The sequence below is a fragment of the Sciurus vulgaris genome (assembly GCF_902686455.1).
Source record: "Sciurus vulgaris genome assembly, chromosome: 4".
NCBI classification, from domain to species: domain Eukaryota; kingdom Metazoa; phylum Chordata; class Mammalia; order Rodentia; family Sciuridae; genus Sciurus; species Sciurus vulgaris.
In genome coordinates, this window is record NC_136464.1 from 32,669,732 (window position 1) to 32,784,738 (window position 115,007).

A 115,007-nucleotide genomic window follows, 5' to 3' on the forward strand; every position below is an offset into this window, starting at 1 on the left:
GCTTCTTGAATGGAGCAGCTACTGCTTCCTCCAGCTCTCCAGCCTGCAGACGGCCATTGTGGGACTATCTGGTTGTGTAAACCAATCTAGTAAATCCCCTTTTTATAATCATATACGCATGTATGTATACATATGTGTATATGATTATAAAAGGTATTCATATGTATATATGTCATATAATACATATGTATAATATACACAGACATATATGTATGTAGGAATATATAGATTTCCTGTTGGTTCTGCTCCTCTAGAGAATTCTTACTAATACACTGGGATTCCAGGCCTATACCACCATGCCCAGCTTTTCCTCTCATTTTAGTGCTTCTTTTTCCCCTTGGGTATTTTATTATTCCCTTCTGTCGCCTTTCACAGTTTGGGTATTCATCTATCTACATTTGTCTTCAAGTGCTTTATCTATAGCTCGTATTATTCATCCTTGAATTATTGTCTAATGTATATTAGTACTTTATCTTTTTTTGAGCAATGAAAAGAGATCACTTTTTCAGTAATCCATTTTCCTGCTAATATGCTTTTGTTAATGCATTTTAATCCTTTCTATATTTTAAGACCCCAAAGACAGATTTACTTTTACATGCTCTCATACTGTTTTATAACTCTGAGCTTCCATCTGGGCTATTTTTCCTTCTGACTGAAAAAAAATACATCCTTTATTAATATCTTTCAGTATATGTTGGCTGGTGGTGAATTTTTCAGCTTTCAATTGCCTGAAGATGCCTTTTCCTTTATGACTTCATCATTGGTTAATATGGAATTCTAGGTTGGTGGTTATCTTCTTGTACCACATTAAAGATATCTTTACACTACCTCTGGCTTCCATTGTTTCTGTTGAGAAGTCACAACTATCTATTCAATTTTTGTTCTATTGAAGATAATGTATCTTTTTAAATTTTTTATAATAAGAGTATTTCTTTTTTAAAAATTTCTCCTTGTGTTTGATTTTAGCAGTTTGGCTCTTATATGTTCAGTATGATTTTTTAAATATTTACCTTGGTTGTAGTTTTTATGAAAAATACCATCAGATACGGGGAAATTTCATGGGTTAGCTATTCATAATTACATTAAAAATTACCCCAAAGCTTAGCAGATAAAATCAATACACATTTATAATCTCATGTGGTGTTTGTACTGGTGAGGAATCCAGGAGCAGCTCAGCCAGTTGTTTCTGGCACAGTCTCTTAGATCTTAAGATACTGCCAAGACTGCAATCACTCATGACTTGACTACAGATCCACTTCCAAGGTCTCTTACTCACATTTCTGGTGAAGTAGTGCTATTAGCAGGTGGTTCCAATATAATGCCACATGGATCTTTCCATGGGGCTGGTTGAGTGTACTTCTGGCATGGCAGCTAACTTTCACAAAAGCAAACAATCCAAGAGAATACAAAATAGAAGCCACTTAGTCTCAGAAATCACATTCTCTCATTTACCCAATGTTGTGCTGGTTACAGAGACCAGCTGTACTCAATGCAGGAGGGGATGACACAAGTGTGTTTCAAGAGACAAAAATCACTGGAAGCTGTCTTGGTGGCAGGTTATCACATTCTACCATCTCTCCTCCAGTTATTAATGTCCTTCTTATATGTGGTACAAAATCACCCTCAAAAATTTCATTACAGCAAGAGCTCAAAACCCCAAAGTTTATCACTAGGTCAGACCCTAGACATGGATGAGTCTCATTGGGTGTAGTTCCTTAACAAAAGCTCCTCAAGTATTGTTCCTCTTAGTCTGAAGGCATGCGAACTAAAAGGACCTTCTGCACTTTCCATGCCAAACACAGAATGGTGGTACAGGCATGGGAAAACCTCTGTAGATGCTTTCATTTAAAAGGGTGGGTTGTGGGGAAGAGGAGCCAGCACAACGCATGATCCACAACACTTCTGAAATCCAGCTGGGCAAAAAGTTCTTTGATTAGGACTCATTCCAAATCCTGCACAAGAATGAGTCTTCAAATTTCTAAGTTCTGCAATCTGAGCTCTTGGATCTTCTTTTTTGAATTATCCTTCCTTTTCTAGAGAACACAATCATGCGTGTTGAATCTATAAACCTAACCACAACGAAGTTCATGATTTTGATAATGGGTTTTTATTTTTATTGTTATGAAATTGTCTCTTGTTCTTAATAATTTCACAGTCAACTCTATTGTGGTCTGACATTATTTTTGCTAACATAGGTCTCCTGCCATGTGTTTTAAATTTATTTTAATGAGTTTGTGTTATTTTTAGATGTCTCTTACAAACAGAATAAAGTTAATTTTTAAAAAATTGAATTTGAATCATTTTATTAAATGCTTATCCTTAAGTGATCATCACAGACTGTGTTAAACTTACTCTTCTAATCATTTCTAGAGTTAATTTTCATTTTATTCCCCAGACATCACAATACCTTATCATACTTATTTCCCTTCAGTATTCTCCTGTACATGTTTCCTATTCTATTAACATATTTCAGTTCTTATGACTGTGGAAAAAGTTACTCTAAACTCACCCGATTTTGTGCTTATGGATTTTTGGGATCAGAAACTCGGACAGGACTATGAGGGAATAGCTTGTCTCTGATTTACAATGTCTGGAGCCTAAGTCAGAAGACCCTAAGGCTGGGTGCTGGAATCATCTGATGACTTATTCACTTAGAAGTCGGATTGGAGGCTGGCTGGAAGGTTCACTTCCTTTCCTCTCCACATGACCTCTCTCTTTCGCCTAGTTTGGGTTTCCTCACACTGTGGTGGCTGTTCTCCAGAGAAAACTTTCCAATAAGAGACAGCCAAATGGAAGCTGTATCTTGCAACCCTTGGGTCACAAAATATCACTTTGGTGCACTCTGTTGTTCAGAACCATTACAAACTGCCCAGCTTCAAAGAAATATAGAATCTAATTCCTGTGTTGAGAAGTGACAAGTTTCTGGAAAATCATGAGGGACTGAAAATGTTTCTATGTCCATTTTTGGAAAACAGCATCTGGCAAAAACACTGTTTAAAATATACATACCAAACAGCTACAAATAAACATTTTATAAACAAAAATAAAATTCACTAGATGCATGTGCCACTCTGTGACTTGCATTCAATTGTATCTTCTTTGTAGAGGTGCTCCTTTTATGGTTCTGCAGGTACAACATTTTGTCTTTAAGATGTCTTAAAATATGCTTTTTTTTTGGAGAGATGTTTTGACTAAGTACTGAATTCTTGGCTCATGATTCTTTTTCTTAATATTTTGAAAACATTGCTACCTTTTTTTGTATCCAGTATTGCTGAAAATCCAACTTCAGTGATTCTCCTTTTAAACTTTTAAAATTATATCTTCATCCCTGATATATGAAAATTTCACTACAGTATATCCAGGTTTCTCTGTGATATGTTCATTATGGACAAATCACTTTAACTTAAAGATTCATGTCTTTCATTTGTTCTGGTAAAATATTATCATTAAATATTATTGTTGTTATTTCTGGTTTTCTTCTTTTCCATCTTTATTCTCTCCTTCCTGGAATTCTTCATGGCTGCTAATGTCTTTGGATTGATACTTTACATCTCTCAATATTTTGTTTAAACATTCTATCATTCCACCACAATCTAATGTTTAAAATATAAATTCTGAAATCAGACTTATTAGATTCAAAGCATGGCTCTCCTATTTATTAGATGTACAATTCTGCCTGAGATCTTGATTCTTTTGTGTTTTATGTTCTTTATCAGTGTAATAAAAAATTTAATAGCACATTCCTGACAGATTTAGTCTGAGAATTGTATGGTTTTCATATGTATAAAGAGGATAGGACAATACCTTTAACATAGTAAGCATTGAGTACACATTAGCTAGGTCTTCTTCTGAACTCTCTTTTATTCCCTTTGTTGTTCAACATATCAATTCACTGCACTAATCTTCAGGTACATCAACTCAACTTTTCAGTCCTTATTCTGAGATTCTATTTCAACAATTACATTTTTCATTTCCAAGATCTTTAATGGATTTTTGTAAAATCACTTGTTCCTGTTTTATGCATCCAATACTCTCTCTTATCTGACTGCGAATATTAATTTTACTTATGAGTCATTAGTTGTTTAATTGACTGTGAATTCCCTACTTGTTTCCTCTTTTGTAGGGTTTACAAACATTAAATGATTAGTGATAACTGACTGTGAACTCATCTTTGTAGTTGTTGTTTATTATTAGTCCTCAATGCAGCCTTCCTGTAGGATAGAAGAAAGCAAGTTACTCACGGTTATTGTCTGTTTTCAACTGAGGTAGTGGGGGTGTGCCTGAGGTGTTGGCCTTCCAGACTGTCCCTCACTCCTCCTCAATACCATCGGACATCTATCTCCACCTCAAGACCTGCTGGTAACCTGAAAATTAAACACCTGTATTATAACTCTTAGATTTTCATTGTGAATATTTTATTACTAGATACTATTATATCTATCCCCCATTCTGTACCTAGGGTCAAGCATAATTATTGGCATGTAGTAGACACTTAGTAAGTCTTTACCAAATTCACAAAGAAAGGAAAAAACAAAGTGAATTGAAATTTAAAATCTACCTGGCTTGTAATATGAATTTAAGGCAAGCTACTTCAGCACACATTTCTTACATGCTTGTGCTAGACACTCCACATACATGGTCTTATTTAATATTCACCATCAGTCAATGAAGAGGTCAAATTCATTATGGTATAAGTTCAGCTACTATTATGGAGACTCAAAAATACAGAGGACAATAGCAGACTGAAACTTATTTTCCTCACATACAACAATCTGGCTTAAGTAGTCTAGGACTGGTGTGTTGACTTACAGTGTTAGGGATCTAAACTCCTTCCACCTCATTTCCTTATCTGCTACACTTGGTTTATGACCCAAGTGACTCACCACTGTATCCTGTTTCCAATCAGTAAGAGAGAGGGAGAAGGGAAAAGGCACAAACCTTTCTTTCAAAGTTGTGACTTGAGATTTGCACATATCTCTTATGTTTATGTCTCACTGGTCAGTAAGTACTAAGTCACATGACCTAGTTACAAGGGATGCGGAATCCTTATTTTTGGCAGCTCTGTGCCCTGCCAAGCTTAAGGGTGAGGATTCTAATACTAAGAAAAATACAAGAATAGATAATAGAGACAACTACTATCTTTTTTTTTTTTTTTTTGTAACAGGGATTGAACCCAGGGGCACTTAACCACTGAGCCACATCCTCAGCTCTTTTCATTTTTGTATTATTTGAGACAGGGTTTTGCTAAGTTGCTGATGCCAGTCTTGAACTTGTTATCCTTCTGCCTCAGCCTCCCAGGCTCCTGGGATTACAGGCATATGCCACCATTCCTGGAACTATTGTCTATTTTTAAATTGAATTCAAGAACATGAAAAAATGCTTCCAATAGTGATAATGCTTTCTTATCACTTAATTTTTTATTGTGAAACATACTGAAATAGAACTTTTCAATTTCTTTAGGCATGAACTCAAGTATATCACTCCTGTGAGATATAATATATATATATATAATGCGAATATGTAAAATAAATTATTTAAGATATTTCTAAAATTTCTTCACCTCCCAGAGCCTTAACTGTTCTGGATCACTTTAACTCAGTGCCATAAACATCTGAGTCTTTCTATCATTGCTGATATCAAGGTTTCAAGTTTTGGCACTATGACTAAGGGAAACTGGTGAAATCATTGATTCTGACTAGCTATGGATTTAGATAAAATTTGAGGTTCTATAAATATAGAAGGAGAGAATGGATATTAGGGGAAAATTATCAGTCTTGGCAACATGTTTATCATTTAAATGTCACACACATACAAGGAAAATGAAGCCCAGAAAAGTGAACTGATTTCCAAATAATAGACAGTAACTGAATCCTGAAGCCAGAATCAAGTCCAGGCACACCCAACTCTACAAACCTACTCTACAAAACAAATCTGTAATTGACAAAGAATTGGACCTCCTGAAACTGTTTGTGGGAGTGTAAACTGCTACAACATCTAAGGAAGATAATTTAACGCCACCAGTCACATTTGAAATGTGCTTCTCTTTCAACAGTAAGGTTCTAGGCATTTAGTCTAGAAATACCAGTACAAATGTACAAAGATACATTAAGATCTACTTGAGTGAGTCACTTTAGGAGGCTTTAAATTGGAAAGTAGTGTTGCAAATAAAGGTTATAGACTATGGCAAGCACTTTGAAATTTAAGAGCCAGTAGTGGTAGTATTGTCAAACCAGTGGCATTGATATTTAAATTAAAACCATGTTGCAAAGACAGGTAGTTGTACACTAATGTCCATTCTCCCCATCTATATTTACAGAGCCTCAGTATTGTCATTGGTGCAAGCCACAGCATCTATAGCCAACAGTCACAGCTGGCATGTTCTCACTAGACCAGTTCTGTGCTGTTATTTTTGGGGATTTGTCTTGGTGAGCTAGTTCCCAAGATGAGTTCTCTGGCCATCCCAGAAATTCTGTGAGCTGCCAAGTATCTTTCAGTGAATTCCTTTTTTACTTAGAGTGTTACATTGTCTTCTACTGATTGCACTAAGAACCATGACTGTAACTGGCCTTTTTTCTGTTTCTCCAAACTGCCAAGTCATTACTGTCTTAGGACCTTTGCTTTGGGTGTTTCTTGTGCCTTAGTCACACAGGGATGATTCCTTTGCATCTCTCAGGACTTAGGTGAAGTGTCACCTTGTGGCAACAACCTAAATCCTCCAGCTAAAGAATTTCTGCACCCACCCTTAGCACTGTTCATCAAATTGCCCTGTTGTCTTCACAGAAATAATCAATAGGTGAGATTATTTAGTTCACATTTGTTTACTTTCATGTTTATTTTTTCCCTTACTTCCTATAGAAGCTTGTCCAGAATAGTGCTTCCCAGTGTAGTATGGGCACTCTATTCTTTGGGGAATTAATAAACAAAAGAATTTGTATCTGTGTTTTGTAATACATGAAATTTGAAATATCCATGAATATGTATCAACTGAAAATTAGTCAAATAAATCAGGGCAAAACCATACAATAGAATATCATGTACCTATTAAAAAGTGTAAGTACATTTTATATGCCTTGACATAGATTTCCACAATATATTGCTGAAGTAGAAAATTGGCAAACATGGGTTATACAATGATATAATTTCACATGTATGCTATACCTAGAAAAAAGTAAGGAAAGATTTTAAACTGTCAAATGCAGTTAATGCAGTACAATGGGAATACTAAGTGGGAAGAAGGAGGGGGATGAGACCCCTACTTCCTGCTCCATAATTTTTTGTATTTTTACAAGCAATAAATCTTTGTTATGATTGCAAAAAAATTAAGGTAGAAAGATAAATTCATTGGGAAAAACTAAAGTACCATATCCTTTGTAATGAATAGAAAGGTTAAACACAACTACTGAAAGAGCAGTCTCTCAGGAACTCCCAGAAACTGACACAGAAACTCTCAAATTGAATACACAACAAAAGAGTGATTCATTGAAGGTAGTATCTGTATTTCAAGATTCACCCGATTTGTGTATGAACTTATTGGCCAAAATGGGAGGAGGAATCAATAATCAATGTTTCTTCCTATGCTATACAGAATAATGCCCCCCAAAGATGCCCATATCCTAGTCACCAAAATCTATACCATCTTCATGGCAAAATAAACTTTGTAAGTGTATGTTAAGAATTATCAGATGGTCAAAAAACATTCTGCTGTCATGTATAACTAAAAAGAACAACAACAACAAAAGATGTCAGATGGGAAGATACACTGAATTATCTAGGTTGACCAAATTTAAACTCAAGAGTCCTTATACCAGGAAGGTGGGAGGGTCAGAGTAGAAGAGAAATTTGAAAATCCAATGCTGATGGTTTTGAAAATGGAGGAAGGAATCATGAACCAAGAAATGCCCATGGCTCCTGGAAGCTGGAAAAAGCAAGGGACCACATTATCTCCTTGAGCTTCTAGGGAAAACATAACCTGTTGATTCCTTGATTTTATCCAGCAAGCCACCTTATTTGAAGAACTGTGAGATAATAAATGTGTGGTGCTCTAAGTCAGTAAGTTTGTGATAATTTGTTACTTCAGCAAAAGGGAGATAAAATGTCAACATCAGGCATGAAGCATCAATAAAATAAGGATGTATTAAAAATCTCAAAGAAAATTCTTGAACCTGATAAAAAATATATACAAAAATACTGTAAATGCCACACTTAATAATGGGCAGTTAAAGGCATTCCACCTGACATCAACAAGAGAAGAGTGACATTAATACCATTTCTACTCAACATTATATTTGGCATCCTTACTGGTACATGAAGCAAGAAAAGAAATAAAAAATATAAATAGAAAAATAATTTGTCATTATTCACAGATTATTATATGATTTGAGATATAGAAAATTTGAAAGAACCTATATATGAATGATTGAAATAAATGTGAAAGTTCAGCAAGGTTGCTGGATATGCAAAATCGACATAGGAAAATCTGTTGCATTCCCAACCAATAGTTAAAAACTAAATATTTAAAGATAATGCCTTACTAGAACATTAAACAAGTACTCTTCCAGGAGTAAACATTAAAATAAGCAGTATCTGAGATTTTTGTACAAAAAACTCTAAGGCTTTGGTAAAAGACATTAAAGTATACTTAAATAAATGGAGTATACTTAAATAAATACCATGTTCATGAACTAGAAGATACAATGGTGTAAAAGTGTATGTGTACCCAATTGCTGAACAAGTAAGAATAACTCTGGGAAACGGGAACTAACTTTGGTAGACAGGCTATAGGCAGGAAATAAAGGGCACAGAACAAGTCAGAGCACTTCTGTAGATACTACTAGAACTGGGAGCGATAGGAAACTACTGCACTTCTCTGTGTGGCTTAATTAAAGGCAGCTCTGGGCAGTTGCATAGACAAAGTCTGGGTGACTGGCTCACAAGACAGTCAGCTTACAGGAGTGGATAAAAGAGAACAGTGACTCAGGAAGGCACAGTCTCACACCATTCCAGGTTTCCAAGCTATGCCTCAGTAATCCGCGTCTAAAGCTGAGTATAGTGACCAAATGCTTCAGAGAACTGCCTCTTTCAGATACCTCATACTAAGAAATCTAGACTGAGCGGTGGAGAATAAAGGCATGTTCTCTAGTAGCCATTAGAACCAGGTTTTCTCCTATGATGTCATCCAGAACTCACTCCTTTAAAAGATTACCATCATGCCTACTAGCAAAGGAAAAGTATTTCAAGGACCCAGGTCCAATCTTACAGATAAGGAAAAAGAGTAAAATTGGGCTGACAGGAACCAACTGATAACAAGCTCAGCTTCCTGGATACATAATGTCTAATAATGAGCCATTTTATAGTAGAAGGCATATCTCATATCTCAATAAAACATTTAAGGATGTTAAAAAGAGTAGAACATCTGGAGGATTAATATTTTTAACAGCTGTGTTACCTCTTCTGGAGGGAAAAGCCCAGTACTCAGGTAGTTTCCTTCGTGTGAGCCAGTAATCTACCAGTAAGGAGCCAAATAGGTGGGTTAGGGCATCACTGAAGATTTCTTAGTCCTATTCATAGCTGGTACACTTATCTGTGATTAGTCCTTGATGAAGAAGGAAGTAGCATAAGGAAAATGGTTTCTAAATCATTGGTTTCTAGTATCATTAATTCTCTTGCCTCAACAGAATATATTTTGAATAGTGTAAATGTCACAAGATTCCAGTGGTGGACATAAATGATGATAATTTCTACATTTTCATCAGGGTAATTAACTCTGTCCTCTAAACTACCCACATTTTTATGCTCACACAATATGAAGGTACTGACTCATCTTTGAGCAATGCTAAGAAAACTTCTAAAAACTGCATATGGGAACTATTTTGTTATTCTCTGAATAGGGATCACCAATAGCTATGGCGTTACAGTATTTCTTGAGATTTTGGTTAAATCTTAATCATGCTAATCCAATGGTTGATATTTTTACACAATATCTTTGCCCATATTAGTCAATTCCATCAAAATCTACAAGGAAATAGCTCTTGTTTTGAGACAGGGTCTTGCTATGTTGCCCACGCTGACTTGAACTCTTTTTTTTTTTTTTTTTTTTTTTGGGTGCTGGGGATTGAACCCAGGGCCTTGTGACTTGAACTCTTGAACTCAAGGGATTCTCCTAACTCAGCCTCCCAAATAGCTGGAACTACAGCATGCCACCACACCCGGCTTATAAAGGAATGTTCAAAGCTGTCAATACATTAGAGTAGGCAACCCATCCAGTTGGTTTTTTTAATTTTTCATTATCTTAACAGAATAAAGGATAATTGTTTATTCAAGTTTCAGTCTAACATGGGTTAGTAGACATAGTCAGAATGCTCAGTTCCATGCAGTCATTCAGGGACCTAGGTTTCTTATATGTAATGATTCCACCTTTCCCTAGAGTCTCATAATTCTCTGAATTCTCCGCATTAGGCCTTCAGAAAAAGAAAAGTAGAAAAAGACACAGAAGAAGCCAATGCCTTTCTTAACCACCGCAACCTATAAATAACACACATCACTTCTCACATTCCATTGGTGACACCTAGACATATGACTTCACCTAGGTACAAGGGGAGGTGCCCAAGAAGAACAGGAGAAAGTGAATACTGGTAGTCACAATTTCTATTATAGTTGCTAATGAACAACTTTTTGTATTTTTCAAGTGTTTATTTCTAACACCTCTTTTAGCATTACTGTACAACCATTTTAGCAGGTGCACATATCATATTAGTTGAAATAACTTTGGTTTAAGTATTGGAAACCCAATGCAAATGAGCTCAAATAAAAAGGAGGATTTATTTGCTCACAAGTTCAAACCTCAGGGGAGAAATAAGGTCAACCTCAGGGACAAGCAGAATATCAATAGGCTTCCTTCTTTTTGTTCCAGATCACCATTTTTTGGTGGTTATTTTTCCTGTGCTTATTGATATTCTTCTCTAAGACCATATATTCATGTATTAGAGAGCATGAATTCAGAGCCAAATATTGCTCTGATAGCTCTGGTTCTTGAAAGGACAGGAATGGACTATCATAAGCCCAGGAGTCATTCCAAGTATTCAATGTGATTCTTTTAAACAATAGCTTGGGTTTATTGGTTGTGGTCTAGTACACATATAAATGGGGGGGAACAGAGATGACCATGTGTTACCCAGGTGGTAATTATCTATAATCATATGAGGCTACCAATTCTTTTTTCTACTGGTACGATGGTAAAGACCATGATTCCATAAATACTCAAGATTAAAAGTTCTTACAGAATAGCAAAGCCATGGAGATCTACAGTGTCTGTGATGTTTGGCACTACTCAACAATATTGAGTCCAAAATAAGATTTTTAATTAGAAGTAAAAAGATGTAGTGATGAATCAACTGAGATAGATTAGGAAATCTATCCCATTCAAAATAGCCTCAAAAAAATGAAATATTTGGGAATCGATCTAACAAAAGAGGTGAAAGACGTCTATGATGAAAACTACAGGACACTAAAGAAAGAAATTGAAGAAGACCTTAGACCCATGTTCTTAGATAGACAGAATTAGTATTGTCAAAATAGCCATACTACCAAAAGAGCTATAGAGACTCAATGCAATTCCTATTAAGGTTCCAATGACGTTCTTCATAGAAATAGAAAAAGCAGTCATGAAATTCATTTGGAAAAATAAAAGGTCCAGAATAGCCAAAGCAATCCTCAATGAGAAAAGTGAAGCAGGAGGCATCACAGTACTAGATGTTAAATTATACTACAGAGTTATAGTAACAAAAATGGCATGGTATTGGCACCAAACAAACATGATGACCAATGGTACAGAACAGAAAACACAGAGATAAACCCACATAAACAGTTATGCTAGACAAAGGTACTATAAACATACATTGGAAAAAAGATAGCCTCTTCAACAAATGGTGCTGGGAAAACTGGAAATCCATATACAGCAAAATGAAATTATTCCCCTATCTCTCACCCTACACAAAACTCAACTCAGTGGATCAAGGACCTAGGCATTAGACCAGAGATCCTGCACCTACCTGAAGAAAAAGTAGGCCCAACTCTCCAATCATGTTGACTTAAGAACTGAATTCCTCAACAAGACTCCTAAAGCACAAGAAGAAAAACCAAGAATCAATAAGTGGATGGCATCAAATGAAAAAGCTTCCTCACAGCAAAGGAAACAATGAAGAACATGAAGAGAGAGCCTACAGAATGGGAGAAAAATTTTTACCTCCTGCACCTCAATAAGCATTAATCTCCAGGATACATAAGGAACTGAAAAAACTTAACAACACCATTATGGTCTTTGCCGGTAAATGTTGTTAAGTTTTTTGAGTTCTTTATCCTGGAGATTAACACATTCTATTTGAAGTGCAGGAGGTAAAGATTTTCTGGAATTGGAGAATATCATGCTGAGTGAAATAGACCAAACCCCAAAAAACCAAAGGCTAAATGTTTTCTCTGATATGTGGATGCTAATTCGCAATAAGGGGGAGGCATAGGGAATAATAGAGTTATTTTAGATTAGGTAGAGGGGAGTGAAGGGAGGCAAAGGGGCTTGGAGGTAGGAAGGATAGTAGAGTGAAACAGACATGACTACCTCATGTATATATATATGATGGCATGACAGAGGAGATCCTACAATACGTACAATCAGAAAAATAAGAAATTATATTCCATTTATTTATGATTTCTCAAAATAGATAAATGCATTCTACTGTCATGTATAACTAATTAGAACAAATAAAAAAAATCAGACCTATGACCAGTTAGAACCCCCCCAAAAATGAAACTTCACACCAAAACAAACAAACAACCCAATCAACAAATGAGCAAAGGAACTGAACAGACACTTCACAGAAGAAGAAATATGATCAGTCAACAAATATATGAAAAAATGTTCAACATTACTAGCAATTAGAGAAATACAAATTAAAAGTACACTGACTTTTCATCTCTAGCCAGAATGGCAATTATCAAGAATATAAGTGACAACAAATGTTGATGAGGATGTGGGGGAAAACGTACACTCATACATTGCTGGTGGGACTGCAAATTTATGCTACCACTCTAGAAAGCAGTTTAGAAATTCCTCAGAAAACTTGGAATGGAACCACCATTTGATCTGGCAATCCCACTCCTTGGCATAAACCCAGAGGACTTAAAATCAGCATACTATAGTGATATGGCAACATCAATGTTATTAGCAGCTCAATTCACAATAGCTAAGCCATGGAACCAGCCTAAGTGCCCTTCCTTCAACAGATGAATGGATAAAGAAAATACATATATCCAATGGAATATTACTCAGTCATAAAGAATGAAATTATGGCATTTGCCAGTAAATGGATGGAACTGGAGACTGTCATCCTAAGTGAAACAAACCAATCCCCAAAAAACCAAAGGCCAAATGTTCTCTCTGATATGTGGATACTGACTCACAATAGGCGGGTGGTGGGTGGGAGAGCAGGGGAGGTTCATCAGATTGGACAGGGCAGAGTTGGGAGTCAGGGAGGGAGGATGGGAGCAGGAAAGATAGTAGAATGAGTTGGATGTAACTTTCCTATGTTCATATACGAATACATGACGAGTGTAACTCTACATCATGTACAACCACAAAAATGGGAAGTTATATTCCATTTATGCATGATACATCAGAATACATTCTACTGTTATATAAAAACAACAAATAAATAAAGAAGTAAAAAGATGCACTTGAAACATTTAGCAGACTTAGCTCTGGTTTACTTTAGGAAAGGGTGAAAAGTCAAAAATGAAATAGGAAAGGACACAGTGAAAAGTCAAAAATGTATTCTTCATAATAGAGACTGATTGCGCCTCCTTCTGGAGCAAGGGTTAGCAAAGTCTTTTCTTAAAGGGCCAGATAGTAAACATTTTAGGCTTGCCATCTGTTCATAGGACCCTATAACCATATGGTCTCCGTTGCAACTGCCGAACTCTGCTGTGTTAACACAAAAGCAAACATAGACAAAACCAAAACACAAGTAACAAAAGAAAAAAAAATAAACTGTCATCATAAAAATTACAAATTATTTTTGTTTCAGTGAATCCCACCAAGAAAGTTAAAAAAAAAAAAAAAACATGGATTGGAGAAAATATCAGCAAATTTTATTTATCATAAAGGACTTACATCTATAATATGTAAAGAACTATCACAACTCAATTATTGAAAAAAAGACAATATAAATTTTTTTTTTTTTTTTTTTTTTTTTTTTGCAGTGCCTGGAACTGAACCCAGGGCCTTGTGCTTCTGAGGCAAGTACTCTACCAACTGAACTATATCCCCAGCCCAAAAGACAATATAATTTAAAATGGAGAAAATCTTTATATAGACATGTCTCCAAAGAAGACACAGAAATATCCAATAAGCTAATGAAAAAATACTGTTAGTCAGCTTTTCATTGGTGTGACCAAAATACCTGACAAGAACATCTTAGAGGAGAAAAAGTTTATTTTGGCTCATGGTTTCACAGGTCAAGTTCATGGTCAGCTGGTTCCATCACCCTGAGCCTTAGTGGTGCATCATAACCAACGGGCATGGTGGAAGGAAGCTACCTCACTCATGATGGCCAGAAAACAGAGGATGTGGGGAGGAGTCAGCGGGACAACACATAATCCCCAAGGCAAACTCCCTGTGACCCACCACGTCGGCCATGCCTCACCTTCCCTCAGTTAACATCCAGTACAGTAGTGCTTTCAAATTATTAATCTATTAAATGGATGATTTAGATTACACTGCTCATAATTCAATTATCTCACCTCTGAACATTCCTGCATTAACACAGGAGTTTTGGGAGGACACCTCATATCCAAACCACAACAGAGACTTAACATCTTTTATCATTAGGAAATGCAAATAAAATCCACAATGAGATACTACTTCACAACCACTAGGATGGCTAAAATTGTTACAAGAATGTGGAGAAATTAAACTGTCATATGCTGCTGATGGGAATATAAAGTCTAGCAGTTCCTCAAATCGTTTAACATAGGGTATGTTATGGTTTGGATGTGAGGTGTCCCCCAAAAGCTCATTGTGAGATAATGCAAGAAGGTTCAGAGGAGAAATGATTGGATTGTGAGAATCTTAACCCAATCAGTGAACTGAGTGGTAACTGAAGTGGTAGGGTGTGGCTGGAGGAGGTGGGAATTGGGGTGTGGCTTTGGAGTATATATTTGTATCCGATGGGCGGAGTCTCTCTCTTTCTGTGCTTACCGATTATGTGAACTGTTTCCCTCTGCTACTCTCTTCTGCCTTGATGTCCTGCCTCACCTGGAGACCCGAGGAATAGAACCTACAGTTTAAGGAATGGAGCCTGCTGTCTATGAATTGAGACCTCTGAAACCATGAGCCCCTAAACAAACTTTTCCTACCTGAAAATTGCTCTAGTCTGGTCCTTTAGTCACAGTAGAGAAATAGCTAATATATCATATAACCTGGTAATTTTACTCTTAGGTATATACCCGAGAAATGAAAACATATATACACACAATTTGCACACTAGTGTTAATACAAGTATTCACAATAGCCCAAAAGTGGAAACAACCCAAATGTCCACCAACTATGAAGAAACAAATATCATGTAGTACATCCCTATAACGATATATTATTTGACTATGGAAAGAAATGAAGTACTGATAAGTGCTACAACATGGATGAGTCTTGAAAACATTATGCCAAGTGAAAGAATCCAATCACAAAGGAACATATATTTTATGATTACTGTTATGGGGCACAACTTAAGAACAGACCGATCACCACTGAGAAGTCCAAATTTGAGAGTCTTTATTAAGCCGGCTGTCTGACTTTCTCACAGAATGCCCCAAAAATGGCTATTGGGAGAACAGCCCTGACCATAAGGTTGCAGGGGTTTTTATACCATAAATCAGTACATCAATCATAAGGGTCTGTTGCTATGATTTAAAATTACAAACTAACGTCATGGGATCTGAAATCATTAGCAGAGGGAGAAGTGGGTCAAAATGACCTTACTTGGGTACAAACTAAAGAATGGTTAATAACATCTAGACAATCGCTGTTGATATCACCATTAACGTGGTACATTGTTTAGGAAACGAGGAATCAAAAAGAACAATTTTTCATTATACAAGAATTGCCATTTCATCATTTTGTATTGTAAGGGTGTTCCCACAGGAGAAGCATTTCTTACATAACATGGAATCTCAGGGTAAAATGGAGTCTGTTTAGTCATTGCCTCTATAACCTGGCCTATAACATTTCCACGGAGTCAAATATGTCAACATTTGTATGAAAAGTCCAGGATAAGCTGTTCTTATTGCCTAGGCAGAGAGGAGATGGGGAACGGAGGAAACAGGTAAAAGGTATGAGGGGTTTTTTAGATGAGGGCAGAGGTGTCAATGAAAATGTTTTAGAGTTAACTGCAGTGATAGATGTACAATTCTGTAAACACTAAAAGGCACTGTACACTAAATAGGTGAATGGTGTGGCATGTGAATTATATGCCAATAAAGCTCTTTAAAAATACGTGGATGTAAATAATAGGTCAAATGGCCATGGCTACATTCCAATAAAATTTTATTTGTAAAACCAGGCCATAGTTTTCTGATCCCTGTTACAGAGTAACAAAATTGCCACCCACTTTTTTAAGGTGGGCATTCATTTACTAGGAAAACAAATACTACCTTTCCCACTTATCTTGTAGACGCTTGTCTATAACTTTTGGGAGATATTCTTAAATGGAAGAGGTGTGCTTTTCTTTGAACCCGTTAGTCTTTTCCATTCACTGAAATGACTAGATTCCCAGTAGCCATCATGGATCATGTAGTGATTTTGGAAAACAGAAGCCAAACACAGTGGGACAATAAGATAGCAAGCAACTGGAGTCCTCACTCAATGAATCGCTATATTAAAGCTAAGCTGATTTCATCCACTTCTATAAAAAGGAAGAAATAAGTTGTCATGTTTAAATAACTCGTATTTTGGAGGTTTCTGTTACTCCATGCTCACAACTGAACCTAATTTCAACTACTATAGCCCCCAAGGAATGTGACCAAGTCTTTTTACACTTGGATCTTTGGGAGAACTTTTAAGAGCCAAACTACAGCAGGCTGCAGTCTACAGCACATCTCCTACATAAGGGTCCAAAGCATGAAACAGATCTAATGTTCTCTACCCCCACAAAAGATCTCTCTATATTCCAGAGTCATACTCTTGTTAGGAACTGAATCTTTGTGCCCAGCACCCTCCATTCATGTGTTAAAGCCCTAATCCCCAGAGTGACTACATTTGGAGATGGGGCCTCTGAGGAAGTAATTAAGGTTAAATGAGGGCAAAAGAATGGATCTCTGGATAGGATTAATGCCTTTTAATACTAGAAAGCTTTTTCTCTCCCACCTTCCCTCTAGCTCTGCCTTTGCCTCTCCCTTTTCTCTCTCCTTAAGCAGGTACAGAAATGACACAAAAAGAAGGCATCTTCTGCAAGACACGAAAATGGGCCCTTACCAGAGAATGTGGTTTGGCCAGAACCTCAACCCTGAGTTTTCATCCTTCAGAACTACGAGAAAATGTATTTCTGTACCAGTCTAGGTACGTTAGTAGCCCAGGCAAACTAATCACATTCCAAAAGGTAGTGTGAAGATCTTGCTTCAGCATCACTTTCCAAATATCTTCTTACAAAATCCACTTTAACACTGGTGTAGTTATAAGCTGACTTCACACACTTTGGATCTGCATGAAACTTAAACTTGAATCTTACTCATGGGCAATTTTGAGGGTTATTGGAGAGTCCCTACAAGCACGCCTCTGATTCTGATATTCAGCATTACCAATCATCTTGAATTGCCCACACACCTGAGGGGTTCCTGGGATTTGCAACATTCAGTACTTAAGGAAAAACCCCTGGAAAAACTGGGACAAGTAGATCACCCTAGATGGGTAATGCACTCTCTTCCTCTGTTTATTGCTCCACCTATATCTCTGGGTTTTCTAACAATCCACACCATACAGACTATCTCTGTTGAAGTTCCATCTTGCTTATGGGCACTCCTCTTGGACATATCAAAAAGGTTCCAGGCGCTCTCTTTTTCATATAGTTTGCATCTGATGCACAGGAAACACTCAGCATGATTTGCCCTGACAAATTGTGACAGTGACTGCTGATCCCAATATAGCAATTCTCCTTCACTCCTCTGCCAAAACTTATTTGACCATCTCTCTTACCCTTAGGATTTCCCAGATGTGAGTCAGAATACTACCGTACCTTAAAACCAGGGGACACACATCAAGTTCTCTGAAGAGTGCCATTGAAGCCTCCCTCACTAGAATTGGAGGAGAGTGGGAAACAAGGACTCTGACCAAAAGCCCCCTTATGATCACATCTCTTTCAAAATCTTGTGTGTGTGTGTGTGTGTGTGTGTGTGTGTGTGTGTGTGTATGCATGTGTACACATGCTCACTTGCTCATGTACACTATTGGGGCTTGAACTAAGGGCAAGTGCCAGACCCCCAGCATTCTTAAAAATTTTGAGACAGGGGGTCATAAATTGCCCAGTCTGGCCTGGAACTTGAGATCCTTCTGCCTTAGCTTCCAGCTGGAGTAGTTGTAATTACAACACGCAACACTGTGTCCAGCCCCAAATCTGCTTTTAAGACTTGAAACTGGTGAACATTTCCAACAATCACAAATCCATTTCTTGGATTGTGGCTGCTTAAAACAGGATACAAAATTGATCAAGGGCCCAGATTCTGCACTCAGAAATCGTTTCCCACATTTGTGGCATTGCTCCAGCCAATGACTGAGTGCAGTACAGATAATAAGGCTGGCTGGTTCCCGGACAAAGGATTCTTAACAGGTCATTTTGAATTGAGGATTCCCAGTGGCCTTGTTGAATCTTCTGTAAACTGGTTCATAGTCTAGAACACTTCAACCAAATTTCCTGCTCTCTCCTTCACTCAGTTTCACACTGTTGTATGGTTCTTGCAGCTTCTCTTCACTTTCATTCTTTCTTATAGATGATTCCTCAGACAAAATTCTGGCACATTTAATCCTATCCTAACACTGTTTCTCAAAAGAGCTAGATTGACATGAAGGCATTTCTTTTGAAAACATGCATTTTATCAGTACCTCACTTTGGTGTTTCAGAGTTGCTGCAGGCATTTTCCAGTTCAATGTTCAGTTATCTTACCAATCATAGGATAAATAAATTACATGGTAACAGGGGACACTAGGGGAAACTATGGGATTTTTACTTTACATTTGTTTTTGTTCAACCACACCGAATTTTGTTAACATATGAGCACAAAGGTGTATCTGTGGTTAAGAGTTATCATTGTGGGTGCTGAATTTGGGAGGAGAAACATTGTGCAATATATGTGAAATCTACCTTTTAGTGAGCAAACAGGCTTGTGCCAGGATTTGATAAGACTACTGCTTCGTGCTACCTTGGAATTCCACAAGTAACCTCAACCCCTAAATGGACATCTTCCTTTATTTCTCTAAATAGTCTTCTTTCCTGATACTGTCTTTTCTCTTCCCTTCCCTCTGCATTTCTTGTTTTGTTAATAAGCAATAGTGGGACGTACAGTATGAGGATAGGTGAAGCTTGATTTTGCAGTCTGAAATAAATTGCTTAAAACAGCAAACCTGCACAAGGTCCTGGAGTTCAATCCCCGGCAAGGGGGGAAGGGAAAAAATCTGCATCCTAAAGAAAGCAGAATAAAAAGTTACATCCTCCCTAAAAAAACAAAGGTTGAGGCTTGGCCCCATTCCCAGGATGAAAAGATGGTGAGCTGAACAAGGCGTTTGCAAAAGTGAAATGCCAGGCTGCCAAGCGCTAGCAGCATGGGTTTTCCAAAATGGAGTCACCAGAGGGCTTGTCCCGGTTAGACCAGCTTCACCAATACCCGCTACATGATCTTGGACAAATCACTTGCCCTCTCTTGGCCTTAGTTTCTGTATATTTAAAATGAAATTGCAGCATCTGATTCTTGGGGTTGTTGAAAGGATAAAATGACACCGCAGTGCTCGAGTTAAGCACAAAGCCAAACACATAAAACATACAGGAGTTGGTATAAAGATGACAACCTCTCTCCCACCCTCAGCGGGCCTATCGCACCCGCTTCCGGGAAACCCTTCTCTTCGGTCTTCTCTCAGCCGAACGCGGATCCTTCCGCGTCGCGTCACTTCCGGGGGACTCAGGACGTGGCTAACCAAAACACCCGGATGCAACTGTCATGGCTGCCACCAATGAGGGCCCGCAATGGAGATCGAGTCAAAGGTTGCCCAGAAGGCGTTCAGAACTTGGGGCTTCACGGAGGCCTGTCAAGAGAAAAGGATGAGAATGCTGGGTGGCAGGGTGCCAGGGGCTGCGTTTCCGCACTTCCTGTTAACTTGCCAAGTTTTTCTAGAGAAGTCTCCCCTCTTGAGAGGGTGGGGCCTCTCTTTTCACCCAACCTTTCTTTGTGTGCGAAGTATTTGTTTCCGTCACCTCGCAGCCCTGGAGCAGGGCTGGCAGCGCGGCGGTAGCCTGGGAGGAAAGGGCGGGTCAGACTCTGGAACGGAGGTGGGGCGCGCCGAGGACTCCAGGCGGCGGAAGCCTTGGAGTGCAGCGTCGAACTGCCGCCCTCTTTGAGTTCTGGTCCTTATTTCAGCCGAGATAATTCTCACGATGGGGTGCTCGGTTGATCACAGGACTTGGTTTTGCTGACCCAGCCACACTCAACCAATCTGTCCCGCTCCAGATGAACTTTGATCCAAGGGAATATCTAGAATGGGTGTATTCAGTGAGACCGGTTTGAAAAAAAAATTCAAACATAAGCAAACTAGTACTAGCTTTAGGTTTCAGAATAAATGAATAAAGTTCACAGCTGAGTCATGTGATGGTTTTCTTCAAATCTTTAAATTTATGTTAGTGCTTGTGAGTTTTTTTTTTTGTAAAGCATTCTTGTAATACATTAATATTGAAAATATTCAGGAAATTGATTTTGCTGCTGCAAGTTATAACACAAAGACACCAGAATTATTCATATATTGCTTTAATTGCTGGAAGCTTCTGCAAATACAGTAATTATAGCTATATTAATTTGAGTTACTTTTCCTCTCTGCAGGGTTTCCTATAGGTTTTGTCATCAAATGAAACAGGAACAAATGTGAGTTGCTTCATTACCATTTCCTAATAGTTACTTTTTAAGTACTCAGCTGTGTATCTGATGAATTCAGTCTCACTTGAAACCGTTTTTATTTGCCTGAAATATGTAATAAACTGATAGGTCAGAAACATAGAATGTTACTATTTTTATAGAAACAAAACTGACGAAACTAATATTTAAAACAAGTTAACTCTCAAGTTTGTTGTAAACTAGATGTTTGTTTGTTGTTAAGTTAGATGTTCACATAAAACTCTAAAAATTAGAAGAGCTGACCTAAAAGAATTTTAAAAGGAGAGAAGAAACGTAGAACTTTACCTCTATTCTGAGCATCCTGTTGTTTGAACAGAAAATAACATGACATTATAAGAAAGTGCTTTGAATTTCTTTTTACAATTATATACTGTGTTCAAAGTACTAAGTTGGTAATGGATGAGAAAGTGCTTTAAAATACATAAAGTAAATAATGAACAGTTATTATCTCATGCTTCTGGTCTAGTTATGTCTTGCTGTGGTACATATCAATGTCCAAAACTTTTGTTTCTTTTTTAAAACATCTGTGTGTATATAGTTACAGTATTTTAAAGAAAGCAAAAATAATCTGTTTATACATTTAAAATATCTGTTCCTTGTTTATGTCATACTTGAGATTGTGCTTATAAATAATTTGCACACATTACAGTACTTAATGTAATGATCGTAGATCACCTGGATTCTTTTTGTTTGGTTTCTTACAGGTAGGTCTACTGAGTTCTTTGTACAGTACAACCAGTGTTATTGTGAAAATTTTTATTGTATTAATTAGTTCAAACATTTTACCCATATATTTACTCGTCCAGTATTTTATTTAGATAACTAGATGTGAGCTTTATGTAGTGAACAATAGTTGTGAGATAATTGAAGATCACATTATTTAAAGTTTGATCTTAAGTAGTTAGCATTTATAGAGTACATACCATATGCCAATCTCTATAATAAGTACTATAATACTTGATCTTATCTACTTATTTTCTGTAATATCCCTTTCCCACCTTAAAATTGACCACTTTGGTAGAATAAAAATGAAAATGGAACACAGACTTGAACTCTGTCTATGCTATTTTGTGAAGTAGAATAAGTGACTTAAACTCTTTGGATTTCATTTTCCTCATGTGTAATGAATAAACACTTTGAACTATTGTAGTTTGTTGAATCTTGAATCATCAAGAATCCTTAACTTGCCTTGCAAGCACAAGGCCCTGGGTTCAATCCCCCCAAAAAAAAAAAAAAAAAAAAAAAAAAAAATCCTTAAAACAGTACTTTCATCATTGAATCCAAGATTTTCTCCCAAGCCCCTGACACTCCTTCTGGAAGTTTTGTTGTATCGTTGGTAGTGACAACTGCATCTCTTTTTTTGTTGCACAGTCTAACTACATTGCAGGATATCATTGATTCAGGGATGTCAAAATGTAAAATAATATATACTTTGGAATTGATGAGCTCCTTTCCAACCCTGATTCTATGACATCTGCACCTTTGTAACATTGCTGGGTTTTGTGTTTTTAAATGTAAATAATTTAAGATAAAGCATAAGCTGTATGATAGTGGAAAAGTAGAAACCATTTTTATATTTTTCATATGTGAATACCCAATTTGCTCAATCATTTAAGTAAGTCTTCATTTCATAGTAGTACACAATTTTTTTAAAAAAAATTACATTTGACTTGAATTTGACATATAATATCAATATTGCAAAAATATTTTGCTACCATTTTTCACATTCAAAAGTGAACTAGTATATACAAACAGTATCTTTCTTTCCAATGTCATATTCTTCTGATGTTGGTTGTCATGAAGATTGGGGGTGTCTGTTCCTTAAAGAGGTATTATTAAATTGAAATAGTGGCATATGAAGATTTAACAAGGAACCTTGCTGGTTTTGTTTTCAGACTGACCAAAGTATAAGAACATTATTTCATACTAGAAAGCTTCATTTTAAGAAAAGTTAAAAACACATTATTTGATAACTTATTGAATTTTTGTATTATGGAGATGTAAAATATATAAATAGTATTAAAGGTTAATGAATTACGAATTTAAAAACTATAATTGAAAGATATTTTGAAATGTATGAAAAGATATAAAAGTGTTCAAGTTTTGAGGTGGACAAATATAAGATAATGTAACTAAAGAAATTATCCCAGCATCTGTAATGAGGTGTTCAGTTAGAACCAGGAAGGGTACACAGAAATTATTAGAGTTGTAAACTGTTCTCTATAGGTAATCAGCTGAATATCTGCTGTGGCTAGAAAAACCAACATCATGAGATATTATCAGGAAGGGCTTGGGGAAATCTCTTGCCTTCCAACAATAGTGGTTTGTTTAAATATGAGATAGAGAAAATTATTTTATATTGATGGATAGATTCAAAATGTCCAAACTCCTTTCAGTTGTTAACTAATGTTATAATTATCATTTTCCTTACATAATTTTGTAAACTAGATATGTTTATATACCCCACTTTTAAAAATTAAATATAAAAGTAAAGTCATTTATGTAACTCTTGTAATTTCTGCCATTAAAATAAAATTCTACATCACATGACAGCATATTATTACTAAATGAACATTAGCCACTAATATGTTTGAATTTCTACCAACAGTTTGCTTTTCTTAGGATCCCCTTTTCACAGGAAATACAGTTTTTATTGCTTTGTAGGTTATTGCCTATTCAGTAATGAGAAGGGAGTAGTGTTCACTTCTATTTGCACTTATTTCTTTGAACAGACTGTATGTATGTGTACTTTTCTGAATTCCCCAAACCTAAATGAAATAAGACCTGTGGCCCACAAGAAATTGTTGTGCAAGTTCAAGTGATGTAATTCATTTTATGAGGTTTTTCACAGAAATTTATTAATCAAAGGCTTGTCAGTCAAAGTTTGGAGAAGCGAAGAAGAAATTATATGTATGAAATTTGGAGCAAATATGTTATTTGATTTATAACTAGAGATTATTATAAGTACCCGAAGATTGCTTTGTGCCACCCTAAAAATTGTTTTTCTAGCAGGGCATGGTGGTGCATACCCGTAATCCCAGCTATGCTACTTGGGAGGCTGAAGCAAGAGGATGGTAAGTTTGAGTCAGCCTGGGCAATATGGGGAGATATTTCTCCAAAATGGAATTTTTTTTTAGTGTTTGCTATTTCCATACCTTTTCCCTCCATCTTTCTGTTTCCCTATAAATGAATCATAGTAAAGTCCATCCCTGACCATGTGAATTCACCTAGGCCTTTGTCTTAGTAACTAGCTCTCTTGGTAGGTCACTGGTCAAGCCAGGAAACAGATAAAGAGAGATGTAACGATGAGTAGGCATTTAATACCACCAGCTGCTTCTGGGAGTCTGTAGTCAGAGGGAGAAGAAAAACTAAAGAGAGGATGTATATTGGGTTGGAAACTGAGCATGATCTGTCACCTCTTCCTAATGATGAGGCAACCACTAAACTTTAGAGACTGGACTTGGCTTACTTGACAAGGGAATAGACGGGCAAGAGTCCTCCATCTGTTTTGAGAAAAAAACACTCTTTTTATTCTGGATTATTTGACCCTAATGCTGTCACTTGAAGTGATTGGCTAATGTTCCAGTTAATAGACCACCTATGAAGCCCTCTAATTAGTTATTTTAGGGCTTTGCTTGGGCAATGGTTTTAGTTTCTTTGTACAAAAAGTCTTTTCCATTGCCATTCTTAAGTACTTAAGAAGACACTTATCTTCTACATATTTAAAATAATGCCAATAACTTTTATTTTTTATCTTGCATTTAACATAATTTTCTACATATACTACTTACATAAATGATATTTCCACCACAATTCTGAACTTGAGGTTAAGTCACTCAATTTCAACAGAAAAGGTAACCTGCAGTGTATGGAGATTTTTCTTAGAAACCCCTCTCTTCTTGAAAGAGAAAAAGTAGTAGCATGGCAAGTTTGCATTCATGTCTATACCTGGTAATTCTTTTTTTAATTCCACATTTTTTATTGATGCATAATAGTTGTACATATTGATGGGATTTGTTGTTACCTGTTTGTACATGAACACAACATACTAGTATAATTTGGTCAGTATCACACCCCAGCACTTGCCCCATCCCTCCCTGCCTCTTACCCCTTATACCTACTAATTCTGCTTCCTGTTCTTTATAGGGTTCTTTTATTTATTTTTTTATGAGACTCACTTTTTTATGAGCCTTGCTGTGTTGCCCAGGCTAATCTCCAAACTCTTGGGCTTAAATGACCCTCTTGAGCTAGTCTAACTGAACTCTAGGCATGTCACTGCACTCAGCTGCAACGGTTCTTTTAAACACCTTCATTTACCTCAGACCTTACCCTTTGTGCTGGCCAAGTCCCCCACCCTTTCATTCTCAAAAGATTATGGTGCCTCCCATTTTCTTGGGGAAAATAGCAACCATAGATAGAAACTTTTTCAAACTAGTACTACCAAACCTTCAAACTTACTTTGATACCCTCTTAGTCCTTCCTTTATTTTATGATGGAAAAGGTGATCCTCTTCTGGTCCCAGGCTCTGAATCCCTTCTCATTACTGCTTTTTAGGACCTTTCTGTCTTATCTGTGGCTCCTCTGCCTTGACATTTAGGCATTCTCAAGTCTTTCACATCTTAGAAGAAAAGAAAATGTTTCTACATTAATTTGTCCTCCATTCTGTTTCTTGCATCCCTTTCATGGACATGGCTTATGAAAACATTTTCTCTACCCATGGTTTCTTACATTGTTTTATGACTCTATTCTTCAAACAACTGTAGTATTTTACCTCAATTAAAAATACCAGTTTTAAAGGTCATCAGCTACCACAGTGTTTCTAAATCCACTGAGTATTTCTCAGGCCTTATCTGACTTGACCTCTGTTCAACTGATGACAGTTTAACCACTTTCTTGAAAGCTCTTCCTTGGACTTTGCTGATATCATTGTTTCCTGGTGGCAGGTAACTTTTTTCTCTGGCATTTTTTCTGTTTCTTTTCTTTTTTCATGGTTGTATATGGACAGCATGCCTTTATTTTATTTGTTTATTTTTATGTGGTGCTGAGGATTGAACCCAGTGCCTCCCATGCGCTACACAAGTGCTCTGCCACTGAACACCTCCTTCTGTTTCTTAAGGGTTTTTCATTCACTAATTTACTCTCTCATTTATATATTTATAAAGCATCCACACACCCACTACTTTCTGGTGACAGAATTTGAAACAGTATCTGTTTCCCAAACATCCACTCAAAATTTGGCTTGCATTGTCAAGGGCCTCAGAGAGTACACAATGTCTGTTCATCATTAAAAAGTCTTGCCTATTTTAGTAGCCTTGATAGAAACATTTTTTAAAAACTTCCTCAAGAAGCTTAAATTTAAAAAAGAAAAGAAAGCCCATGCAAAGTGAAAATACAGTTTTTCCTAGAAGAGAGATTTTGCAAACATTGAAAACTTTCTTCAGGACATTAAGACTGGGCTAGGGTGTGGCTCAGTGGTACAGCACTTGCCTAGGAGATGTAAGGCCCTGGGTTCTATCCTCAGGAAACCTATCCTCACAAAGACATTAAGACTAGACCAGTCTTCCCAACCTAACATTTGTGAACAAGCTATTGTTTCCACCCCCATGATTCCCACTCCCATTTACCTGGAGTGATGTCATGGGAACAAAACTTAGGAAAGGAAAAACCTACCATTGAAAAGGAGAAAATGGAGTGGTAGAGCTGATATCTTTGAGATTAGATTGAGTAGGGTTCTAGCTTCTATTAGGACTCAAATGATGACTAGGATATCAGCTTCCAAGAAGTGGGAATAGACAGGAGACTGAAGAATTCCTTACTTGATGAAGTTATTTCTAGTGACAAGAAGAGGAAATGGTTTTGGTGTTTATATCTCGTGGTCACAAGTGGTAGAATATGTGCATTCTGGACATCGTCTCTTTATGTCATTCATACGTTACCATCCTCTCCAAAATGAGTGGGTGCTTAGAAGAGCCAGCTCTTATCTTCTTCATATAGCATGTTTTTAAAGAGAATCTTCTAGCTAGAAATTCCATAATGGAGTTCCTTTGATCACTAGAAACAGCTGAGGGATAGTAAGATCATGTTTCTTTTAGGGCTTTTACATAGGAGATAAAAATTTGCCAGTTTTTCTTTTCATACATATTTTCATACATATTCATACATATTTCATATAGCAAATACATATTGAGCACCTACTGTGTCTTCAGTACTGGTCATGTATATGATGAGTAAAAACAGACACAACCCCTGCTCATAAAGCTAATGGTCTAGTGTAATAGATTACCAGTAACTAGATGATCACAAAGTACTAAAAGTGCAAATGTAACAAGTAATACACATAGAAGCATAAGGTTCTATGAGTCTATAGCAAGAGAATTTGATTGAGTTAGGGAGATAAGGAAGTTGTCTTAAAGTAATACTCAAGCTGAAATTTGAAACCATGAGTAAACGTTAACTAGGTTAAGAGGAAAGGAAAGTTGCCCTAATAAAAGATCTAAAGTATGCAAAGGATCTGTAGTGGGAAGGAACATTGAATTAGAAGGACTGTGTTGTTGGAGAAGAGTGTGAAGTGGAGATGATACTTGAGACCATATTTGGGCTTTGAGAAAAATCTTGGTTGTGCTTGGAGAAAGGATTAGAGTGCAACAGGGTAGGCCTAAAAAGACCAGTCATCCAATTCTGAGGTAGTAGTAACTCAGACCAGGGTGAGTGGTAATGGATATTCAAGAGAAGAAATGGATTATACTGTGTAATTGGTTTTGAATGTAAATACTGGAATAGATTGGATATAAATTTTTGTTAGTAGTTTATCAAAAACTGAATTTATCAAATCTGAATTTTGACTATTCCTTTTGAAAGTGAAATAAGAATTGATAGTTTAAAAAAAAGTGTGTGTGTGTGTGTGTGTGCACACACATGTGAGCACGTGCTTTTAGAAGTCATGGAAGATTATACATTGCATAGTCTAAGCCCTTTTTGAAGCCTGTTGTGTACATTCAGTATGAACACCTAAGACTGAAATTTGAGAAAATTGAGCCTGCAGCCACCAAGTGTAGACTCTATGATTTTAAGAGTAAAATTTTCATAAACAAACTTGAAATCATTTAGCTTGTTTGTGTGGTCCAAAGGAATAATCTTTTGTTATTATTCTAGATGGTTCCTTTACCTACCTTCCTTCTGTAACTCTGTCCGTCTCTAACCCAAATGCAAATTTAGACCTGATTCCTAAAGATATATACCTGTGTAAAATTGTAGGAAGATTTATCTTCTTTTGCACATTTTCTATGATGGTGAAAGTTTGTTTGAGTTTCTCACTTTAGTGCCATCACTAAGGTTTGAATAAGGACACTTGCCATGTCTATACACTTGAGTCATAGAACATGCAGTTTCTTCATATTATTTATTTAGGACACCTATAAATTATAATACCCAGGTGGGTAGGTATAATTAGCTGAAATTTTTTTTGTTGAAAAATTATGTTCAGTAGCACTTATGGCCTTAGTAGCACTAGCAGCTGTGACAATAGGAGACATGAATATAATGCATATCCTCCAAAAGATATGTAAAATATAAACACCATAGTCTGGAAAAGCAAATAGGGTGTAATACCATGTGTTTTATGTATGTGTGTAAAAAAACTTTTAACTGAGATTATTCAGATATCCAAAAGATAGCACTTTGGATAGTACATGATGAAATGTACACATATCTGGCCATGTTGAAGAAGAATACAAGAAATGATACAAGGAAATCCAGACTCAAACGTGATCGATAAAATTACTTATACAACAGGAACTCTAACTGCAGGGCAGGCTTCAGGGTTGGTTGCCTCAATTCACCTACTCATTGATAATCACCAAGGACACAGGATATTCCTCCCCTTCCCTTCCCTCTCTTCCTTTTGTTCCCTAGGGAAATTCAAGAGGGAAATAAAGTGCTAGGGATCAAACTCAGGGCCTCACATGTGCCCCACATATGCTCTAACATTGAGCATATCCCCCATCTCTGTCATATTTTATGTTGGAACTGCTGGATAAAAGTATGTAATTATAACTTCAACATCAAGCTGTACCAGTATGGCTGCAGTAGTTCCAAGCATCACACTCAGAGATGGCAACATTTGCTCCGTATTTTTAGAAAACGTGTCCTGGAAGCCTCCCAGAAGAGTTCTCTCTGTGTCTTATTGAACAAATACTAATCATAATACATATGGTCATTTCTGAACTGACCACATGTGTGGTTTCCCATTCTGATCTTCACACTGGCAGAGGACACAAGTCTGATTTGCCCATACAGGAAATCTACTGTGGTAGGCCTTTTTCAGTAGGAAAAGCTGACTCTCGTGTTCAGCCTATGTCTGGTTGAGAATACTGAATTCTGTAGTGAAGTTCTTTATTAGGATACCCACTGAGGTGAGACGTCTAAGGCATATATCTTTTTAAAGCCAGGTGTTTTTGTTCTAAAGCTGGTATTTTGTTCTTTACCTTACCTGATTCGTATTTCTATCTGTGAATTGGTTCTGATTTCTCCCTGTTTGGGAGAGAAGAGGCAGATGTTATTTATTGGACCCCTAGAACCTAAGCTAGAATCACAAATGAATTACCCTATCTTCAGAGGCACACATGAAAAGTGAGCTCTTTGGCAGCATGACCAGGAAACAGCTGAAGGAAGGTGAGCAGATTCCAACTTCCCTTAGAAATTGTGCTTTATTCATCTTTGAAGCTTGTGAGAGCCCTTTTATAGGAAACCTGCAAATACTTCTAACTCTATCTTGTTTCAGAATTAGTGGGTTAAATTACCCAATTATGACCCTATGAGCCAGAATCCCATTTGTTGATAAAAGTAAATGTCCCAAAAGTGTTCTCCTTGTGTGTGATACTTTATTCTTAGGAGGGATAAAGGAGAGTTGTTCCTCTGCCTTCCATTACTCACATTGTCATATAGAGTCATCCTAAGGCTTCCTGCAGACATGATGAGAGGCCATGGTAGACATAGCATGTATTATTTCCATGTTGTTCCTTATTATCAGAACTAGTTTGGGATGCCCTTGTGCCTGAGTCATGATAGTCTATCAATCATGACTATTTTATTTCTCTTTGCAAGACCCTCATTAGCTTCCTTACAACTGTGAATGATCATGTGACCCACTTCTGGCTGATTAAACACAACAGGAAATCTTCAAGGTGCAAAAGGGAAGACTTTTGCTTTTCTGATAAAAGTGACAGATGTAGGGCTTGGGGTTGTGGATCAGTGGTAGAATGCTTGCCTAGAATGTGTGTGAGGCACTGGGTTTGATTTTTAGCACCACATATGAATAAATAAAGGTCCATCAACAACTAAAAAAAAAAGTGACAAATGTAGTTGGAAACAACCTTTTTCTTTTATTAGCTCTTCTTGCCTTGAACATGGACATGTTATTTTTTTTTTTATTTTTTTTTTTGGTACTGGTTATTGAACCCAGGAGCACTTAACTACATCCCCAACCCTTTTTATTTTTTATTTTGAGACAGGGTCTTGATAACTTGCTGAGGCTGTCTTGAAATTTCGATCTTCCTGCCTCAGCCTTCGCGTTGCTGGTATTACAGGCATGCTCCACTGCGCCCAGCCTACTTTGTTCTTATAATAGAATGAGATACATTATTCATGAAGTCCACAAAGAACCTGAAGACACTGGGTTCCCTGCCACATTAGGAAGCTTAACACTGACACACACAGTTTTTATATTATCATATAAAAGTAGGGCTACTATTGAATTTTGCTTCAAATGATCTTTTTTCTTACGGTCAAAATTAGGTGAATGAGCCTGGAACCAAGTATGTAGTTTACATTTAACCAGCTTACATTTAACATTTAACACTGCCTGATACATAAAAGGCACTAGAAAAATGTTTGTTGAATGAAGGAAAATTAATTATAGCACTAATAAACCCAAGTACATTTATTATAAATTTCTGTTATGTGGGTTTTTTAAAAAATTATTAAGTACAAACAAAATAGTACTCAGCAATAAAAACAAATATGAACCTTAGAAACTGAGTGACAAATGAAAAAAGCCAGACTCAAAAAGGGAGCATCCTGTATAATTCTGTTCATTTGACACTCTAGGAAAGACAAATTTGTTCCACATCCATGATATCCTTATTATGGTTGCGTGGGCCAGGGGCTTGGGTGCAGGGGAGTATTGAGTGGAAAGGGGCATAAAGAAACCTTTTAGGGCAGTGGAAGTGTTCTGTATCTTGATTGTGGTGGTCATTACACACGTGTATATGTTTGTCAAAACAATGTGTGCATTTTATTGCATATAAATTGTACCTCAGTAACTTTGCCATTTAGAAAGAAGTGGTTTCTTCAGGAACAAATAGTAGGGAATTGCACTGACTCTGAGTGTAACTGGTAATTCATGCAGTCAGGAGAGATCCACATACAATAGAACGGAGATGAAAAGGTTACTTGTCAGGTGTTTTGAGGCTACAAGGAAGTGGCCTCAAACAGTCATCTTTGTAGGTTCTTTGCATGGGGTCTCTCTACTTAAAGCAAGGAAGGTCTGAATATTTTCCTGTATCATGAGTTACAAAGTTCCTAAAAGTGAGATCTTTAATACATGGACTCCTGTATTTCTTCAAACTGAAAGAAAAATATTTCTGCACAAATGCCTACTAAGGCTTCCATTTAGAAGTAATTACGAGATATAATGATATCATTTTGCTTTTGATCTAAGAAACTTACTTTTCTCAAAAACAAAACTATTGTATATTTCCTAATTGTAAAAGCAAGCCATATTTTCAGTAGGAAAATTTAGAAAACTGACAAATTTTTTAAAGGGAACAACAAAAGTCATCTGTAATCCCACTACCCAACAATAATACTAACCCTTTGACATACATCCTTTCAGATGATCACATTAAGTTACTTGTGTTTCAATTAGTTAGACATACCCATTGGGATACCCTAAAGTGATTCGAACTCCAAAGACGGTTCACTTAACACCTCACTGTGAAGAACAGCTATAAAATGTATCTTCATATATGTGCCAATTGCTAATATTAGTGGCACATAACCAAACAATACTTTCGGTATGGATTTCTCAGTATTTCTTGGAGATCATAGTTTTTAGGGTTCCAGATAAAGTACCTTATTTTTCAGTGTCTTGATATGGGACTCATAGGGGCTGTAGTCCTTGAATGACTGTACTTCCCTCAAGTGTGTGAAAGAAGGAAGAGAGGTGTGAAATTGGAGGATTTAGTCCAGTCCTCTCAGGTAGTGACAGGCCCCTTCCCTGAGTCATCAGAAGTGAGCTGTAAACATATGGTCTCAATTTCCCTTTGATCTTTATTTTTCTTTACACAACTGTTAATATTTTATTGAATATACTAAACTACTAAGTTTCATCATGCTGGGCATTTGAGAAAATACAAAGATAACTGTATTCATGTATTGGTGTAATTAAAAACATCTTGAATACACAATATGGCTCTGTTTCAGTCAGCTTTTTCACTGCTCTGACCAAAAGACCTGACCAGAACAATTTTAGAGGAGGAAAAGTTTATTTGGCGCTCATAGACCTCAGTCCACAGTTAGCTGACTCCATTGCTTTGGGCCTAAAGTGAGGCAGAACATCACAGCAGACGGGTGTGTGGCAGAGGAAAGCAGCCACTGGTTATTGTTTGTATCAATATTAAAGACTGATTTATTTTAGAAACCATTATGGTTTATATTTGAGGTGTGCTCCAAAAGCTCATGCATGAGACAATTCAACAAAGTTTAGAGGTGAAATGGTTGGGTTATGAGAGCCTTAACAAAATTAGTACATTAATCCATTTGATACAAACAATAACCAGTTAAAAATATAGTGGAAGAATAAATTCCATTCACAATTGTGATAATGATTTTTGAAAAGGGTAAAATACCAGTAAACTTAAGAAATGGGTAAGATCGTGAAAAAAAAAAAAACTTTAAAATTATACTTAGTATCATCCAAAAAGATTTCAATACGTGGAAAGATGTATCTTGGTCTTGAAGGGTAATGTTCCCAATAATATAAGCAAGGTTAAAAGAAAAAATTGGTAAAAAAATTTTATAACTGGCAAAATAAATAATTTCTGGCTGTGTAGAATGCTATTTATATTTGGTATTATGGATTGAACTTAGGGGCATTCTACTGCTGAGCTACATCCACAACCCTTTTTATCTCTTACTTTGATACAAGATCTCTCCAAGTTGCACAGGCTATCCTTGAATTTGGGATCATCCTGCCTCAGCATCCTGAGTAACTGGGATATCAGGCCTGCACCATTTGTGCCTGGCTAGAATACCTTTTAAAATAAAGGTTAGAAGAGAAAAACTGATAAAGGAATGAACAAGTATTTCATGGATAATTATAAGTGGTTGATAAACTTATTCAAAGATGTTCAACTGCACTTGGAATTTAAGACTTACTAATAAAAACCCAATCTGGGATATTTTCACCTGTTGTTAAGATTTGGATATGAAGTATCCTCTAAAAGTTCATGTGTAAGACAATGCACGAATGTTCAAAGGTGAAATTATTAGATTATGAGAGTTGTGACCTAATCAGTGGATTAATAATTTTTAAAGACTATTGTACTGAGTATTAACTGTAGGCAGGTGGAACTTGAGGGAGAAAGTCACTGGGGGTGTGCCCTTGGGGTTTATATCTTGTTCTCCTGAGAGCTCTCCCTCCTTTTCCTTCCTTCTTCCTCTCTCTGCTACCATGGGTGGAACAGCTTTCTTCTACTATGCCCTTTTGCCATGATGTTCTACCTCACCTCAGGTCAAAAGCATTGGAGCTGGTTGACATGGACTGAACCTCTGAAATTGTGAGCCCCAAATAAGCTTTTCCTCCTCCAAGCTGTTCTCATCAGGTATTGTGGTCACAGCAAAGTTGACTAACATATGTGTTATAGTTTTGAACATGAAATAATTTAAGGATAATAACCATTGTTGGAGAAATTGTGGTAAAATACATATTCATTTTAGCATTTTTAATTATTTCAAAACATAAGAAATGGTTAAATTATATTCTATTCATATACTTTGTAGGAACAACTCTTCAAAAGTATAATTTCATGAAAAATTCTTACTGATAAATTGTGAAGTGTAAAAAAGTAGAATATAGTTATATATTCCATATGCAAGTCATTGGAAAATAAATGCATACAAGAAAAATATCAAAAGCAAATTATTAGTTATGTCCTTTTGCTTTATATTTTTCATTTTCTACAGTTTCTACATTGGCCCATCAGAAAAAATCCGTGAACCTGAATAAACAAGATAACTTATGTGGTCCTGTAAGTGTTGTTCTAAATGGGAGTGTTCCCTGTACTGTGATATGTTTTGAAAGTCAGTCATTCCAATGTGTACAAAGAAATACATTGTTCTTTTTTTTTTTTAAAGCATTTTTTTTTAACCTTTATTTGTTTATTTATTTTTATGCTGAGAGTCGAACCCAGTGCCTCACAAGTGCTAGGCAAGTGCTCTACCACTGAGCCACAACCTCAGCCCTACATTGTTCTTTTAATGCCATTGTAATGGTAAAATAAAGTCCCCCAATGATGAAAATTTAAGTTGTTTATAATCTTTTGCTCTTATCAATAATGGTGAAATAAATAATTTTGTACCTATATCATTTCACATGTATCTAATTCTGTGAAATAAATTCCTGGAAGCAGAATTTTAGAGAAAAAATATTTTTGCCTTTGTAATTTTTATACATATTGCCAAATTGTCCTTCATAGAATTTGATCTCTTAGATACTCCCATAAATAACATAGGATATTACCTATACCCTCCGACCAACACTGTTATTAATTATAAAAATAAAGTTGAGTATCTTTTCTGTAGAGACATTCATATTTCTTTTTCTGGGAACTGTTCATATCACTCTCTTTACATGTTAAGAAAATTATTATTTTAGGGATTATTTGTAAATACTCATGTTGTCTCTTGACATGCAGAAATTTTATAAACTTTTATACAGTTCAATTTTAGTGCATTTAGAATTCTTACACGTTTAGAAAGTTTACTCCCCCTGAGATTACAAAATAATTCTTGTATGGTTTTAGCCAAAATTTAAAAATTTGAGGTATGGATAATTTTATTTTTTGAGGTGGCTACCTGGTTGATCCAATGTATTGAATAATCAATATTTTTTCCATTAATTTAAGATGCCACCTTTACCAAATTTATATATATATATACATTTTTTTCAGAACTTCTATTGTTTTACTGAATTGTCTGTCAACTTATTTGCCAGTCCATCATGTTTTATTTATTGAAGACTTATTATATATTTTAATATATTGTAAGGCTTGTGTCCATTATTCTTTTTTAGAATTTTCTTATTCTGCTTGTTTATATTATTTTTAAAAATCAGCTTGTGAGGTGAAATTTATAGATTAAGAATTAACATCTTCATGTGCAAGAATATGGTGTGCCTTGTCCAATTATTCTTTTGTAGATCTTGCACATTTCTTATATTAATTGTTAGGCATTTTTATTTTTTTGGTGGTCGTTATAACTAAGTATATTTTGCATTAAGTCTAACTGGCTGTTTCTGTGTGGGAAAGATATTTTAATTATGTACCCAATTTACTGAATTTGTTTAGGGTCTATAATAGTTTTTGTTTATTATGTTATAGTTTCCAGGTATATAGTAATATCTGTAAAAAATGGTAATTTTACCTTTGCTTCTCCAATTTTTTAAATTTATATTTATTTTTAAACTTTTTCTTTCTCTTATTTAACTGAACATTAACTAAACATTTCTTGCTTAAATAAACAAGCATTGCATGTTTATGGATGGATGTCTTAGATTTTGTTTTTTGTAAGTCATTAATTTTTGCCTTTGTCTTATTTCTTAACTTCAGTTTTTGTTTGGTTTAGATGTTCTTTCTTAATTTTTTTCAGTTGGATGTTAATTTTCTTGTGAGCACTGTTTTATCTTTATTCCAGAGCTCAGTATGTGATGATGTGTAGAATTTTCTTCGTAGCAATTTCCTAGATATTCTGCAATTCAGTTTAGATTTCTTATTTGACTCAAATGAATTCCTTTTTTCTTTTGGTCCTAGTACATATTTCTTTTTAGTCTCATTTTCATGACAGTGTTCTCTTCATTTCTTCTACCTTGTAGACTTGATTAGTTTTTCTTTGTGGATTAATGCATAGTCAAGTTTTTTGAAAAGTTCATATTAGAGTTTGATATTATCAAAGAAAACTTGAAGAAATATAAATCAATTAATAGTGCATTGCTTACTATGTACAGTGGAAACCAGTGGTTGATTTCATTTAACAAAGGCAGAAGTGATTGAGTGTTGCTGCAGTTTGGAAACCATGACTTTTTTTTATTTTGAGTGAGCTGCAGATCAGGATCAGGGCTCCCTGATCCTAGACACCTAGCTGGATCAACAAGGAAACTAATTTAGTTTGCTCTTGGTATAGTGACAGGCTATCAGAATATATGATGTCCCTTGTTTTTTGCCATCTTTATTATGCCCAAATTGCACCACTTCCTTCCTCAGACTTTCTGAACAGATGTCAATTTGACCTACCAAAATAACAATATTAAGATTTTTATATCCTTGGATTTTTTAAAAATTAGTGATCTGTCACAGCCTGAGAGATGAATTAGTTTCCTACCACTTTTTTTCCCCTCATACTCCCTATAGTTTTTGCTTAAAATTGCTAAGTTATTTGACCCACAGCTATTTATAACTGTTCATTCTTACTGTGAGCTGTAACCTTTAGCATTAAGGAGTCTTTTTTTGTTTGTTTTATTTTTTAGGTCTGGTTTAATGCATTTTGGGCCTGGATTCAGTCTTGTCTGTTATTAAGATCTTAATCCTTGCTTTCTGTTTGCATTTTTCTGGTATTTTACTCATCCTTTTATCTTCAAGCTTTCTGAATCATTTTATTTTAAATCAAAGTCATTCAGCATAGATTTGAACTTTACTTTGTGATTCAGTCTGAAATTTTTTCTTAATAGTTTAGTTCTTGATTCTTTTAGTTTTGTCACATTTTGTTACTTTCAGTATTTATATCTTCAAAAATGTTATATCATTTGTTGTTTTTCTTTTAATGAGGAAGACTTGCATTTTTGTTCCTATAGTTATACCTCTATAATATCCTGATTGTACAAAATTATCCTGTTTTCTATTTATTTAGCCACTACCTTCGTATCTGTAATTCAGCTTTATAAGTAATGCTAGAACCAGTGTTGTATTTCCTTATTTCCTTTCAACTCCATTACACAATTTTTATCAATTGTTATTTTCCTTAGTGTTTACCCTGTACTGCTAAATATCCATACACTTTCATTACTTGATTTGTCATTATTGCAAAAGACTTCCTGACTTTTATCTCCTCTCACAAACCTACAGTGCATACAGAGCATTCGTCCTAAAATCAGCTGAATCACACTGCAGATCCTCAGAAGTATCTTTGACCCTCACAAAATCTTTCTCTTCTGGCTTCGAAACTCTGTAACCCCAGCTGGGTGTGGTGGCACATACCTGTACCCCAGTGACTTGGGAAGCTGAGAGAATCACAAGTTTGAGGACAACTTGGGCAATTTAGCAAGACCCTGTATCCAAAAAATAAATAAAATTAAAAGAAATGTAGCTAATGATAGAGTGCCTCTGGGTTCAGTCCTGCTACCGAAACAAAACAAAAGCCACTCCATAAACCAGCCTCATGCTACCTTATTTCCTCCACATCTTCTCAGGGAGTTTGTCCTCATTGTCCAACAGTTGAGCTGAGTATAGGATGGACAGGCCGTAGCCAGGGTAGAGGGGTCTTCATGGACATTACTAAGGTGATACCCCCACCTGTAGACTGCACAGGGTAGTTGAGGCTTTTTTCTTCCTGTACACCCAGCTTAAGTCCTATATCCATAAAGCCTTTAGAAATGTTTTAGAGCCCAAGAAACATCCCGAGAATTGGCAGAGAGCTTAGAAGTCATCCAGTCTGTTTCACACCCAGGTTTGAGAATTACTTTCATCCTGTTTCTGGTCTAAGTTAAGGACCTCTGGTGACTAAGAAGGAACTCAGGAACTCAGAGCAGTACTGCTCCATTTATAATAATATTCTGGCTTATTTTTTCACCAAAATGTGAGAAACTTTTGACCACTAATTTAAGTCAGCCCTTTCAAGTTATGTGCTATCTTACCTGTAAGTGGGAAGACAGGTGTTTCACCTTCCCATAATCTTCCCCAATGGAGAAACTCACAGTCACTTCAGTTGTTTCTCAGGTAACATCATTTCTGGACGTATCACCAGCTTTTGGCCACACTTGAATTATTCAATTCAATTCACAGGATTATCTGTATACCATCTAATCACTACAAATATAATGGGACTGTTCCTTCTCCAGAACACTGTGCTTCTAAATCAGCCCAAGACGGCATTTATTTCATGGCCACAGCCCACTGTGGTGTTTCAGTTACCTTTAGTCCCAAGGGCCTTACACCTACTCCCTGTCACACAAAGGGCACAAGATGAGTAAGACAAAAGCCCAGCCCTCAAGAGACAAATACTCATTCTATGAAATACCTGACAAATGATCCTCCACAATGTCAAGGTCATCATCAAGGAAAGTCAGACTGGCACAGCCAAGTTACCTAAGACCTAAGAAGTAAAAGTCAGGGGGTATCACCAATAGGAACTTAGGACAGAAATGAACATTAGAGGAAAACTGAGGAAATTTGAATAAAGTCTGGACTTCAGTTAATAATAATGTATGGTATTGGTTCAGGAAAACTGGATTGGGATACATGGGAACACTCTACTGTCTTAGTAATAATTCTATAAATCTAAATGTATTCTAAAAGCCTTTTCTTTAAAAAAAAATGTTAGGAGAAAACTAGCAAGTAAACAGATAAGACAGTGGCTCCTATTTTTAATCACTGATCCCTTTGATAAAATGATATGGACAGAAGCAAACTTTTACATATAAATTAAATACTATGGCAGGGGCTCATAGACTCCGGATTATAAATTCCTTCAATTCAAGATGGCAGTGCTTACCTGTAGGCAGTGTTTGGGGAGTAAATATAAAGAAAAGTGATAGTGGGGCAGGGATCAGGTAGCAGCAGATATGTTTTCTAGAGAGTTTGAGCCTGATCTTTATGCTGTCAATGATTGTACTTGAGTGATTCCTAAACCAAACATTAAACTGAGTTCCACACACCATTCTAATTGCTTCCAGTGTGCTAGTCATATTTATTAACCTAGATGTAAGCTGCTTAGGGTTGGAGAGGACAAGTCTCACAATATGTTTGAGAAGCAATCACCTTGTCATGTAGGGTACAGAATCACCTCAATGCAAAGCTTGACCTGTTTTGGAATGCTTACTGCTCTTTTTCCCCCCTCTTAAATTCAGTCCTAAAGAACACTACTGCATGTTAATTCTTGAGAGCTATTGTTAAACCCTGGCAATATGCCAGAGTAAGTGACAATTCTTACAGGACCAATTTTAAAAATGTTTAGGGAGTGTAAATTCCTAATCCATTTGTACAAACCTGTTTTTACTTTTTAAAATAAATTCCATCTGCTAAGACTTAAGTTAGATTAAGTATCAAATATTTACACCCAGATAAACAGACCCTTACAGTTAACTGTCGCCTCTCACACCCTTGATCATTTGTATCCATATTTTTCCTAGAGTATTCTAAAACTTGCATCATTCTGTAATAAATTAGGATCTGCAATACTAATTTTAAGATCAAAAGGCAACAGTGGGGGCCGGGGCTGTAGCTCAGTGGTAAGAGTGCCTGCCTAGCATGTGTGAGGTACTGGGTTATAATCTCAGCACCGCATATAAATAAAGGTCCTTCTACAACTAAAAATATTTTTTTTAAAAAAGGCAACAGTGGTGTCCAATAAATATACTTTTGTGAGTTTCAATGCTCAGGATGGAATACATGATGGATAAATTTTTCCCACCACTGTGGCTATAGCCCACATCTGGATGACTCAGTAAATCGTGATTCTAAGTCTGACTTGTACAAAGACATGGCTCAATGAAGCTGCAAATTACAATTCTGTATTTAAAACAAAAACACCAAAGCCATTTTAGTGAAAACTAGTTTTATTTTAAAATTAAGTGCATAGCACTCATCTAATTCCACTGGTGTAGAGTTTAGCACCATGCTTGCTATTTGCAATTAATATCATAACACAGATACATTTTGGTTTGCAGTCTGTACTTGAGTAGTGTTTATTTAGTGGACTTTGGTAAAGCCCTTGATACATATTAATCTTCACAGTACACATTTAATGATGGTCCAGTAATCTCAAAACAAAACAAAATAAAACCAAAAAAACAACAAAAAAAACCCCAAAACAACAAAAAACTGAACAACTTTACAGACTAATCAATCAATAAATTAAACAAAACAAAACCCACACAACTCCCCCACCCAACCCCCTCCCAAAGCTAACACTTGTGAGTTGTATTTATAATGAAACCTAATGTTTTAAAAACAGTTCTGGTTTTCCAGCCAACCCACCCACCCTGGGTATGCAGCAATAGTAATCAATTATTTTATTCTCTCCCCCCCCAAGATTAATCCAGTGTTCTTTAGCTTTTTTAAATATAAATTGGGAAAAGTGTTAATAAGCTTTTAAAAAAGGCATATTCGTCTATAACAAGAATGACATATAAACCAATCAATAAAAGCATTTGACGACATTAAATCACCACAGGCACTGGTTGTTGTTTCAAGTCAGGATCTCTATCCCAATATCTTACATTCATAGCATTACTGAGGTAGTTAAAATACTGAAAATTGGACTCCAGGTTGCTGGGTTTGTGAATGTGAAATACATTATCTTTTGAAAGTATTTTCCCCCAAATAATTCAAGTTTTCTTAAGGTAAGAACTACTAAACCTGCTCTAATTAGCAGCCTTTTTAGAGGAAAAGTGATGACACTTTGAGAAAGCAATTTCCATGCTTGAAAACTGCCATGAGCGAGTGTTCTTACCTGAGTGGTTTTTTATTTACCAGACTAATAAATGCACATCATGCCTGATGTACTCTAAATATAAAAGTTATTTTCCTTTTAAGGAAAGGACATTTCTCTAAGAATTCATGCTGGCAGAAGCCACCCACCCACACTCAACTCCTGGAGCCATTTGGATCAGTCCACTGCCGTGTTAGCCCCTTCCCTTCCTCACAAAGGCCACTGGCTTGATTACTGAGACTCCTGCTGCATACCCACAACAGCGTTATTTTTGTCTTCAATGCACATTGTGGCGGTTGCATATCTGCCATGCAGATGCCCCTCTATTCAAGTGCTATCTTTAAAAAAACACAAATAGACACACCTTAATAATTTTTAAACCAGAAAGCATCCCTCCACCAAATCTCTCTTCTCCCACTGATAAGAGAGCAATGTATACAGCTTATCAGTTATTACTTTTTTTTTTTAAACTTTTTAAGTTTATTCCCTCAAAACGTTTTCTCCCAAGTTGCCCTTGCTAACATGACTATTATGTATTTTCACTCTTTATCAGTACAGTGAAATATGCCAGGGCAGTTATGGGCCCAATGTAATGAAAGTAGCTACTGAAATTTAGTAATCTGTACACTTGCCTGTTTAGACCAACTAGCTGGATTCCATGGTTGCTTATAAAACCTGTCTTCCACATAACAAAGTGCTGTGCTAGCACAACCTGAGTACTACCCTGGCCACCCTCCACTCCAAAATAAATCTACGGGACTTTATTCTAGTACTGATATTTTACAGTTATGTCTTCCCTTGAAAAAAACTTTTAAGAGTATTATCAAATCTGAATATAAATCACTGATTGCACTGAGAAATGCAAAACCTGTATACATATTATGAATCATAGGAACCACCACTTCATTCATTCTGTGCTACAATATTATGTTCTCATTGGAAAACACATTCTAGCATAGGAGTATTTAACCTATGTTATAAAGGTAGTTCACACTATAACATTACCAAAGCATGTTGCATTACAGTTAAATGTTTCCAAGTAGTACAAATTCCCTGAGTTAATGTGTTTTAATTTTAAAGGTTTGAGGCTGATCACTTAGGGGAAAAAACTAGCAAGCAATCAAACAAAAATTATGACCATGATTTCAAGACATGGGATCTACTCCACCCCTAAATTTAGTACATAAATTCAGATACCTATATTATTTATGATAGGAAGTTATATTGAATCATCTGAAAAAAATTATACTGCACAGATTGGTATAGCATATCAATTCACGAGTCTAACCTTAGAAATTAATCTGTAGGTAAAAAAGAAAACTCAAAACTGCAGAATAAACAAAGGATCTCTTCAAAAATTAATACTGTAACTTTCCTTCATAAAAGACGGTTTGGCAAGTCCACAGATAATCATTATAGTCTTTGACATATAAACCAACGTAAGGCCCAGAGCCTACCACAGGTCAAACCTCAATATGGCAAATTGGAGTCTGTCCAAATTTTTTGTTGAATTGAAAATATGTGAAATAAATTGGACCATCAGCCAGGCTTGAACATATCTGTCATACAGGATTTTGTAACAGGATTTGACACACACTGTTAAGTGTTTGCTTAGTCCTCCTAGATATTCATGGTGCACTGAAAGGGATATTCAGTCTTCTGGCAGATCCCTTTCCTTCTGAAGAGAAGTTTAAAGTTTGCCCCAGAGCTTCAAGTCATAAGACAGTCTGGGTTGGTCACTGCCTTTGTATATAATCACCTTTCAAAGCATGGGGTAATACAAGGATAATGTTCATTTATCTGGTAACTCCGGTTATAAGAAACACTCAGACAGGGTTTAACTTCTACTGGTATTGCTAGGGACATCCCAACACCAGTTTGTACGTGCCCAAGGCCCTGAACACTAGTTTGGAAGCCAGTGGGACATGTCTGTAGTGTGTAAGATGAGGTGTGTGTGGTAGATACGATCTGCTGACAGCTTGGTTGTTCCGATACAGGATGGCGATACTGCAGTGAGGTTTGCTGAGTCTGAGGGAGATACTGAGGTTGTTGAAAATGAACCGGCCGTGAGGGCTGGGAGGCTGTCTGGAACACACCTAGTTGTGCTGACTGAGGGCCTGCCTGTCCTCTCTGTTTGTTTGCTTCTTTTACATCATTATCATGAGCACTGAAACATGGAGGGAAAAGGAAACAATAACATTACTTGAGAAGAATCTGCTAGGAACTCCCACCCCTACCTCCTCAATGGCTCACTCCATCAAATGCTACCACCACACAGGCAGCAGTCATTGCACCATAATTCCCAACAGCGAGATCTTCCGTGTACCCTCCTGAGGCTATTTCCAACTTGGGAGGTGTGTCCAAAATAGGCACTTAATTGTGGCTGCAACTTCAGTAACATCCTGGTGAGCCCAAAAATTTAAAGATGTGGAAAAATAGAAATGGGGCAAGATTTACTTGGACTGATCTCACTAGTAATGGCCTACAGACATTCAAGAGCAGCTCCTTTCCCTATCCTGTACCTAGAACCACAATAGCAAGGGTAACTTCTACTTCATTAGAAGCCAAAAGGAGCTCCCCTTCTACAGAGTCCTTCTCATATAGTGGCTTGTTCTCATGACAGTAAGCAGCTGCCAGAAGCAAGTCTCCTAAGAGTTGTGTGCCTTTGAGAACTTGTTTCTTGGGTACCTTACACATGAACAAAAATGTTAATGAGAAATTATGAACCTAAGAATAAAAAGGCTTACATCAACAGTCGTTCGATACACTGCACTAAGAAATCCCAGGAGTAAGCAGTAAGACGATGTAGTCTTGTAGGCCACGTTGGAGAAAGACGAAGTATAATCCTCGAAGAAGCCACACATGCAGCAGCTACTAAAGAAGGTGCATAATTTAGAAAGGCATAATCTGTGGAGACACCAAAAATGAACTTAAGCAACAGAATACCAAGTTACAAGCACACAAGTCGCTTACTGGCAGCCATAACAACTCACCTTGCAGAGATACTTCCAGGAAGTAATCTGCATATTTGGCCATGTAGAGTTTTGTTTTTTCCAAGCAAATCATTGGCCAGCCATCATGAAGATCTGTTTCATGTACTGCTTCAGACAGATAATACTCAATAAAATGGGCAGCTGTTGGAAGGCAGAGGTTCCACTGAAAGGTTTCTAATAATAATAGTTCCATATGTAGCAAATTTTGTTTTGTTAACACTAGATTCATATTAGTCATACAACCCAGGCTGTTGAGCTGCTCCAGCTTAGGCACACTATCTTCTTTTTCTTCAAATTTACCTTTTAAGAAAAGGGGAAGGGATGGAAAAAGTATTAGGTAAGTGATCATTATAGGTCTAGTCAGTTAAATGGATTTTCTTGCTTATTATCAAGATTTAGACCCAAAGACATTCTTTCCCCGACCTTATTGAGATACAACTATGCCAGAATGCTTTGGTTCTGTATTTGCATATGTACTTTCCTTCCCAGTATCACTGTCTCCCATTTTCCCTATCCTCCAAAAAAAATATACATGGAACACTTTAATCTGTATTCTACTATGTAAAAAGGAAATAGTCATATATGCCAATGAGAAAAACAACTCAAATCTCACAAGTTGATTCTTTTTTTTTTTTTTTTTTAATGAGGCAGAGCTTCATTTATTGAGGTTTTACTCTGGAACATTTGAGAAAATATGAATTGCAGCATTTTCTTGAGTTGAAAAAGACCACAAGTACTTAGAAAGCATATAGCACTTCCTCTATGAAAACAAGCAAATGAAAGAATGAACAAAAGTCATGACCATGTCACACTGAGTCAATAATTGACCTTTTTTTTTTTTAATTTTTATTTTTTTATTTTTTTGTTTTTTAACGTACTTCCTTTTTTTTAAATTGTAAACAAATGGGATACATGTTGTTTCTCTGTTTGTACATGGCGTAAAGGCATACCATTTGTGTAATCATAAATTTACATAGAACAAGTTGATTCTTTTCAGAAAGTTTTCTTGTAGGCAGGTGATGGTGAAAGAAAATTATTTTAGAGTAGAGTTTAAAGGACTTAATGTCAAAGCTTTATCTGAAATAAAAATAGTCAAGCTCAAGTGTTTCATTTTGGCATATTTTCAGCATAATGTCAATTCCAGAAAGAGATAAAGAGATTGAGGTGGGGGACTGGGGGAATGTCTGGCAAGCGTTATCATTCCACAAAAAATATCATCTCTCCTCTTCCAAATTAAAAAAAAATCTAGCTAAATCTATTTTAAAAAGGGGAAAAGGAGATACTTTCTAACCTCTTTCATATCCCCTTATTCAAAGCAGGATAGAAGTAAAGACAACCTGATTTCATTATTCAAAGGCATTAACTTTTCAGGAAATATTCACCTACAGGGTTTTCACTATGCATAGCTGAGGAATAAGATTCCCTCTCCAGTCCAAGAAAAATATTTCTACAGATTGTTATCTATATGTATTACCCCACACTATTCCCGAACAAGCACTTTACTATACATAAAACATGCATATTTGGTATTTCTAGAACTTATGGCTGGAGCATATTCATGTACTATCAAGTACTATTAAGATTTTCCAGGTGCAGCAATAGAACCAGAGTTGTTTTCAAGTCTCTGGGTCTCTGTTCCTTGGTGATTCATAAAACAGAAATAACTAAAGCCTTCCTAACTCCCAGTATTGTGTTCTATTTTACACTTATGTTTAAAAAATATTTTGATATATTTCAATATGTTGATAACAATTTCAATATATTTGATTTCCTTGGAAATCTGTTTTAAGAATTTAAAAACATTTTTGGAGACGAGCCAGAGAGACTGCCAAAGCGAGAGAAACTAGAAGTTTCCTTGTCAACTTTCTCTTCTAAAAGAGATAGGTTCGTGCCACACATTAAAGTTGCAACAACAAATAATAGAGGCCAGGGTCACTCAATGCAGATGCTCAGTATATAGGCAACTGTATGGCAGCCAGCAAGGATTCCTTCATGATAGCCTACTCAGCACTGGGGAACAACTGCTGCTGCCTGCCTTTGGTCTTTGATTAGGCAGCAAAACTAGGGTGAGTTTTGCCTCTGATGCTAGGAGATTCTAAGCTCCCATCTTGAGAAAAACCCAAACTCAAAGGAGACAATATCTCTTCCTGCTCCAGAAATTTAAATTGCTCTTTAAATAAAGTTGAAGATAGAAGTTGATCCACAACTTACATAATTCAGACTCTAAAAATCTAGATAGTTCTTTCTGGTTCAAATCACATAAAGACAACTTTTGCAAGTTTAGTATATGCTTTGCATAGTTGAAAACACCATAGTGTTTTTCCAGTATAGTTATCCAGCATCCTCTGAATAAACAAGAGGAAAACACTGTTCTCAGTGTAATATAGTGAAATTCTTGAGGAGAATGACCTAGGAATTTGGTTCAGGCCCTAAGGATGAATCATTAAGGCTTTCAAAGCACCCTGCCATTTGTGTAGCAGCAGTCATACTGACAATATACTTCAAAGGAACATTGTAAAAATTAATGAGTTTATTTATATCATGCTTGGAGCTCCTTTGAAGAAATTAATACACCATAATTCACCATAATTCAAGGATCAAGGATGTTTCATATTATTTCCTTGAAACTTACAACATCAAAACTTAAATTGCATCTGGGAGTGTAGATCAGGGGTAGAGTGCTTGCTTAGCATGCACAAGGTGCTGGGTTTGGTCCCTAGTAAATAAATAAATAAAATTGCATATGTTCAATTTCACATCTCAAGAAACCAGGTAGTGGGTTGGCCATTTCATTTAAAGTCAGATAAGTTGATTCAAACAAAAAATGGAAACCAAAAGGAAGATTTATGTTTGAATTCCCAAAACTGAACCAAAGTACTGCACCAGATTTTATAGGGAAAACTACTACAATGACAGATCTCTGTATTCACATATACAAAGTATTCAATGATTATAAAAGACTTTGCATACTGATTTGCAAAGTTAAAAATAACTCGCATGTTGCATAAATAGCCACATTCAGAATTTTAATTCAAGTAGAAGAGTTTTGGAACTTTTAAATTATGCCTCGTGATATCAGTACTCAGCTTTGTGGACATTAAATGATTACAAAAGAGTATGATAACATCATTGAGTTCCTGCTTTAATATCTATAGTTTTTCTTATGCTGAATGCTATGTGTGTGTATTTAAAATCTATTTATCTATAATGCTACACACAGATTAAAAAGATCAGTTTCTTCAATTGAAAGGAAATACCAGAAGCCATGTGATTATATTGATAAAAGCCCCAAACAGGATATAAGGGCACAGGAAATTCATATCAGTTTCCCAGAAAATAAAGAATTAAGAGGCCACAGAAACAAAACACCAAGTTGTCTTTCCTTTAGAGGAAATCTACAGATCAGCCATGGAAAGCAACATTTTCAAAGCCAGCAGTGAATGGTAGCTATATAGTAGGGAAGATTTGTACACTGAATTGGGAATGGATCTGAGGAAATTCTGAGCTCTGCCAACCCCCATTCTATTTTTTTAATTCCTAAGTAGGAAAGTCATCCTTAATACATACTAAAAATCCTCACAAATTTGTAGGGCTATCAGTCTAATAGAAAAGTTGATAAAGAACAGGAAAAGGTAATTCACAGAAAAAAATTCTAAGCTCATTAAAAATTAAAATGTAAATCAAATCAACTGTGAAATATAATTTTTCCCCTAGCAGGAAGTATTAAAAAAAGAAAAAAAAAAAAGTTTTGCTAACCCACTATTAGTTTCTAGGAGAAACAAGCACTTGCTACAAATTGTTACTACTAAAAGTGTATAATTTCACTTTTGCTTCATTTTTCTCCCCCCAAGATCATTTCTTGCTACATAAGACTTTAAGCAAATTACCAGACACCTTTAATCTCCAAGACTGATTCAAAATTGTCCACGTTTCACGCTGGCCACAGAAGCCAATGGAAGTCATGCTATACTTGTGAAAAAAACAGAATGTGAGAATTTCCCTGGACAAACCAGGGTCTATTTTAGGATAAGCCAGGACTCTTGGAGAATAATTACAATGTCAAACCCTTTATGTTATACTTTCTTATGTGCTTTTAAACATGTTAAAACCCACTTGATCTCACAAGTTTGTAAGGCAAGGCGTCTGTATTTCCATCTTATGGAGAAATAACCTGGGATGCAAGGTTGTTGAAATTCATATTGTGGGTGATTCAAATCCAGAAAATCCATCACTATAGTCCCTGCTCTAAAACAATGCAATCAGAAATAATGTGAAGGCTCTTTTTCCTTTCTCTAATCATACATACAACAGACAACTAGGAACTTAAGCTCCTTGAACTTACGAGCTGCTGTCTTTGGCTGAACAACCTATGGCCTCCACCCTACTCCCTAACTGGAATACAACTGTCACTTGGTCCTGTCAGCTATGAGCTGTCCTGTACTTTCGTACTACAGGATGCTCATCCCAAAGCAGGGAAAAGCTGGAGGAGAGTCACAACAGAGTTCAATCCTGTGAAGAGAGTAGCAGGTACCTGAATAATACTCATGATAACTAATTGAAGATCTGCCATTGGTATCCAACTGTAAGAAGGCAAGAGTGTGAGAATATAATACTGAGACTGAATTCCACAAGTTTAAAACACATCAGACACTGAAAACAGGCTATTAATTTAGTTACATTAAGTCAGCCTATGAACTGTCCATGCATCATTTATTATTTCATAATCCACAAAGATGAGCTTCCCTCTTGGCCTACACCATACTTTTAAGAATTGCAGGCAGAACATGTAAGACTTGGTAGTGGTAAAATGACAGTGACAGTTATGGCAAGCATAAAAAATCACTTTTCATTAATGATCCCAAGTTTTTAAAATAACCTAACTTGCACATCTGATTTCCAGGGTGTCTCTACTATGATTTGATCCGGTAATAACATTTTGCAGGATAATAAAAAGTCATTTATTTGTGACTTCTCACACATTGGACTTGTCAAGTATGAATTTTTCCAATCTTATGGAAACTATTAAACCCCAAAGGGCTTCAAAGTCAGTGATAAAATACATACAGTACTGTACACATGATTACTTATGGGCATGAAACTTTAATTAAAAGTTAAAGGTTAATTATAAATGTACAGAGATTACCTCTCTGGCTTCTGGGTGGCAGAGGGAGATGTGAGATGTGTCTGGGTCTTAGAGGGAGATAGATTAAACGGGAAATGCAGTTATTCTGGAAATAGATAGTATTCTGCTAGAATCTGGCTCAAGGTCCCTGGGGATAGATTTGAATAAGGAGACTGGGTGACTAGATCTAGATGAAAGATACTAAATGCTACATTAAGCAGTTTCCACCTTAAACCACAGATAGTGGGAAGTCATCACTGTGGCTTCACATTGAGATCCTAATAAGGGATCTGAAATAACATACAAAAAGATATTCAAGGGGACAAAATAAGTAGAGGAGGTCATCAAATCATAGGAAGAATAAAGGTAGGAAAATAAAATCTGACAAAAGATTAGTACCAGAAATCATACCACAAAGGATTGCATTTGGTTTTAGGTTTATTAGCAGCCACAACACAAAGATGTTTTAGAAAGAACTTTGGCGGCACATGGATAACTGTACATCAACATGATTTCAATAAAAATACAATCATTTCTCATTACTGAAAGAAGAAAAAAAAAAATCAATTTCAATTCCTTTATTTGTCCTTTCTCTTCACTGAAGGTACTAGCAAGCAACAAAATGAGTTACAGCAAGATATTAAGAGAAAGAGGTGGGAAAAAGTATAGCATTACCTTCTGTAAAATGGATTTAAAAGATTAGAATTTTTTCTCAACACCTACTATATAGTTGGTTTGATGCACAAGAAAGGTTCTTCCATTTGTAGTAACTGCACATGAACTTTCAGTTCATTAAGTCATTTTGTTATATAGTCAGTAGAAAGCATTCTAACAATTTAAGAGCATGGTACTTTTACAATAGTTTCTCACCTTTAGCTCCATTGATGTTTTGAGCCAAAGAATTCTTTGTTCTGGGGAACTAACTATCCTGTGCATTACAGGATGTTTAGCAGCATGCCAAGTTTCTGTGCAGCATCCCCCAACAAGTTGTAACTAAAATGCCTCCACACATTGATGAGTGTCCCCTGTGGGACGGAGTTGCTCCTGGTTGTGAATCACTGGTTTTAAACAATGGATCTCAATTGGGAAGGTACAACAGAATCATCTTTGGAACTTTTAAGAAGTTAAAAATTATCCAGGTCCCACTGTAGATTCTTACTCATTAGATCTGTGATGGTCTCAGATTTGCATTTATATCAGAATCTTCAACATGGAGGACTTAGGCATATATTTTTTAAATACTCCAGAGTCATTTTTTCATGCCTGGTTAACAATCATTCTGCTAAAAAAGCACTTCCAACATAAACTTCCTGATAGTAGTAATGAATGGGATTTGATAATAATTCACTGAGTTCTATGTAGGTTTATTTGATCATTTAAATAATGGAGATTTCCAGTCATGTAAATCACGTTTCTACTTACTTGCTAGAAGCAGACAGGAAAGCGCAACTAGATGTAGCTGCTGGATAGAGATGTCATAACGATCCATAAACAAGTCCAGCAAATAGACAGCAAGATGTCGGGCAGAAGGGCAGAGTGTGAAGCGATTGCTCACAATGGCAATCAAGTCAGCAAAATACCTTCTGAGACTTAGTTGAGGGGACTGGCCTTTGTAGGAGGGCAACTTCAGCTCCTAAAGCAAGAGGAACAACACTTAGTCTGACATAATCTGTAGGAATAACCCCCCCCCCCATGGTTTTTCCAATATATTAGTGTTACAAGTATGTCCAAAACCCACTTTTCTTAAATGGAACATAGAAATGAAAAAAGAGAGGATAATAAATGGCATTTAAAAATTAATCTAAAATCAGACTTTTCTATTTATTCTTAACCACCTCTGATGTAACAATTTTAAGTGTTTCTTGCTTTATGGAATAGATACACTCTACAAAAGTTTTTAAAAGGAGCATCATATTTTCCCTATTAGGTGTTTTCAAAAACATGTCCTTACCAAAAATCTAATCATACTACACACATACCCTTGAGGAATCTCAAAGCTTTTATTTAGAAGATAACAAGTGGATATGTTCCTGGAATGCTGCACATTATATTACACTTGCAGGGATCTAGAGACCAGTACTCAACCATTAGTATTTTCTAATCTTGTGTCCTTCTTAGCAGTTTTCTCTCTCCTTTACCAGTATCCCTTCATACACCTCAAGTTTTCCCCATCATCAGTTTTCAATCTTAAAACTATTATCATACCAACTAATTTTTAAAAAATTGGAAAACATATACAAGTAAAATATTTCAAGAGCATAGAGATAAATGGAGTTTACAAATTCATTTTATAGATAAATATAATACTGAAACTAAACCAACAGGTTTTATAATAGCAGGAAGTAACCTGGATATGATACCAAAAGCACAGGCAAAAAGAAAAAAGATCAGTCCACAGAGTGAAAGGGCAAATGACAAGAGAAAATGTTTACAAATTATAATATCTGGCAAGAAATTAATATCCAAAGAACTATTAAAATTCAATAAAAAACTAACACACTTTAAAAACGGGCAAAAGACTTAGATAGACATTTCCCCAAAGAACATATACAAATGGCCAAGAAGCATATGAAAAGATGCTGAGCATCATTAATCATAAAGGAAATGCAAATTAAAACTACTGTGAGATAACCATTTCATACCTATTTGGATTACTAATATTTAAAAAAGGAAGAAAAATAGAAAATAAGTATTAATGAAGATGTGGAGAAACTGGAACATATACATTACTAGTGGGAACTTACACATTACTGGAACTTATACATTATCCACATTATCAGTGGTAGTTCCTCAAAAAATTAATGCGTTTACAAATGATCCACCATTTGCATTTTTAGGTACACACAAATGAACACTCATATTCAGGTCACCATTATGTGTAATAATCAAAACATGGAAACAAACAACCCAAATGCCTACTGGCAGAAGGCTACATAAACAAATGTGGCATACACAATGAAACATTATTCAGTATTAAAAAGGAAATTCTGATAAATGCTACATGGAAGATAGTATGCTAAGTGAAATAAGTTGGATATGAAAGGATAATTATTTTGTGATTCCACTTATATTAAGGATTAAAATATTCAAATTTGTAGGGGCAAAGCAGAATAGTGGTTATTACCAGGGGCAGAAGGTTGAGGGTGGGAGATTGGGAAGTTATTGGTCTATACGTATGGAGTTTCAGTTTAGGAAGATGAAAAAGTTCTAAAGGGGACAGTGGTGATGGTAGCAAAACAATGTAAATGGGGGCTGGGAATTTGGCTCAGTGGTAGAGCAATCGCCTAGCATGTGTGAGGCACTGGGTTTAATTCTCAGCATCATGTTTAAATAAGTAAAAATAAAGGTCCATCAACAACTAAAAATAAATTAAAAAAAAAAAAAAACCAACGTAAATGTACCTAATGTTACTGAACTGTCACTTAAAAATGGTTAACATGGTAAGTTTTATCACAACAATACATGAAAACAGGGAAGTTACATATTAATCTAAATATTCTCTAAGATGAACAGATAAAATAATCAGGTAACTCAGTAGTATATCAAAAAAATGCATCACATCAGCTGTAATACTTCTCAGGAATACAAGGATGGTTTGATATTAGGAAACTATAATTCACAAAAAAAAATACACAAATAAACACAATTATCTTGACAGAAGCCACAACAGCATCTGAAATAAAGGTGACTGGAAGAAACAGAACAGATACACTACATATCTTTAATGAAGGAATGGATTGGATGGAGGTAAAAAGGTATTTGAATATAAGAACCAGCATCTCACTTGCAGATGAAACAATAGAAGGATTACCAGGATAGTGCCTATTGTTGCAACATTATCTAACATCACTCTGAGAGTACAACCAATTCAAATAGAAAAAAGTGAAGGTATGTTTATTAGGAAGAATCAAAAGTTATTTTCATGAAACAAATTATTAGTTTTCAAATGGGAGAATTAGTATGCAGAAAACTCACTGAAAATCAACAGAAAAAATAAACAGTATGATTTCAATAAGATGGCTGATTATAAAATTAATATTAAAATAGCTTTTCTGTATAATCTATTAGAAAATACAATATTTCACGAGTTACTGTAAAAATAAAGACCAAGAATAAATATGCCAAAACTATATGAAGATAAATCTGGCAGGGTGAGGTGGTGCACACCTGTAATACCAGTGACTCAGGAGGCTGAGGCAGAAGGATCCCAAGTTCAAGGCCAGCTTGGGCAACTTAGCAAGACCCTATCTCAAAATAAAAGATAAAAAGGACTAGGGATTTAGCTCAGTGGTAAAGCACCCATTGGGTTCAATCCCTAATATGAAAAGAAAAGATAAAAATGATAGGTGTGAAAGACTTACATGGAAAGACATTCTTCTTTTCTTGGATAGGATAAAATATAAATGAAAATAATGGCATTTCAAATAAGGGGAATAGATACATTTAATAAATATTTCTGTCAAACATGATAAAGAACTAATTCTTACTATTTAGAGAAGTCTTACAAATCAGTGAGAAAAAGCAACGTATGAATAGAAAGTTCATAGGAAAAATACAACAGGACCAAAACTATGTAAAAAGATGCTAGATCGTATTCAAATTTAAAACATTATGCAGTGTTTCACTTACTAGATAAGGTTTTATCAATTTTTGTTTATGCTATCAAGAGAGGAAATAGTAGCTTTCACATACTATTGACTGGATTGACAACAGATACAATCTATTGGAGGGTAATATGTAATACAGATAATGTTTTTTAAAAATGCAGATACTCTTTAACTTAAAAACCCTAATTCCAGGAATATACCCTATATAAAAAGGAGTCCTTCTGCAGCTGTTTGTAATAGAAAAATAGTAGAGCAAAAAAAGTTTGATCCCAACAACCACAATGAAACTCCAGAAAATTATGCTGAGTTTAAAAAGTTAAAAGGTCACATATTTTATGACTCCATTTATGTAACATTCTTGAAATGACAAAACTATAGAAAAGAACAGATTGGTGGTTGTCAGGGGTTAAGAGAGGGCATGAGATGAGAGAGAGGGAGGTAATGGATTTTATAAAAGGGCAACATAAGAGATACCCTTATTTGTTTGTTTGTTTTTGTGGTGCTGGGGATTGAACCCAGGGCTTTGTGCTTGTGAGGCAAGCACTCTATCGACTGAGCTATATCCCCAGCAAGAGATATCCTTGTGATGATGGAAAATATTCTGCATCTTGGCTACGTCAACCTAAATAACCTGGTTGTGACAGAAGATTATAGTTTTTCAAGAAGTCATAACTGGGGGAAACTGGGTAAAGGTCATAGGGGATCTTCCTATACTACAACTGCATAGGAATCGACAATCTCAAAATAAAAAGCTCAATTTTTAAAAAAAAATTTGATGTCTATCAATAGGGAACTAGTTAAATAAACTATGGGATGTTGATGCAATGTAGCATTTAAAATAAAGGACAGTAGACCTAGATGGGTTGATGTGGAAAAATCTGATAAATTGGGGGTGGTATGGGAGGAAGGTATAGAATAATGGATGTATATACTATGACCTCTGTAGGAAAAACAAAATATATTTTCAGATATACTGATTTACTACATATCCTCAAGGAAAAAGAACCTTAAGAGGAGGGAACAGTAGTGATTAGAAGAGCCCCATTTTAAACCTTCCTATGTTCTCCAGAGTTTTGGTTCTTTTGCTTTTTTTTTTTTTTTTAACCATGTGCATCACTTAAAAGGTTTTTAAAAAAATTTTAACAGGGATTACTTGAGTGACAGGCTAACAGGCCATTTTGTTTTTAATTTTTGTACAAGTATAAGGGGGGCAGAGCGGTGGCACATGCTTGTAATCCCAGCAACTCCAGAGGGAGTCAGCAGGTGGACTGATGGCAAGCTCAAGGCCAGTCTTGACAATTTAAGAAGATCTTGTCTCCAAGTTAAACAGAAAAAGGGATAGGGATGTAGCTCAGTGATAGAGCATTTGCCTAACATGTGGGAAGCCCTGGGTTCAATCCCTGACAAAATTTGCATTTTTAAGGTATTGCTTAAGAAGACAGGAAAGCTGAGTATGGTAGTACATAATTGTAATCACAGTGACACAGGCGGCTAGGGCAGGAAGATTGCAAGTTCAAGCCCAGACCGAATAACTTCACAAGACTCTTTCTCAAAATAAAAATTAAAGAGAGCTTGGGGTACAGCTCAGTGGAAAATGCCTTGAGTTCAATCCCAGTTCCACATATACACACAAAAATAATAGAAATAATAACAACAACATAAACACTATTGAAAAAAATTTTTTTCTCAATAAAAGGAACAGGCTGATTCTTCCCTTCCTTTCTCCTTCACTATTTCTATAGATCTTTAGAATGGTGTAAATGAGTTGCAAATTTACCTTTCTTTGCTGTCATCATGTGACATTTATTGAGAATCTCCCTTGTGGCAGGCACTGTGCTAACCCCAGGAGAAAAGCTGGAAAAACAGTCTCAAGCCTCTCTCTAGCAGGTGAATCAAAATACAGAGATCATTATAATGCAATATTTTAATCACACAGTATTATGAGTACACTGAGAAAGGCTAACTTGGCTCAAGGGGTGGGAAATTGGGAAAAAGTAAAGTCAGGGTAGGTTTTCTAGAAAAGACACGCTAGGAAACATCTTCTAAATGCTAGAGGGCTTTATTATTAACAATGTTAACCTTACAAACTTAAAAAAAATGTCAGGAGGGACTCTGGATGCAGCTCAGTTGCACAGTGTTTGCCAAATACACATAAGGATTTAGGCTGGATCCCCAGCACTGAGCAAAAAGTAAGTAAGTAAGTAAGTAAGTAAATAAATAAATAAATAAATAAATAAATAAATAAATAAGGAACCCTAAGGGCCATCAAGACAATTTTAAATAATGTGTCCAATACATTCTCTTTAAGTTTTTTTAAATGGTAAAAGTGTGAGTGTTTACCACATGACTGATAAGAGTCTGTTCTTGTTCAGGTCCTGCAGTTATAACAGCATGAGAAAATGACTATGCTCTTCTCAATGTAGAGGTTTCCTCGGCTGTCTATTCTCAAACCTCCAGAAATGAACACTCTTGTTCCTGCTTCTCAGGAACCCACAGGTAAAAAGCACAGAAAAGCCTGAATACATCATCTCCATCTGCAGTTTCAAGTGCTCATCAGCTTACCACCCCAGATGCCATTCCCTTCCCAGCCAGGATGGAAATACAGGCCTAAAAGAATACCCAGAACTTTAACTACAATTCTGTGAGGTAAATATTTTCTAAATGTTTCTCACAAAGCTATAGTTGTTCTCATCTGCCATTAAGTCTTCTAAAAATTCTACGACACTGAATGCAGCAAGAAGATAAGAAGGAAAGGAGACATAAGCATCAAAGGAGACAGGATGCTTTGCAGGTTTTTTTGAGTGGTAAATTGTGTTTTATAAAAACTGTATAGTTGGCATTTGAGGTTGAAGAGGATTTTGAGTCATTGTATTTTCACTCTAGAAGAAACAATGCTGGTCACATTGATTATTCCTCCACAAACCTTGGGTCTTCCACAGTATCCAAATGGCAACTCTCCAAAGAAAGACGTAAATCTGGATGTTCTGACTTATGAAAAAGATTGGATTCTATGAAGGTGGGATGTCTGTGTCACTCATTGTTACTGCTCTAACATCTGGTACCTAGTACACACTATGTACACAACACGTTCAATACAACAAACAGATGACTATCCAACTAAATCATCAATTAACAGCCTGAAATTAACATGTCTTTTCTATAATAAAAGTTCATTTTAACTTCCTTGACTTCAACACAGATGCCACAGATGGCACCTGTGGTATTCCTTCAGACCCTGTGCTATCTTGTCCTGTGATAGTTCATGAGCAACTTGAGTGCAGGGCAGTCTTTTTCTTTGGCTCCTTCAGAAACTAATGCACAAAAGCATTCAACAAACCTAGATTAAAAAAAAAAAAAAAAAAAAAAAATCTACCTCTAAATTCAACTGACAAAATTAACTCAGATAATTACTCAGGATTAAAATTAACTACACATAAAATATAAGAGTTGAAAACCAAGGGGTATCACCAAGAAAAATCTTTAAAAAGTTTTGTGTCAATTAAAAATTATAAGTATCATTTACAAATTATTAATTTCACCACATATGAAAGGTATTAAAAGTCTAACCCCTAGAAAAGCACATTTCCAACAAAAAGATGACATTTGCCAAAAGGAAAAAAATCAAAAGTGTATCCAGTTTTCAAAGTGGAAAACCTGCAACTCTTTTCCTAACACTCTAGAGAACCATTCCATAGTTGGAACTTTTATTAAGTAAAAATGCTCTCATAGGGGGCTGAGTTGTATTCAGGGTAAAGGACTGAACATCAGAAGTCGTATACAGCATTTAGAAATCTAGAGCTTTAAAAAAGTGCAATTTTAAGAATTTAAGTCAATTAGATTTTTCCAATCTACTGGACATGGTCAGGAACTTAAGATACAAGTTTATTACCATCCCAGAATCTCTCAACTCCAATGATCAAAATCCCCTTTATTAAAGAGTCAGCTGTTTTCCTTCTCAATTTGGTTTTATCCAAAGTGAAAGTGAGTTATGCCAGAGATCATTTTGGATCTGGTCTCTCTTCTGGTTATCAGAAAGACAGAGCTGTTCTATTAATCCGTTTTGTGATATGCAGAGTAAAGTTGTTACTTAAGAGAGATACACAGATTTTTGGGCACAGAAAAATGTATTTTTTTCAATATCTATTAAGTATTTTAGGTCTTTCTACCTTTAATATTAAGCCTTTTTGAACAGTCCCAAATCTTAAGAGGCAAGTAATAATAACAGTTTTTACTTGGGTTTACTATATGCCAAGCATTAAGTCCCTATAGAGTCCTAACTTACTTAAATTTCACAATTATCCCATAAGGTATTTCTACTGTTATTGTTGTTATTATTAAGGTATTGGGAATCACCCAGGACTTCACTCATGCTAGTAGGCAAGTGCTTCTACAACTGAACTATACCTCCAACCCCGCATTCTACTATGATTATTCCTCACTTCACATTTGAGCAAACTAAAAACCAGAAAACTAACGAGCCCAATATTTCACAGCAAGTTAGAGGAAAGGCTGGGAAATTTAGATATGTACAAATGCGACTTAACAACAGCTGCATGCAGTACCAACTATAGAACAAGGCAGGCTGCTTTGCCCAATAAAAAATTCAGAGATTAAGTATTTTAAAATACAAGATCAAATCCATGGTCCACCTCGAAACAAGAACATCGAATGTCCCTTTTCACTTTTCCTCTCCTAAGCCCTCTCATCATTTAAGTTGCAGGTTCTTCCGATATAACCCAGGGACCAAAAGAACTTAATTAACCATGAGCAAATAAGCGAACTCGCGTTTTCTGGTCTGGAAGATCTGGACTTTCCGGGGAGCTGAGGTCCACTGTAACTGGCCCAAGACCCCCGAATGGCAAGGTTGAGAATCAGGGTTACCTTGTACCGAAGCGCTTGGTGAATATCAGCAGCCAGTTGTCCTCGCCACCACTGCCCCTCCAGCTCCATGGGACCCCGCGGCGCGCCTAGCCAGACGCGGCAACTTGTCTGGAAGACACGCCCCAGATGCGGTCACCGCCAGCAACTTCCCCCACGACCCTCCGCGCCCCCTCCCTGAGGGGTGTGACCTCGGCCACACTGTGTGGCTGTTCATCTTCACCCGACTCGTCCTAAGCCCGGCACCCGCCCCAAACAGTTCCCAGACGCCACATGTAAGGCCCGGTCTGTGCACTCAGGAGGAGCTGGCTTATTTAGGGAGCTGCCCAACTAGACTCCGGACAAGAGGGGGATCGACTCGGACCCCGACCGCCAACGCACGGAACAGACTGCAAGCGGGGCAAGAGCGGGAGGGGGCGGCCCGCCTTCGGACTCCCGGAGTCCGGGGTTGGAACTCCCCGGCCGGCCCCGAGGGGCGGGTAGACCCGACACCAGTCCCAGCCCCGCTGGGGCGAAAAGTTCCCACCGAGAGGCCGGGGGCGAACGTCCGCCTGTCCCCAGCCCCGCCGCAGAAGGCCGGGCGCTCGCTCCTCCCCGAGATCTGAGGGGCCGCGCGGCCCCCGAAAGGCGAACAAAAGGCCGGGCGGGCCAGGATCCGCGCCTCGCCCCCGGGACCGGTGCCCGCGCCCAGCCCAGGCCTGCTCGGCCGCACCGCGGCTCTCTTACCCGGAACCGCGGCCTTCACAGCCCCAGCCCCGCCGGCGTGCGGGGGACGCCGGCCCCGCTCATGCTGCGGACAGTCGGCCGCGATGCGCCGGCCTCAGCTCGGGCCCAGCGCCGGGGCGCTCGCGCCGCCCATTGTTAAAGGACCGGCGGGCGGCTCCGCGTACAAAGCCAGCGCGGGGGCACATGCAGCCCGCACTGCCAATCTCGTCTCGCGATACAGCGAGGTCGCCCCCCAGCCGACCAATCGGCGGCCCGGCCGGGCCCAGGTGCAGCGTCTGGCGGCGGCACCGCTGTTCTACGGCTCCCGCCTGGGTGCTCGCAGCATCCCCGGCGGCGCTGCGTGCCCTTAATGCTTTCGTCTCCGAACTTCTCCATCACCTTCCGCGAAACCGGGCTGAGAGCGGACCCGGGTCGGTAGAGAGCGCCCGAGAAATTCCAATGCTGATCATTAGGTGGCCTATCTGGTTAGGCCACTCACCTGCTGAGAACCTTCAGCGCCTCCGGTGCTAGCGGAGGAAAGTTCCGACGGCTTATCCTCGCGATTAAAACCCTTCACAACACGAATCCAATGGGCCTTATCTCAGATTGCAACAGCCCACACATCCTAGGAGATGCTTCGGATCATCAGGCCTTCCAAATGGGTTTTAGCTGTTTCTGCAGCCCCCAAGGTGCTATCTCCGTGAACTGCTCTACCCCAAAACCCACTCCTCTTTTAGATCCCGAATTAACCCTACCCCTCTCCTTATTTTGTTCTTTAGAGAGTCTCAAGAACTCTGAATGAAGGGAATTAACATTACCTTCAGTAACCTAGCTTGTCAAATCCATAGAGGATGTAATTAACCATCTGTGGTGGTAAATCAGGAAACTACAAAACTGGAAACACTCCAACATCAATTAAGGGATGTTGGAACTGAAATGTGATTAGCAGAAACCAAATCAAATGTTATTTTAACGTTTGGTGGACTATCACAAAAGAAGTGGATGGTCAACTTAAGACAGAGATTCCCACTTTGATACTAGATCAGACTCAATACTAAAAATTCATGGGATCCACCACTTTTGCTTTGAATCCTTTGTCCAAAAAAGACTCTGAATGATAATTACTACTAAGTGATGAATGCACCGTCTGTAACCTGAGGTTTGTCACAATGACAGAAGAGCAGCTGATATATATATATATTAGCTACAGCCAATCATGGACAATGTTTATGCCCAAGAGAACAGGACTCCAGGAATGACAAGAAAAGGGAAACTAAGAAGTGGAAGTTGGCATAGCCGGCAAAATCCAGAGAGAGGCTGCCTGACACATCTCAGGAGAGGATACATCAGGATAAAATCTTGCCGTTTTTAATGCCATTTAAATAGTACCTGCCTCCTCGGTTTCCAATTTATGACTTATAAGCAACTTTATGACAATAATTTGGCTTCCAAATGACTTAAAGGTCCAGGGCCTACTTAAGAACTCCTTCAGAAAAATGGGTCACAGACTATAATCATCAGTGTAATAAACAGGTTGTCTCTCAAAGTTTCTACTTTGAAGATGTTGTTCATTGGAAGACATTCGTTCAGAAATCACTTTGTTATTTTCTAGATTTGCCTCATTCATTATAAAACTTAAGTGTTTCTTTTATTGGTTAATGTTTGTGGGGTTGTGTATGCATCCCCACTGTGATTATACATATCTACAATGCAAATTTCAGATTTATTATTATTTCTTTAGTAATTCCTTTAGCACAAGCTGGGTACCAGGCATTTACTTCATTCCTAAATAAAGTCTCTGTTTTCACAAAGTTTATATTCTACTAGGAAGAGAATATAATAAATGAACAACGACAAAAACACATTACATGGTGACAAGTGTTGTGGAAAAAAAATAAACTGAACATGAGGTTTATAATGTGACCCTGGGGGGAAATTGTTTTATACTAAGGTGAGGTGTGCAAAGGACTAAGGGAAGGGAGCATGCAATATCTGGTGGTTGGGCATTCCAGGCAGAGGGAATGGCAAATGCACAGGCTGTCAGGAGAAAGCATGTTTGGAATGAAAATGGAGACTGATTTATATCTGGAGTGGAGGCAGGAAAGATTTCCAAGTTTAGGAAGCAGTGATCAACAAAGGTATAAAAGGATGGAAGTGAAAAAACCAGAACATTTACATTAAGAGAAGAGACTGGAAACTGTAGAATCCAGTGTTTCTGCATTAGACAAGTGGATTTGGCAAGAGCTGGGGTGTGGTCAGATTTTCTGGAGAGCTTTTGTAATTCACTTAACTTTAGGCAGTGAAAAGCCACTGATTTTAAATTGCTTCCTTTTTTTTAAATGAATGCACGCAATATATAAAATATAAAATATTTGAACAGTAGAAAACTGAATATAATGACTAGCAAATCTCCCTCACACCCCTGATCCCAGTTCTTCCCAAAGGCAACACTATGACTCTTCTGTACTCTTCCAGAAACAACACAGGCCTTTATAAACATGTGTATGACTCCTTTACCCCATTGTGTACCCAAATGGTAGAACTTTACACTCTATGTTGTATACCTGTTTTTGTCATACAATATATTTTGGTGAATATTCCATGACTGAACATCCAGGATTCCTTTCTGTGGCTACATTATACTCTAGTGAATGTAAAGACTGGCAGCCAAAAGCCCTCCCTGTGGTTCTTGATTTGTTGTGATTTGTACTAATCTCATGGCAACTACTATTCATATCAACATCCTTGCTTAAGGCATCATCATCTCTTATTTGGACCTATGTAATAGTTTCTTAACTGCTCTTATTGTACTACTCCTATCCTTCTCCAAGACATTTGACCCTGGCATCTGGAGTGGTCATAAAAAGGCAAATTACACCTATTATATTTTTTATTTTTGAGGTGCTGGGGATCAAGCATAGGGCCTCACACATGCTAATACAAAGGTATTATTGTATACCCCCTAATCTGTTATGTGCTTGACAGAGGAGAGCTCCTGGGTCACTTTTCCAAACCACTTTAGCATAATGTAGACTGTTAACAATACTTTCTAGGGCTATGATTGTAGCTCAGTGGTAGAGTGCTTGCCTAACACATGTGAGGCCCTTGGCTCAGTCCTTAGCACCACATAAATGTAAATATATAAAGGTATTGTGTCTACAATGAAAATATATATGTGTGTGTGTATGTGTGTGTATGTATATATATATATATATATTTATGTAAAATAAAAAAGAATTCTTTTCTTTTAAAACTAGGGGCTAGAGTTTGTAGGTATTTATAATCAGTTTACCAGGAAGTATTTAGAATTCAAAATGCTACATAAGATTGTACTCCAGGTAAGATGGATATGATAGTTATTTTTAGTGTCTACTTTTTTCTTTCATATCTATATATTTACATTTGTATTAAATATGTATGTATACATCTACATACACATACATGCAAATATATGCACACATCCTATATGCACACACATCCTATGTACACACATGCATGAGAGCACACACACACACACACACACACACACACACACAAACACATCCTGTTGGTTCTGTCTCTGGAGCACCCAAATACAACAGATTAAACCAACTTTTCCCTTTCCCACTGAATGTAATTTAAAATCCTGGACAGGTTAAAAAGTAGATAATAACAGATGACTGGGGAAGAACACAATTTGAAATATCATTAAACTGGTGGTGAATTACCCCATTCTTTCTCCAGGATCCCTAACTTGAACTTAGACATCTTAAAATTCAGAAATGGCTAATGAAATTCAGAGCATGGACAGAAAGAGAGAAAACACTAGAATCCCTTTAATCATGAGAAATGGTAAAGCAGCTTCCTAATGCTCACAAGTTGAGACAATATCCTTCCTTCTTTTTTTCCCCTTCCCTTCCCTCCCTTCTTTAGCCTCCAGGTAATCCTGTTGCCAGAATAAAATGTCCCTGCTGGAATACCAACTTCCAGGAGATGAGCATTGGTAGGAAAGAATCATGTTTGTTCAAGGGCTACCAATCTTGAGAAAAGATGGGCCTTTTTATTGCCTCAAAGCTCTGTCTTGAGAGGGCTCAGGACATGAAGGGCTTTTGTGGCGAGGAAAAGGTAGTTCATTGAACATGAAGTCTACAGACTTGTGGGGGGTAGGAGCGTCTTGGTCACACAGGGGTGTGTCTCCTTTCTTCTTCTCTGGCCAGAATGTTGCTATGGACTTTCCTGCTGCTAGTCAGGAAAAATCTAAGAAAGGGCAGCTTTTCTTCAGCAAAAAAGATTAAGGAGTAGTGAAATGGCAAAAGGGAGGGCAGGGGAGCAAGGGACAGTTTCAAAGGTGCTCCTGTTATGTGCTGCAATAGATGTGGTGGTAGCACAGCAGGGGTTGCGGGGGGATGAAGAGATGCCTACAACTCAAGGGAGCAGAGCTTCTTCTCAGGAGAGCAGTTACAGTTGCTTTTTTTTTTTTTTTTTTTCTCCTCTTTGACCTTCCACAGCTTCACTCTGGATGTAGGTACCCAAATCAAGTGCACCAGCTTCATTCAGTAATGATGACATTCTGTAAGCCTCGGCTGTCGCTCACAGAATCACCTGGAGAACTTGTTGAAAATCATGCAGGCTCTAGAGCTCCACTCCCTGAGGTTCTGATTCAGTAGGTCTTGCATGGCATCTGAGAATCTGCATTTTGAACAAGACTGTCCAGGCAGAAGTAATGTGAGACCTACTGTAGACAGTGACACCCAACAGCCCCAGTGCCCCAAGAGTCATTTTGAAAGAGGTCTCTTGCGAGGAGGTCATCTAGACTCATCTGATAGACTTGAGGATGGGGATTAGTTTCCGTTGTGCCCAACGGTGTAGGTAAATGAAAAACGGTATTCAGCATTTGACTGGACTTGAGCATAAGCAGACAAATTCCATGGTACCAGAAAAAAGCTTTAGTGGCTTCTGTTTTATCCTTTTCCCTTCTTTCTTTTCACCGATGTCGGGCTAAGGAAGCCAAGTAGACCCATACAGACAGTATGTTGTTTGGGTATGGGTGAATGTACACAGCTAAAGCAAATTCTGTCTGGGGAAATTCAGAAGAGTGAATTCCAGTTTGATACACGGCATCAACAACAGACTGTACATCGGTGTATCGCATCTGGATGGGAAATCCTGCAACCTGGATCAAGGACAGAACAACACACAAACCCACATTACAATCATGGAGATAATCTGGAATTACTGGATGCAAAACAATCACAGCAGCCTCAAAGAAAGAGTAGTCATAAAATAATTGTTTTGTGGGTGCTGGTTATGTTCTAGTTTTACAGTGCTAAATGATTCCCACACATATTTAATCCCAAAATGACTCTATGAGGTAGGTTCTATTATAACAGCCACTTTACAGATAGAGAGGAGCACAACTGGGTCTGTCGGATGACAGAAACTGCATAGTCAACTTGCAAACTGCTGACAAGAAATTACTTGGCTCTGCATATGAGGGATTTAAGTGAGCATTTTGGAGGAATTTATTCAACAATGATTATATGTATTAAGTGACTACTATGTGATAGTATAAAAGGGTTGTGGAATATGGTGCTATGTAAAATTATTTAATACAAGACAGATGACAGTCATATAAATCTCTTTTTTTCAGCTGGCGATTGCCCACCTCAGGGGGATTTTCCTGCTCCTCAAATCTGTTCACATGTTCTTCACATGTGATTGAGTAGTGTACCACCTCTCCCTTCATTTACTAAATAAAGTACATTGTAATTATCTGCTCTCTGGTCTAACTAGCCTATAATCTCTGTGAATGCACAAGATTGCATCTTTCTTGTTTACTGTCATAATTCCAGTGTCTAGTACATGCCTGACACATAGAATAAAAATAATTATTAACATTTAGTATAAAAAACACTTATCTAGGTTCTGGGTACAATATTGACTAATTTAATCCTCACCACAATCACAAAACAGACAGCCATAATTTAGATAACTTGCCCTAGTGAGTAGCTACATCAAGATTTGAACACAGGCTACAGGGTTCAGTCCAGTTTTATTATTTTTGCCTATGTACTATTACATAGATAACTTTACTTAGGAACTTCATGTCTTAAACCTTGGTTTGTATTTTAATATGTTCTGCTAGTCTGTTCACCTCTTTAATTCTATTAAAAACAACGTAAAACAAAAGCAACTTTCTCCCTATTCATGAATGAATAGTGCCTGCAAATCCTTCTTTGACAGCCTAAGGACACAACTGCCAACAGTCCCTTACTTCCACCTCTCAGGAAGTTCCCCTAGGAGACATCTAGTCTATTGGATGGTACAGGGAAGGATTCTTACTCTTGGAAATCTGGAGTTTTAAATCCACTGGATCAGTTCATAAGGAAAGGGAGGTAAAAGGATGCCCAGGTGTTGGCGTTCAGGTAGAAGGAAAGGAGGACCCTAACCAATACCAAAACCCAACCTGTTTGCCTGTGGATTTGCTGAGTTTGAGATGCCTTCTTTACTATTCAAGATGTCATCAGACTGATGAATATAAGAAGGGAAGTCAAGAAAAAGTTTCTGGCAGAATGTGTATATTTGGGAGCAATTTGCATATGGGAGATATTGAAGCTTGCCTGGAATCCTCTTGCCCAGAACCAGTAACAGGGAGTCCAGTCTATTACTAGAGATCATTTTTCAGTTTCTCAGTTGCAGTGTGTTTTCCTTCTGGACATCACTTTTCAAATTTTGTAGTTCATACATCATAAAACATGCAACTGGTTCCAAGAAAATGCCACACAATGTGCTTCTATAATAATTGTTCACTACATTTGCAGTTTCTTTGTTTATAAGTAAATGCATTTTAATGCCGTAACATCTATCTTGCAGGACCATGACAAAAGACATTTAAGAGATAGTGAGGATTGCTATTATTTAGCAATGAACAACCTAGATAACACAAAGGACATTAATACATTAAATCATATACAAACCCAATAAAATTGCATCAGTCTTTCAAATTCACTCTCTTTTTCAGATGAAACAAAGCTTCCTGTGCCAAGTTCCAGCTTAGGAAGGAGTTGTCGCAAAATAGAAGTACACTGTCGATTCCAACGTGTTGGGTGTTTAGGTCTCCATTCCATTATTTTACACTTTAGAGTCCTTTCAATCCTAAGGTAAGAAGGCAAAGATAGTTCTGTGACAAATTACAACTCATTAAGTAAATGTGATGAGAGTTTTGCCACTTGATTATTTAAGTATGAGAATGATACTTTTTGGATTTAAGAGGAAACCAGACCTCTTTAGTTAGAATTGTCTGCCACCATTCACATTGATGAAGTTAGGAAGAAAGAGGATTGGGGCTTGCTGGAGAAGGCAAGAAGCTTCCCCAGGTAGCTAGAAATTCAGTCTCCAGAGCACAACTCTTTTCCAGTTACCTGTGAGTAAGAAGCTGCCCAACATCCCTACTCTGTAAGACCCTCCTTTGACATAGGACATTGTGTTTCTAAGGGTTCAGAAACTCAGATATCTGGTCTGGATGTTGTTAACAGGGATGAGATTATTAGCTCAGTTAATTGAGTAAGCCAAGGAAATGGACTGATGGGCTTGATGATCAGCCTTCCTCTATGAGAATACTGCTCCATAAGGGTGGGGTTTTTAGAACTGTTTTACAACAGTGCCTGGTGAGGAACTGTGCTGGGAAGAGGGGGGAAGGTGGAACAGTATGGCTGATGTGGACCTCCCAGGAAGCTTCTCCTCTGCGCAGGATGACTGGGTGGGATTTAGTCTCCAACCATAGGGTATGGTACGAAAGAAGCTTCTTGGCTGGGTTTATGGAGGATCACAATAGTGGCTATGCATCAGAATCCCCTGCAGGGCTTTATCACAATGTTTCACCTCTAGATAATAATTCAAGAAGTCTGGTCTGGGCCCTAGAACCTGGATTTAATTTTTTTTTTTTAAATGCAAACTTGTATATGTGTGTATGTGCCCACATTGAACCTACTATCTCATGTATGCTAGGTAAGCACTCCACCGCTGAGCTACATCTCCAGCCCCTGAAACTATATTTTTAAATAGTTCTACAAGCAATTCTGATGAAAACCAGAAGTTGGGAACCACTTCCTTACTGCGTTTCTTCCTTTTTTGTTAAGAACTGGCAAATGAGGAATGAAGATGACAGAGGGTGGAGTAGATTGTGTTCTAGTGAGAAAAGGGAGTGGCTAGATAATTTTCATCACACTGTTCTGAGTAGTTGGTAGTGGAGTACCTGCCAGCCTGCTGTGTGAGTGAGTCACTGGAGGCAGTCAGACCCAGAAGCCTCTGCTGCCCTTGGAGTAGAAGCGAGGACTGCGGCAAAGTCTGTGACTCTTTGGACTTGACTGAACATCTCAAGGCACCTGCTGTTTCTATCATTTGACTGGGATGTTTTTACCATACTCTGAGTCACTGGTCATTTTTCTATATGTCCTTTCAAGAAGCATTAGCTGCTGTGTTGTTATTACCTTAGATTCAACAGGTATCTGTGCTGGGAACTTTCCATCAGTGCCTACAATGTTCTCCCAAGTTAATGTGGACTATTCTTCCAAAGTGTGCCCCGAATGATAAGAGGGGTCACTTCTCAATGTGTCTGACAAGAGACAGATGACTCAGTGGAACTAGTGATTAAAGTCTCCCTTTTTATGCTTCTTTTGCTGAATCTAACAGGTATTTTGAAAGACTGGGTTAGAGGAATGAAAAGTGACTGAACAAGAGATTAGCAGGAGACCACCGTACCTGTTTTTCAGATCTTCTACCATGCTTTTATTAGTATCAGAATAAATTATTTCTTCCGGCTAAAATATAGACGATTGAAAGTTAGAAAAAATTCTAGAGAGGTCATCTTTATATCTCAGTTACCCCTGGGATGCTGGGGCTGGGGGACCCAAAACCATTTCTTGCGACAAAAACACCCAATCCTTTATTTCCTTTGATTCCAATGCTGCTTCAACAGAGCAGGGGAGAGGGCACAGATTTACCAAAAAAAAAAAAAAAAAAAAAAAAAAAAAAAAAAAAAAAAAAATCCATGCGTAAGAGACCTTTCATGAAAGATCATTTATTCAAACACTTGACATGCTATCAATTCTATCAAATAGTCTTTGACAGCTGCGCTGGTCTCTTACACCTACTGTCACTTTGGCTAAATTACCTAATCTCTCTGTTTATTTTTTATACACACTGCATTTTGATTCATTGTACACAAATGGGGTACAACTTTTTGTTTCTATGGTTGTACACCATGTAGATTCACACCATTCATGTAATCATACATGGACACAGGGTAATGTCTGTCTCATTCCACCATCTTTCATACCCCTGCCCCCTCCCCGTGTTTTGTGTTCGCTACTTCCTCTTTGGAATAGGGATACTTATAGTGCCCACTATTCTGGGATCTTGTGAAGATTTTCTTGATGTCAATGTATCTTTATTTATTTATATTCAGTGCTGAGAATCGAACCCAGTGCCTCACACATACTAGGCAAATGTTCTACCACTGAGCCACAACCCTAGCCCTTGTGAAGATTTTTAAATAGAGAAATATGTGTGAAGCTGGACACATGGAATACTCAGTTAACATCAGACATTGATGCAATTGTTATTATTCCTCTTCTGACAAGGTCTAACATCATCCTTCCGAGTGCTTGTTTCTTAAACTTGGCAGAGCCAATTCTTTGTGCTTGCAGGTGTGTGCATGTGCACTTGATCACACACACACACACACACACACACACACACACTACATTTTACCCCCCTCCCCATCTCCAAGTTTTTGCTACAGGACCATACTCCCAATAGCCGGGAGGCCAAGTTTTTCCATGTTTCCTCAGGTTTGCCTCCTAGACAGAATATTCTAGAAGGAGAGGAGGATTTCTCAAGTGCTTTCTCAACCCAACTCTCCCCTCCCTGTAGGGTTCACAAGAGCGAGAGTTAGGGGCTGGGTTCTGAGAGCTTAGGCAGTCATAGGGATAGGAACAGATGTTTCCCTTCATGTGTGGAATGAGGGTTCTACAAAAAAGGGGCAATACTGGATAGGCCTCTAGGTTCCCCAAGCATGGCCACACCAGCAATCCTAGAGTTGGGAACTTGTTAGAAATACAGTTTCTTGGCCCTCCCCTCAGACCCAACGAATCAGAAACTCTGGAGTGAGGCCTAGTGACCTGTGTTTTAATGAGCCCCCCGCCCAGGTGGTTCTGACACTTGCCATGGTTGGAGAGCCACTAGATTACAGTCTCAGGCCCATGGAGTTTCCTCAAGAGAGGACATGGTAAGATAGAGGAGACACTAGGATAGGATGAACTCCATCGTCTTTGCAGGGCCAGCCCCTGTTCCACACAGACCAGGAGACTGCATTTCCTGATTGCTCTCACCCCACTGCCTACCTCCCATCTTCTACTAGGCAACTGCTTTGGATGAGCTTGGCCCATCCAGAGCCCAAACTGAGGCCTGGGTAGGTTGACTTGGTAAGTTTATAGGATGTCTGTATGGTTTTTTCTCTTTCCAGGAACTCATGTCCCTCAAAACTTCAAGAGGGTTTCCCTGTCAATCCCAGTTCTGAACGTCTACCTGCTCATCATGGACATTCAAATTTCTGTTCTGAATTGTGTGTAACAGTGTTCACTCTAGACAGTGGTTTATTCTGGGGCAAAAGTGGCAAGGTGAAAGAACAGGGACCATTAACCCAGAGAAAAGAAATCAATGGAGATGAAAGTCCAAGACAACTATAGGTTTTCTATTTGTAAATTCAACTTTGCAGAAGGTTTAGATTCTACTCTCAGTCAGAAAAGCTTTTTAAAAAGTTTAAACAAGTTTAATCATGGCAGCCCTTGCCATAGTGACGTTGGCTTTGACCGGCCTGGGGATAAAGACCAGAGTCCTGACCAGGACTCTGCTCAGCCCTGGCAGTGGCCAAGCAGGGCAGTCAGCTCCACAGGTCTGCTGCTGCCCTCTCTGCGGGGACCCTAACTTTCCTGCTGATCCCTAACTTTCATGTAGGCAAGCTCCCGCCAATTCTTCCTTACTTAGCAGGTCACAGCTTTCCCCTGGAACCCCTGGGGCTCCACTCCCTCAAGGACCTCTTACGTGCTCCCAAAGCTCACCCACTTTTTTTAATGGCATTGATCACTCCCTGCTGCATTGTTGTCTCCTTCTATTTCCTCCTCCAAAACATAATACCAAGACGCCTAAGATGTGTCTTTTTCTGGTACCCGCACCTAGCAAAACACCAACTCATGGCTGGAAATCAGTAAATGTCACCTGAATGAGTAAGAGGATGTATTGTGTACTGAACAAACAAGAACCTCATCTCTAAACAGATCATTCTCCTTCCAGGAGGCAGCGAGGCCCCAGCCACAGCTGTGGGATGGGAAGGCAAGGCATGAGCTGTGAAGGCTGTACAGGTGGACTGTTTGGGAGAAGATGGAAGCACATTTCCCTTTCTCCAAGATGATGTTTCAAACAGGAAACATAAAAATACATATATATGCTTGATCTGCATGGAGAATGTTTGGGAGGAGACACAAGAAACAACTGGACAGCAGTTTTTCTTAGAGCATGGGAGAAAAATGGATGTGAGAGGAGCTCTTTCCTTTATAAACTCTGATATTCTTCAAGTTCCCTGCCCCCATAACCACCCTTGTTCTTTTTGATATTGTGGATTGCCTTTTATTTATAAGCATCGAGAATAATGTAACGGACATCCACCAAATATACTACTCAGCTACATCTAGTCTTTGCATTCATTCTTCCATATTTGTTCTAGGTTTTTTTTTTTTTTTTTTTAATCTAGTACTTGAAGTACTGCTCCTGATCTCATTCTCATTCATTTATTTCTCTCCCCAAAGGTAACCACCAACCTACCAACCTGAATTTATCAGAAGGTGAACTGTCTTTTGCCCATTTTGCTATTCTTCTTTTTGTCTATTTCCTCCTGTTTTTTCTCTTTCAGCCCCGAGTTTGTGGACTTTGCAGTTGCCTGTGCCCTACCATACCATGGCCCTCAATCTAGAAACATCCGTGGACATGATACTGTGATATTGAATACGTGATAGATTCGATGGCCAAGCCATCTAGGGATTGCGTCAGCTCTTGGCCTCCTGCCTCCTGAGCCCCAGGCAGCACATTCTCAGGGTTTCCCCCCATCTTCTTCTAAAAGAAGGGCATTAGGGGAGCCCCGTCATAATTCTTGGCTTCAAAAAGTGATGCTTAACATCTGGGCTCCATGATTTTCCTGAGACACTTTCAGATCCATTGCTGCTTCAACCTTACTGCTAGTGTTTCTGTCCTGTTTCCATTGCATGAGATAACTACGGTGAGCCCAGAAAGACATTTTTGTTTGTTGATTTTATACTTGATGATCACCACAAATGTGGAACAGTAGGACTAAGTCAATGTCAGAACTTACTAACCTATTTTGAACATTATATGCTGTATTTATGATGAAATTTTTAAATATTATAAAGTTAAAATTTACATTGAGACAATACTTTCCTCAATTTATTTTTTGCTGAAGATAGAAGAAAGAGTCAAAGTAACTCAAACACAGGCTGGATGGCAAAGAAGACTAATTTTTGATGAACAGTGCCAAATAATTCAATAAGCAATCGTTATAAAATATAACAAGATCTGTCACTAGAAGAAATGGTGACTCTCATACAGACACACCTAGAAAACATGACTTACCTGTATGCTTTGTATTTTCATCCCCTGAAAACTGTTTGGGAACAACTGCTTCCAGAAACTTTCCTTTGAATAATCAAAATGCACAGCCATTGGTGTGTTGTTTTGTTGAATATTAAACCAGACCTATTCAAACATTAAAATAAAGTCAGTATAAACCCATCAGAATACAAGACCCATAGTGATTAAGATGGAAATTTTATAGTCTTACTACTCAAAGAAGTGGCAGAAGCCAAATGAGGGTCTGAGGCAGAAGACAGACCCCAGGGCTTTGTGATCATTGATTCTCCTCCTCAAAGGCTCTACAGACTCGCCTGGGGGAGGTTTATGGATAAAGGATTGTCCAACCCTGTACCCCGGGGATTCCGATTGAGCACCCATGTCTTCAAACTTCTCCAGCTGATCCTTACATATTGCCAGGATGATTCTTGAGGAGACAACTCAAAATAAGATCTATCCCTATATACTTACATTACTATCATTGAATAAGCAGTCTACACTTTGTAAGGGGCAAAATGGGTCAAACTGCTTGTGACATTGCCCAGTTGATGGATTCCAAAGCCAATATTCATCAGGCTCTTGAGTTAATACATAAGCCACGTGTCCCTGTATAAGGAAAACGATTTAAAATCTTTTTTTTTTTCCCACAGTGGTGGGAATCAAATCCAAGGTTTTGCATATGCTAGGCAAGCACTCTACTACTGAGCTACATCACCATCCCTTAAAGTCCTTTTTGATGGATTCAACTAACTTCTGTAGGTGGGAATTGTAATTTAATAATTCTAATTTTTAAAGACCCTTTTTAAAAGAGTTTTTACATTTTTTTGAAAAAAAAAAAAAAAAACCCTCAAAGCTCCATAAATACTTAGGCCCAGGTTAGCATGAGAATTCAAATGAAAAAAACTGTGAGCTAGCGCTGCCATGCGTGGTCCTGCAAGCGCACCTGGACTGCAATGGAATGTCACTCTAACAGTCAGTATATTATCCTGAATTTCCTACAGATGGCAGGAGCCCTTTTGTCTATTTCACACACCGTGCTCTATGAACCAGCCCCACTTTAGTTAGAATGTATTTGGAGACTGTTCACCCTCAGTTAGGGAATGGAAGCTGCTCTGAGGTTCTGGCAGAACAATTAAAGAAGTCAAAAAGTCACTAAATTAAATTTGAGAACAAGATTTGGAACCAGAGGCTAAAGAGAAAGTATAAAGGAAACTGGAATGAGCAATAAAAAGCCATATTGTTATTATTTTTCAATGTAAGACTTTCTTAGCAAAAGAATAAATATGTCAGATAATTAATAATAATAATAGTAACAATAATAATAATAGTATTTAAAATATTTTATGTATTTTTGTGTTTTGGGCACTATGATAAGAATCTACACTAACTTTCTCACTTTAATTCACTTCCAATTCTGTGAGGTAGGGATGTTTATTAACGCCTGCCTTCCAGGTGAAGAATCAGAGGTTAAGTGACTTGTTGGGGGTAATAGAAAGTGGCATTTTCCAGTTCTGTCAGTAGGTAACTGAGATGACATTGTACAAATAATGAGTGGCACTGCTAGGTTTTAAACCCCTGTGTGATTGTGCCCTAAACCCATATTATTAACATTATACTGTGTAGCTTTGGCCTGTTTAACTCCAAAATCCTCATTGTTCATCCCTGTGTTCAGCTTCTTTCTAGTAAAGAGGAAGCTGCCCCTGGACCACACAGCTCAGGTGAATCCCAGGGCTGCCTCCCACCTCATTGGTTCACAGTTACAAATGCAAATTTTTGTAGAAATATTGTTGGCTGTTTACTGCCACCTAGTGGCCCTTAAAATTACAGCAGGGGATGATAGGGAAATTAACCCCAGGCTATTAGTTAACAAACACTTGATACAGAAATAATGAACTATGCCAAGGGAATATAAGGAGTTAAGTGACCATGAAAAAACTCAAGTCCAGAGGGGAAAGTTTACACTTAGCAAGATATTCATTGTAGGGTTAGTCCAAAACCACCAACATCCTTATTCTGTGTTCGTGAGGATGGATTGATAACAGCCACCACAACTACACTAAAACTAATGCTACTTAACCCCCCCACCACAATTTATTGCATATTTGTCATGAACAGGTGCTATTCTCAGTACCTTATATGTACTAGGTAATTTAATATCCTGGAAAACTCAAGAAGTAGCACTATTTTTATAAACCAACATTGTCCTCTTAATTATTTGCCCGTGAAATTCTCTAATTAGCTTGCAAAAAGATGGAAACTTGGGGTTGAAGTATTTTAAACCTGCAGCTGAAATCTGACTTAGTTTTGCTCACACTATTTCAGCACTTACTTCTAATAATGAGGTTCCCAGGAGGACCAGTGCCTTCTTTCCAAAATACAGAAAGAAATTACAGAGAAGGATGGCATGCTCTTCCTTATTTCCAAGAGCCAAACTGATGCAGCGCTAAGGCAAAAACAAAAGCAACAAGAACAGTAACAACAAAGGAAGAAGACAAGAGAAAGGAAGGAAGGAAAGAAGGCAGGAAAGTTGAGTACTACATGCATCCAACAAATGTAGGTAGGGCTTTCTACTCCCTCCAGTTTCAAACACAATCATTTTTTTAACTAGGTTGCTAAGATGTCAGCAAAGCAGAAAGCTCTGGCTTTGTTGGGCATTAGAAGAAAACACTGACTTGGAACATTGGGGTCACCTTTACATGGGACCCAATGTAGAAACTGTATATAGTGGCTAGACAAATTATATCCAAAATAGGATGTTTTTGTTTAGGACAAATATAAAAACTACTCTGGACAAGCAGGGACATCTGGATCAGTACTGTGAGGAACCTTATCAGACAGGGAATGGCATAGTGTTTGGGGGTCAGGTAATCTTTTGGACAATGGAACAACATTCTGTCCTGTACCGATATAATATTCAACTTAAAGGGAGGAAGAGATCTGAGATGGAAGTATGATTCAAAGAGCTGAGCAGCTGAGCAGGGTGTTAGATCAAATACAGGGTGCCTACCAAGGTGAGGTAGCAGCAGAGGTGGCAGACTGGTGATTTATAATCTATTTTTTATCTACAGGTATGTTTTGCTTGTTCCCTACAATGTTTTTTTTTTTATAGCGAAAAAAGCTAACAAAGAGTTTATTTTTATTTTTAAAGAGGTGTCCAAATGTTTTTTCCAAAACAAACAAAATATAATTGTTTTAACAGAATTTTGTTCTGAAATTAGTTTTGTTATCATAATTTGGATCCAATGTTTCTTACAGAATATGAATAAATGACTTCCTTAGCATTTTTATGTTTTTTTCTGTATTTCTTTTTTTTTATTATAAACAAATGGGATACATGTTGTTTCTGTTTGTACATGGAGTAACAGCATACCATTTGCATATTCATACATTTACATAGAGTAATGATGTTTGATTCATTCCATTATTTTTTTCCTTCCCCCCACCCCTCCCACTTCTCTTTTCCCTCTATACAGTCCCTCCTTCCTCCATTCTTGTCCCACTCCCACCCCTCATTAAGTGTCATCATCCGCTTATCAGTGAGATCATTCCTCTTTTGGATTTTTGAGATTGGCTTATCTCACTTAACATGATATTCTCCAATTTCATCCATTTGCCTGCAAATGCCATATTTTTATTATTCTTTATAGCCGAGTAATATTCCATTGTATATTTATGCCACAGTTTCTTTATCCATTCATCAATTGAAGGGCATCTAGGTTGGTTCCATAGTCTGGCTATTGTGAATTGAGCTGCTATGAACATTGATGTGGCTGTATCTCTGTAGTGTGCTGATTTTAAGTCCTTTGGGTATAGGCTGAGGAGTGGGATAGCTGGGTCAAATGGTGGGTCCATTCCAAGTTTTCTAAGGAATCTCCACACTGCTTTCCAGAGTGGCTGCACTCATTTGCAGTCCCACCAGCAATGTATGAGTGTACCTTTTTCCCCACATCCTCTCCAACACCTATTGTCGCCATTCTAATTGGGGTGAGATGGAATTTTAGTGTAGTTTTGATTTGCATTTCTCTTATTACTAAATATGTTGAACATTTTTTCATATATCTGTTGATTGCTTATACATCTTCTGTGAAGTGTCTGTTCATTTCCTTAGCCCATTTGTTGATTGGGTTATTTGTATTCTTGGTGTAGAGTTTTTTGAGTTCTTTATATATTCTGGAAATTAGTGCTCTATCTTGAAGTATGAGAGGCAAAGATATTCTCCCACTCTGTAGGCTCTCTCTTCGCATTGCTGATAGTTTCCTTTGCTGAGAGAAAGCTATTTAGTTTCAATCTATCCCAGTTATTGATTCTTGCTTTTATTTCTTGTGCTATGGGAGTCCTGTTAAGGAAGTCTGATCCTAAGCCAACAAGGGGAAGATTTGGACCTACTTTTTCTTCTGTAAGATGCAAGGTCTTTGGTCTGATTTGAAGGTCCTTGATCCATTGTGAGTTGAGTTTTGTGCAGGGTGAGAGATAGGGGTTTAGTTTCATTCTGTTGCATATGGATTTCCAGTTTTCCCAGCACCATTTGTTGAAGAGGCTGTCTTTTCTCCATTGCATATTTTTGGCACCTTTGTCTAGTATGAGAAAATTGTATTTATTTGGGTTTGTGTCCGTGTCCTCTATTCTGTACCATTGATCTACCTGCCTATTTTGGTACCAATACCATGCTGTTTTTGTTACTATTGCTTTGTAGTATAGTTGAAGTTCTGGTATTGCGATACCCCCCTGTTTCATTCTTCCTGCTAAGAATTGCTTTAGCTATTCTGGGTTTCTTATTCTTCCAGACAAATTTCATGATTGCTTGCTCTATTTCTGTGAGGTACGTCATTGGAATTTTAATTGGAATTGCATTGAATCTGTATAGCACTTTTGGTAGTATGGCCATTTTGACAATATTAATTCTGCCTATCCAAGAACATGGGAGATCTTTCCATCTTCTAAGGTCTTCCTTAATTTCTTTCTTCAGTGTTTTGTAGTTTTCATTGTAGAGATCTTTTACCTCTTTGGTTAAATTGATACCCAAGTATTTCATTTTTTTTTTGAGGCTATTGCAAATGGAGTTGTTTTCCTCATTTCCCTTTCAGCTGTTTCATTGCTTGCGTATAAAAATGCTGTAGATTTATGCGTGTTGATTTTACAGCCTGCTATTTTGCTGAATTCATTGATGAGGTCTAGAAGTTTTCTGGAGGAGGTTTTTGGATCCTCTAAATATAGAATCATGTCATCTGCAAATAGTGACAGCTTAAGTTCCTCTTTTCCTATTCGTATCCCTTTAATTTCTTTAGTCTGCCTAATTGCTCTGGCTAGAGTTTCGAGGACAATGTTGAATAGAAGTGGTGAAAGAGGACATCCCTGTCTTGTTCCCGTTTTTAAAGGGAATGGTTTCAGTTTTTCTCCACTAAGAATGATATTGGCCATGGGCTTAGCATAAAAAGCCTTTACAATGTTCAGGTATGTTCCTACTATCCTTATTTTTTCTAGTGTTTTCAGCATGAAGGGGTGTTGTATATTGTCAAATGCTTTTTCTGCATCAATTGAAATAACCATATGATTCTTATCCTTAAGTCTATTGACATGATGGATTATGTTTATTGATTTACGGATGTTAAACCATCCTTGCATTCCAGGAATGAACCCCACTTGATCGTGGTGCACAATTTTCTTAATATGTTTTTGGATACGGTTTGCCAATATTTTGTTAAGGATCTTAGCATCTATATTCATCAAGGATATTGGTCTAAAATTTTCTTTCCTTGATGTGTCTTTGCCTGGTTTGGGTATGAGGGTGATATTAGCTTCATAGAATGAGTTCGGTAGGGTACCCTCCTTTTCTATTTCCTGGAATACTTTGAGAAGTATTGGAATGAGTTCTTCTTTGAAGGTCTTGTAGAACTCGGCTGAGAATCCGTCTGGTCCTGGGCTTTTCTTGGATGGTAGATTTTTAATGGCTTCTTCTATTTCATTGCTTGATATTGATCTGTTTAAATCGTGTATGTCCTCCTGGTTCAGTTTGGGAGGAGCATATGTCTCTAGAAATTTGTCAATGTCTTCGGTACTTTCTATTTAGTTGGAATACAGATTTTCAAAGTAGCTTCTCATTATGTTCTGTACCTCAGTGGTGTCTCTTGTGATACTTCCTTTTGCATCATGTATTTTAGTAATTTGAGTCTTCTCTCTCCTTCTCTTTGCTAGTGTGGCTAAGGGTTTATCTATTTTGTTTACTTTCTCAAAGAACCAACTTTTTGTTATGTCAATTTTTTGAATAGTTTCTTTTGTTTCAATTTCATTGATTTCAGCTCTGATTTTAATGATTTCCTGTCTTCTACTACTTTGTTTTTTACAATGTTTTTTAATGGAAAATTTCTATAAAACTCCAGGTTGCAGGTTTCTGTTGAAAATAATTCCAAAGATCTGCCAAATATGTGTGTCCAAATGTTTAAATGCAAAATGTTCCATATATATATATGTGTATATGTATATGTTCCATATATATATATGTGTATGTGTATACACATATATATATGAAAAAAGTGTGTGTGTGTGTGTGTGTGTGTGTGTGTGTGTGTGTTTCAGTGTTGGGGTCAATCCCAGGGCCTCACACCTGCTAGGCAAGCACTCTTCCACTGAGCACTGAGTTATACTGCAGCCTACAGCAGCTTCACTTTAAAATAAATGAGTCACTTCATCTCCAGTTCATTTCAGGCCCTGAGAATGCCAGGGAGATGTGGGCACGGGTGAGGGAGCCAATGAGCTCTTGGCATCAGCTATTTACCAATCAGTATGGAAGCGTTTTGATGTTTTAACAACTGACAAACTGACAGGGCCATATCCGTGTACACTGGCTGAATGTGATAGTGTGGGATGGAGGGAAGATGGTAAGGAGGCCCTTCTGAAAGAATAATGTGAACAGAAGAGCTAAAAGCAGACTATGGATAGGCTTCAAGGAAGTCCCCCTGACTGAATTTCATGACAAGAAGAGGGAGAGGATAAGAATATGTAACTATTTTCTTTCTGAGTCCCAGATGTTTTACATGCTACTCATATAGTTCTTTCAAAACTCTTTTTGATTTAGATGAGGAAATTGAGGTCCAATGAGGTTGGATAATTTTTCTCAGGTCATGCAACTTTTAAGTCATTAAATTATGATTTGAACCCAGGTTTGTTTGACTCCCAAAAGTGGATGTTAAGTGGGAAACAATAATTTTTGTCTTGAAAAATCTAATCATATACTCTGGGACTCCTGTTTCCTGGTGAGTTCATCTGTGGGAAAACATTAATCAGGAGGAATCCCAAGCCTGTAGCAATCTCCTATTTATCTGCATCATTTGGGTTGGGGAACTCGGACACTAGTATTTGTTGGAATGGTTATTTTTAGCTTAACCTCTTTCAGTGTTCTGCAGGATTATAATATCCTTGAACACATTCAGAATAAAGAGTCTCAGAAGAGTCTAGACTGAATAGCACCTTTCTAAATTCCACCAGGTTTGAATCACTGGAGCTTGATCCCTAACCATGTGCATATGTCTCCCTTGGTCTCACTTAGCAGAAGGCAAGGAAGCTGACCTATTAAAATTAGTTCTAGTGCTCCTAAACCCATTTTAGCTCAAACTCAGCCCCTAAATCATTCTAGATTAAGTGCCAGATTAAGTGCTTCTAAACTTAAAGCAGCATCCAAGGGGTGAGCAGAAACAAAAATAAGAACTAGGTTTCCTTCTGTCTTCAAGGAGGTATAATTGGGAGATATGAATACAGGGTGTGGGATATAGGATCAATGCATGAGCAATTAAAAGTAATCTATGGTATTATGGAAGAACTGCTAAAATTAGGGTTGCCAGATTTAGAAAAAGAAAATAGGATGTCCAGTTAAATTTCAATCTCACACAGACAAGTAGCTTTTTAGTATGAGTATGTCCCAAATATTGCAGAGGGCCTATATGTGTTTGGCAATTAGTCTGAAAAGAATTTTAATCCAATTACTAAGGAAGAGCAGTACTAGATGAGCTCTTCATTCCGAACAGGGGAAGTGGGGAAAGCTTTGGGAAAGTAGTGATGTTTGCTATAGATCTCAGCCTGATCAAATCCATAATGACAAGCTATACTGCTCTCTCAAGAATGTCATAATATCGCACTCCTAAAACTTTCATTGAATCAAAATATTCACAGGCTACCACTCTGTTAAAAGGATTTCTGACTTTCATGAATTATTTCCATGGGTTACTACAGAGCTGAAATTGATATATATAAAATTATTAAATACTTTTAAATTTCATAAGCAAATTACTGTATACATAATATTTTTTTAAAAAGTAATACATTTTAATTACAAAATGTAATCTGTTACCTCTGATGTTATCCAAATATCACAACCACCATTTTCATCCAGTATATCAGGCATAAAAGGAATCAAAGATACAAATCGAGCAATGAGGTCCTAGAATGACATTAACATTTACTGAGTGTGTACTCCATGTCCATCACTGAGCACAGTGCTTTGCAAACTTTATCTCACTTAGTACATATCTCATTTAGAATATTCTACAAGCCTATAGACACTATTATTCTAGTTTTACCAAAGAAGAACCAAACTTTAAAGTGATAAGATACTTGCCTAGTGTATCACACAGCTAATAGAAAATGTGGATCCTGTGGGGTTTGAGCAGAGATGGCTTACTCCAGAATGCACATTAATGATTACATTTTATTATCATAAATTATTAAAAAATTTAAACGTAACAATACACATCAACATTAAATATGTATTATAAAGTACAAATGTTAAAATTTTTAAAAGATATTGAACAATAGCAAATATTTGATTTGCTTTTAGGTTCAAAGACTGAATTTGCCTGGCGCGGTGGCGCACACCTGTAATCCCAGTGGCTCAGGAGGCTAAGGCAGGAGGATCACAAAGTCAGCTTCCGCAGCTTAGCGAGGCGCTAAGCAACTCAGTGAGACCCTGTCTCTAAATAAAATACAAAATAGAGGTGGAGATGTGACTCAGTGGTTGAGTGCCCCTGAGTTCAATCCCCAGTACCCCACCTCCCAAAAAATGTGAATTCATCTTCTCAATGTAAGCTTGTTCTAACCTATAACAATATGCATTAACATTAAACATGTACTATAAAGTACAAATGTTAAAATTCTTTAAATGTTTGCTTTTAGGTTCAAAGACTGAATTTGTTTTCTCAATGTAAGCTTGTTATAAGCTGCTGCTACAGGAGATAGTGATGTAGTCTGCTTTCTCAAATAGCAAAAATTCTACTGTCGATTCTCCCCCTTAGGACGTTAGAGGCAAGGATGCAGACTAAGATAAGAAAAGAGAAAGGATTAAATCCCTTTGCATTAAACATATAATAAGTTAACACAGAAATTTCATTAATTTTCATTAATGTACAATAGCTGCCATTTATGCACTATTATGACAATTATGACATTCTACACTGGTGGCTTCATGTAATTAATACATATGGCTCACAGTCCTTGACAAGCAAAGGAGTTAAGATTTATTTATTTTAAAGATAAAGAAAGCCTTTGACATAAATCTGAGAACTCTGTTATCTCCTGGGATACTGGGTATCAGGACCCCACCTGGCAGGAAGAAACAGAAAAACAGAGGGTAGCAAAAAGCAACATGAATCAGGACTTATGATTTTAGCTTTAAAATTGAAACCAAAGGAACTTTATAACTCACAAATACTATAACTATTCAGAGGAAGGACAATTGACTAGATTGAACCCAAATAAACAAAAGTCATGTGATTCTTCATAGATGCCATTTGATCACAATAAAGTTGTTTTCAAATAATTTTTACTTACAAGTGTTGCATTAGAATCATGAAGAAATGAATCCAGGAGTTGTCGAGGTGGATTTAATGCTTTGATATATCTTGTTACTAATATCTGTGTCCCTTCATCATTAAAGACAGTAGTTATGATTCTTCGGTTGGGAAACATTATTTTACAGTTTTTTTTAAAAAACTGCGCTCTCTGCAAAACATCTGTTTGGTCTGTAAACTAGAATCAAATTGAAAGTATTTCAGCATTGTACCATATTATTCCCACAGGAAAATAACAAGAGTTAATGTTTATTTTTGTCAGTTTTGAAATTATTATTGATTTTTGAGATAATTTACCCTTCTTTGATGATGTATTTAAAAGAAATTCAGTGTAAAACCTACCTTATCTAGTTTTGAATTAAAGGCAATGTATGATATTTGAGGTTCAATAGTAGCAAAAATATTTAAGAAGGGACATTCTTTAAAATTCTGTCCATTGTCATCTTCTTTAGGAGATATGTAAGTCTTACTCCAAGTGTACCCAAGCAAAACTGGTGGAATATTTACTTGAAATGTTCCACTAATCTGAAAGAACATGACAATATAATGATTATACATGATGAAAATCAATATCAGTCAAATATATTATAGCCCAACCCCATCTGCTCCACAGGAGAGAACAGGCTTGGACAGTTACTTGATTGAGAATGAGATCAGGTTCTCTGGAATGATCTACAGGCACTTTTGGCAACTTGGGTCCTGCCCAAAATGTACTATGTAGAGAGAGCAGAAGTAAAAAAGAGATAAATCAAGGAAGCAAGTTACTATACCACAGTAACAAAAGTACTTGGAAACTCTATTAGGCTTACAAAAGATGCTAAAAGATCATGTGATATTTTGATTTGGACCCAGAAGGAGGAAAAAATGTTACAGCAGGAAAGATAATCTGAGGTCCACATGTCAAGGGAAACTGTGTGTGTGTGTGTGTGTGTGTGTGTGTGTGTGTGTGTGTATGCACACATGTAGGTGTGAGGGGGGTAAATTATAACTAATAATAGCTAATAGTTACTGAGCATAGTAAATATGCACAGCATTGTGCCAAGTGCTTGATATAGACAGTATCACTCACTCCTGGGTATCAGGACCCCACCTGGCAAGAAGAAACAGAAAAACAGAGGGTAGCAAAAAGCAACATGAATCAGGACTTATGATTTTAGCTTAAAAACTGAAACCAAGGGAACTTTATAACTCACAAATACTATAACTATTTAGAGGAAGGACAATATAATGATTATACATGATGAAAATCAACATCAGTCAAATATATTATAGCCCAACCTCATCTGCTCCACAGAATAGACACTGCCCTTATCTTCATTTTATAGGTAAGGAAACTGAGGTTCAGAGAGTTGAAGTAATTGGTGTGAGATCAGAGAACAAATGAGTAGTGGAGCCAGGAGAGCAATCCAGGTTGTCCATCTTTGAAGCCACATTCTTACCTACCTCTCTAAAGTCCAGTCTGGCTTCAGAGAGTGGCCTGCAGAGACTGAGGAGTGTAGGAAGTCTGTACCCTCAACAACTTAGATCCCTATTACTCTATTTGCAGCATGTTCCATCGAGACTTTGCATGACTACATGTCATGCAGGTACTTCTGCTCTCCTACCTAGTATCCATTCTCTTTTCTTTTCTTATCAACATTTTTAGTTGGTAATGTGACAGCCAGGTAGTGGCCATGTCACAAGTCTGTTGGGGTTTTCTGAGGAACTGTCTGTTTTCCCAGTTAGGCATTACCTGATTTTGCTTCTCCCTGTCTCCTGCTGCATAGATACAAGGCTAGAGGCAACATAGATACAAGGCTAGAGCTGCAGTGAACATTTTGCAATTAATAAGCTGAAAGCCACATAATAAGAATAGAGGGAAAGAAAAACAAGTTGCTTAGATTCTTTTTTTTTTTCTTTTTTTTTTTTTTGCAGTGTTGGGGATTGAACCCAGGGCCTTAATGCTTGCATAGAAACAGAGCTCAAAAGCTAAAATTCTTGGGATTCATATTATAAAGCAAGACCATTAATCAGAATGTTTCATAAACCTGGTCTTATGAAACTCACATATGCTATATCCTCAGCCCTTACTTAGATTCTTGATGATGTCTTTGAACTGCTGCACTGGCAGTGAGGTGAAGCAGGTAGACCCCTTACCTACCATTAGTTAAGTTTTCTGTTATGTGTGGCCGAACGCAGTACTAACTAATACATACCTGATTCCTTCTCACTCCAATGCCTTCATTCGTTTGAGAAATTCATCTTCAAGGACTTGATTCAAAAGTCATCTCCTCCGTGAAGGCTTCCCTGACCTCTCATTCTTCTCCTCTTAGGCACCACAAAACTCTTCAAGCCCTGACCCCAGGAAGAGTAAAGCACTCCTCCTGTATGCTTTCACAGTACACATCTCACACCTCTACTGAAACTCGACAGCATATCACTTTGTACCAGCATGTTAGTTTTCTTCTGTAGACAGTGAATTCATGGAGGTAGAAACACCACTTCTGAATCTTTAGATCTTCAGTGTCTAGCATAGACTTGAAGATATCAAGTGCCTGGTGGAGGAGCCCTTAATAAGAGTGACAGAGCCCAGAATGGAAACTAGGCCAGTGGATTTATGCTTTACTGGCATTCTCCTGCCAGGTAACCCAAGAGCAGAGCTCTCCAAGTCATCAGTCTCACCATTATTTAAAAGCAGAGCTCAAAAGCTAAAATTCTTGGGATTCATGATTATAAAGCAAGACCATTAATCAGAATGTTTCTTAAACCTGGTCTTATGAAACTCACACATGCAAATATGAATGTTGCTTTAAGACCTGAGGCTAGTTATTCTTTCTCAGTAAACACTCTAAAGACATAAAAAATAAATGTATGGGTGTACCCTGTTCTAGAGACAGTCAAAATCCTCAAACCCTCTGAAACCTCCAAGCACTCTCCTACAGGATCATTTCAACTAACTTTCCAACCAGTAGACCACAGAGCCCGATTTAAAGGCAACCGAAAGCATTTCTAATCACCAAAAGTAAAAACAGAATAATTAGCAAAGAACCATTTTCTTACCTCAGATTGTTGCAGAAGAGCAGAGAAAGGGAAGACAATGGAACCAAGCCAATTCTTTCTTATATATGAGTGACAAGCACAGTTCTTGAGACAGTAATCCTATTTTAAAAAAATTAAAATTAAATTTACCATAATTTTCTATTATTTAGTGTCACATGATTTGCAGTTTCAAAAATTCACAGGTAATTAAAATAATTATTCTCTTTTTTAAAGAAACCAAAAGCTGAGTAGAAACGATAGTTTTCTTGCTTTTCAATTTCTCAAAAGATAATTGACTGTTTAAAGCAAAAGTATCACCTGTTGTGTACTTTATGACATGTATAAATAAAATATATGACAATATTAACACAAAGAATAGGAAATGTTGTAAGAGCCCATTCTTACAATATATGTGGACTGGTACTATGTTTTAGAAAGGTAACCTGTGGTAAGTTAAAGAATGTACTGCAACCCCTACAGCAATACTTAAGAAAACAAAGAAGCATAGCCAATAAGCCAGTGGTAGAAATAAAATGGAATTATAAAAGTACTGTATCAATCCAGAGGAAGGTAAAAATGGAAAAAAGAAAAAAAAAATAGGTGGAATAAGCAGAAAAACAATAGGAAAATGGAACAAAGGTCAATAATTATACAAGTGTAAATAGACTGTTTTAGTCAGACTTTAATTGCTGTGACCAAAGTATCTGACAAGAACAATTGGGAGGAGGAAATGTTTATTTTGCCTCATGGTTTCAGAGGTTCAGTCCATTCTCAGTCAGCTCCATAGCTCTGATCCTGAGGTAAGGTAGAACATCATGGTGGAAGGGCATGGAGGAGGAAACCAGTTCAGGACTTAGCAATCCAGAAGCAGAGAAAGAGAGCTCTGTTCACCAGGAATAAAATATAAACTCCAAAGGCACGCCCCCAATGACCTATTTCCTTCAAGCACACCTGACCCACCAACAGTTACAACCTAGTTAATCAATAAGAGTGGATTAAACCACTGATTAGGTTATACCTATCATAAAGTAATTTCTGAAAATTCTTGCATTGTCTCACATGAGCTTTTGGGGGATACCATATATAAACCCTAACTTTCTGCCTCTGGTCCCCAAAAGCTCATGCCTATCTCATAATACAAAATATATTTAGTCCAATTCCAAGACTTCCCATAGTCTTAATGGTTCCAGAATTACCTAAAAGTCCCAAGTTCAAAATCTCATCTGAGACTCAAGGCAAATTCATAAATTTTTAAAAAACCCTGTAAAGACTGAAAAAAATCACATATATCCAATATATTATGGCATAGGGTAAACATTTCCATTTCACAAGGAAGAAACAGGGACACAAAAATTAATTATGGAATCAAAGCAGACCAAAATTCAGCTGGGCAAACAAGTTTTGTAGTTCTATGTCCAGCTCTATGGGGCACATGGCACTGTGATGTTTTCTCCACAGGGCTGTGTAGTTTTACCCCTATAACCTTGCTGGTTGCAGCTCACATGGTCTCTGCTAGATTCCTGCAGCTTTCCTCAGTATACATTCCACATTACTGGCATCTTGGGGGATGCCAATGAAGCTCTGGCTTCCTTCTCACTTCTTCATGCATTGCCCTCTCTGGGGAAGCCCATAGTAGGACTCTGACCCTGCCTCACTTTGCTTGGACTGCCAGGCCTCCTTTTGAAAACTTGGTGGAAGTCTTCATGACCCCCTAACTCCAGCATCCTGAAATCCTGCAGATCCAGCACCAAGTGGTTGATGGCACAGTGCTTCCACCATATTGAGGAGTAGTCAAGCTTTCTGGAACCCTGGCTGCAGCAGTCCCTGAGTGCCTGTGGCTGAGCACAGTTAAACAACTTCCAGGGTCCCCCTGTGCAAACTGAGTGTCCCAGTTGTATCTTCTCAAAGGAATTTTTATCACTATGCCCTTGATCCTCAGACAGGTGTGGTCTGGTCAATTTCTGAGATGCCCTCAAGCCATCTTTCCTATTGTTTCTGTACTTAGCAGTGTCTCTTTAGGGGCTGTAATCTCTGTAACAACCACACCTTCCTTAGCCCCCAGTTTTACTTTTACTTTCCTGACCAAACTGCAAATTTTTCAAATCTTTCTGCTTTGTTTTCTACTTCTGATTGTCACAGTGAACTTGACTAAAAACCATCAGCAATATCCATGCTACCACCTGAATGCTGTGTTGTCTTGAAATTTCCTCCACCAGATTAACTAGTTCATCAGCCTCACAGAAAATCTCAGGACACGGACAAAATGTAGAGAACTTCTTTGTTGGGTGATGTCTAGTCCAATTTCCATTATGTCCTCCTTCCCTCTTGAACCTCATGAGCCCACTCTTTACTGTTCACCATCTTATTGGCATTCTAGTCTTCTGAGCTCCCACCAGAATCATCCATTAAATTCCACTTACAACATTCTAAAACCTTTCCAGTTTGACTCTCAAAACTTTTAAATATTCCTCCCACAAACCAGCTCCCAAAGCTTCTGAACTACATGCTCAGGTTAGTCACAGTAATAGTTCTAATTCTTAGTGCCAATTTGTTTTAGTCAGTTTTTTGTAGCTATGACCAAAATATCTGACAAGAATAATTTAGAGCAGGAAAGGTTATTTTGGCTCATGATTTCATAGGTTCAATCCATGGTTATCCAACTCCCTATCTGTGGGCCTGAGGTGATGCAGAACACTATGTTGGAAAGGCATGTGACAGAGGAAAGTGGCTCAGGAAATGGCAACCAGGAAGCAGAGAGAGAGAGAGGGAGAGAGACAGAGGGCGCTCCACTTGCCAGGGACAAAATATAAACCCCAAAGTCACACCCTCAATGACCTACCTCCTCCACCTACACCCTATCTGCCTATAGTTACTGCCCAGTTAGTCAAATAATTGGATTAATCCATGGATTAGGCTACATCTGTCATAATCTAATCATTTCACCTCTGAAAATTCTTTCATTGTCTCACACACGAGTTTCTGGGGACACCTCATATCTAAACCATAACATGGACATACATTAAAAGGCAGAGATTTTCAGAATGGATAAAAAAGCAGGACTCAATGATATGCTATTTATAGTAAATCCATTTTAAATAGAAAGATACAGGTTAAAAGAAAGAAAAAGATGGTCATATGAACACTAATGAAAACAAAGTCAAAGTGACTATATTTATAACCTGTCAATCAGATTTTTTTTTTTTCAGTCCTAGGGATCAAACCCCAGGCCTCATACAGGCTAAATAAATGTTCTATCACTGAGCTACAGCAGATTTTAAAGCAAGAAATGTAACCAGGAATAATTCCAAAGGAATCAATTCATCATGAAGAAATACCTTCCTACCTAAATATATATGAACTTAACAACAGAATTACAAAAATAGAGCTGAAAAATATGACACCAAAAGCAAGTGACTTCATCAAAATTAAAAGCCTTGTCCCTCAAAAGACACTATCAAGAAAATGAAAATACAAGTTATGTACAGGGAGAAAACATTTGCAATCCTGTGTGATGAATGACATATGCAAAATATACAGAGAACAAGCAAAATTCAATAATAAAAAACAAGTAGCTCAATTAAAAACAAAGGACTTGAATGAAACATTTTACCAAAAAAAAAAAAAATATATATATATATAGATGGCAAATAAATACATGGAAGAGTGCTCAACATCATTAGTCCCTGGTAAATACAAATTAAAACCACAATGAGAAACCATCACATACCTATTAGAATGGTTACAATTAAAAAAGTCTGACGAAGTATTTGTAAAGAAATGGAAGAATTGTCTCATGTGTTACTGGTGTGATAAAAAAATGGTCAGAGCTTCTTACCTTATTATCCAGCCATTTCATTTCTAGGTATCTACTAGGAGAAATGAGAGCATTTGTCTATATAAAGACTTGTACACAAATGTTCATAGCAGCTTTATTTTAATAATTAAAAAAAGAAAATTGGGTTGGGGGTATAGTTCAGTGGTAGAGCACCTGTCTAGCATTCATGAGGCCCTGGGTTTGATCCCAGCACCTCAAAATACAAAACAAAAACAAAAACAAAAACAAAAAAATAAAAAATAACCTAAATATTTATCAACAAATGAACAATGGAATAGTACTATACAATAAATAGGAATGAACTATTTGATAAACACTACAACATGATGAATCTCAGAATAATTTTTCTGAGTGAAAGAAGCAAGACCAAGGGGAAAAAAAGAGTACATACTGTATGATTTCATTTCTTTTTTTTGTAATATAATTTCATGTTTATTGACATGCAAAAGAATTCAAAATATCATCAAAAGGTTATAAAATGGTATGTATAATATTACATTTTAGTAAAAAAGGTGCAGCTAATCTGGATGAATTGATCACACAAATATTAACATTAGTAAGATCACTGGAATTTGGTTAATTCATTTTTTAAATTTTATTAATTTATTTTTTGATGACACCCTTGTACCATTTTATGAAGTACAATGTGACATTTCAATTCATGTATACATTGGGTAATGATGATTCAATTTCTATAAAATATAAACTACAGTGACCAAGCAGACCAATGGTTGCCTGGGTAGGAGTCAGGAAGGGGAGGGAGGGAGAAAACTCTTTAGGGTAATGGATATGTTCATTTTCTTGATTGTGATGATGGTTTTATGGGTGTATATGAGGTGGGGGGGGGGGAAAGGACAGTCAGTGTAGGTAATAAATGAGGGGATCAGGAAGATGGGGGCTGATTCAAGAGGAAATAAAACACTTCTAGAGCATGCCCCTTCCTCCAACCTGTTGTCCAGGATACCTGCCTCCAGGGGATTGTTCCTTCCTGCAAGGGGTTGTAGGAGTTGTTAAGAATGCCCCCGGGCTGCTCCTTTCCAGCCTGTACCCATGGAAGACCCCTTCCCCACCTTTTGGCCCACCTTTGGTCACCAGTCAGGTAGGCAAGATGGGGGAGGAAAGAGCATGAGGACAAAGGAAATCTAAAACCTGTAAAAGGGCCAGGACACCCCCACCTCCTCAGACATCCAGCTCTGGGGACCCTTCTCTCTGGAGAAGTCTATCTTTGTTCTATTTTTAAATAAAACTTGCTTTCTCTGCTTGCCTGGCTGTTTCTCTGGTGTTCAATCTTCATACCAGGGAAACAGGACTCGACCCTGATTCTCATCACCAGTATTATATATAAATGTCAAAACTTGAGAAACTTCTTTAAATATGTGCAGATTTTTGTTTCCTAATTTTTCCTAATAACACTATTTTTAAAATTAGAGGAAGTATGTGTAGTAGGGAGAAGCAGGGACTAGACATCAAAAGGATTAGCATCTCCCTCCACCGCCACCCCTCCCATTGGCAGGACCCTGTGATCCACTCCACTTTTAGTCAGGGTTTTCATTTCATCTACCAAAGACCAGAAGTGGGGGACACCTTCAGCTCCCATTGTCTTTGGAACTTCTAATTTTTTTGCACTTGAGAGGTTATTCTTTCCACTTAATCAGAGAATATTAGAAGGATCCAGAAGCTGACTAGAAACAACAGAAAAGACTGTGTTGTTCTAGTCTAAAAGGTAACAGGTACACCTAGTAGCTTGAAACAATTTAGGCTTTGGACTTCTGACTGCTGTAATCTTTTTTTTTTTTTTTTTTTAATATTTTTTTAGATGTTGATAGATCTTTATTTTACTCATTTATTTATATGTGGTGCTGAGAATCGAACCCAGTGCCTCACACATGCCAGGCAAGCGATCTACCACTGAGCCACAACCCCAGCAAACTGCTGTAATCTTAAGAGCATTAACCTTTCCATGCCCAATCCCAAGGGTGTTGCAGGCTTCATAGAACCACTTTATTTCGGGCTATAAATCTAACCTTTATTTGGGTTCACTTTAAAATTGGTTCCCTATGCATCTTCTCTAAGAAGCAATGAAAAATATTTATTTTTAAGATGATGAATATGGCCAGACATGGTGGCACATGCCTGTAACCCCAGCAACTTGGGAGGCTGAGGTAGGAGGATTGTAAGTTTGAGGCCAACATCAGCAGCTTAGCAAGGCCCTAAGCAACTTAGTGAGACCCAGTCTCAAAATAAGAAAATAAAAATAAAAAACGGGCTGAGGATGTGCCTCAGTGGTTAAGCACCTCTGGGTTCAATCCCTTGTACTACTACTACGACGACGACTACTAATAACAATAATAAATAAAAACCACGGGGCTGGGGTTGTGGCTCAGTGGTAGAGCGTTTGCCTAGCATGCATGATGCACTGAATTTGATTCTCAGTACCACATATAAATAAATAAAATAAAGGTCTATCAATAACAAAAAATTTAAAAAAAATTTTTAAAAACATGAATAAAATCACATATTTAATTAAGTTTTTAGAAATCTGTTGGGATAGGAACCATTTATACAAGTGATAAAAAACACTTAATATTCCCTAATGTTCCATGTGCATGTGGAATGTGCAACACAGCAGCGTAAATTGAAGCACTCTGATGATTAAATGGTGGAGGTGGGCTGCTATGATTGGCCCATTCCTGTAAATACACCAATAAGACAGACCAAGATATTTGTGTATTTGATTTCTTCAACTTCTTGTAAACCAAAATAACCCTTTCATCTTTGTCCAGGTAGAGTGAGCTATTTAGCTTGCCCAGTGGGGCCCCTTTCTTTTTACTAGGATTAATACCTATGTATGTTAATAGGAAACCACGGAATTGGAACCAATGACCTGAGGAAATGAATTGTGGATGACGGGCCCAAATATCCAGTATGACTGGCTATAATGTAATGAAACCAGAGTCTAAAACCAAGTTTGCACTAAATTCTCTCAAACATTTGAAAAAACAAACAAACAAACAAACAAAACTGGGCTTGGGGTTGTGGCTCAGTGGTAGAGCACTTGCCTCTCATGTGTGAGGCACTGGGTTCAATTCTCAGCACCACATATAAATAAATGAAAAAAAAAAAAAAAGGCCTATCAACATCTAAAAAAGATATTTTTTAAAAAAAACCCCTATTAGGTCAAGGAAGAAAATTAATAAAAATATATAGAAAATAATGAAAAATAAAATAATAGGTATTCAAATATAAAAGATGTAGTCTAAGATGTTTTTAGAGATGAATTCATAGTCTTGGAATATTTTATTATTTACAAAAGGGCAAGAGATCAAACAAATGAGGCATTCAACATTTTTTAGTACAATAAGTACAGAAATCACTACTAAAGACATTGAAAGAAAATAATAAAAAATGCAATCAGAAATAAGGAGTTATAAAACACAAAAAAGTAAAATATAAAAACAATTTCAATAATTGGTTCTTTAAAATTACGCAAATCTTTTTAATAAGAGAAAAATTCTGAGATGTCCTAAATTTAATTATAAGAGATGGAGGACAGATGGGAGAGAGATGGAGAAGTTAAACAGCTAAGAAACTACAGATTGAATAGGACAAGACAGTCCACACCCAGTGCCACCTCATTCTGCTTACAGCCTCAACTAGTCCCGACCTACTTATTCTCTGTTCTCCTATCCCAAGTTTCCCCCCACTTTTGTGTAATCCTCTCTAATCTACATCCAATGTAGTTTTGGGAAAGGTATTTAGGATAAAGAGTGGGATATGCTGAGTCTTAAAGGAAATGCCCAGGAGCCACTGAGAGGCAGAAAGCACAGTTGTAAATCTTGAGTGACATGTCCTTGGTCCATGTACTTATAAAATGAAGGAAACACATAAGCACAGGGAAAATGACTGCAAAATTGTGCAGCTCCACCTGGCTCCACCTCCAGCCTGGCCCCTAACTACTGCCCTTCTGTAAATATTGAACCCCTAGTCCAAGGCAGGGCTTCTCACTCTCAAGAAACCTGGCATTCTCTCTGGGATATGTATCTACTTCTTAAATAAACCTCTCTCTATGCTTTAGGTTCTGGTTGAAATTCTTTTTGCTCACATATGCCAAGAACCCCATTGTTCCTGACTTGAATTCCCCCTCCTCTCTGGGAACTTCTCAGACCTTTCTCCAGAGAAGTTTCTTCTCTGGTGACACATTCACTATAAATAATTTATACTTTCTTTCCTCCAGATTTTCATTATAAAATACTCTGGCGTTTAAAAGGTCCAGTGAGCATTTTTCCAAGTGCTACAGAGCCATCCTGTTGGTTACTGTGGTTACTGTGGGAACTTGTTTATCTCAGGACCTTGGCCTTTCTTTCTGGCAGCATCTTTCTGGTGCAATAAAACCCTTTTAAAAGACATCCTCTGACTTCATGAGTTTTGGTTTAAGGCTTCCAAAACAAATCAGGGAATAAAAGTAGATACACTTCAATAAAGTTAGAAATGAGAGAGGAATAGATAATAGTAGGAAACATTATTAAGGGATTATGCTGAAAACAATATGCTAATAAATTTTAAATCTTAAAAAAGGAAAAAAAGAAAAAAAATGCAGTACTAGAGATTGACACTAGGAGCATTCTGCTTCTGAGCTAGATCCCCAGTCTTTTTTATTTTTTTACTTTGATACAGGGTATTGCTAAATTACCCCGCCTGGCCTCTAACTCACAATCCTTACAGATGGGATAACCGATGTTGGCTAGGTCCCCCAGTTGTTTTTTCTTTTCTTAACCAACATCTGAGAATTGAAGTAAAGTTCTTTTTGTGGTGATCAGAGTGTTTGTTACAGTTTTGGTTCACCTAAGCTGCAAATCTGGAGAATGCTCCTGGCTTTCTTTGCCAAGTCCAAATCCAGTTCAGTTCAGCTTTCATTCCAGGTGTTAAAAACAGGTGAGGTATAGGGCTGGGGATATGGCTCAGCTGGTAGAGTGCTTGCCTCACAAGCACAAGGCCCTGGGTTCAATCCTCAACACCAATTAAAAAAAAAAAAAAAAGGTGAGGTGTCCAGACTTCCAAGTTCTCAACTTTCTGCTAGCACATAAATTACTAAGAGGAGATGCATAAGAAGTAAGGAATTGGTATTGATAAAAGGAAGAAAAGAAAGGAAGATGGAGGCATTTCTGGACAGAATAGTAATTAATGATAAAACTATATCCTTTTTTCAACTGGGTGGCTATTTTGGGGCTCAGCCTAGATCTAATCTTTCATGAGGAAATGGAATGTTTTAGCCCATGGTTACCCTGCAACCCAGTTCATGAGAAAAGACCCTTTCCTTTTCTAAACAGAATGCCAAAATTATCACAACCAAGTCTGATAGCCAAAGCACAGGGATCTTATTCCAATAACAATGCAAAGTACTTGTTAAAGTGCAATCGTTCATCCACTGCTATTCAATTCTGGACAAATTGGTCACTGAGATAATTCACTTCAGAGGGAAAAAAAAATCTGTTAGGCATTCATTTTTAAGCTCTACCCATTACTAGTTTAGAGGGTCAGAAAGCTATTCAGTTTAATTTCCTGGAGAAAAGCCATTACCAAATTACTGTTTAATATTTTATCCTCAGCCTTTATCAAGAGTTGATTTTTTAAGTTTTAATAAGAATGTGTGTGGTTTCTCCTGGAAAACTGGATCTAGAAACCTTACCATTATGATAAGCAGAGTTTTTATAGAAGACTCAGTTCTGAACCACGCACTTCATGATGGTTAATCTTGATTAGGGATGAAAAACTGGTAAAGCACACTTTCGGGTGTGTCTATGAGAGTGTTTCTGAGAAGATTTGCACGTGGGTCAGTGAACTGAATGGGGAAGACTTACCCTGACCATGAGTGGCATCCTCTGATAAGTTTAGGGGCCTGAATGAATGAAAAAGCAGAAAGGGGAAATTGTGCATGTGTAACAAGGACTTGAAGGTCACTTTTGCTAAAAGCACTGACTCTTCACTTGGGCCTGCAGAAGCCTAATGGGTAACTAAAAGTAGGATATAAGCTTAGCTGGGTATGGTGGTGCCTACCTGTAATAACAGCAACTCAGGAGGCTGAAGCAGGAAGACTGCAAATTTGAGGCCAGCCTCAGTAACTATTATGGTTTGGATATAAGGTATTCCTCAAAAGTGTCTACAGGAATATTTAGAGGGAAAATGATTAGACTATGAGATATATAACTTAATCAGCGCCTCTTAGTTTGAATGGATGAAGTGATAACTATAGGCCGGTGGAGCATGGCTGGAGGAGGTGAGTCATTAGGGGAGTGACTCATTAGGGGCCCTGTGGCCCCATCCCTCTTTGCTCTCCCTCTCTCTGCTTCCTGACTCCTCCATGAGCTGAGCAGCTTTCCTTTACTGGGTTCTTCCCCATGATGTGCTACTTTACCTTGGGCTCTGAGCAATGGAGTTGGCCATCTATGCGCTGAGATTCCTCAAAGTGTGAGCCACAAATAAACTTTTCCTCCTCTAAGCCATTCTTATTGAGTGGTTTGGTCACAAAGGCAACAAAAAAGCTAACTAATACAGTAACTTAGTGAGACTCTGTCTTGAAATAAGAATTAAAAAGGGCTAGGAATGTAGTTCAGTGTCCAGTGCCCCTGGGTTCAATTTAGTATCAAAACAAAGAGTTTAGCATGGCTCCTTTGCTCTGAGGCATTCTCTCCTGTGGTCACCCTGAATTCTAAGAACAACAGGTCTGATAGATAAACATCGTGTGACAAGAGTCAAAATGTCCCCCCAGGGTACTGCAATTCTCTTATCATGGAGGAAGCCCTGACTGACCAATCCTGAGATAATGACCACAGTTTGAACAAGACTGACTTGGGGACAAGGTCCCAGCATGGGGAAGAGCGTGGCAAGGCCACTATTCCAGGAAACTGCCACTGTCATCTCTCCTAGGAATTGGGTGTTTTCTTGTAATTATCATACTTATAACTATGCAACTGCAAATAATTTTCCCTGGATTGTTGTGATAAGAATTTAACCTCAATGAGTCTGCGGAGCTTGAGGAAGGAAGAGGAATACTTTAAAAAATGTACCAATACCACACATAAGTTTGAAAGTACAGAGTTTGAGGAGTTCTTCAGAAAACTACAGTTACAGGAACTGCTTGCTCCTATGCTGAGCACACCTGCCCCAGTTAATGCTTTACCAGTAAATAGCCTAACAAACAGAACAGGAGACTTATTGTCCCCACAGTACTAGGACCACCCTGCTTAGCTTACAAGATTGGGGGACGTTTGTGGTATCCACCTAGAGGGAAACAAGCGAATAAGTTTAAGAACCCACCCCCACAGATCCACCTCTTCCATATACAGGAGTGTGCAATGAAAATGGTGAATAAATAATTAATATTTATGGTAAATGGACAAATGTCCAATATTTGTTCTTCCTTCAAAAGTTTGGACATCAAGGGCCACCCTGGAAATGTAGGACTAAAGAACAAAGAAATGGCATACACAAACGACTAGAAAAATATTAAGATCAAATGCCTCATCACATGCTAACTGGTTAAGTAATTGATGCTGGCCTAGGTATCACATGTGTATTACAATAGGTAGAGGATAAATCAATGACATCAAAAATAATAGGATAAAATTAAGCACTCACACTGATTGTTTGGTAGTAAATAACCTAACTTAGTCTTAACTGAGCTTGCTTAGGTAATAGAGTAGACCTTTAAGGTTAAATCAAAAACAATAATATGAGCTAGAGATTAAGTGCATGCTTTGCTTAGCAGTTTGGTAAATTTAACTTAAAATAGTCATTATGCTGACAATAGGTCTGATACCAAAGGGTAAATGAAGGCCAGGAGGATGAAAAGAGGACAATATCTTTCACTGTAATATGCTTATGTGAGTAACTTTAAGTAAATATAGAAAGTTAACCTTAATGTAACCACTCTGTGTTAGACACCTGCTGCAAAGCGTGGTTAATGACAAATCCTGTGGTAATTTCTCCATAACTTGTGTCTTGTTTAATCCTGCTTTATTTAATACTATAAAAGAAGAGCTAACATAAATCTGAGCAGGGGTTCCAGTCGCTCCTCTGCAAGGACTCTATCCATCCTTTTCAGAACGGGGAGTTGCTGGGGCTGGCTTCCTGCACTGACTGAATATGCATGCTTCTCATCCCCTCCCCTCCTTCTATTTCCTTCTTATTGAGGATGTCTGGTGTCCTTTCTTTCCTGGAATGACTAGATTGAATAAATTCCTTTCCTGTTTTTCATCATAACCTTTTGTGCTTGGTTTCTGGGGCAAGTGGCTGTACTCCACCCGCCTCTTAAGTTACAGTTAAATGGCCTACCCTACAGCCATTTCCTGCTTCCCACCTTACCTCCTAACATGCTAGCTAGCTATTGGTTCACCAGTCAGCTTGCAAGTATTCTCCTCCGCTATTGGTTCCTTCCAGCCGCGAGATTCCAATATCTGGGAGAAGCTCTAGCCATCTTTCTCTTTTCCTTTCTTTTCACCCCGGAGCGGACACACTAGTCTTCCACATAATAAAGTCCCTTGCGTGAGGCCTTGTGTCTGCTGTGAATTTTTCTGGGAGCTATTGTCAAGCCACAACTGAGACGGGAGTGCACAGCGGCAGTTCCGCGGGAGGGGCTGGAACCGCTGCGGGTCCTGAGCTGAGCTGCATTTTTCCCCACATTACTATAGCTTGTGGACAACAGACTCCAGAACACCAGCCATGGCCCCCTTCTCCCTCCCAGGAGAAGTCTGTGTTACTACCTTTAAAGAAAACCTGCATCATATGCTTGCCTCCGTGTGCTTCTCTGGTGTTATACTTAAACATCTGAAGAAGCAGAACTCGTCACCAATAAATGGCAGTATCAGTGGAATGGATTAAAGTCTGATCCCAGTGGGGGCTCATGGAATATCCCTCGGAGACAATATGGGCAGCCTAAAAGTCCAATAGCAGTGGGGGCTCACAGAGTGTTCTAAAATATTTTATATGCTGGTCTTCCTTTTTTTCTTTTCAGAAAAAATACACAAGAAAACCTTAGAAACATGCATATTACAAAATTATAGGCTATTCAGTATCTGTCCCTAAGAACTCAGCCCTCAGGTGAATATTAAATAATTGAAATTAAGGCAGAAGAGTTAAAGAAATTGAGTTTTCCTGTAACATAGCTTGTCCCCAACATAAATTAGAGAATGGCAACTTGTTCTGTAAACTGGAAAGAAAATGGACAGAGAAGGCTGTCTTTAATAAAAAAAAAAAAAAAAAATTCAAGTGTTGTTACCTTGAGTGATTATTTAAAGACCGAATTTCAATTCACTTGGGAAAAAGAGGGGGACCTTCCCTTTTAGAGTGTCCGAAAGACAGGGATAAACAGTGGTTATGGTTGACATGGATTTACCTGCATCACTGACAACAAGGACCACCTGAATCATTGCTTTAGTATTAACGATGGTGGAGGCTGTGTCTTCTATTCTATAATTCTTTGCTCACTGTGTCACATGATGGACATCTGTGACAGACTCTGTTTTGGTTTCTGTGATTCTAAGTCTGGCCCACACTTTGTTTAGTAGGCATCTATAACTCTCTTTTCCCCTATTGCTGGGGAACCAATACCTGCTCTATATAAACTGTAAAATACGAAAACAAACAAAAAAAATCCAAATTCTGTCTTTTTCTCTTCCTTTCCCCCTACTTCTTGGTTAAAGGGAAAATCTGGCCCTTCAGTGACTAGAAAGAAATTCCTGAAAGTCCTAGCATTGACTCTGGCTCCTGTCAACAGACAAGCCACTAACAAAATGAATATTAAAAATAGCATTGGGCAGAATCTAATTTAAAACACTTTGGAAAGCCCACAGGAGGCTAAGCCACTAACAAAATGAATACTAAAAACAGCATTGGGCAGAATCTAATTTAAAACACTTTGGAAAGCCCACAGGAGGCTTTCCCAAATTGAATGGGCATAGGAAGTGCTCCCTGACCTACTCATTAAAGGTCTGTCTCAGTTCAGAAGGACTTATCAAGTGGATAGTTCTCCAAAATGACTTTCCTAACCCTTTACAAAAGAAATTTCCATTTATAAGGGTGCCTCCCCTCTATTATCTAGCTCTAAAAATAGGAGAAGATTTTAACTAAAGTCTGAGTAACAAGTCCCACCTTAAAACCTTTGGTTTTCACTGGGTTTGCCTATGCCCTTCTCCAGTGCTGCTGACTAAATTCTTTGAGATGTAAATTTTCTACCTTGTTTCAACTAAGTATACTTTGGGAGTATGAATTTAAGATTAAGGGTAGTGTAGGGATATGGTAACCATATCAACAATCTAACTTTTTGAACATCAGCAAATTGGTGAATCTCAATGAGAGCTATTAAATCTTTGTTTTTCTGTCTGTTTTTATGTTTGTGTATATATGTATTATATGTTGTGTCTACTGAACTGGCTTATAAATAAATGAGTACTCGTAAATTTTAAAAAAACCATAAACCTAAATGACTTTTAGTTCATGTGACTTAAATAAATCTTTGACAAACATTAATTTTGTTAGATAAAATTAAAGATGTCTTTAAAAGGGTTAACACTATGTTTTTGCCTAGGTTATTTGTCAATCAGGGCTTTATTTGTCTCTGTTAAGATGTTTAATGTACAATATCCATTGCTTTTAGGATTTTGTTTGACAGGAAAAAAAGTGACTTAAAATGTTCACTATGCTTGTCTTGACTTTCACAGGTTATCTAAAAAATAGCTGTTAAAATTGGCAAATTGTGTTTGATATAAATGGGATAAACATTTATAAACAAATTTGTTAGAGAAAACAAGTCATTTGTAAGTTAAAACTAAAACATTAATTGCTATATATAAATTCAAGTACTCTTGGCTTTTTACATTCTATAAGAAATATGAGTCTATGCGAATAGCAGCTGTGCCCCTAGGTTACTCCACAACATACAGGACAGCAGTTTCAGGCTGTACCTAACACTGAGTTACTCCATAAAGCAATAGTTTGCCGTGAGTTACTCCACAACCATAAAGCACAAGCTGATAATCAGCATGATTAGTGCTAATAAAAATGACTGCCTGTAAATATACTGAATTAAATTAGATGCACATGGATCCATATCAGAAAAACCATGTCGGGAGTTTATCAAATGCACCAGACCACAGAATGAAGCAACTCCCTCAATTGAGACCCATAAAAGGAGGAATACTTACAGGACTGGACATGGCAGCACGATGACCCTGTCTCCCGATTACTTGTCACAGCCTTGCCCAGGAAAATCACTATAGCAACAAACCTCTGATCCTCTGTCCCTGGGCTTCAGTTCAGTGTGGTTTCTCCTGCCAGTGCCAACCGTACATGGTCCTTTCCAAGCTGCATCCCAAGCTGACACTTCAAGCTGACACTCTTTAACTGCCATCTGGACCCTAGCCTAGAGTAAGTTCATGCTTTGACCATTCTGCACCCTGAACAAGCTGGTTTGACCACCTGCAGTGACTCTTGCATTTGTATCTGCACTTGCTCTCAGTTCAGCTTTCTAAACCCCTGTGGCCACCTTGATCTTTCTTTTCTTTTTCTTTCTTTTATTAGTGCTTACAGTTGTACATAATAGTTTGGTTCATTTTGACATAATCATACTTGCATGAAATTTAATTTATTCCTGGTTCCCTTCCTTTCTTTCCCCTTCTCCCCCTCCCCTATTCCCTTCTTCTACTCTCCTGGTCTACCTTCCACTCATTTGTTTATTTGTTTTTAATTGGTGCTCTACAGATACATGTAAAGGTGGAATTCACCTGTTACTTATACATGCACATATTGTAATTTTGTCAAATTCAGTCTGCATTTCCTCCCCTTTCCCATCTTTGCTCCCTCCCCATAAATTTCTTCTACTTCACTGACCATCCCTCTACCTTAACCCTTTCTTAAACTTTCTCTAACCTATATATGTATATCATTGTATGAAGTGTGATGTGTGACTTCCATGTTATAGATATTAGATTGGAATAAAGGACCTGTGATTGCCTGGCTTCTAACTAACAGATGCCCCACAGTATTTGGTGAATTGCAACCATTGAAAGTGGTGTAGCTTAGGAATACATTGTTATTCAATTAATTCTGACATTGTGGAAAGGCAAATGTGTTTGGTCTATTTTAAAGGCATAGCTCTCACAGCAGAATATAACATAAATGTGTTTTAATGAATTACTGGTATGTGAAAAAAACATTTTAAGATTGCTTTGTTTCTGGGTCTTTACTGAAAAGCAAGTTTGCTAAGAGTTAAAATTCTAATTAACATGTTTAAGGCTTTAAGCTGCATTTTGATTTTTAAAAATGTGCAAAAAAGTACCTTACTGAGAAAAAAGTTGTAATTTATCTAAAGTTAGAAATTTTGTAAGGCTTCTTTCAAATTACAATTTTTAAAACTATTAAGATAAAATAAAAAAGACATAGGAAAGTTATAGATGTGGGGATATATTATTGGTTAGAAAAGTTAAAAGGAAAAGTGAATGCTTTTTGATGAGAAAGGATTACATATAAGTTGCAGAGGGTCTGAGTAAGTCAAAGGAGGTTTACAAAAAATAAACCTTAGGAAATTTGTAGGTGATTAAGATGGTTATAATTAAATTGTTTAAGAGTTTATCCAAAGTCAAAATTTAATGATTAAATCTGATATAAAACCAGAATGTAATTCTCTATGTTGAAAGCAATGAGTTAAAAACAAACAAACAAACAAACAAACAAAAACCCCCTAATCTGCTCTTATTAACATTCACAAAGAACTGGCTTAAAGAACAAAGACTTTGTGTTTTATCAAGAAAATGTCTTCATCTCTTAGGTTTTCATTACTTAGGAAAACTAGGTCTTAAAAGAATCAGGATTTATTTAAGTACCTATCTAGTTTATATCACTTTATAACTCTACATAAATGTTATTTTAGGTTATTATGATATATTTGACACTCTATATATCTGTGACTAGAGTTGTGTATACATCAAAGGGCTAAATATGCTGTGTACATAAGCTTTTTCTAAATGTTATACAAGAGTTTGTAAAGTAAAAGTTATGAAGGCTTAACACATGCATGGTAACTGGTAAGTGTTCTCTTTTGTACAACATGAAGTGTTTTGTCATGGTATACCTGAGATGTACTGTACTTGTACCTCAGGTAATAAGTCTCTTGGGGTTAGTAGCACTGCTTCCTAAACCACACAATATTCTTTAATTTTAATATATTTAATATATTCTTTAATTTTTTTCAGTGTTATTACTTTACTTAAACATCTTACAGCAGACCTACATAATTATAGTTATCCTATGGAGACCTGAATTCTGAAGTTTGCTTCAAGAATAAAATGCTAAGTTTATACATATGACTTCTATGTAACTGTGATGTTAATTATTTCTGATTTCTTTGTGTGTTAAATGTGTACTTTGCATTCCACAAGTATACAAGAATTTTAAGATATAAAACTACAGAAAACAGTACCAAGTTTGTGTCCTCCAAATAAAATCGTTTTTTGGGACAAACTTTTTCAGGATTATGTTTGTGTGTTCCTAATTACGTTATATCATTTTTGAGCAAAGAAAATTAGATGTGCCCAGACACTTGACATTCCAAACCATTCCACTCTGATAATCAAAAAGATCAAGGACATTGATCAGCTGGGGAGTATGTCTATAAACATGTTCTATTTTACTGCTTTTCATTTATTCTCAAAAGGCAAAATTAAATGGGGATTGCTTCAATCAGCTTTTGCATCCCTGTGACCAAAAGATCTGACAAGAATAATTAGAGAAGAAAAAGTTTATTTTGGTTCACAGTTTCAGACGTTCAGTTCATGGTCAGTCAACTCCACAGCTATGGCCCCAGGTGAGGCAGAATGGAAGGATGCAGCAAAGGGAAAGCAGCTTAGGACTTGGCAATCAGGAAGCAGAGAGAGCTCTGCTCACCAGGGACAAAACATAAACCCCAAAGGCATGGCCCCAGTGACCTACTTCCTCCAGCCACATCCTACCTGCTTATAGTTACCACCCAGTCAAACTGTATCAGTCGATTAATCCACTGATTACCTTACATGTGTAATCTAATCATTTCATCTCTGAAAATTCTGATATTGTCTCACACATGAGCTTTTGGGAGATACCTCATAAGTAGACCACAATGGGGATTTATTTGCTATTAATATTTTGTAATTGAATAAAAGTAAACTGTTACCAATAAGTTATATGGAGAATTATATTATTCTTTATACTAGCATGGGAATTTAAATATATTTTGGGAGAATAATAAGAGCCTGATTGATTTAAAGTTGGTAATGTGCAACATAAAAGTATTTTTTCACTTTTTTCACAAGGAAAGAAAATTATGAGCTCTCAGTCTTTTTGACTGATTCAAATTTCAGCTGCAATGTTATCATGTTAACTGGTCTTCCCATAGACTCAGGAAACAAAATATAAAATTTTGTTTCCATATACACCTAAATAGAATGATATTTAGAAAGAGGGAATGGATTAGCTTCAAATATAAGAACTTTAGTTAAGATTAGTCAAAAGGCCCACTTGGCCTGGGATAGAACTCTACCTGTTGCCCTGCTCCAGATTACCATGTAAAGACTACTATGATCCCCAAACAGAAAGAGATACAATATACAACTAAATAAAGATTTGGGTAAATTATAAAAAGTGTTTAAAAGTTATAAAAGAATTTTAAAAAGAAATAGAACTTGACTGGGGATGTAGTGCTTGCCTAGCATGTCCTATGTCCTGGGTTCAATCTCTATACCCACACACACAAATTTTATGTGTGATCAAGTAGATAAATTACATACAGATTTTTGTAGAATCTAAACAGATATCAAAGGTATATTAGTGTTATTACAAGAAAATTATATTTCTTGGTTCAGAACTGAAAATGCTTTTGCTCTTTTTTGCATTTTCCTTATAAAACTTCATAAATGTTGCCTGTTAGCGTTTTGCAGAAATACAATTTAACAGAACAGCCCAACTTAATTTGAGATAATCAGTCATTACCTACAGGATAGATAGGATATGACACGTACTCCAATACTAATATTGACTCCAATTAAAGGAAGGAGTAACTGTAAAATTACAAAAGTTGAAATAAAAACTCACTACTTCTACTTTATGACTGGTTGAACTATCCTTCTGCGTGCTCAACGACCAAGACTTGGAGCCCCAAATCAAGGAAAATAAAAGGGCTAAGAAAAAAGTAAACAATATTTTGGCCTGTGAACTCCGAGGTTGGCTAGGACCCAGGGAATGATGAGATCACTCTAAGGCCCTATGGGTTTGGTGGGTCATTTGACCTCCCAGTCGTTTGATCATGAGGACCCTAGAGAACAAGAAACTAACCAGTGTACAATTCTGTGAAGAGGAGGGTCAGGTCGCTGGAGAGGGAAATGTCTTAATGCTTCCAAGGAAAGCCACATGATCAGCAACACTCTGACCCATCCTGGAAAAAGGCACAACTAACAAAGGAAAAGACTGAAGGATCCAAGAGTTCCTCACAAGTTCCTAAAAGTAACCCCTGAGGAGTCTCTTCTGACCTTAACATAGAAAGGAAAGAGGTTAATTTTTGGACAACTTAAGGGTCACCTATTTGGTCCTGAACACCTAGCAAGGAAGTATAACCAAAAGCAAATATACTAATATAAGGGTGAAAGAAAAATCAAAGAACATTCATGCATGGACATTAAAAAGGGAAAGACAATGGTCCTTTTAAATGTAACTTTGAGATGTGCACTTTTGTTGGGTCCTACCAAAACTAAGTAAATTTGAGAGGTTACAGAGAAAGTATTCTTATGTATGAGAATCTGATAATAACTATCAAGAGAGACTGCTAAAATCATGTTTGTCCTGAGTTAATTTGAGTCTGAACTAACAGGACTACTATTGGAAAAAACCCAGACCCTAAAATGAGAAATGTTTAAAGCTTACTTGCCTAAACTTGCCCAGCTGTTACCACCATAGGAGTATAGAGTATGACTATACTTTTTAATCTCCCAGTAATATGTGCATATTCCAGATTGTAACAGTTGCATGGTTAAGATGATGGTTGTGCAAGAATTCCAATACATTCCAATATCTGAGACTTGTCTCTCCCATTTCTTCCTGGCTAGGAAAGTTACTGTCCCTTGATAGCTTAAAGTCCTAGAAAACAGACCTTCAATGCTTAAGAATAGGGGATCACCAAGTCTGGGATAGGGAATGAGATAGGAATGTGGGAATACAGAAAAAGAAAGATATGCTGAGTCTCAAAAGAGAAGCAAACATGAGTTGCTGGTAAAACAAACAGCTTGTGAGCCATGCCCTTGGCTCATGTTCTTGACCCCCAAAGGAACATGCTATGAGGGCAACGTGCAAGGGCAAGAAAACCTGGTATATAATCTTGTAACTTTGCCCTGACTCAACTTCTAGTTCAGACCCTAGATCCTATCCCTTTATCAATATTGATTCCCCAGATCAAGAAGTTGCTGGTTTTCACTCTTGAGGTGGCCCACATTTTCCTTTGAATGTATATTCCCTGCTTTACCTCAAAAGTGTCTTGCTTTTGAAGTAGCCCGCATTCTCCCTTGAATATGAATCTACTTCTCTAAGTCTCTGTGTCTCTGACTGGCACAGGCTGAAATTCTTTTCTATTATGTATGCCAAGGACACCACTTGTCCTGAGTTGAGCACCCACACCCAGGAACTTGCAGAACTCCTCAAGAGACAGTTGGATCTTTTTAGAATTATTTCAACATTGATTATTGCAATTATTCTACTTTACCTCATGTTTTTCAATCACTATTTCATCAAAAATGTTGATATATATATTATCTCTTATTCTAGATAGGCTTGAGACGCTATAATCATGTCCTGGTGAGCTGCAAATAAAAAAAAAATATGTAAGAGCTTAATTTTTTCAAAATCTACTTATATTCTAAGAGCATTATTCATAAAGAACAGTAAAATTACCCGTGTCCTTTTCTTTATAAAGCATAAACTTAGAAAAGGCTATATGCTTTGAAGACTAGCTATGATCTTCCATTAGATCCAGTGGGTGCTTTGTAATTTACCTTATATCTCTCTTAAGATGAAAAGTAAAAAATGTTTAAATATCAAGCAGAAAGGCTTTCACCATAGCCATCCACTGCAAATGAATTATCTGGAGAATGCTGAATTAAGATTATCCACTATCTTTAAATCTTAGTTTATGCATATGGTTGAAATGCTCTTGCTGGGCTCAGTGGCACATGTCTGTAATCCCAGGAGGCTGACGCAAGAGGACCACACGTTTGAGGATAAATTGGACAGCTTAGTGAGACTTTCTTAAAATAAAAAGGGTTGGGAATGTACCTCTGAGGTATAGCTCCCCAGACCTCAATTCCTTGTATTGCAAACTAAACAAAGAAAAAAAAAAAAAAAAAAAAACCACCAAAATCAAAAGAAATAAAAACCCTCTTTGCTCTCAGTTAATGGATATGATTACTTAACTACAGAGCTTATTCTCTTTCCCATATTTATTTTCTCCAACCAGAAATTGGGATAATGGAGTACATTTAATTTTGCAAGTGATGATTTACTTAAATACATATTAAAAGTAGCAGAAATGACAGTTTGTATCACAAGCGATGAACTTCCACTCTCAGCTCCAGCTAGAGTATTGAATCTCTATTGAACATTCAACAGAGATGAAAATCACAATCCTGTACTGAGGTTATTATTGTACATGGGGTAACTGAAGCTCAATTGTTGGTGTTGCCACCAAGTGACAGAGCTTGGACATTATTTATTGAAGCTTGTTACTTAAAGAAGCAGCTACTATCTCAAAGGATCTCTAACAGTTCCTATAACTTTCTGAGTCCAATGGGCAGTGATAATTGACAAATGGTAGTTGAGTTTGGAGAACAATTTTAAATTAAAGATCCCCTATACTTCCAAAGGAAAAATTGACTGACTCCCCTATTTTGCTCAAGGGTTTCCTTTCATGTTGAAAAGCCCTAAGGCAGGGTAGGGCAGACAGGAGAAAGGACAAAGACATTTTTGAGCTCGTCAACTTAGGATGTCCCTTAAATCATTCCAGTCTTTCTGCATTATCTTGTATTGTACTCAAACTTTCTTGAAAATTTGCCATAGCTCCTCCTCCAAAGTAGGGCTTAGAGGGCTATGTACTACTAATGAGTTATTTATTTTTACTATTCATTCCATCTGCATGGGTTTTTAGTCACTAAAATGTCACAGGAAAAAGGGAAATAGGGAACTTATACTGGAGGTCATAAAAAGTGGTACCTGGATGGTTTTGACTTAGCTGAATCCTCTGATCCATTCAGTGGAACTCCAAATGTGTTCTTGGTTTATCTCACTGTTACAGTTGCAAGAATGTGAATACTCTACAGTCCTTAGTTCACTGAGAAGTTTATTTATCTGTTTTATGTCCTCCCAAATTATTTAATACAGTATATTTCTTCTAATTTTAATGTCTAAGTTAATATTCTAAATATTTTGGAACCAACCTAGATACCCTTCAATAGATGAATGGATAAAGAAACTGTGGTATATATAAAACAATGGACTATTATTCATTCATAAAGAAGAATAAAATTATGGCATTTGCAGGTAAATGGATGGAGTTAGAGAATATCACACTAAGTGAAATAAGCCAATCCCAAAAAATCAAAGGCTGAATATTTTCTCTGCTAAGTGGATGATGATACATAATGGGGAATGGGGAGGGGGTAAGGGAAGAATGGAGGAAGGATGGATTGTATAGAGGGAAATGAGGGTGGGGAAGGGGTGGGGGGAAGGAAAGATAATGGAATGAGATAAACATCATTACCCTATGTACATGTATGTTTACATGAACAATGTGACTCTACTTTGTGTACAACAAGAGAAATGAAAAGTTGTGCCCCATTTGTGTACAATGAATCAAGAAATAAAAAAATAAAAAATTCTAAATATTTTAAAACACATATAACCACATATTTTATGTTTACAAGCTTTTATTTTTATTTTTATTTTTTATTGGGGATTGAGCCCAGGGCTTTGCACATGCTAGGCAAGCACTCTACCACTTCTACCACTGAGCTACACCTCCAGTCCATTTAGTCTTTCATTTTGAGACAAAGTCTCACTAACTTGCCAAGGCTAGCCTCAAACTTATGATCCTCCTGCCTCAGCTTCCTGAGTAGCATGTACCACCATGCCTTACTTTTATGAACTTTTAAAGAAGATACATTTTATATACTAAATAATTTGACATAATATAATATTCTCTTTAAATCAACGCTCTCCTTCACACATAGAGTAGAAAATTCAGGAAAGAGCTGGGGCTGTAGCTCAGTGATAGAGTGCTTGCCTGGCATGTGTGAGGCACTGGGTTTGATCCTCAGCACCACATAAAAATAAATAAATAAAATAAAGGTATTGTGTTCGTCTACAACAAAAAGAAAGCAAGAAAGACAGAAAGAAAGAAAGAAAGAAAGAAAGAAAGAAAGAAAGAAAGAAAGAAAGAAAGAAAGAAAGAAAGAAAAGAAAAGAAAAGAAAGTAGTTCAGGAAGCAAGTATGAGTGAAGGAGACAAAGCAAGAGGTACACAATCCATCCTTCCTCCATTCTTCCCTTACCCCCTCCCCACTCCCCACAATTGAGCTGGTGTTGAATCCGGAACAACAAACTTGATTTTTGCTATTAGTAGAAGTATCCATAGCATCTGCACTAACAAAATTCAAAGGTACTCGGGTCTATTACGATTTTTCCCATCAAATCAAAAGCATGGCATAAACAGGGTCTCTCTCTCCTTGCAAATCCTGGTTAAGGTCTGGAGGTTTTCATGTAAAGTGGCAGCTGGAATGTGAAGGTTCACATAGCCTATACAATGTCTTCATGTATATGCAAGTGATTATGTTAGTTCTGCTGAGTTCTCTAAGACTTGTCAATGGGGATGTCTATGTTAACACCAGACAAAGTATATAAGTAATATGAGTATATGAACAATCATATATAATCATATATGGACTATAAAATAATATAAAATATTAATAGAAGATTCTATAAAATAAATAGTAGAAAATCATATGGCAGTCAATCCATAAGACAATCCTGATCTGCATATACAAATAAGAAGTCAATTTTCCCACCTTTCAAGACAAAAATAACATCATATTATTTGAGGAAACATTTACATATTTAATAGCTACAGATACTTGATTAGAAATTTGTACCCAGCAGTAAAGCACAGCTATATAAAAGAAAGTCCATATGTAATCAGATCAATTTGCACAGGGTTTTGTGTATGTGTGTGAGTATGTGTTCCTAAACACCACATTTAGCTACAGAATCCTTCTAGTCTATTTTGTTCCTTCCTGGTAGCAAGCAGGAACATAGCTGGGTATTTGAAAATATGATTATCAGCTATTTCAAATTAAAACACCTTTTATGTATAGGAATAGCATAGGAAGATATATCTGCATATGCTATTTACAAAGTGCAAGTAGTCTAAAGCTTTAATGCAAATGAGCTTGCGTTTTTAAAGTAAGGAAAGTAAAGGAAGTCCACTGTTATTTAAACAAGATTTTAAAAAACACAAACCATAAAGGAAAATGTTAGTAAAATTAATAACTGCTTTTCATCATAATATATCATAAAAAAATGAAAACCCAAGCATTAGGGAAAAGTAGTTTCAGCATACATAAGTGACAAAGGGCTGATATCCGAAAGATACAGAGATCTCCTTGAAAAAAGAAAAGACAGGGCTGGGGCTGTAGCTCAGTGGCAGAGCACTTGCCTACCACGTGCAAGGCACTGGGTTCGATCCTCAGCACCACATAAAAATAAACAAATAAAAAAAAAAAAAAGAAAAGACAAAGCAATAGAAAGATAGACAAAAGACATCATGTACAAACAGAGAAACAACATGTATCCCATTTGTTTACAATAAAATAAAAAAAAGAAAAAAAATGAATAAATAGATGAAGTGATAAGTTAAAAAAAAAGAAAGATAGACAAAAGACAGAAATGAATACTAATGGTCAAGAAGTCTATGGAAATAAGCTCAAGGTGAACAAATAGAATTGTGACACATGCATACAATGGAGTATTATTCAGTGGTAGAAACAAATGAGTTATCAAACCATGAGAAGACATGAAGGAGCCAGGGTAGTGGCACACACCTGTAATCCTGCTTCTGGATTCTGAGGCAGGAGAAGTTCAAGGCCAGCCTGGGCAACTTAGTGAGACTCTGTCTCAACATCAAAAACAAAAAGAAAAGGCAGGGGACGTAGTTCAGTGGCAGAGAGCCCCTGGTTTCAATCTTCAGTATCTCTCCCAATACCCACTTCCGCGCAAAGTAAAATAAAATAAAATAAGAAGTCATGGAAGAATCTCCTGAGCCAATCTGAAAAGGTGGGCCTCATCCAATTAGTTGAGAACATTAAAAAAAAGAAAAGACTGAATGCTCCTTTTAACAGCTTTGGTTCTGTTTTTCTGAAGAATCCTGATTCATACAACAATATTCTGGAAAAGGCAAACTGTGGCGCCAATAAAAAGATCAGTGGTTACCAAAGGTTCTCAGAAGAGTGAGGGACAAATAGATGGAACACACAATTTTTAGGGCAGTGAAACTATTTTTTATGATACTATAATGGTGGATACCTGGCATTGTGTATTTATCAAAATCCACAGAATGTACAACACAGAGCATGAACCCTAATATAAACCATGTACATCAGCTGATGATAGAACAGCAATGAGTCAATGTTGGCTCATCAATTGTAACAAATATAGCACATTATATAAGAAGCTATGTGTTGTAGTGAGGAGGTAGGTGGGGACTCCCTCCACACCCTTTTACTGTCTCTCCACACCCTTTTACTGTCTCTCCACACCCTTTTCCTGGGAACCTAAAACTGATTGAAAGAATAAAATTTGTGCGATTTAAAAAGTTGAGGGGGAAAAAAAAAGCTCGACCCCATTAGAAATGAGTCTAATCAATTTTTTTTTTTTTTAGTACCAGGGATTGAACCCACGGTCTCTTAACCACTAAGCCACATCTCCGACCCTTTTTATTTTTTTGAGATAGAATCTTGCTAAGTTGTTTAGGGCTTCACTAAGATGCTGAGGCTGGCTTTGAACTTGCGATCCTCCTGCCTCAACCTCCTGAGCTGCTAGGGTTACAGATATGTGCCACCATACCTGGCAATGAGAATACCATTTTAGATCCATCATATCAGAAAAAATGATTTAAAAATATTGCATATTTTTATATACTGCTGTTAGAATGTAAATTAGTACAATCACTTTAGAAAAAAGTTTGGCATTATCTAGGGAAGCTGAAATTGAATTCAACTACAATAAAGCTATTCTGCTCCTAGACTGGAGCAGAGGTTCTTAATGAGTTGTTGCCTGAATAGGAGCATAAGTACCAACTGATAACTTGCTAGGACTGGAATAACTAGGCCTAATGAATTAGAAACTATAGGGAGATGGATCCAGAAATCTGTTTTAAGAGGCTGTGCAGGTGATTTTGATGCACAAAAAGTTTGAGAGCCACTGTCTTATAAATAAACTCTTAGACGTGTACTGCAGAAGATAAGCACAAGAATGTCCACAGCAACACTGCTTGCAATACAAGAAAATTGGAAACAAGACAAATGTGCATTAACAGAAGAAAGTATAAATAAATTATGGTATTTTCATACACTGTAATGCTATACAGATTTGAAAAAAATAAATAGCAGTCTTGGCCCGTTTTATGCTGCTGTAACATAATACCTGAGACTGGGTAATTTGTAAGGAATAGAAATTTATTTCTCATATTTCTAGAGGTTGTAAGGTCAAGAAAAAGGCAGCAGTTTCTGTAATCTGGTGAAAGCCTTCATGGTGCGTCTTTACATGATGGGAAATTGAAAGACCAAAAGGGGATAGATGCTATATTGTCATGTGACAGAAGAGCAGATTAGGAGAACACAATCACTTGACGACTTTTTAAATAGCATTAACTAACTTGTGAGGGAGAGCCGTCCTGACCTGAATACCTCCCATTAGCTGCACTGGGGATTAAGTTTCCAACACAGGAACGTTGGGGGATGCATTCAGACCACAGCAAACAGCTAGACCATAATTATGAACAAGATGAATCTCTCAAAATAATTTGAGTAAATTAACAAGATTACAAAAGAATATAATTATGGGCTGGGGATATAGCTCAGTTGGTAGAGTGCTTGCCTCGCAAGCCCAAGGCCCTGTGTTCAAATCCCCAGCACCACAAAAAAAAAAAAAGAATATAATTGTGGCTCAATTTATATAAAGTTGAAAACATGCAAAAATAAATAATAGTTGGGGATAAATATGTATAAAGTAAAATCATAAAGGAAGAAAGAACGATAAACACAAATTCACAGTTGTTACCTCAGGGAAAGGATAATTAGATAATGGCAAAGAGGGCTTGCTAAGGAATATTCTATTTTTTCTAAGGTAATATTCTATTTTTTAAAGCTGGATGGCAGGTATGCAGGTATTTATTTTATCATGCATCTTCAGAACTTACATGTGCTATATATTATGTCTATTAGTTTATATGAATTAAATATTTCACAGTTTGAAAGTTTAAAAGCCCATCATTATTTTCAATTAATGACTTAAAAAAAAATTCTGTTTTTCCTTCTTTTTTTTAAAGCTTCAGGAAAATGGACTCCAACTTACATAAAATCTACTTTAATCTCTTCATTCCAGCAAGGATGAGATCCATTTGCAGTACTGGTTTGGTACACTGTATGCTGAAAAGAAACTTCTACGAAAGGGTGTACAGTATCCTGAAACACATAATCAACACTGACTAGATTTTTGAAATATTTTACATAGTCGGTACAGGTAGAAAGCTAGGAGATTATTTGACAACTGGATGGCAACTAGTTTTTCAAACAACCAGTATTCATTTGCTGATTTAATAAATATTCATTAATCCTATTGCATATCAGGTACTTTCCAGGACCCAAAGATAAATAGAACTTTCTCTTAAGGATTTTAAAGTTTACCAGGGGAAAATAAACAAGTAAGCAAATAAGTACAAAGGAACGTGAGAAAACAGAACTATGTTACAGTTAAGGAATGATCAAGTTTCTGAGGCGTGGAGGCCGCTGCAGGCACAAGAAACCAGAGGAGGCCTTGTAGAACAAGGAGCAGGACTCAGCTGTGGGGTGGACAGAAATGAGGCTGATTGGTGGACAGGAGCCAGAACATAGAAGATTTGGTAGCCATTTCAAGGAACCTGTACCTTGTTCTGCAGACATTGAGAGCAGAGAATGAAAAGGTTAGAATAATGTTTTCTAAAGAAGACCTTCACTGTGTTAGGGAAAGTAAACTGAGAGTCAAAGAAAATAGAGATGAAAGACCAATTAGGAACCAGTTGCAATTCAGAGCAAACATAATTAATAGTGTACTTTATAGAAGTGTTAAATACTTATCTCATTTACGATCTCATCTGAGGCTAATGATTTGATTATTTCTTTATATCTGAGGCGAGATATGGATGATATCAAATAAGCAGGCGTATCCAAGACTCTTTAGGAAAAACAATACAGATGTATACAATTTAATTAGTTTTAATATTAGATTTGATAGTAGTGGGTGATTTTCCCCCTGGCTTGCATCTTATACTTTTTGTCATAGTATAAGTCAGTGGTTAGAGCTAAACATCTGATCATCAATAATCAGCTACAAATCCCAAAGGCTTAACTACAGATTGGATCCAGTCTGTGATAAAATTTTCTCTGGTATTCAGCAAAAGGAGAAAAATAAAGCAAGCCTTATTTTGAGAATATATCCTTTCCATTTATTTGGTGTACCATTTTCTTTTACAAAATGATTATAGAAAATGGTTGTGATTTTATACAACCTTATTTTACAAAACAACCTTGGAAATGTACATTTGTTTTGAGAACATTAAATTCCATTAATAAATAAAATTGTAGGGCTGAGGAGGTGGCTCAGGGGTGGAGTGCTTGCCTCACACGTGTGAGGCACTGGGTTCGATCCTCAGCATCACATTAAAAAAAATTAATGAATAAATAGGGATACTGTGTCCATCTACAACTAAAAAAATATTTAAAAATATTATAGTTTATAAAACATAGGTAAAACCTTTAGGAGATTTTAAATATAGGTTAATGTGGAGATTTTTTTGGTTTTTGTTCTTCCTGTTTTTTGGTACTGGGAATTAAACCCAGGCAGGGGTGCTTTGCCACTGAGTTACATCCCCAGAACTTTTAATTAATTAATTAATTTAATTTGAGACACAATCTCACTAAGCTGCTTAAAGACTTGCTAAATTGCTGAGGCTGGCCTTGAACTTGGGATCCTCCTGCCTCAGTCCCCTAGTTACAGGTGTGTGCCACTTGTTTCTCATAGGTTATTCATGAGATGTAGTAAGCATAAAATAAGCAAGCAGAGTATATCATGTTAAACATAAACAGGGACACTTGGGTACTAAGTATGCATAACATATCAATCATAAATGACGATAAATATATAAGACACTGAATATTCAGAATACAGTAAATATACATGAGCACTTAACATTCATGATACTTTAATTTGGTCATTTATTAGTGATGTACATTCTGATCTTGCATATTCTCTGTCCAAGAAGTAGATAAACCCAGTGACTGCATATTGAAGAAATGAGTGAAATCCTACTTACACTAAGTCCAAAATAGAATGGTACAACTATGGCAATTCTAAACCATTCCACATTTGTTCCATAGCTTTCCTGAGACATTTTGTAAAATAAAATTGGTATCCCACCTATTTCCTTCAGTTTCCTGCTTCTAACTCTGAGAAGTGACAGTGGTATGGAACAGTGTGGTTGGCAGTAGAAGCTCTGGAAGTTTCACAATAGGAAAATGGAGACAAAAGGAATGTATTTGATGTAGCATAGGAAAGTAAGCATGGGGCAAATACCCCCAAAATATATGTGTTAAATTTACTTTGGGAATCTCAAACTTCTGAAAACTGGACCAGACAGTTGATTTTATTATTCAAATGAAGATTTTTAACTTTCACTCATTTTATGTATACGAAGCAATTAACAAAAGGCACAAGTTTCACACATAAGAATGCAAGAAAACTTATCATATTTAAAATTGATCTTTTACAATTCTATTAATTGGAGCATATTGCCTTACCT

The 115,007-nt window shown here is 37.2% G+C and overlaps 3 protein-coding genes across 7 annotated transcripts; 1 reads left to right on the top strand and 2 right to left on the bottom strand.

Moving 5' to 3' along the window:
* The first annotated feature begins 19,330 nt into the window (after positions 1 to 19,330).
* LOC306659350 (uncharacterized protein) lies at positions 19,331 to 39,698 on the top strand. 2 transcript variants are annotated; one of them, XR_013763280.1, is made up of 5 exons: positions 19,331 to 20,288; positions 21,118 to 21,159; positions 24,202 to 24,263; positions 34,432 to 34,496; positions 37,584 to 39,698. XR_013763280.1 is itself a non-coding variant. In XM_079136788.1 (5 exons), exons 1-5 carry the CDS (start codon positions 20,271 to 20,273, stop codon positions 37,614 to 37,616), a joined length of 372 nt encoding a protein of 123 aa, XP_078992914.1. In that variant the 5' UTR covers positions 19,331 to 20,270; the 3' UTR covers positions 37,617 to 39,698. The 2 variants fall into 2 exon arrangements, 1 of the variants encoding a protein (XP_078992914.1); XM_079136788.1 differs by having other exon boundaries at positions 19,331 to 20,440.
* A 917-nt stretch (positions 39,699 to 40,615) lies between these two features.
* CCNJ (cyclin J) lies at positions 40,616 to 59,639 on the bottom strand. Of its 4 annotated transcripts, none has more exons than XM_079136786.1 (6): positions 59,493 to 59,639; positions 58,770 to 58,877; positions 50,704 to 50,914; positions 44,160 to 44,459; positions 43,914 to 44,037; positions 40,616 to 43,333 (listed from the first exon to the last, which is right to left on the bottom strand). In XM_079136786.1, the coding sequence occupies exons 2-6, from the start codon at positions 58,836 to 58,838 to the stop codon at positions 42,922 to 42,924; spliced, it is 1,116 nt and encodes a 371-aa protein (XP_078992912.1). In that variant the 5' UTR covers positions 58,839 to 58,877; positions 59,493 to 59,639; the 3' UTR covers positions 40,616 to 42,921. The 4 variants fall into 4 exon arrangements, with proteins under 4 accessions (XP_078992912.1, XP_078992911.1, XP_078992910.1 ...); XM_079136785.1 differs by having other exon boundaries at positions 43,914 to 44,040; XM_079136784.1 differs by having other exon boundaries at positions 43,914 to 44,073; positions 59,493 to 59,638.
* A 3,869-nt stretch (positions 59,640 to 63,508) lies between these two features.
* Positions 63,509 to 100,080, bottom strand: CC2D2B (coiled-coil and C2 domain containing 2B). Its single transcript, XM_079136058.1, has 10 exons — positions 100,037 to 100,080; positions 85,025 to 85,123; positions 81,966 to 82,163; positions 80,491 to 80,580; positions 74,479 to 74,592; positions 72,621 to 72,755; positions 72,153 to 72,275; positions 68,211 to 68,269; positions 66,428 to 66,605; positions 63,509 to 64,623 (listed from the first exon to the last, which is right to left on the bottom strand). The coding sequence occupies exons 1-10, from the start codon at positions 100,046 to 100,048 to the stop codon at positions 64,435 to 64,437; spliced, it is 1,197 nt and encodes a 398-aa protein (XP_078992184.1). The 5' UTR covers positions 100,049 to 100,080; the 3' UTR covers positions 63,509 to 64,434.
* Positions 100,081 to 115,007: the final 14,927 nt, after the last annotated feature.

Coding starts and splice junctions, on each gene's coding strand:
- CC2D2B (XM_079136058.1), bottom strand. Junction 68,270..72,152: donor TGAAAATACAAAGCATACAG/GTAAGTCATGTT, acceptor TCTATATTTTAG/CCGGAAGAAATAATTTATTC. Junction 66,606..68,210: donor GTAGAAGATCTGAAAAACAG/GTACGGTGGTCT, acceptor TTCTTACCTTAG/GATTGAAAGGACTCTAAAGT.
- CCNJ (XM_079136784.1), bottom strand. CDS start 58,838: ATGGAGCTGGAGGGGCAGTGGTGGCGAGGACAACTGGCTGCTGATATT. Junction 44,074..44,159: donor CCTGGAAGTATCTCTGCAAG/GTGAGTTGTTAT, acceptor GTGTCTCCACAG/ATTATGCCTTTCTAAATTAT. Junction 43,334..43,913: donor TGTATCGAACGACTGTTGAT/GTAAGCCTTTTT, acceptor TCCATGTTTCAG/TGCTCATGATAATGATGTAA.
- LOC306659350 (XM_079136788.1), top strand. CDS start 20,271: ATGGAGATCGAGTCAAAGGTTGCCCAGAAGGCGTTCAGAACTTGGGGC. Junction 20,441..21,117: donor AAGTCTCCCCTCTTGAGAGG/GTGGGGCCTCTC, acceptor TCCTCTCTGCAG/GGTTTCCTATAGGTTTTGTC. Junction 34,497..37,583: donor AAGATAACTTATGTGGTCCT/GTAAGTGTTGTT, acceptor ACAAACCTACAG/TGCATACAGAGCATTCGTCC.